General features: G+C 39.1%; 2 protein-coding genes, 1 long non-coding RNA gene and 1 pseudogene across 3 annotated transcripts; all 4 read left to right on the forward strand.

Moving 5' to 3' along the window:
* The first annotated feature begins 7,582 nt into the window (after window positions 1-7,582).
* Window positions 7,583-64,970, forward strand: dph6 (diphthamine biosynthesis 6). Its single transcript, XM_054614629.1, has 15 exons — window positions 7,583-7,714; window positions 9,041-9,132; window positions 9,928-10,112; window positions 23,160-23,233; window positions 24,130-24,248; window positions 31,824-31,885; window positions 32,296-32,390; window positions 32,689-32,782; window positions 34,682-34,832; window positions 35,329-35,454; window positions 37,087-37,216; window positions 37,370-37,544; window positions 52,531-52,779; window positions 57,833-58,220; window positions 62,382-64,970. The coding sequence occupies exons 1-15, from the start codon at window positions 7,692-7,694 to the stop codon at window positions 62,498-62,500; spliced, it is 2,082 nt and encodes a 693-aa protein (XP_054470604.1). The 5' UTR covers window positions 7,583-7,691; the 3' UTR covers window positions 62,501-64,970.
* Window positions 64,971-65,489: 519 nt separating this feature from the next.
* Window positions 65,490-69,347, forward strand: LOC129103044 (zinc finger protein 729-like; annotated as a pseudogene).
* Window positions 69,348-70,734: 1,387 nt separating this feature from the next.
* Window positions 70,735-117,298, forward strand: aqr (aquarius intron-binding spliceosomal factor). Its single transcript, XM_054614628.1, has 36 exons — window positions 70,735-70,872; window positions 71,293-71,397; window positions 71,979-72,035; window positions 72,288-72,328; window positions 72,435-72,470; window positions 72,624-72,744; window positions 72,920-73,060; window positions 74,059-74,127; window positions 74,247-74,347; window positions 74,468-74,544; window positions 75,490-75,554; window positions 77,699-77,815; window positions 77,932-78,045; window positions 78,470-78,573; window positions 81,414-81,516; window positions 83,636-83,756; window positions 84,137-84,278; window positions 84,895-85,073; window positions 86,105-86,272; window positions 87,931-88,100; window positions 89,068-89,309; window positions 89,461-89,610; window positions 90,238-90,307; window positions 91,659-91,769; window positions 92,480-92,589; window positions 95,484-95,619; window positions 97,583-97,792; window positions 100,089-100,226; window positions 100,319-100,390; window positions 101,321-101,508; window positions 101,626-101,797; window positions 105,572-105,742; window positions 110,772-110,857; window positions 114,036-114,210; window positions 115,471-115,581; window positions 116,815-117,298. The coding sequence occupies exons 2-36, from the start codon at window positions 71,323-71,325 to the stop codon at window positions 117,088-117,090; spliced, it is 4,419 nt and encodes a 1,472-aa protein (XP_054470603.1). The 5' UTR covers window positions 70,735-70,872; window positions 71,293-71,322; the 3' UTR covers window positions 117,091-117,298.
* Window positions 117,299-118,508: 1,210 nt separating this feature from the next.
* LOC129103985 (uncharacterized) lies at window positions 118,509-121,122 on the forward strand. The gene is made up of 2 exons (XR_008531756.1): window positions 118,509-118,753; window positions 120,468-121,122. It is a non-coding gene; the product is annotated as an uncharacterized LOC129103985 (long non-coding RNA).
* Window positions 121,123-144,179: the final 23,057 nt, after the last annotated feature.

Consider the following 144,179-nt stretch of genomic DNA (forward strand, 5'->3'; position numbering starts at 1 on the left):
GAATATTTTAAAAGGAAACATGTGATTCGGGACATTTTTTATTTAAAGCATTGCTGTTTGCCAGCCAATGTTGAAAGTCAGACCATCTGGGAACATCTTGATGGAAAGCTCACTGATATTGCTGATTTTCATTCCATAGTGAAATATCTGGATCTTATTGGCTCTCCACAAGGTACGAGGTCAATCTTAAGACTTCTGGAACACTTTGGATAATGATTGATGCTTGTGTAAAATCTACATACAGTATTTTAACCTAAATACCCTACATCCACAAACATGCATACTTGAACAGGTAAAAATCAGAATCCATGTATACTATCATGGTCATCACCACCCTCCAGATGACCCCATCCCACTCACACCTCCTGCCCCTTCACAACCCTTCGACCCTCCAACCTCTCCTCCCAAACACCGTCTCATTCCTTGTTTCATTTTCATTATAACCCTCCTGTAGGGACTTGAACTTTTTGCCCCGCCTGAACTGGGGTGACAGCTCACTAAATCACTGCCTTTTAGTGGTGCTGCCCCCTTTTTTTATACACTTTAATCACCAGACTCCAGTAACCACGAATATTGGGCTCAGTGTATGGAATTCTCCTCATAAAAGAAAAGGCAGAGGCCGCTGATGTGCTTCTCATGGCTAGAATTCATCTTGCTTTTGCTGAGACGGTGGCGGGGAATTGATAGAGGCAGGAACGCTTTGTTATGGGTGACAATCAATTGCTCAGGATCAACAGGTTTGAAGCTGTAAACTTGAGGCCATCTCCTATCTACCCGAGAGTTTCTCATCTGGCCGATGTTAATGCTGGTGGGAAGGCCTTGGATTTTGTTTGTTATTTATGGTTAGTCACAGGTTTAGAAATGGTTCTGAATGATCGGAGGCTATCTTTCACACTGGGCCTGTCACAGCTCTAAAATGGTTAACCCCTGTGTACAGACTGTCTTCAGTAAGTATATAAAGACAGAAGAAAGACAAGCTGGTATTGTTGAAAAGTTTTGTTTTAAGAAATGAATCCAATGCTGAATGCTTCTCAACCTCCATTGCTTGTCATCAACATACACAGCCTTGATCAGTCCCTTTTCTCAAGGCTCATCCCTCCACTGCCTTTCCTCTGTATCATCCGCAACCTAGCATTAATCCTTATCCTCCCTAAGGAAGCCCACTTCGTGCAGCAGCAAGGGTATTTAGAGCCAGTGTTGACATTGGACAGCATGTTAGACAAATATCCCCAACTCGAAAACCACAAGACAAATGGCAGACCCGAGCTTGCTGTGTTCTGGCAGCGAGTTTGCTGGTCTGGCTCCACTGTGGCCAGCTCTTCAGCACAGGTGACGTCTTACTGCAGGGAAAAAAAACTGAACGCGATGTGGGTAGGTGGAAGGATGAAAGAGAGTGTGGGGGCAGAGTAAAAAGTGGGAGAGATGTATAGAAAATGATAGGAAAGATGAGACGTGATTAATGCTGAAAAACAATCGAAAAAAACTTGATAAAAAACGTTTTTGGATGGCATTTTTAAGAAATAACTTGAAAATAATACTAAACATGCAGAATATGCCTGTGGCACGATGGTGTTCAAATGGAAGGAAAACAAAACTAACATTACTAAATCATTTGCGTCCAGAGACCATCAGTGAAGGGTTTTGGAAAACCAGCAACTCCCACAGACAACCAGGTGGTGGCTTTGATTATGGGTGCCCATTACATCATTTTAGGGTGGAAACAAACACACGTCCCAACACACAGATGGCTCTCACACACAGACAGAGGGCCCTGTGACCCTATGACAAGCTATCTACACACACTCAACACATTACCACACGCATACACAGAGCAACACACGCTCCAGACAGACACACTCTTCAGAGATATGGGGCCCGTTTTGACAACCGCCAAGTTGACTTGGCATTGGTCGGACTGGAGTGATCCAAGAAAAGCAAAGCGGACCCACGAGAGGGCTGGGGCTTTTGTGTTTGTGGAGTGTCACACTTCATCACGAGGGAAACCCATAACAGGCCCAGGAAGACCTTTGAAGCTATGGGAGGGGTGTGTGGGAATCGCCTCTGCGGCTACCTCTGATGTCAACTCCAATATTCTGATTGCAGGCTATTTCCTGGATTAGGATTGTGTTTGTCGGCTGAGAGGAAAACCGTCCGAGGATTGTATATCAGAGAGCAGACGAGCTGATTACACCTTCCCACCAGACACTTTACAGATTAAAAAGTATTTTCAACAATGTTGGCCATTATAATACTTAGTCAAATCTGTTGCAAATGTATTTATCAGTCATATAATCAAATTCAGAACTGATTATTTTTAGTACTGTCACAGAGAAGATGAGGATAGAAAAATAATCATCACTTTATTTTGTTTTCCATATACATATTGATAGGTTTATCAATGTGATGATTTTATTTAAGGAATGTGTTTGCATATGCTATGAATTCGTAAGGCTTTTAATGGTGGTATGACCATACACAGGTATATATGTGGTTTTATTTAATGCAGCTGTTGGCTAAATGTCCAATGGTTTGGGTTACTAAGGAGAAAGTGCCTCTGTGAACCGTTAGACTAAAGATCCTGTATATAGAACAGTGTTTGGCGGCATGGTCAGGTGATAGCAGTGCGTGCTGTTTGCTTTGGCTGCTTCATAATTAGTGGAATGGTGGTGTACTGTAATGGACCACATCCTTTTGGATGGAGCTTCGCAGGGCTTAACCACTGAAGCCATAATTTGATTCTGGGATTCTAGAAGCACGGCAAGACAAAATCAAGGAGAAATATTCCTGAAATTACATTTGTACTTAAAGATGGTTGGCACGTTTGTACATTGGAGAGTTGCTTTCCTGCAGTGTTGGATAGGGTATAGAGTTTTTATATTATTTTATTTAGAAAATCCTGATTTGTGAAAAAATCCTTTTCGAGACTCTCACTTAAGTATATTGTACAAATTTGTCATGTTTCCCCAGAATATAGACTATAAAGGCAGATCATTAACAGTAAAATCGGCAAACAAGGTAGGTATGATACATAATATAGAGTTTGTGATTTAATACACTTAAAATATTTAATTTGAATGCAAACAAACTATTTATTTAGAAAATGCCTGATTTATTACCTTAAAATTGGCAAAAGCAGTTGTTTCAAGGTTCATCATGACCATATTTGTTCAAAATATTGGTTAATGACCAAATACATGTAAAACTAATGATATTCCTATCAGCCTCATCTGTATGTTGTGTTTACTGCTAATAAGCAATTTGCTTAACTAAGCTGATGAACATGTCAAACATTATACCTGCTGAATGTCAGCATGCTTACATTTTCATTAAACATGTTAGGCTTACATTAGCCTTTAGCTCAAAGTACCACTGTGCACTGAGTACCGCCTCAAAGAGCCGCTAGTTTGGCTTTACTTCTTGTCCTGTTTAATAATAATAATAATAATAATAATAATAATAATAATAATAATAATAATAATAATAAAATAAAAAGTCTCAACAAATTAAGACCAAATTCATGAACTTGGTTGGATGTTCTCCAAGTAAGCCGCAAAATTAAATATGTTGCCATCAACTTGCAGCATATGGTGTAGTGTTTTGAATGCAGCAAATCCCAGTTTTGCTTGGTTAATGTTGGACAGGACATTTTAGAATATTAAAGATTGTGATAAAGTTTAGCGTTTTTAGTAAGGCCCTGTTAGTTAAGCTTGTAATATAGAATAATTATTAATCCCATGGTTTCTGTAACTTTCATTTGTCCATTAATATTCTTTCCTTCGCAGCAGCTCCCGTGCCTGCAAATTTGATTCTTTTTGATTCCTTAAATAAAACATTTGATTCATTTTATAAGAAATGGCTCTGTCTCCTATCAGTAACGAATCTCTGTGTCTTATCAATTCTCAAAACAATATCAAGGTTCTTAAGTCTATATTTCCTGGGGTGTAATTCTAGGTGGCGTTGTTGGTTTCCTCTGATTTTCCCCCTAAGGTCCCGCCTATACATATTATTATTCTATAACAATGTGAAATATTGTAAAAGCCTAAATTAAATGGATGCTAGATCAAGTCCGGTTGGATCAAAATGAAACATGGATAAAAGTAATCATCACCACTTTCAAATGGCCCTGAAAGGCCCTTTTCTAAGCAGATATTTATTTTGACACCCAAATAATAGTTATCAGAAATATTATCTCCAGGCTTTCACAAAAGCCTTGCAGCTTAAGAAGCAAAATATTTTTTTCCGTTCTAATGCTTTATGTAGCTTTAAAAGCTAAATGGAAGGGGGGCAAAGCCAGATTTTCATTGGGGGGATTTAGAGGGAAAAAAAACCTGAATTACTGTTTGCAGACTGGGGCTGTTGTTAAGGACGATGGCATGATCAAACACAATTTGGATCAAATCAGGACTTTATTTCACATTCTCTCACATTTCCAATCAAGGACCGATTAGCCTCAGACATTAATGAGCCTACTAATCCATTTAGGCCCCTCGTGATAACAGTTAATTGTCTGTAAAAATGTGTACAGATCCCCGTTTGGGTTGTTTACTAACTGATTTGGATGTGGTTAGGCCCTAAAGAGGTATCATTATGTTGATAGTTCTTTGGAAAATGAGCCCCTGATGGAGGCAACACCAGAGTGGAGTAGAGTTAAGAATACACAGGACTGCTTTCAACCGCTGCTCACTTGAATGCAAATTTATCACTATCTTAAGATAACATTTGGCTGTCATCAGCCCTCATTGAACTTCATTTATAATAAGCATGCTGACTTTTCTGTCTTGCTCAGCACACTATAGCAAAGGAAGTTAACATTTCTTGCATACACCTCTGATATAAGATAGATGGTGATTCACATTGTAAAGTCCAGGAAAATAATCCAGGAACGTGACAACCAGATGTTCCAGACAAACGTCTTAATTTAGTTTGCCCTGTGTCTCCTGCTTCATGTTTATGTGGCTTAGTTGAAACTTAAATTGAATTACAATAAAATTCAAATCCAATTTGTATTCGGCATGAAGTCAGAATAAGAATTGTACATTGGCTTGAGTTGAAGCAGAAGGTTCTGTTTGAATTTAAGGTACTAATGTTTACCTAAATAAGAGAAAATTGTGATTAAAGTTTACATTCCTATGACATTATCTCATTGAAAATAGAGCTCAAACAGAAGGAAATCTATTCAATTTTGCTTCCGGTTTGCAATTTGAGTCTCACGTGTTTTCCCAAATCATTAATATTCAGCATCCTTTTTAAAATCCACCCCAAGTATATGCATAGAGGATTGTTGTAGTTTGAGCGAGGGTGAGTGTCTAATGTAAAATGTTAGACAGTTTAAAAACTGATCAAAAACAAAAAGACTGTATCAATATTGAGAGTAGACAATGGCATTTGTACCACGACAGTGGATCTGTTATGTACATACTTTTTAATGTTCCCTTAAAAATGCATGTAATAATTGTCAACTATATGTTGATTTATATTTTACTGTAATACATTTCAAAAACTGTTACTATGCAACACATGTAGTTGCTTTGTCATGTTGCAGAAGAGACCAGCCGTGTGTATGTGTGTTTGTATTCTGGCCACTCAGCGTGCAACCTTGGCTGGCCTGTTCTGACACTCAATTTATTGTCTTGTGATTTGAGGCCTTTGTTTCTCATTACACCCAAAGTTTTTGTGTCCTTGTGCGACAAAAATTAGTTTGCTTGTCTGTGTAAATCACCTGTCATATGCACATGCTCCTTTAAGGAAAGGCCAAGGGTGTCATTTGATTCCTGCTGACTTGCTTTCATATTTATGCGTCTCATATTCATGTCCATTGGCTGTGTCTCAGTTGGGCTATCCATCAACACTTTTTATCCCCATCGCACCAACAATACGGACATAAAACGCTTTTTTACGTCAGCAAAAAGCTGCCACAAATAAAACCGGAACAACACACCTCTTTATTTGTCTGGGTAATAAAGTACATATATTAAAACGGATAAGTGACAACATTTGCATGAGTCATATCCTATCAGCCTGGGCTTTAATGGAAATGACCAGAGGCTGTATTATAAAGTATAACTCACAAAATTGGAGAACATAGGTGATATATTAATGAGTTTACCAAACTGAGGGACAACCAGACCCAGGGGGATGTGTCCTGCTTTCCCCAAGGCCATTTTTCAAACCACCATGTCAAAGAAACATTTTGAAAACTATATCGCTCATCCTGTCAAATGGACTGTCCAACACTGAAACACATTTATTTGTAGTTTGTTGTCATTGTGCATGTATTGCATTTTGGTTCACCTGCCCAGGGACTGAGGATGAATATGACCTGTCCAATAAAGTATCTCAATAAAATACATCAGACTTCATGAAAGTATATATTTGTGTTTTTGCCAGATCAAATAATATAAAAACATGGTCAATGTTAAAAGAACGAATATTCATGGGCTCCTGTAAATGTTCTGTAGAAAAAGGAAACAATCAAACAAAGGAACTAAGAAAATATACTTATAACATCATTATTTACGTATTATTTACTTATTTACTTACCTTTTTTTTAAATAAAAATTAGCAAAAAAAAAAAAATCACATGTGCCACAAAACAAATGATTTGCATCTGCAGGTTGTAGATGTTGCCATATATTCAGGATGAATAAAACAAACAAAAACAAAAAAGGGAACCTAGTTAAAAGCAATGGGATGAAGAGACGTCTCTCTCAATTTTGTACATTCAAACAAAATCAGTTGCCTTTAGCCTGCTTAGGGGTAGAAGGTGAGGGAAGCACACAAAAGCAGTGCAATTATTCTGCTCTGGCACAACAACAGAGAGCAAAAAGAGCATCAAAGGCTTTCCTCTGAGCAAAATAGGGCTCCCTCAGAGGAAAAGCGCAACCGGTGTGTGAATACCATCTCATGGACGTTTGGTCCTCTCTTGAGACACAAGAGGCAAAGGATGTGTCAGTATTAGAGTTACAGAGCATATCCACTTTCATTATGCTATAGTACAGTATTATCAGCATCTTTTTTATTTGGTAAGTTTATGAGAGCTGAAATATTAAAATGAGATATCACATTTGACATATGAAAGGTTCAAAAGCTACATTTGAAATAAAAAAAAAAAATCACATTTAAATACGTTAATGTAATGTTACAGGTGAAAGTGCTGCTTTTGCATGTGAGGTCATTTTACGTCCTACTCAAATTTAACATTAGAAATGAAGATTAACATAAAGATAAAGTACATATGCACACATGCCAACTGGGTGTGCCTGCGTAGTTTGTGTGTGCTGTTTTATAAGTTATAATTATTACTTTTATTTTTTTTTTACTTATTTTACTTCTGGTATGTTTTTAAATGACTTGCTGTCAAAGCAAAGTATCTTTTCATTATAGTCTAGGTATATAACCATAGTCATGTGAACATGATTAATAAAATGTATTTATATTTAAATACATATATTTATTACATATAATCTATATTTCAAATGTATAATTATAATGTTATAGGAGAGAAAATGACAGGGACCGATTTTCCATCAGGCACATGAGAGGGCAGCTTGGTGTACAGAGGGGTCCTTCAGCAACCCGGAAGTCTAGCTCTCACATGTGTACATGCACCGGTTGCTAAGCGCAGGTATCACGTTGAGACCAGTACAGCCAGTGCTTTGATGTCATCAGTCTGTTGAGCAGAACAGAAGAAGATGAAGGTGGTCGCGTTAATAAGGTATTCGCATCACAGTTATATCACTGCATAGAGAACGGCACACTAGCTAAATCTAGGATGGATAACTGTCAACAAAGGGTAGATAACTTGTTCCTATGAGGTGTCAGGTGTTGCATTTCCCCTCTAACTTCGTTCAAAGCCATGATATGTTGACTAGGGTGTTGAAAGCCCCTAACTTTAAAAGAGTAATACAGTAGCAAACTTACTGCATGGTAAGAATAAAGCATCCTCAGTATAGTAAGTACAGACATAAACAGGTTCTTCATTATATTCCTTTATATTCCTTTATTGATCCCCATGGGGGAAATTCAAGTGTTGCAGCAGCTCAACTACACAGACAGACAATAAATACACATACTATACAACTACACAGACAATAAATACACATACTATACAACTACACAGACAATAAATACACATACTATACAACTACACAGACAATAAATACACATACTATACAACTACACAGACAATAAATACACATACTATACAACTACACAGACAATAAATACACATACTATACAACTACACAGACAATAAATACACATACTATACAACTACACAGACAATAAATACACATACTATACAACTACACAGACAATAAATACACATACTATACAACTACACAGACAATAAATACACATACTATACAACTACACAGACAATAAATACACATACTATACAACTACACAGACAATAAATACACATACTATACAACTACACAGACAATAAATACACATACTATACAACTACACAGACAATAAATACACATACTATACAACTACACAGACAATAAATACACATACTATACAACTACACAGACAATAAATACACATACTATACAACTACACAGACAATAAATACACATACTATACAATACACAGACAATAAATACACATACTATACAACACAGACAATAAATAACATACTATACATACTAAATACATACTATACAAGACACAGACAATAAATACACATACTATACAGCTACACAGACACAGACAATAAATACACATACTATACAACTACACAGACAATAAATACACATACTATACAACAAAATAAAGATAGAATGCGAGGTAGAATATGAGGTGTCAGGTGTTGTAGGGTGTTGAAAGCCCCTAACTTTAAAAGAGTAATACAGTAGCAAACTTACTGCATGGTAAGAATAAAGCATCCTCAGTATAGTAAGTACAGACATAAACAGGTTCTTCATCACTGAATATTAACACATTAAATGATCGCTAACCGTAATGTATAAGTCTGCATCTTAATGATTTCTAACACAGCTTTGCCTCTGTGCCTTTTCCTCCTGCTGGGTTCCAGCGGAGGCAAAGACAGCTGCTACAACATGATGCAGTGTGTTGCTGCTGGGCACCGGATCGTAGCTCTGGCCAACCTCCGTCCCGCCAACACAGGTGAGGGAGATGCCCTGCAGTGGGTTTATGATCTACAGGTGCTAGCTGGGCTATATGGGCCAGCCAGCTGCATTTCTGCGGACCAGGACACTAAAAGCTGTACACAATCTAAGCACTGCAGAACTCTATGTACTGTATATCCTGCATAGTCCTATGTTATGTGATGTATGTGATGAGGTATATTTTCTTCCAGGGCACACTGTTCTTGGTTCCTGTCATTTGAAATTTAGTATGGTCCAAAAGTAAATGAATAATAAAATCCCATTGAAATAAATATAATTATATGAAAAAACAACATAAGCTAAACCAGATACTAAATTGTGAAACATTTAGACACAAATAATATGGCATTTATTGTCATGTCATTACAGAAGTTATCATTTCAAATGGCTATTTTTAATTCCAAGTCTATTTTTTTGCAGTGAGAAATTTATTTAATCGTGTAAGAATAAAGTAAATTACAAATTTCATAATAATTTTAATTTATTTAAATTCTTAATTTATGTGATTATATATATATATATTTCTTTTATTTCAGTCAACTTGGATCTTAAAGTTACTATTCAGTATTTCGTTTTTAACTGCTCATGAGTCCCTTTAAAACAAGTCATTTTAGCTTTTCGGTAAGCATATCGTTGTGTAATGAATGGTTTAAATTGTGAATGTGTGTGTCCTCCAGTTCATTTATCTTTTTCCCCAAAATTGCAACATCACATACTGTTAATTACTGTCAGACACATGATAAGTGGCTTATCACAAGACACTGGGCTAATTCTCTTTTCCCCATTGCCACAGATGAGTTGGACAGCTACATGTACCAGACAGTGGGCCACCAGGCCATAGAGCTGTATTCTGAAGCCATGGATCTGCCCCTGTATAGACGCACCATCCAGGGCTCCAGCCTGGACACCAGCAGAAACTACAATGTGACAGAGGGGGATGAGGTGGAGGATCTGTATGAGCTGCTGCACCTCGTCAAGGTAGGCCTTTGTTTTCCCACCATTTGTGAGAAATATAGGATTTTATCATTTTAGCCACGGCTGCAGAGTGGATTCTGCCTAACATTCAAGTTCAACCCAGGTCAGCTGGACAAATGATTAGTGATACTTTCATCACTAACAGCTACTACATCAAACCAAATAAAGGATGTTGTATTGCTGTATATATCTATTATTATCATTACAACATGAAGTACAAACAAGTATAAACTGCTATGTATTAAAAATAGAGGGCCAAAGCAGACTTAGTGATATCTACTTGAGCAGAGAATGAAGTAGCTCTCTGTATTTGTGTGTTGTAATACAATCTTTTTTTTGCTTTTGTTTACATAGTTGGGCCAGCTGTTTGTGCATGTTAGTGCATGTGAGTCTCTCTTTTGTGTCCCACCATCAAGCTAATCACCGCTGCTCTGCACTGCACTGCACTGCACTCAAACAGCGGCTTTTTTCACTTTGTATTGGGCAGACACAGTACAATCATTTTGTTTGTCCCCTATCTATAATTTCAATTTAAAAGGTATAATATCTGCACAGACCTACATATCCACGAATGTATATATCATAAAAATAAAAAAAACCTGTACAGAGAAGCCGACCAGTTTTACGAGACCTTTTTTGTAAGACTCAAGTCAAAATTAACAAATTACATCAATTAAAGTAATAAATCCTAATTTTATTCTCACATGTGATATATAAGAGTATGCACATGGTAATTAAATATAAAGTACTCTTCTTCAGAATAGTTTATGAGTTATAGTTATAGTTATAGTGTTAATTCTGTGAACACACCATTGCTATGCTGCATCATGCATATACTATAGTCATCGTTTTGACTCCTTGCCACCAGTGACATATGCTTGACTGCTTTTTAGTGAACAAGCTCTCAGAGCACTACTAAACTTCTCATCTCTGCTTGGGTTCGTGACATATGTCACACTGTTGAGATGTTTTACAAGTCATTCTCTGTGGATTCAGAGTCACTTTGTAGCCCATCATCATCAGCGTCTCAAAGAGACCGTGCTTGTCTAGTTTCATCTGGCCTATCTGTACACTAACAGTCCTTAGCACCTATTGTAAAGTGCAACCAAGCTGCTCAGTAGATTAAAAAGCTATGTAAGTGCTTTCCGTCTGTCTTGATTTCACTTTCAAAGTGGAGTAAGTTTTCTTTTCATCTTAGTCTGTGAAAATAGTGTGCCTGTTTTATCAGTTAATGAAAGTTTTATGTGTGAAGTTAGAGAGAGGTGCCCTTCCACAACTGGCTTCACAGGAAAAATTCCATTCTTTTTTTTATCTCACTTGACAGAAGATCAGATGCAAAAATTAATCACCAAATTAATATTTCATCAAATACCACTTTTGCCAGGACGTTGAGAAAATATTCATTTGATGCCAAATTATGTATGAGACCTCGGTGGTCTGATGTGGTGCAGGGTGGCTGACTGACAGGTTTGAGACAACTGCGTGTGTGTTTAACACACCGCTGGCACTGCCTGCCTACCTGACCGCCTGCAGCCATGAGGAAGCTACCTGGACGCACACTTCAACAGCTCTCGCTGCTGTCAGCGCAAACAGGGTGTGGGATTGATCCTGTGTAACACCTTTTCCCCTCTGCACCCCCACACAACCTCTCATTTTAGCTTGCAGCATAAAAATTCTTATGGGACGGTGGATACAAGTTATTTGTTGAGTTTGGAGTTGGCTTGACGTGGTGTAAATGAGAGAGGGAGTGTGGTGCTTGGTTTGGTCTGTGTGGAGGCATGTTCATCCGGAGCTTAGGGCTGCTCCAGGGCCCCTGCCTGTCCGCACTCCACCTGGGTGGCAAGGGCCAGTCAGCCTGCCTCGGGGCATTTTGCGCCCTCTGTCTGACTTTATGTGTCGTCTTCTGTATAAATCGCAGGCTTTACACATGCAGCTACACGAGAAAGCTCTTGTTTGTTTGTTTTTCTTGTAAGTATAAGCACACATGCGTCCAGTCCAATTTCTGTTTTTCGGGCTCTCATGAGTATTCACAGTGAAATAGTGGACATATCTTTGGTATGTGATGCAATATACCATCTCTGCCTGTGGTCAGGTTTCTAATTGCAAAGGGCTGCTAATTTCCCATTTCCAGGGCTTCTCTGGTCTGACCTCACCAGTCAGTCGGGCCATAGATCAGGGCAGTTGGACTCCCATGGGGCCCTCTCGGGCTAGCAGACCTCCAGTCGTCTCCCCGTTTAACCCTCTCACCATCATCAACAGACCTGCATCATAAACAACAGGCTTCCTCTCTCGCTCTCTCTCACTGAGTGATGTCAACCATAAGAATACAACTTTCTTATCAGATTTCAAATCACTGCTCTCTTAAGTTGCTTTTTTAGCATTCTGACTAATCGGTTGGTTTACTGACTCATACCACTTGTGCCACATTGTGAAGGTTTGTAAACTCATGCTTGTCATTGCATACCCTATGATGAGAAACTTGCACAGTTCTGTCATAGCATCTCAAACACCCTCTTAAAAAATCATTGGATTATGTTCTCATTCAGTTGTGTTCAACGCATATACCTGGTGATCCAGGTTGCTTGTTTATGTTGATAAGTGAAGAAAATAATAGAGGGGGGAGAAAGAGGGAAGATATACTTATTTTGAAAATGAGCTGTTAAACAGTTTTAGAATGGGGAAAAAAGTGATCTGTTTAGAAAGTGTTATATTTTTGAAAGATTCTTTCTAGCAGTTTGAATTAATTAGAAGTTAAAAGATTATATTTGGCAAATGACACTTGAGCATAGATGAAAGAATTTTTTTTCTCAGATCCGGAGTTGAGTTTTAAGTGGAGATTCTTCCCACCTCCTCTTTTGCGGTGCTGGCTAAAGAGCCGTAGCATGAGCCAACAGTGCCATCTACGGATCGTTCCCAGAAGCTGACAAACCAAAGACTCTCTCTACACGTTGGCCTCTCGGAGAATGTGTGGAGCCTTTCAAAAGATTCAAAGGAAGAGATCATATTCTTCAGAACCATTGTTGATTGAGGAAAAAAAGTCAAATTATCATAGAAAAAAATGAGCCGTCCATCCCCTGGCAGTAGTGATAATGGCAGAATGACAATGTGGCCCTATCCTTGGCCCCTTTGCTCTCATCGCTGGCTGTCTATGGCAGTGTGCCTTTGAAGTGTGTAACCTGATAGACATGCAAGCCACAGCATACCCCATCCTGCTAGGTGCTGATCTTTGAACCCGCTCTTTGAGGGAGAGAAATAACAGTTTTGTCAGTGGCGGGGGGGGGGGATTGTTCACTTTTGCACATCTATGGCAATAAGGGCATATTTTTTATATTATTGGTGAAGTCCTTGTGTCCTCTGCCACACAAAGGCAAGCTAGAATATGAACATTATGTGTAAGTATAACGTTTGATGTAGAGTTTGTTATTCAATTACTCTGCTTTTTTCGTGTTATAGTATCCTTGTTCTTGTGAATTTCGAAATTGGATTTCATAGGCTGTGTGTCCATACTTCATGTGTGTGGTTGGGCTGCTCTCCTCTGCTGTGATCTGCTCTGATGTGTGATACAGATCAGCAGTGTCAGTCACCCCTGGCTGTAACGCCAGTCCCCCCGAAGGCCTGCAAAACCCCTCATATTAGTCATATCACATCCCTCAAGTCCTTTATCCTTCTCTCTGTGCTCTGTGACCTGACACAGTGGCTCTTTATGCCCCGTGACCCTGTGTGTGTGTGTGTGTGTGTGTGTGTGTGTGTGTGTGTGTGTGTGTGTGTGTGTGTGTGTGTGTGTGTGTGTGTGTGTGTGTGTGTGTGTGTGTGTGTGTGTGTGTGTGTGTGTGTGTGTGTGTGCGCTCTCACACATGTGCACAATCGTGTGTTCAAGGTCAGGTCAAACCAGGCCTCTGTTACATGATAACAGGACTATCTCTGTTCTCCTTACACACCTCTGCCTCTCTTTTTGCCCCAGTTTCCTGTCTTTCAACACTTTCCAGTAGAAAGAAGTACCCTCACTGTTCTCATCCATATACACTCTTTTTCTCTCTGCCAAGTGCAAACGACTTGATGTTGCACACAAGTATGCTATGTTGGTGTGTATTAGAAGTATTTTTTATTCTTTAATAAAAAGCATGCCACATACAATATATTTTTTTATTTTCAAGATAGTTTACAGCATAAGAAACATCCTGCAAAACAAAAATGTTGCGCCCTCAAAGTAGCACAGTCTATAGGGCATGGATGGCATTGAGTTTTGGGAGGATGCAAAGAGAGCTTCAATCACTTGATATAGTAATAGATAATATATAAAAAGATAATGACTCCATGCAGCAACCCTGCAACCTTTGAGCTGATGAATGAAGACAAAGACATTTAAGCTCATTAGAGTGATGAGGAACAATAGATGATATCCACGCACACGGTCCTTTCTGCCAGCTCTAATTAGCAGCACTGTGACATCTCTGTCGTGCTGAGCCCCAGCTTTGAGAACGATGGAAATGTTACTTTCAAATCTAATTTCTCATCCTGTAATGCCTTCGACTTTTCAGAAACACTGCTTCTTTTATTTTTGGATAACTGATATCACGGGTCAGTTAACACCCAACTTCCTCCCTCTGATTTTTTTTAATTTTTTTTTATCAAACCATTTTTTTTTCTTCTGGAGATGTCTGGGAAAAGTCTTGGAGAGGTGCACTGAGACCTTTGGCCTTTGTAGATGAAACATTCCCTTCCATTGGTGTGTGTTAAAACACCTTGTTTTTAGTGAGATAATCCTTTTCTTAAACCCCCCCCCCCTCCCTGATTCTCCTGACTTTTTATTACACACACACACACACGCACACACACTCCCCCCTCATCCTCTTGTCTCTACCGCCCCTCCATTATCGACATCAGCAGACAAGAGGGGAGCCCTCTGAGATCGCAGAGGCAGTCTGTCCACAAGTCCAAACATTCTTTTTCATTCTTCCCTCTGCCTCGATCCTTCTTTCTTCCATCTACTGGCATCCTTGTCTCCATTGTGTTGTTGTCGCACTTTCATCCAGACCCTTCAGAAGAAGAAGGAGGCACTGCGTTGTTGCGAGTGCCCTGATGGAGGTGTATCCTGCTGCGAGGAAAGGAAGAAGAGGGAATGAGGGAGAGGAGAAAGAAAGGAGTAGAGAAGAGGAGGAGGAGGGCAGGCTGGCTGGCAGGCAGGCAGGCAGGCAGGCAGAGGAGGAGGAATCTCCAGTTCAACCAGGAGCTCTGTGGTATTGATTAGGGAGCCGAGGTGTTGTGAGACAAGTCGTTGAGGAGGGGTGTGAGCTATGGAGGAGGATGGTGGTGGTGGTGGTGGTGGTGGGGGGGGTCAAAATCAAACACGCAGCCCTTCTCTGATTACCAGCATGGTGCAGCATTAGATGTACATCGGGGGTTCAACAGGAAAATGGATTTCTTTAAAAAGCTGCTTAATACATAAATCATGACCTCTGGGGTCACAGTGAGGGTTTAGGAGATCAGATCAATAACAAAGCTAATGCAAGCTTGTTGTAGCTGGTTTGTGGTGCAGAGGGACCTCTAAATGGTGTTATTGGAAGTAGCTTAAAAGCGGTCTAAAACCTGATGGATAACAACTTTGTAGAAAGTTTTCTTTTATTAGCTTTTCAGTGCAAGTTAAGAGCCTCGTACTTGAGGATATATTTCAGCATGAGCTAGTATAGATTCCTTCAAACAGCTGCCTCTCTGTGTCGCCTCTCTATGTGATAGCCATTGTTATCTTTTCCTTTGGTCTGAGACTGCTTGTATTTATGTTGGTCGACACAGTGGCAGTGGGGTTGAGATTGCAGGCTTGTTTTGCACATGAGGAAGGATAGCATTAGCGCTGAGATAATGGCGCTGTGTATTGTTCGCTGGCCGTGTGGAAGTGGTGGGACAGGATCTATTAGACGCAGGCCCATTTCCCTCCAACTGACGCTAACAGTCCCCACAAACATTAGATAAAGAGCCTAGCCTCAAGCCTTTGTAATTTGTTTGTATTTTTCTGCTTAATGTACTTTGCTCAATCTTGTTTAGCGATGATGGAGGCTGATAGCCTTATCTCGCCTTGCCAAGGGCATGAACCACTACCACTGCTTGGTTGAACATTGTTCCAATGAAGAATGTGTGTGTGTCTATGGTCCTTTTTTGTGATTTTATTTTGATGCTGGATGAGCTGTAGCTGTATCTAGCAGTTATTTGCATTTTAAAAATATTGTCTAATATTTTTTGTTGTGCACTTATGTAAATGACGCCATTATGGAAAGTATATTACTATAATTTATCTTTTGTTGGATTGTTCGTATTAAAAGTTAAGGGAAATAATGTGATCATTTTCTAAGCCCGGCTAAACAAATTTGATTTCTTTTCTTTTTACTTTCAAAACAACTGCAACTTTCCACCATGAGAGATCTGTTGTTACATCTTCACTCGCACCCTTGATGAAAATATATTTATTTTTTTCACTGTCTGCTTTCTCCTCAAGAAAATTTAAAGTGAATCTGAAAGTATGAAGATATATTCACATGGCTTATAAAGGCTTAATTATTGCTTCATATTGATTCTAGTTGTTTTAACAGGATAATCCCGGTAGTGAATGTGGAGGTTGGGCTCGTAATGAAACTTTTCAAACTCGTCACCAATATTAACAGCTAGTCAGGCCCAATAGTCAGTCTCAGAACAGACAGCTGAGGAATAGTGTTAAGTCTTTCAACTCCCTGCCATTCATCTATTCCAACATTAAGAGGGCTTTAATGTAATGTTTTGTGAACGATTCCCCTAAAGAACATTTTTTTTGGCAGGCCCCATCACCTCCCGCAGTTAAAGTCATAACCAGCCGTAGAAAAACACTGTCTGGAGTCTGGAGGGTGGGTTAAACCAGCACCACTGCTATATTTTCCTCCAGTCTCCCTCTGGGGAGTGGAGGGGGGAGGATGGGGGGGATGTCTGTTGGAGCTATGGAGGATAGAGGACAGGAGAGCCAAGATGCCAAGAGCCTGGAACCTGACCTCACCAGAAAAACATTTACATTTGGAGTGTGTGTGTGTGTGTTTGTAGGCCAGTTCTTGACTGTGTGTATATACATGGACGTCAATACATGTGCGTGCATACACCCTGTGGACTAGGTGGTTGTTACGGACCATGAAAAGCAACTGACATAGTTTACCTCTCTGTGGCATGAGACTGCTTCTTTGATTCTGTCTTACTTGCTTTTTTGGAAGCCGCTTCCTGTCTCAGAAGCTCAAACACTCTTACCTCAGCTAAGTGGGGAATGCTGCTATGACAGAGCTGGGATTATGACTTTGTATTTATGGCCTGTAGAAAACTGCCGCTGATCCGTATTCACTGGAACAACTTTTCCTTCTAATGGTGAGACCTTGACTGTTTGGAGGAAGTTACAGGATTTCTTGTTTTCTTAGAAATCCCATAGAGGCACAAAGATTAGAATATTGCTTTTAATAAGAGCCAGTAATTGCTAAAGGTGTTTGCTTGAATTGCAAGTATTAATGGACATACAGTACATCGATAAACAACATTATGACTCCCTCCTGCTTCCAAACATTTAGTTTTCCATGCATGTAGATATGGAAAGCCTCCTTGTCCTTGGCCTGCTGAAACTAGGGCTTTGTGCTTGCTTTGGCCAAGGCCCTCTACCTCCCTGCCTGACGACTGGCTGGGTCTGTGTTTACGTAACCATATATATCTGTGAGGAAACTCGTGAAACGTTAATCTCTCTACTTTTTAACCCTGATGAATTTCTACATTTTCCAGCTGTGCAGTATTGCATATTTATGCTCAGGCTCTATTGCTGAAAACAGCTCTATCATTGTAAATGAATCACTCTACAAGACTAAAGAGTGTGTGTGTGTGTGTGTGTGTGTGTGTGTGTGTGTGTGTGTGTGTGTGTGTGTGTGTGTGTGTGTGTGTGTGTGTGTGTGTGTGTGTGTGTGTGTGTGTGTGTGTGTGTGTATGTGTGTGTAAAAGTCAGGCTAGGAATCGTAAAAAAATACAAACTTGGCCATGAAGAGCTGCAGTGGTAACTTCATGAATTTAATTTTGCTATTTTTTTTTTCATACCTCTCTGGATCCAAATCACTGCGAACTTGCCTGTCACTGGTTACATTTCTGTGGGCTGATAAGCGTCCCTCAGTCATCGCGTCGATGAGACAGTGTCTCATGTCATATCCTCTGTTGGCTGGTCACACCTGCACCATGGCCTTAACCAACAATAATACTTTCCTCTATTCTGCTTCCTCTCCCACGTCTTGTAACTCTGACCTGCATCATCTCAGGAACCGGTCGGGGTATTTAGGTCTGTGAGCAGCTGGCTTTGTGTGCAGTTTGTTTTTCTTATTCCACCACTCTGTACGGTTGAGGACTGACACGTTGTGAGTCATCTCAGCCCATCCACGAAGCACAAAGAAATAGCCCGTCTTTCAACAGCTGCTTCAAACAGACAACCCCACCAATTTACCAAAGGGAATGTCTCTGAAAGCCTTTTAGAAACAGGGTTTTGGCCAATGTTTGTTTTACAAAGACATTTGCTAAGCTTGCATGTCCATTTGTTGCTTTATTTTGACGGATCAGTGTTTGAGCCTCAGTATATATAAGCAGCATATAATCTTGCCAGCATTGGGTGTAACTTATAACATTATAATTGGTCCAAATTATATCCTGTACCCCATGTTCACCTCTGCCACTTCCTATCACTCCTTCACCAACTCCAGGAGTCACCTTGGAGTGTATCCGTGCAAAAATGTTAATGAGGAAGCTGATTCAAAACAAATAACCAGCGTCTCCTCCTACTTAGCTCACACTAAGCTGTCAGTTTGGCATGTCTGAGTTGTCAGGACAGCCCAACACGCCCCGGGACTGTGTCCGCATTACATTAAACACAATCGCTTGACCCTAGCTGGCCCGATCCCCTGTACCACATCTACTTGAGTTACTACAACAAGGTCTAACCCCCTCTCCGTGTTCCCACCGTGTAGGGGAACCGGGGAGAACAATCCCATTACATTACAACAGGCCCAGAGCTGATCTAATGGAGAGAACATTAAAACCCTGTCGCGTCCAGTCACTTACTTGATGGATCCGGAAAGAGAGGGATGGAGAGGAAAAGGAGTGTTGGAGAGAAAAGGGGGAAGGGATGGGAGGGTCTGGTTGTCGACATGACAGTGCGGATGCGGCAATGGAAACCTTGTGATGGTGCCCCGGTGCCCTTGAGCAAACTGTCATTCAAACCACTTTAATTAATTTCCCCACTTTGTGTTCTTCCCCGCCTCCGTGCCATCACACAGGTTCGTATTACACACATGAGGCAGTGATATAATAGAAAGTACGAGTCAACAACTTTGGACTCCATATAAAGAGTGTTTTGCAATGGAAATATGTGGCCCTGTGTGTGTAAATGCCGAGATCTGCCAAAGCTGGCTTCCTAGTTGTCAGAACAGGCTGAAGCAGGCATTTTGGAAACCCACCATTTTGCAAAACGGAGCTTTGTATTGTTAGGGTGTATAATTAAGACCTCATTGTGACAGCCATTGAGAGAGAGCTAATGAGGGTTCTGATGTGTTCTATATGAATATGAATATTGAATTTTTAATATTTTATGGCTTTCTAACTGCCTTGGTTGCTGTTAATGGTTTTGAATGTTGAATTCTACCCCAGACTTAATGTGTGGCATGCATAATGTACCTTTAAGCTGAGCGCTGATGAAATAGCCGCATTCTCAAGCTGAATTCTTTGCTTTATGATTGTCGTGTATGTATCTTTGGGGCAGATGCATATCATGACTGAAGACATCTCTGTGACTGTGAATACATTTGAAGCACTCTTTTACACCCTTACTAAGATGAATGTATATATAATTACAAAGTATATCACACACACTACCTTGATAAAGAGTTTAATGGCCGTATCGTTTCTTTGTGGAGCATGTCTGCTGGCCTTAATCTTCCCCACAGCTGACATCTTAATAACTCAGTCCTCTCCATCCTTTTCCACGGGAGACATCCGGATGTGGGGGAAGGATTAGTTTAATGAATTTGACAATTAGTAACAGAAGTTAATGACTGCATGGGGCTAAGTACCCTGATGGACATGGCTGGGGGGACTGAGGGCTTCCATTGCTCTGGGCCATAGATCCTCATTAATAGCTTTACTGCCTGCTGGAGAGGACAGGGGAAGCCAGGCCAGGCCTTTGTTTAGTCTGCCTCTGACGGGGCTGCTACGGGGTTGCACTGTTGCACAACGCGACGCCAGAATTAGTCCCGCTCTGGGCCTGAGTTAATGCAGGGCCTTAGGTCTTGGATCAGGTGAGGCTTCCTTTAATGAGCTGGGGTCATTAAATGTTGAAAAAAGAAAAGTGACATGGAATCGGGGCATGCAGGGAGCGTTTTTTTCTTTGGATCTTGTGCCAACGGTCATGAAGGAAAGAAAAGTGGCTTGCGGGTCACAGGAGTCCTGATGACCTCGGCCTTGATTTATCGTTATGTTAGCTTCTCACCTGGATCCTACCTCTAATGTAGTCAAAACATCACTTAGCCAGATCTCATAAAGATTGTATTATTATTTATTATTATAATGTGCTTCATGAGCTACCTTGTCTCTTTGTCATGTATCCCCACTATAAACCATTTTGATAATTTTTTCAGTTACCATAAAAATCAAGGTTTGTATTTTTTATGGCATCATGAATACACATGAAAGAATTCCCATAATATCCATCAATTCAGATTCATACATACATATTCCATTTCTTTGCAATAATGTATCCCACCTTTCCCACAGAGGAAGAGAAAGTAAGTCTAAGATTTCTAAAGTATTGTCCAGAGCAACATTATCTGCCCCTTCAATTCTGCCTGTCTCCTGGCGATAGCTATAATGGCAAAGAAAACATAACCACATCCAAAAATAATCACTTTCCAAAACTGTTTGCCAAAAAGTTCTACTAGCTGGAGTCTCCATTGAAAACAAGGGGATGTGTGAGAAATTTGTCCTGTGTTATCAATAGTTTGGGTATTATAAGGCTGCATGATGTAATGTAATGAGAGCCATTGAAGAGAGAAGCCATTTAATTGGTCAAGTCGAACCTCAGAAGCCTCCAGAGAGAAGCGCAGAGGTAGAGGGAGCAGGAAAGACCGAAACACAAGACGAGGAGGTTGTTTGCTGTTGCTCCGATGCTCTGTTATTCCGTCAGGCCAAGTCTGGTCCTGCCAAGTTTAAAAGCCAAGGCACCAAATTGGTGTTGATGTAGCACACTCCTTCAACACTTCCATTCCTATCTCTTTTCCTCTTTTTCTCCGTCTCCCCTTATCCCACTCTTTACCTCCTAATATGCCTCTTTAGGAAGTGACAGTTGTATTTAGGGAAAAGGTTATCATTGTATTAGAATAGAGTGCTGGCCCGGAGGCTTACCTAGAATTACATGACACTGCCTGCAGCCCGCTTCGCTCAGTGCTGGGCTGAAATGTTATCAGTCTGACTTAATTACTGTCACTGGCCAGTGGAATTGACTGTAATGTATATTCCGGTGTTGGAGAGATATTAAAACTTGAGTCCTGAATCCAAAGTTCTTAAGGTCTCCTGGTGTTTAACTTTAGGTCAAAGAGTTAAATTCTGGTTGTGTGTTTGTCTGTATGTGTTTAACTTCAGCTTCATACCTCACATCCTCTGCTGCACCGTAAACACCACACACGCATGCAAGTAGCCACACACACAGAGAGCACATCCTTCATCTGATTAGCTGGCACGCCTACAGCTGTGTGTGTGTGTGTTTTTGTGTGTGTGTGTTTGTGTGTGTGTTTTTGTGTGTGTGTGTGTGTGTGTGTGTGTGTGTGTGTGTGTGTGTGTGTGTGTGTGTGTGTGTGTGAGCACAGTGCGTTGCAGTGCAGCGTCGGGCCCCAGGCAGGGCATGGATTTCATTTAGGAAAGTATCAAAGGTTTACACGCTGTTCGCTTTAATCAGCATGTTTATCAGGCAGAGAAAAATTGCAGGAAGGGACCACAGGGAGAAGGAGGGGATGGGGGGGTGGTGGTGGTGGTGGTGGGGGGTTATCTTAAGGACCAGTAGCCAGGGAAATTGATAATGGCTACAAGGTAATTTACTGGAGACTTGTGCATCCCTCCACTGCTTCTACCCCTTGCCTCTCATTCTAATTACAGCCCATGTAATGTTCTAATGAATCTGCAGGTGTGTGTCCGTAAGGGAGGGGCACGGAGGTAGGGAAGGGGTTGTGCAAGTACCTCTATGCGTGTATGTATGTGTACGAGCGTGCACCGCCTGCTTGCACTTATGTGTGTTTTTTATTTGCGGGTGTCACTGCGGATCAGGCCCGTGCTCGTGAGAGAAGATTGAACTCTTCTCACGGCTGTGTCAGTGACTCTCGAGTGCATAGTTGTCTCAGTGTTTCTGAAATATGAATATGATATGAAAAGCAATTAGATTAGCCCTCAGCAGTATTAGGGATACATGCCACTCACAGACACAATGCTTCACTGATACTTCAAGTTGTCACTGCAGTTCTGTCTTCCAGCTGGGCTGTGCGTAGAGGATGGAAGCTGCGGCCAGACACACTCAATCTCCCGCTCACACTAGACCGCCGATAAGGTCCAGGAACTGCCTTCAGTTGTGCCGCCGCCTCCAGTCACACACCCACACGTACGCACAAACACACACGTTCGCTCACAGGGCCATGTACGCAACCCCCGAGGGGATATGGGCTAGACCATAAGGCCTTGATACGACCAGAGTGTAAACATCCCCACAGGATTGCGGTCCGATGAAAGGAAAGCGCCGTCAGGAATCTGCTTTCTTTGTCCGTTTCAGTCTGTGTGTATGTGTGTGTGTATATGTTTACATGTGTTTGCGTGGTTTTGTTCAGATAACACTTTTGGAAACCATTGTAGGTTGAGCAAGGAGTATTTGGCCCCATGGGACGGTGACACCACATTGCCATTACAATGCACGCTGCAAATGCCGTATAATGGAAAAGGCGAGAAATCTTTGTGGTAAAGTTTCCTCCATCTATTCCCGCCCCCACACAGGAAAAGGAGGGTGTCGAGGCAGTGTCTGTAGGGGCCATTCTCTCAGATTACCAGAGGGTCCGTGTGGAAAATGTGTAAGTCCAACACAAACGCACATTCACGACACCGAACACATTTGCTAACTGAAGTGCACGCACACACGCTGCGTTCAGGGCCTCTGAACTCGTATGACGCACAAGGAGGAAAAGATCACATCCTCTGTAGTAACCGTGCGTTCCAAACTAGGACTGATTTTGTTTAAACACATACACGCTGAGTTTTGTTTATGCCATTTTATTTAGACAGCTTTGTTTTTATGGTGCGGCTCTGCTTTTATGGTGCAATGATTTCAAGAGAAGGAATGAAACGGTTTCATAATTGTCATGTGATTTTGTTATTATAAAAAATTACACTTTCCTTTTTATTCGCAGAAAGATGAGATGATGTCCTTGTGACACAGATCCCCTTTCTTATTCTTGTTCCACTTTTATTCTTCCTCTCTTTGTTTTTCTTTGCCCTCTTTCGTCTCTCTTTGTTCTCTCTTGTTCTAAACTTACACAGACTGGACATGTTGCAGCACAAATGCTGCAGTATCTTCTTATAAACAAATCTCGCTGTCAGTCAACTATTGTTTCCCCTTTTACATCCAAGATGAATACAAATGAATGTCTCATGCATTTCTTGAGCTGTAGAAATTTGAGTCCAGTTACTTGCCGTGGATGTGTTGTTCATGCGACGGCCAAGCCACAGCTTAAGATGAAGTATTTTGTTTTGTCTTTGAATAAAGCCACTGGCAGTGACGGCAGTTGGGGGCATGAGGTGTGGGCCTTTCAGGGTGGCAGGCTTCTCGCAAATGGAGAAGGTGCTCAGCCCAGTTGGCTTTGAAGTTGTTCTGAGCTGGCAAATATTCAATAATTCCTGCTTTGCATTTCTTTCCCTGTCCACAACGTACTGCTCTCTCTCTCTCTCTTCCCTTTCACCTGTTGCCCAGATGTTCACGGCTAGGTTTGCAGCCCCTGGCCTACCTGTGGCGCCGAGATCAAGAGTCCCTGCTCTCCGAGATGATATCATCTGACCTCCATGCTGTCCTCATCAAAGTCGCAGCCTTCGGTGAGTTTGTGTCTCACTCTTTTGTGTCTCCGGCAGGGCTTTTAAAAACTCTCTTTTTACTTTCTCGGAAAGTGCCGTGTTGGTTAAGTGGTGTTTGGCTCAGAGATAGAAGGGACAGAATTTGGATAAGTGAGTGGTAGGAGGAGGAGAAAGGGAGGTGTAACCAGAGAGAGAAAAGAGAGACAAGCAGAGTAATGCCCTAATCATTAATCTATGGCTTAGCAGCGGTGTTGAGACTTGTGCCAGCGGCAGAGGTATTGAAGCAGAGAACAATATGAAAAGATAAGAAGCACAGAGGGAGGAGGTGTGAGGGAGGGAGCGCAGTGGTGTTGGGTGGGAGGGTGTGGGGAGGGGGGAGGGTTGGCAGTTGAGAAATAATCACAGGTGATTGCCCCTCACATTAATGCAAGCTGTCAATAAGCGACGCATGTCCCCATTGTGTGAGCGAAACACTGCATTCTCTGCTCAGAATACATGGTCCGTGAAGCGAAGATTTAAAATCCCTTCATTTATGCTTTTCAACCGCTTCAGCACTGGGGGAAGAGGTTAATGTGGTATCACCTGCTCTCTACCTGCCTGTTTTGGAGCCGGAGGACAGGAAGATCAGATTACTGAATAACGGGAGTTAAAAAAAAAAGTTTTCTTTTTCTTTTCTCTGGTACATGAAGTTAAGAATCCTACCTGTATCTACTTGACAGTGCAGCCGGATCCCTTTTGACGGTGCCAGTGATAAATGATGATTACAGCTACAAATGGTTCTTTTTACTCTCCAACTACTCATGGCGATAGATCATCATGTAGACACTGTTTACGTGCTGTTAAGTGCTTGTTGTCACCTTTGGTAGCAATCAGTCCAAAATGGGTTCATGGCTGACTGATGACCCGGAAAGCTGAGCAGAGCAATCAAGATGTTCTGCATGTCTTTCAACGCTGCTCGAATAACCTCTCATGGAATATCTTTGGTACTTTATGTTCTGGACCAACTTCTAATTTTTTAATGGTCTCATGATCAAGGAGTTTTTGGTAATAAATAATATGGTTTTGGATGTCAGAATCCCTGTTTTCTGTGGGATTCTGCAGGATAATAATTATTGTTTACCAGACACAATGCAACCAGATATAGACCTAAGTCTGCATTTTATATTAATTGATCAATCTTAATCCAAAATTACCCTTCTACCATAACACACATGTAGAGAAAAAAAACAACCGCACCCTTAAGACCTCAGTCACCTTGTAACCCAGCTACCTCCGCCAAGCCTTCTACTCTAAACACACCTTCATCTAAAAGCAAATTCTCAACATTTTTTGGAAGATTATAATTAGAAAGGAAAATCACCTCGGGTGCCTCCGAGTGTGTATCTTGGCCCCCCGACTGTAGGTGTTTGTGTGGGTATGTGTGCATGTGTGTTTTGGCTACAGGTAAAAAGGGAAGATCTTATCAGCCCTGACTCCTCACCTGTCCCGAGGCAGTGGTAATTAGAAAGGAGAGAATTGAATAGGGGTGCAAGCGCCCAAGGCATTTTAGGCTGCACTCACATAATTGCAGCTTTGGTGGGAGCAGGTCTGAGCAGTGAGGTGTGCTGTTTAGGGGAGATTGGGTGACAGAAGGGCGTACCTGGTGGCCTTTGGTGTTTGCGTGTGTGTGTGTGTATGTGAGCGAGAGAAAGAGATTTGGAAGGATTTACTGGTGCAGACCTCATGAGGAGAAAAAAACAACAACAACTCTCACAGGGCAAAGGTTAAGTCTGCGTCTGAACTGACAGCCAATACGGCTTATGATATTCTTTAGGAGTATGAAATGGGGTTTTTGGTGGACCCTGAATTGTGATAAGTCAATCAAGATTAATATTCCTTCATTAGGCACTCAGAAAGACAGGTGGAAATTAGCGGTGAATGGATAAAAAAGGGAAAAAAATAATACTTTCTTTCTTAAGGAAGGATATATTTCTTGATGACAAAATCCCTGCAGTGAAAAGACAGCTGTCCAAATGCAGGATGATCCTCATTGTGAATTCTCTAGAAGTGCTCATTTGCGTGCTGATGGCAGCCTAAAATCACAAAAGAGAAAAAAGAGGATTTTAGTCTTTGAAGATACCAAATTGCATGAAGTGAAGTAAGTTCAAGTATCTGAGTCTAAGCCTATGAATGTCAGGAAATGCTTCTAATTAGCAAAAAAGCATTTCTCTCAAAGGGAAATGCATATTTTTGTTGGGAAACTGTCTCTTTAAAATGCAATATCTCTTGAGCTCACCGTGATAATTGGCCATTCCAAAAGCTGGTATTAAAAATTCATGTCATTAGTTAATTGATTGATTAGTGCAGGTGTATATGAGGGCACAGGTTCAGCAGCTAATTGGTCCTCAGCTCCAGATATAATTGGCATGTGTGAAATCAAGGTCTATCCGCCGGAAAACCTTTTATCACTGCTTGATCTTTTACGAAGAAGGGAATTTATGTCACAAATTTACTTTCACCGATCGCCTCACCCACTTAAAGACTTTGAATATAATTTAATATATTAAAAGACAATTAATGTTCAAAGACATTGAAAAAATTGACTGACATTTTTTCAACATTGAAAGCAGTGGATTGACAATTTGGATTTCTGTTAACTAAAGGCAACTTTAAAACAATGCAAATTACAACCTGTTTTTTAAATTACATATTGTATATTTAGGAATGTTTGAGCTGTATTGCCAAGACATTAAGATATGACAATTTCTTTTAAGAAACCAATACCAAAGAGAAGATATTTTTGCTCCTGGATGGCCAAATTAACTTTAGTCATTTCAGTCAATCAATTCATGTTATCTGTTATCTGATGACATGTTCTGTACCACACTAAGCTGAAGTGATTGATAGACTTGCGGTTTCTTATTTTAGGTTACTAGTTTGAGAGGGTTCACATGTTTATCTCTGGCTAACAGTGAAGTAGCTTTCTGGTGAGTCAGATCATAAAAAGAAAAATGAATAAAACATCTGAATTACATTTTAAACTCAATTACTGTTGCAACTAATGTTTTTTACATAAAATGTGCAAAACACAATGTTTTACTATCACAAAGCCAAGGTGACGTTCTCAAATCACTTTTTTTGTCAGGTTAACAGTCTTAAACCAAAATATATTAGCTTAATATTTATTATAAACTAAATTTTGAAGATTGATCATTGAGAAATATCATACCAGGCAATGTTTTGTATGTTTTCTTAGTAAATTTCATCGCTTAAACAATAATCAAACTAGTGACCAATCATTTCAACTTTAAAAACTTTCCCTTTGTCTCATTTTCCTTTTATCATTTCTCAAATGTTACGTATTTTTGGGGCATTTTTCTGCATTTATTAGATAGCATAAAGGAGAGAGAAAGCAAGGAATGGGGAGAGGATGACATGTAACAAGGTTGCTTTTAATGAAATTTAATACTAATAATTACTAACCCACAATGATAAAACATACACAAAAGGAAGACTCAAAAGTTTAAAGCTAAGGATATTTTTTATTTTAGAAGCATTTTTTGTTATTTTTGTGGCAATACCATTGACATCCCAAGAGCAATCAATAAATCATTATGCTCTCACAAAAAAAGAGTAGCTGTTGCACACCTGTAATAAGCCATTCCAATCATTTCCTTAAGCCTTCATGAAATGATTGGATGGCCTCCCTGCCTCTCTACCAACCTACCTATCTGTTAACCTGCACACACTATACCCGTGTATTCATTAAGCTAGTTCGATACGGTAAGCGATGACAACAATGTGCTGCGCTCCTATTCTCTCCCCCAATGCTCTCTAGTGGACTCGTCCTCCAGCCATAGTCAGGTTCATGTGTTTTTAGGGAGTAACCGTAGAGGATGGCCTGAAGGGAGGGGCTGGGATTTTTTGGGTTGGACACTTTCAAAATTCCCCTTACTCTTACTGGTTTCCCCAAAGTTGCCTACCCCAGCTTTAAGAACCTGGACAACCATTTTACATGCGTGTCCTGTTAGTCACTGACTGTGATTTCTTGCCAGTTCAAGCTAATTAATGTTCTTGACCAGTTAGACCAATTAGTTAAAATATGATGGGAAGCAATTGTTCCTCTTTTTTTTAAAGCTCTGTTCTGTAAAAATGTCTTAAACTGAAAAAAAGGATTCATTCATTTGCACAGGTTAATTATGTGCGGGTTGAGTTCTGTATGGTTGTAAGTACTCCCAGTTTCTCCTTTTTGATTTGTTAAACTGAAAGATTTCATCTTGATGCGATTGCGACACAATTCATGCTGCCTATTATTCTGCTCACAGAAGCTGAATTTCAGATAAGAGCCTGACAAATTTCACATATAACCTTAATCTTATCATCCTTTGTAAGGTGCCGCCTCCTTCCCCTTCTTTCTTCCTCTCCGTTATTCATTTCTCCCTCTTGCCAAGATTAGGTGATAGTGAACAGCTATTGTTTTGGCGAGGGTCTTTGAGAGCGTTGTTTAAAGGCTGATGCAGCTCACCTGCTAGGGAGGAGATGCTTATTTCATCCATTTAAAGGCTAAAATGTTACACATCATGAATCCAATTTTCTCTGCCTTTTCTCTTTGAAGGCAGGGATTAAAGCCGAGCTGTCAGCTGGCACGCCAGATCTTAAGACAACCCTGCGCTCAGCTCAGCTCAGACAGTATCTAGAATCTCCCGGCTTTTAATTTAGCATTAGGCTCAGTAAGCAAAATCACAAGCAGTTTCAATTAAATAGGCAACTCAGTGCTGTGAGTTTACATGAATCAACCTCCTCAAGGTGGGAAAAGGCCAATCATGATCGTTAAAAAGAATCAGTGCAAAAGTGTGCTCTGGAAATAATTGCCATTGACTTCTGTAAGAGTAGTGAGAGCAGCATTTTCTATTGAGTTCAGAAGGAGCATGTTTTTTTTATCTGAAAGCTTTGACTTTTGGTCCAAGAATTGACTTCAAAAAGTGAATTTCTAAGCAGAATGAAAGGATTTTCCAGATTCCACTTGTTATTGTAAGCTCTCTGCTATAGGATTATTGAGTCTTATTATGTTCTGCGTAACGTTTTAACATCAGTTTTGACCGTATTTTTAATATTGGTTATATAAAACTAACTTGAATGCCTAAATGGCTCTTGGTTAACTTGTAAACGTTTTTTTCTTGGCTAGTTTCAATGCCCTTAATGCCAACAAGGTTTCTGAAAAATGCTCCCCCTCATTACTGGGCTCCATGGTTTTAAAGTTCACTGAATTTAATTGGAGTTTTATAGGATAATATGAGGTAAAAAGCTTTTTTAAAGGAGAGCCATTTCTCTCGGTCTCTCTTAGGAAGCTCCTCTCTCTCCAAAGTGCAGTCTTGCTGTCTCTGGTGGCAGACTAATGGCAGCTTCTAGTGGGCTTATTTGGGTTTAATGTGGCATAATGAGGTTAGGTAATTGGGTTTAGGTCAAGTTGTAAAACAGGTTCAGAAGAGACAGAGATGTGGAGATCATGTAGATGAGTGGTGTTGGATCGCTGAAGGCTCACACCAGTGGCTACTCAAAGACTTCTCAAAGCATGTTTGGTACAAGGGCAAGCTTATTCCTCCTATCCTCATTTCCAAACGGTTTCAGTAACCTTAAGTCAGTCAGGAACATCAATTAAGAAAACACTCATACAAGTGCTAAGTGGTCTTGGGAGAAACGCCTCCACGTTAATGCCATCTTTGTATCATTTTATCACTCACTCCTGCCATCGTCCCGTCCTCGTAAATATCATATCAAGTTTCATATATTATTTAAGAGCAGGGAAGTTAATGAACGTATTAAAAAATGTGCCATCCCCTCAGCAATTTGGAGCCAATTATTAAAATTTGTTAAAAGGCATGACTAATTAAAGAGGATATTTAAATGGGATTGAATTTTAATGCTTTTTTCTTCTTCTCTCCTGCCTTATTACCTTTGTGGCAGGGTTAAGATGAGAGGATGTTGAGATTAGATATTCTCACACTAATTAAGACCACAGATCCCCTGGGAAGAGAATAAGGGTCTGCTCATTCTCTCCCTCCACACTCTTTCTACCCTCCCTCTCTCCCTCCGCCATGGCCCTCTGTCTCTCCCCCGTAGTGCTGGACTAGCGCGGCCCGGAGGAGAGACACAGCTGGGATTAAGATGAACCCAGGATGGGATGCCACGTCCTTCCTTCACGTCCCCTCACCCTCTCCTCTTGTCCCCCATCCATTGCTCCCCATGGGGCCTCACGGATGAAACATTAACCTTTGAGGTTGTCAGGCCATGAGAGAGGAGAGATTCTCACATTACGATTAACTTTGTTCCTTTAATTAAACACATGAACGTGCCAATGAGTGGGACCATGTGATGTCTTGGAATAGAGGAGCTATGGATTTTCTGAGAAATTATAAGGGACAATTCAGCACAATTTTCTTATTGCGATGGCATTACTGTCACAACTGCACGTCACTCCATGTGGGTCATCAGTCACTTGATAATGATTATGTCAATCAATTAAGGTGAAGCCACAGAATAATGAAATAGTTGGAGAATAAAGTAATCCACCATTAAGATGTAATTATTGGGTTCCAGTAACTTTGCCCTTGTTTTTTTTTGAGTTGGTGGCAGGAGCATTGGAATTTCCTAAGATTCAGCATTTTACAGTCATGTCCTGTTATGTTTTCTATTCTTTGTAGGGAGCACTTGGTACTCTGGGCTTTAGTTTTTTTGTCGGAACAGTGAAGAATGTAAAGTAGGAAAACGCTGGCTTCACTTTCCATGTGAAAGAAGTTGTTTTACGAGGTGAGATGGAGAAAGACAAAATCAAGATTTAGTGTCACGAAGAAGTAAAACCCTACAACGCTCAACAAACTGAATAAAGTGCATACTGTTTAAGTCCATCTTTTTATTCCTGCAAATATGTACATTCGCCCCAAATAGGACTGATGAAAGTGCTAATCTTTAGGTGAAGCTACAGTCTAGATTGGGATATCTTGTTAAAGGCAAGCTGGGTATGGCAATGGATGTTATATTTTTTTTCTGGTTTGGTTTGTTGGATACTTGTTTTGTTTTTTTGTCTGGGGAGTGAGCTTGTATCTAAGGAGTGTGGCACCACTGGGCATTCATACAAAGCACTCCAACCTTCCTTCCTCTCCTTCTTTTTCTCTCCCATGCCGGTGAGTCACTTCCATGCACCATTTCAGGGGAAGGGGAGGGAAAAAGGCAAATAAACAAGATCTCTTTCCAGAGTTTACATTCTCAAAGGGAACTAGATGCGGGGGCGGTGGGTGAGGGGGCGTGGGGGGTCTGCGGCCAGCAATTGAAAACTGTTGCCCTTACCCGGAGAGATCTGTGTACACTACTTGCAAAGTCAAACAAATAGATCCAGGGTGCAGGTTTACGTGTGTGTGTTTGTGCGTCCGCCCGTGAACCTCCCAGCCTGTCATCTTCAATCACTGTTCTCTGTTCCTGATCAGACCTCTCTCTCTCTCTCTCTCCATACGTGTGTCCGTGTGAAATTGTGTTTGTGTATGTATTTCTGTCTTTGTGCATCACTGTGTGTGTGTGTGTGTTTTTTATGTCTCCTGTGTGCGTTTCTCACGTGGGTGCCAGGCCTGGATCCGGAGAAGCACTTGGGAAAACCTCTGGCTGACATGGAGCCCTATCTGAAACAGGTCACTGGTAGAATCTCTTCCACACTCTTTACAAGTTTTTAATACTACAGGGGCTTACATTTTTAGTTTTAAAATAATTGTATTGGTGCTCTGCTTTCTGTGCTGATTGTGAGAAAATATCCCTGAATATCCCAGTCACACTAATCATATTCTAGTAAAATTGATAGTTTTTACCACAATATTTGAATATTTATTTTATTTTGAACTAGTGTCAAAAGAAATACCCTTCTAATTTGAACACAAATATAATTGTGTTTATGTAATACTTATGTCATTTGAAATTACCTGTAAGATATTTCTAGACAAGTTACATTATGAAAATGAAGTGGACAGTGACATTACATACTTTGTTTAAAGAAAAACAGGAGTTTCATAATAATTGAATAAAGTGTTTTGCTTTCACTGATCAGCTCTCCCAGAAGTATGGAGTTCATATTTGTGGAGAAGGAGGTGAATATGAAACCTTCACCCTTGATTGCCCCCTCTTCAAAAAGAAGATGGTCATGTGAGTGAGGCAATATACATTTACAATAATTTGTCTGTATTATAGTTACTCTAGCCCTGCGACAGACTGGCGACCTGTCCAGGGTGAACCCTGTCCAGGGTGAACCCTGCCTTCGCCCATTGACAGCTGAGATAGGCTCCAGCACCCCTGCGACCCTTAACTGGATAAGCAGGTTACGGAAAATGGATGGATGGATAGTTACTCTATCTTCAGCATGTGGCTGTTTTAAGTTTGGAAACTGATGTTTAGTTTTTGCCAACACTACCTTACAAGAACGTTTTTTTCCCTTGTGTGTCAGTGATGCAACGGAGCTGGTGATCCACTCAGCAGATGCCTTTGCTCCAGTTGGCTACCTGAACTTCACCGAGATACACACCGAGAACAAGGATGCCGTGAGTCAAATTTCCGAAGGAATCCATGAGTATAACTTGTTTTCGCAAATAAGATCAATGCCGTTCAATGCTGTGTCAATGATTTCACAACAAAAGTTTGAGTCACCTCGGGGATGAGTACTTCAAAGCCACTATGAGGGCGAAACAAATACAAGAACAAAACCTTTTGGTGTCTGATAACTTTGTCGAGCAGAAGAGAAACACAGCACTGCAGGGCAGGGTTCAGATCACCCTCCAGAGGGCTTCTCTCTTTCGCACACTCTTGCTCTCGGTGTCTCCCTTCATCCCTCGCTCTCTCTCTCTCCTCTAGCCCCACATGGCCTACTTTGACGTCTGCAATATTCACTGCAGCCTGAAACTAGGCCCAACTTAATAAACATGTCTGCTCACATTAAGGGCGCTTTGCATTCAGGTAGCTGGCTAAGCGGACACAGGCGGGGGTTGTGGGGGGTGGGCGGGGGGCAGTAGGAATTGGCTTTTGGTATATTAGAAGGAGCTCAATGGGGCTGCAGAGACCAGACATGTCACACTTTGAAACATTTTCCTTTTCCTGCAGACAACTTTCTAATAATCCTAAAATTACTGTCAAGAATTCTGTGATGGAGACATTTTATTTCAGTTAATTACTCCGGTTGTAATTGTCTGGTTTAATAAGACACCTACCAGTTGATCGGGCATGCCGTTGTAATTGTATGTGCGAGGTTCTATAAGGGTTACACTGAGGGATGCTACTCGCCAATGGCCCAACATATCTCCAGGGTAAGGCATGCGAATTGCTCGTGTGTTTGTGTGTGTCTATCTGCATGTTGGGTGGGGGCTGGGACTGTTGTGGACACAAAACATACCCCCATCCCACAACCTCCATGACCCTGCAGCCTCACTCCCTACAGCTATATATTTTTTTCGCTCCCCGCGCCGCTGCTCCCACCCCCATCACACAAACACACACGCGCTCACAAACTCCCACAGCCCCTGTATCTCCCCCCTGGTTGCTTGGGGAAGAGCAGGGATATCCAGGCCCTGCGAGGGAGGGAAAGGGAAAAAGGAAGGGGGTGGCAACCAGGGGAGAACCTGCCCTGGTTCAGCCTTCTGAAGCTCTTCTCGTCAGGGTGACAGATCTGCGGTGACACCAGCACTAGAGGAGACTGCACCGGGCTCAGGGGGTGGGGATGGACCACCATCATTTGCCCTGCGTTAATGCTAGTCAAGCTATTTTTCATGCTGGCCAGGAGAGAGGCTGAAGTATAATTAATTTGATTATCATATGGCCTAATGCAGTTGACAGCAGATGAGGGGGTGAATGAGTGTTCGGCTGGGTGAGGGGGGCGTTGAGGAAATATGAAATATGTATTCAAATGTGTGACGCCCGGCACGATTTGGCAGGTAATATGTATGCCTTAGAGAAGAATGGTAATGATTTGTTATTTAAAGAAGTAGCAGGGGAAGTATAAGTAAACAGAAGGAAGAGGCTGGTGAAATCCAAAACATGTCTCACCCATCCAGTCATGAGTTTTGACTGACAGCCAGCATGATTGAATCTACAGTATCAGAAAAACACCACTCCCTCTTCGCCTGAACCACGAATATGTTAGCATGTTGTTTCATATTCATTCACCTTGAAGTTATGTGTGTCTGGGCCCTTGTCATGAAAGACTGACACACACACACACACACACACACACACACACACACACACACACACACACACACACACACACACACACACACACACACACACACACACACACACACACACACACACACACACACACACACTCACTTGGTGGGGTATTTGAAAAGGTTGGCTAATTATACAGTGTTTTGTCTGTCTTTGCAAAAGACTCAGCGCACTTTGGTGGGCGTTTGGCCTGATGTATTCCCTGTGGTGCTTTATTGCAGGATGTGGTGGCGAGAGCTTTGCCCCATGGTAGTTGTCCTTGCCAGAACGCCATTGACAAGATGACTGAGGAGGTGGAATATGCTGATCAAGCTCAAGACAACCAGCAAGAATTTACATCAAATTGTGACCTTAGTTGTCAGCAGGGCCACGGTGAGATTCATTTGTGGTGAGACATGCACATGCTGACATGCATGCTTGAGTGTGTGTTTATGTGTATGTGTGTGTGTGTGTGTGTGTGTGTGTGTGTGTGTGTGTGTGTGTGTGTGTGTGTGTGTGTGTGTGTGTGTGTGTGTGTGCGTGCGTGTGTCAAATGATATTTGTATGTGGTGTTTGCTCCCTGAATCTGTGTCATGCGTCCACTACCATGATGCTAGTATTTCTGTGTGAGTCTTTGACAAGAGCTGTCATATCCACGGTGTACTTGTGGCAATCTCTGAATTAATTTCTCCTTAGACAAGAACCACCTATGCATGAATTAACTTTCATACGGCATATGCCTTAGTTGTAAATTTAGAAAAAAACTGAAATAACATACTGATTTCTTAAGTCTTGAACGAGCCTTGGTCCAACCATTTGTACTGCAGAAAATATTTGTGGAAATCCAAACCAGTTTACCCTGTTACATTTCATTAAACTCTCCCTGCAGATCCCCCTCCATCCTGCTCACCAAGAAGCTCCAAAGGCTATCAGTGGATCTCTGGCATCAACGGCCTTCAGTCCAAAGATCTCGGGATCCAGGGCCAGACATCGGCAGCTTTGATACAGCTCCAAAGTAAGGGAGAGAACGTATTGAGCAACTTAGTGAACACTTTTGAAGAACATGGTGTACCACTGCTGTGGACATTCTGTTAAATTAATAGGGGAAAAATACAAGGGTCTACTAGAAAATTCCTTTTGCCTCCCTAAAATTGCATAAGAAAAGGCACACAGAATGTACTTTGCAGGTAAAGGAACCTTTAATAAGTCATATTTCATATCAAAAATTGCATCTTTGATATGAAAAAGGGGAGATGATACAGAATTCATTTTTCCAAGGGTGATTTAAGCAGCTCGGTAAAACATATTCTACAAGGAGAGAAACATATGGGGAAAACTTCTTTGTCCCTTGGGTGTCTTTCTTTCTCCTTGCTGCTCTTTCTCCTCGTATGCCAAAGACATACGAGGAGGAGGAGCTTGAGAAGTCGTTTACTTATTCAAAAGTGCTTGTCAACCCAGCAGGCAAAACCCTGTGTGTCAGTCCGTCACAAGATTGGGACTGTGAGTTGGCCACCAAACAAGGACAAGCACTTCAAATTAACCCAAAACAAAGCCTCTTTTAAACACACACACACACACACACACACACACACACACACACACACACACACACACACACACACACGCACACACTGCATTCATGTTGGGTGGGTTATAGTTTTTGCCCTGCAGAAGTTTAAAAGTGCACGCTTTTACATTGTATCTGATTCTTTTTTTCTCCCTTGCTCTTTTTTGATGGAGAAAGAGGAGCGAAAGATGAAAAGCATATTTAATGTTTATCGTGGTGCTCAGCTGAACAGCCTTCACAGGGCAGAGACAATATTAAACAAGTTAATATTTAATGAACAACCTCTTTGTATGGGGGCGAAGTAGTCTGAGACGCTGGTGTTGGCAAAGGAAAAACAAACTTGAAGCTCTTTCAAATGATTGTAGGGTGAAAGGCTTTGCTTTGAGCCCCTTATGCCTGTGTTTGCATCCAAAGCCTACGATATGCACTCATACTGCGTTAGACTGCTCTTTATAGAAGGGGACAAATACCACTAACACTCTAATGCAGTTTCAATGGATTTCAGTGTCAGAAAAAAAAATCTTTAAAACTATCCACCTCTTAACTACAGTGGTGATAGCCTTCAAATTACTTTTTCAACAGATTTACTTTAGGGAAGGTTGAAAGCCTCACATTTTGACACAAGCAAATGCCTGTACACTGATTTAGACTCCATGTGTATTTGTTTGTCAATGGCAAGGTTGCCTGTTGTAGTGGGAATAGATACAAATCAAAACTTCCTCAAGACCAAATGTAGACAAAATACTAGAACTAAAACTAAGTTTATAAAGGTAAACCAAAGCTATGAGTCTCAAAGAACAAATTGCATGGAATTGGTGAGCCGCTACAAATAAGGCTATACTGCGGCCAAATACAGCACTTCTTTTTGGTCACAAGCTTACCATTTTACTTGTGTAAACATGGTTATTTTTTATACTGGGTTTTTATTTGAAGTATACTACTGTATACCACTTTCACCAAATATGCACTAGTTAGCTTAGAGGGCCAAGATTGGAGTAGGTTTGTTGTAGGTAAGGTTATGTTACTACAATTTATTATATGCTACAGTTATTTACAGTTAAACATGTTGGCTGTGTCCAGATGAGCTGGACAGCAGAGGCTGGAAGATGAAGGACATCGTCCTTGTTCATCTATATGTGAGGTCCATGGAAGACTTTGTTCATCTCAACACCATCTATAAGAAACACTTTGGCATAAACCCTCCAGCAAGGTAAAGGTGCAAACACACATTCAGTTCTCCTTCTCTCTGCCAAAAACCATTTTACATTCCCTCCAAATACACGTGCTTCTCTTTGGCAGCTTTATTCTGAATTCGAGTTATCGTCGTCGCATTCATTCCATGTTTCCTCTGTTTTCCTTGTAGGGTGTGTGTTCAGGCTCCTCTACCTGTCAGTCAGCTGCTGCAGATGGACTGCCTGCTCCATGACTGGACCGAGCCCCTGGAGGAAGGCTGCTTCCACCAGAGGGAAGCCCTGCATGTCCAGAGCCTGTCCCACTGGGCCCCAGCCAACATTGGGCCCTACAGTCAGGCCCTCAGGGTAAGGCTCCAAGGTCCACAACAGGGGGGAGCTGGTGATTGGTAAAAGGGCTGACAGTTTATTAGACTAATTATAAACGAAACGTCTTGATAGACTTATCAAGTATGATACTAATGATTTCAGCATTACGATCTTGTCAAATGGTTTGCTTTGCAGGCCACCTATTTATTTATTATTTTCTGGTCATTATTTGTTTATTTCACCCTTATTTTTCACATAAAAATTTCTTTGGCTACAAATTGCAAATGATAGTGAAACTGAATCCCTTGATCCTTGTCCGATGGGCAGAGCCAGAAAGAAGAAATATTGTTTTCTTTTGCTCCATTGTAAGCAAAGCAATTCAAAGTATCACTTTATCCTTTAGGTGAGCAATAGATTAATGGACGACTAGTAAGGATTACTTGGATGAATGAGGAATCTGGCTGGTGATACTTATGATGCTTTGTTGTGCTTGTCTCTGACAAAGCAATTGAAGTGCCTCCGATTACGTGCCGTACCCTGTGTTTGTTTCTGTTGTCTCTGTTTATGTATAGCTGCATGCGTGCAGATGCATGCGATTGTTGTTATGTGTGATAGTTTGTTCTCATTACTACTTTTATGTACACTTGTAAATATGCATCCCTATTGTAGTGGGCAGTGTGTATCCATTTTTGCACTTGTTTGTAAAGCTCCGAATTCAACTTCTTTCATATTGTTTCAAACCCAGGAAGAATGTTGAATTCAAAGGCAGAGCAGAGGAAGTGTGGGCCGTGGTTGCACGGTTGGCTTGGTGTTTTGTTTACCCAGTGTGTATTATATGGGATTACACTTGTCAAGGTACTGTCAACAAGGATAGTGTCCATCTCCTCCACACTGTCCTTGATCCCGCAGCCAAATCTGTCTATGAGTGAGAACACGTGTGGATTAGCCATCATTGAGAGCTTGTCGGCATATCTCACCAGTGTGTCACTGAAGCTCAGAGGTTCGGATTCCTGAGATGTATCCTACAGAATCAGGTTTGCCTTTAACATGCCAGCAGTGTTTGATTTCCTCAATGGAGTCTCATTGAGACATGAAATTGAAGTCAGCTGTAGGCATGTGCTGTTGCCTCTGGAAAACAGCCTGATCTCTCATACCTCTAATGATCATTCATATCCAAAGCAATTTGAGAAAACAATGAGAGGAGTTTGCTTGCTCAGAGCTGTGCACAAAGCTTCACACGACCCCTGCGTCGCCTCTCAGTGTGTCTGCTCCTCTTCCACGCTACAATGACTTAATTTGATCAAAAATGTATTAACAACTCTTCAGTACAGCTAGAGGTTTTTACATATTGATACAATTACCCCCTCGCTGTGAGCAAGCATGCGGTGCCACCCCTCCTCTCGCCAGTACGTTGACTCCATCTTAATGACAATTTTCCTTGGTGACTGTTGCCGTGTGACACCATGGTGACAGGGCTCTGGCAACGACAGAGACAGAAAAGCTGCTGTCTGAGACCGAATAACCTGGAGCCCTCCACATTCACTGTCTGTGGAAAAGAATTAGTAATTAAAAGAGGGATCCGGCTCTACACGGGGGTTGGAAGGGGGGGGTTGAACTTGAAATGATTAAAAGGATGAATTTGTGATCTTAATTATGTCCAGAGAATGTAATCAGTTTTGTGCAGCAGAGGTGTTTTTTGTGATGAGCTCTTTGAAGGGGCAATGACTTAATGGAGGAAACAAGAAATAATTGAGAATCGCCTTTGATGAATAATTGTGGTTAAGTGTTAACTTTCTTGTTGGTTATATCGACACCGTGTAGTACTGCTAACCATTTGAATGTGCTGTATTTAAATAGGGCTATAAACTGATCAATGTGCAGCTCTATCGGGACCAGTTTATTCTTTTGACAAGTGTCCAGTGGTTTGAGAGACAGCACATGGCTACTGACAGACCATAGCACTCTGGATGTGCAGGATGTGATTACAGTAGGTTTCCACAATGAATGGCTGGGTCTGGTGGAGGTTTAGTGGAACGGCATTAGGGATTGGCATGTGATGGATGCTGGACCTTCAGACGCCATCCATCTATTCATCTATCTGCCTTGCTTGTCAAATCTCCCAGCTTCAGCTCTCGGGGAATGGCAAGCTGACTGACTGTCGTCTTGGCCTAGGCGAGCTGACAGATTCAGATCTGACTTGATTTAAAGAATTAGTTAACCTTTATGATGTCAAAGCTCCGGGCCTCTTGGTGTATTGTATGTTAATGTATGATATACTGGTAGTTTAGGTAAAAGCCGCAAGCTATAAAGACAAGAAGAGTGATTTAATGTATGCTTTGTTTTATATTGTTCCATTCCTGATTGACATGTGTTTAGAGGTTGTATTCACCAAAACATTTATTCTTGTAGTATATAATTTGTGAGTGCACCAGTGTCAAAGCTGTCTTTTTTATGAGAGATCTAATTGAAATGTTGCTGTCCTTTGTTTGGACACAATTTGCATAATCTAATTAAGATATAAGACATTTCTCTGTTTTAATACATCAATCAGTTTATTGAAAGCAAACAAGATGCTCTCAGACATCCAGTATTTTTGTTGCAAAATATCAAAACAAATTCCCTCATTACACCAAAAGCCAAGTAATGGCATTCTCTTGAAAGAAATAAAATGTATTACTGCATTTCTGCATTTCAAGTTGTGTCTTAAAAGGAGCTTTTAAACAATTGCGTTGCATTAAGATAATTGCGGAAAAAAAGGACGTTTTTACACAAAAATCCATTTTTACTAACAGACAATTATACATATGAGTTGCCAGATGGAAAAAAAATTACTGGATGAATTTTGTAAAGTCAGAGGTAAAAACCGGAGTCTCAAACTGCAGGACCTTTTCCACATCTATTTTAGATTAATTCTTCCTTTTCCATCACATTCCCTTTGGAGCCACATTTACACAGGCAAACACAATAGCCAAACCAGGTCTGAATAGGAGGACTATCAGTTGAATGGCTGTTAAACATCTCCTCTTTCCTGTTAAGGTAAGTGGCTCACCCCTGGGATATTTGCTAGGAAATTATACTCACTGATCAGATTCTGCGGGTTGTGCTTTGGGAGCTGACTGCACTAGCCTCAGGTTGCTGCTGAACACTAACCCCTTGCCTCATTCCCATAATTGTGAGTGACAGTCAATAATGTGGAAGACCGTCTTGCACAAGCCCGCGATAGGATTTGCATTGGATTTTGAAAATTGTCAAAGTGGACTGTGAGGCGTCAGGAGGGAAGTGGATCTGACGCTGCCAATTAGCGTCAAAGGGAGGAGTGTACTGCGGCGGGTGGTAGAATTGGAATAATCTCCTTTAAGGAGACTTAATGTCTTAAAACAATGAGCTGAATGTTGTCTGACTCTCTTGATGAAAAGTTCAGAGGTCAAGCTGAGTCATACTGAGGTAGGCCCACCCATGTAAGACCAGAATAAAAGAGGAGGTAGAAGTTTTCTCTGCTTGTCTGGAGCCTAATTTTGATTTTGTTTATTATCGTCAACATCAAAGCTTATAGAGAATATTATAAATGACTTAAAGGACTTTTTAAGATAATTGACAGTAGAGAGTATGAGAGAGAAGATGGGTATTAAATGTGGTTAAGATTCGCCAACTAAGTTGAATATACTTTGTGGTTACGTGGTATGCATCTACTGCCTCACATGAATATTTAACCTATCATTCTCCAACAGTGATTTTTTTTTTTTTTTTTAAATGTAGTAGGGGAACACATAGTACACAAAGAGTTTGTGTAGATAGCCGCCCTGCTTTATGGTGAACGATCAAAGGGCTGACAGATAAATATGAGCTAGTGTGGCGAGTGAGAAAGCAAAAATTTTCGTGATGAATAGCAGAATTAAGCTAAGTGCTTTAGTTTTATGGTTTGTTGTTCTCAGTCGGATTGTTTCACTACTGTAAGAGAGTCAACATGCACAATTCAGCAGCCCCCTCCTCCATCATATCAACAACCCAACCCCCCCAACCTCCCCAAACTTCCGCTACATCTAGAGACTGCATCTTCCTCAATTACCACCGAAGAGTAATTAGCCAAAAAAGCAGTGTGTGTGCGTGCGTCTGCGTTCGGGGAGGTATTCATGCAGCACGAACAGATTAATTAGGACATTTAACTTCATTTCTAATACAACAAAATTAATCCCATAAAATATGAGGGATCTCGGAGGAGGTGCCTGTCAGCATCTGACGCCTCTCCCCTGTTTGCCATAATCTATTAAAACCTTGCTTTTATCTCACCTCTCCCCTGTCATACTTTATGGATTTTTTCATAAACACGGCCCATACTTCATAAATGTCTCAATTTTCTAGTCTATTAACATTACTTCAAAAGCGCTTGATAAAAGAGGAGGGCATGCGTGAAATAATGCACCAATAATACGAAGCGCTGGAGGCTAGAACAGTAGGGGCGGCTCGCTCTCTCGCGTGCACACTCAGACAATGCAAGGGATGTTATCAACTTTAATAAAGAACAAATGATCACTTCCAACCAGGGAGGAGGGGAGATGAGGAAGGGGGGGGGGACCAGGAGGGGAACAGTTGTCGAGTAATTGAGTCGATGAAAAATGAGGTCTTGAAGGCTCAGCGGTTTGAGCAGTCATGAGGTTGAAGGCTTCTCAAAACTACGGTCTTCAGCACTTGTACTTACTTGCTCCTAGTTGCAGTGGAGGATGTTAACACAGATTTGGTTTTTTTCCTTTTCATTTCACTGAAGGCACACAAGTAGAATAGGCTCGTTGTTTCCTTTTCCTGAATGCCTGAGTTGTGCGCAACGGGTTGAACCTTTTTGTCTGGGGATAGTCAGAAAGGTTTTTGACAGACAGTCGGGTTTCACCTCACAGCCCTTCCCCAGCGAGCATCGATTCAGTTCCTGTCTCCGTACATCACCTGAGTCTGTCTCCGTAGGCTTTACTCATCCTACCCAAACACTGGGGTCAACTGTCTTCATTTGAACTGGACACACACAAAACACACTGATCAAACCCAGTAAGACCTTAGCACAGTGGCTTGTCGGCTGTATGCCCCGAGGCCAGGTCTTACACACACATAGACACAGACACACACACACATATACAAACCTGTGAGCTCTTTGTGGAAGGCTCTGGCTGTATCACAAGGTAAACTGGTTTGGTCACAGGTGACTCACTGTAACACGTTCATGACTGACAGGACAGGTATATAGAGCATTCAGCCCACTTTGATTGACAAGCAAATAGAAAAAGACTTAAGTCAAGACAAACAAAAATGTTATCATAAACCATCAGCACCTTTTACATTTGTTGGCAAATGTTTGCTGGTGTGCAGGCCTACGTGCTCTTGTATGCAAATCAGGGACTTCTTTCCCCCTCCACGAATATAGTTTCCCATCCCAAGATGTATATCTGCGTTGACACATGGTCATAGCGCCGTCCTGGGACATTGTTAGAGCTACTGGATGGGGGTTGGGCACTTGTGCCTGTAAATGTGTACACATATATGTGAGAGGTCATACCAGACTAGGTTTTTAATTTGATGAGGGGGCAGGTTTATGGGAAGCGGTAGACGGCAGTGGAGGTAATTATGTTCCTCCCAATCCTATCCCCCCCCACCCCCGCTGTGACCGCGTAGAGGCTGACCTGCCATCGCGGCGGTCATTTTCAGGAGTCAGTGCGTTCTTTAATACATTATCCTGCGCCGCCGCTGCTCCTGCAGCACCACGTGGGGACAGACTGGTATCAGCTTGTACCAGGCGAGGACAGGGGAAGGACTGGATCTGTCAGAGTGCATCGACTCTCACGCGGCCGCGTACGCCAGCGCTGCGCTTCCACCCCGGCCCCTGCCACACTCCCACTCATTAATGGGCCCGGCCCTGACAACTGATCCTAATTGCCTTTGAGCAGCTCTTCATGTATTATTGGTGCCTGACTGCCTTGGTTCATGTCAACAAGCCATGGGAAGCAAGGACAGGATAGCCACAGCCATCGTCCCTCTGCCTCTTTTACATACTGGATGATGCGGAGATACACCTACACTAGATATGCATGTAAATATATACTGTATAAGTAATGTGTGTACGTGTCTCACATAATTTCCTGGGAGGCCTTAAGAGAACAGGTCTCTGGTGTCTCTAGTGAATGGTCAGCCCCCCAAATCTTTCACCGTTGCAGATTTGCTAATTACTTGACTACTTTCTGTATAAAGAAATGTTATGTAATTATTTTTTTATGTTGCTACAGTATATGAATATAATATACTAGAGCATTTAATGGAACAAAGATGAATGTAATCAGAAATGATGTATGAATAATAATTTTTTTGATGGATTACTCTTTTCTCTTTTAATTTGAGACAACCACATGCTACGTGTGTGTGTGTGTGTGTGTGTGTGTGTGTGTGTGTGTGTGTGTGTGTGTGTGTGTGTGTGTGTGTGTGTGTGTGTGTGTGTGTGCTTGTTTTCTTCTCACTTTGTCACTGCCGATGAGCAGTGGAGGGGCGAACGGTTCAGAGATATCAAGAAGGCTGAAATCTGAAAAGCGTCATATGAAGATCCCACTGCAGCAGATATATGCCAAGACATTTGCGCCGTTACAATTGCAATCACAAACACTCAGTCAAAACACATCATTATTTGTAGTTGCATGTGTGAATTATTACCCCCCAATATCCAACTATTTACTTCCCATTTCACCCCTCTATTTAAATACAGAACAAGAAGAGGTGCAGTGGCTTGGCTTTTTATTTGTGGAATGAAATAACTGAATACCAAATGCATAGATAAAAAGCATAGCGCCATGTCTTGTCCACTCCCATCACTGTCTGAGAAAGGAGAGACGTATGACCATCCCATTACTATGGTAACTAGCCACTATATTCAGAGCTGCCCGGGTGTGTTTCTTCCCCCTGCAGTGACGAGAGGGCATAGCTGACAGGGCTTCTGCACACACACACAAAAACACACAGATAGGGAGGAACTGGAAGATGCTCCTTGTGAGATATACACGTGTGGCAAATACAGACAGAACAATACAGGAGCCAGTTGCCACACATATACCAGTGTGGTGACATAGAGAAACTAATAGGGAACAGCGTTAGGGAGAAATATAACCCCCTAACTTTTCAACATTTCACTCATGGGCAAAATCTTTTATCCAAAACAAGTAACACAGAAACATTGCAGGAATTTAGCTTCAAGAAAATGTAATTAAACATAAGAATATAGGCAAAAATAACCACGGAATTGCTCCATATTTTTGACGTATAGTTATCGGCCAAACAGAATGAATTGAATTTAATTGTCTGGCATTTAATTAATATTGTTTTGTTGGCACATAATAAATGATATATAACAATAAACCATGATTGATATGTTACCAACAAACAGTGTTTTTAACACTGATTGTCACTAACCCAGACTGAGGGGCTTTTTAGAGACGGCTTGTTGCAGCAGATTCCGCTACTGACTGCTGTACAGCCCTGCACTGTCTGCTATTATAGATGATTTCTATAATTTTTATTCTCTCCTATGTTTCTGCGATTCCATAAGTTGCACACATTAAAACCGGCAGTCAGCGCCTCTGGTTAGAAATGATTATTACATCCACATGCAATAGTGTGCGAGCATGGCCATTTTGTCTTCATTTATTAGTCAGGAAAGAGTTAGCGCTTACACTCGCTTCATCAAAAAATTCACAGGGAGCAATTCTTTTGAGTAGTAACTTTTAACCTGGGTCATTCATATTTCAAATGCCACTGTCATCAAAACATGCTTTACTAAGGTAAAAACTGCTGCAGATGAATAATATACAGCCCCCTGTTTTTTCTACGGACATATCAGCATGTTCACTTTTAATATATATTTATTATTGATATTATGAATTTATTATCTAAGGGGATGTCAGGCCCCGTAAGTCTGGGTAATGTAATGTTGTTGAGATGCTCAGGGTAAGAGTTCATTCAATATTTTCCACATGTTAAAATTTATTGAGTTGAATTTGATGCTCGACACAAATGTTAATATTTGATCTATTTTTCAGCAGGGATTTAATTCATTTTCAGTATATTGTATTTTATCAGTTTGCTTTAGTGTGAATGTTATTATCTCTGGTGCACATTTACAGTAAAACAACATGTTTTGATAATTCCAAAGTACGTATAAGCAAGGATTTCTTGGATGGAAAATCTTTCTTCTTAGATTTTAATTTAATTTAATTTAATTATTTTTATAGGCACATTTCAGCTACGTTTGATTTTCAGTATTTGATGAAAAAAAGTAATATAGAAAAACACTTGTACATATATATTGCAATGAAAACCACATACAATTTAAGACTTTTTTTCATAATTTTCCTCCATCCATATTAATGGTGGTATTTATGTTTATGAAAACATTTTGACTTTGCCAAAAAAAAGGAAAGTAAGAAAATCCGTGAAGACTTCGATGCTGTATAGCCAGCCTGTCCAAGGGTTGAGTGGACTTTGTAAGAACAGCATTGTTGATTCTTCAGCTGCCTTTTTAATGCAGCCATACTGCCATCTGTTGAGACCAGAAGGGAATACATCTCTTTTTGCATTCCACGACATTTTCTGCACAGTCTTGTTTAGTCTTGTCTTTCTTTTCTTTTCTTTTTTTTCCATTTGTCTGTTGTCCATCTTTTACTTGTGAATACTGAACTACATGTTGTGTCCATTACAATACAGAGGACTTTTCTCTCTGGAACCAGCAGCTTCATGTCGTTGTGTTGCAGGCTGATCTGTTTTTGACATTCTCATGCAGAATAGACACATCACACTGTGGTCCTATCCTTCATGTCGTACACACACACACCCTGTCACACACAGAGACTTCACCACTTCTCATAGTAACGCTTTAATGCTTGATCCATTTCATGTTGACATAATTCCTTTGTGCCCAGGTTAGTTTAGTGTTTCCATTACAAGCCAGGCCAAGAGATGGAGCTTCAAAAAGAGGAAAAATATGAAAAGACAGAAGAGACGAGGTGGTCACAGCTGGGAAGGGAGAAAGAACGGGGGTTGAGGGTTGCAGTTTCAGCATCATTCAATCAGACAACATGCCCCTCAGCTGAAACAGCGAGACCCTCCCCGATTCTCTCGAATTAGGGAGATTAGCGGGAAAGCGCATAATGCAGGATGATGGAATTTGTCATAATTTGCATTGTCCTGGAAAGATTCGGTTTGATAGAGCGATGCATGGAGGGTCTTGTCATGTCCCACGGGCAGGTCATAGAGGAAGCTTGGCAGAAATGATTTTTGCGATATGTGCATCAGTCGTAAAAGCCTCAAAACCAATTTGTCAAAAAATATGAGGTCGGGACAGTTGAAGGCAGCAGGGCATTTTGCCTAACGCAATGAAAAACCATGCCCCTCCATCACTCCTCATCCACAGCCCAGCTCTGGTGTGGCACAGAACTCAACAACAACAGACAATTTTATTACATTAGCTTTGAGGAGTTGTTATGTTTTATTTGATCGTATTTCTTCATTTTAACATAATTATAGAAACAGTCAATTTATAACAAAACACAGAAACCATGCCAATATATAATATTGTGGTAAAAATATAAATATTTTTTGATTGTGGAAAAAAATATATATATATTTGTTTATTCATGCCTGTTGGCGTTCTGATGTGTCTCCCTGAGCATCTTGCAGTCAGGCTTCTCTGACCTTGGTCATAGTACTGAGCGGCAGCTCCTGACTACCACAAAGTTGACCAGAGCTGACATGACAGTGTTACTCTTCCACACGGTTCAGTGTCTATGGAGTGGGCATGTTGAGGGCAGACATACAGGCACAACAGAAAAATAAGCATAAGCTAGGGGAAGGTGGGGGTTGGGGCAAGGCCAGTGTCCCTGGCTTAGACTGACCACACGTTGCCTCAACAATGGCTCATGATAGTTGTGTAATTTTTAGTATACTTCTAACTTTGTCATCATAATAACCTTGTGATTTGAACATATGGTTCGTTTCCTGAAATAAATGTGCAGTTTTAGACCTGAGAGAATGCATTCAGAAATGCCCTATACTTGCACTCTTTCTCTTTGTGCACTTCATACGGCTATTTATGTCGCCGTTAAGTAACACTGATTTTGTGTGACAGTTGAGCATACAGGGTTAGGCTCAAACTGGAGCACAAACAGGAAGAAAAAAATAAAGATAGTGGAGAGAAAAAAACAGGAGGGAAGAAAAAAGGCAAATATCTCCCTCCCCCTTCCCACGAAGCCTTATATGAGAAGCCTAACATGGGGAGAGATTCTGTAGAGGGAAGAACGGTTGTGGTTCTCCTGAAAGGTTTGTATTTGTAGAAATGAGGTGTCAGAAGAGGCAGAATTTCCTCGGGGCGCAGCACAACATGAGCCCATCTCTTATCATTTCCCACTCCCAGACGTGATCTGCTTTGAATGCACTAATGCTGAAAGAGCCCCACAGACTTGAAGCCAGTTCAAGATGAAATCAGAGCACACATCCCTGACAAACTGCCATCCACCACACAAGGATTAAACAGTCGCTGCAAATCAAATCCCCGCCAAAAAGCAGAAATAATATATGCACTTAAATACATTCAACAGAACTTCAACCTCTGTTTTGATCCCCACATTTTGAACTATTTTGAGCTATTTGCCAACCCTAAAATATTCAAGAAAAGAAGAAAAATTACTAAAGAGTCAAGATAGAAATTTGGAAATTTTGTCACATATATTAAGAATGTTCCAAAAGGGATTAAAAGTGAACCAAAGAGTTCCATTTAAAATATATTATAGTTTATACATCAAATGAAGTTCTGAAATACCACATCCTTGGTTTGCTTCTGGCCTATTTCAACCATGTCAAACTTTAACAATTTGTCTATATTCACTATAGACTATTTAGTAAAGGCATACAACTTTGAAAAATAATCTTTAAAAAGTTTAAGCTCCTAGTTGGAAAGCCTGGTGCTCTGAAGATTGTGGCAGGCTGTGGCACATGAGGTAGAGCGCTTGTCCCGTAACCACAAGGTTGGTGGTTCAAACCCCTCTACCGGCAACATGCCGAGGTGTCCTTGAGCAAGACACCTAACCCCAAGTTGCTCCCCGGGCGCTTCATTGCAGCCCACTGCTCTTCCGGGATGGGTTAAATGCAGAGAAATAATTTCCCCATTGTGGGACTAATAAAGGCTCAATTATTATTATTATTAACTCTTTTACCCTTACTCCATGATGAGGCTGTAAAGAACGCTCAAAAAGATGTTGCAACACCTACATGAAAGGACATATTACAGATATTACTTACAGTTTGCATTTAATTACCCACCCCGTAGCTGATACTGTGCTGCCATTACCCTTTTAGCTTGGTTACATGTGTCCTTGCATAAGGGAAAAGTTAGACCCTATTAATCTAACCTATTTTACACATTTTGTATTATCATTTTTCCTGGTTAAATTATGCATGAGGTCTCAATGGGGAGAAATGTGACCATTAGCATATCTGATAGGAGCGGTGGAGCAGTTCTCCACCTCTCACTGTCCTTGGAACCAGGCAGAAAAACCTGACTGTTCGTCAATACCAGGTCATTTTATCCAGGCCAGCCCAGTTCATCCATACCATCCCAAAGCTCTGCTAATGACACTCGGAGACGTCCTCAACACGATGGGGGCCCAGAGGGCTCTAACACCAATGTGAATATAGTCTAGCACTGTCTGGTCATCTCTGGAAGCTCTTTGACAAAAACTGCAATTAGAAACACCTCAGACACTCCAGCCTGAAACGAGACACCGTTAAGGGTTGGAAGTGGACTCAGCCAGGCGCTCTCTGAGTGCATTTACATATACGTTTCTATCTGCAGCTCACAGGGATGGAGAGAGGGAATGTCTTTGGGGATGGTGACCTTTTGACTTGTCATTGGGTTTATTAGAAAAGTGATGGCGTTTTAGCCTTGAAATGAAGGTTGATAAAGCATAAAAAGGGCTTAGGTAATACTGAGAAGGAAAGAGTCTGTTGTGGTCCATTTTTACTATAAGGGCTGTAAGGACTGATTACTCAGTCTTTTTCTTCAATACACTGTACAATGCAAAGCATATAATGACAAAAATATGAGAAACACAATGTGATATTGTTTGCTTTTCTTATATTTAGATTAATTATACATTTTTATTGTATCAAACATCAAAAAGGAAGATTGAAAAAGCAGTTGACTAAATGGGACAAAGTTTATCTTGAATTCATCAAATATTGAAAATTAGATACCGCTTTGATATTTATTTGATATGAATGTTGTCCAAACTGTCCACCCATAAGCACTGTATATTTTTTTTCTGATGGAGAAACTGACCTGAGATCAAATAAAACATTCATTAATGTTCAAAAAGGCAGCTACTAAAACCCGAAATTTCAAAGAAAAATCTTTAAAGTTATGACAGGAAATATCCAATATATTTAAGAAGTAGTAGAACAGACCATGTAGTATTGATTCACCCTTTTCTCTGTGGGCCATTTAGACTGCTAAGACTAGCTTTTGAAAAATACTTACCTTGTTATAGAAAGTTTAATGTCATATGCAATTGTTTGACCCTTATGAATATTAAAGGATCCCATCTCTGGGCTATTAAAAATGCATGTGGCATTGTGGTTGTTGATCACGTTTAGAACGCCCATGCAAATTGGACTGTCTTCCCTGTCAAGGCCTAAGATGAATAATGTAGTTCTGTTGTATATTCAGGGACACACCATTGACAGTCAATTAACAAGTTTGATTGGTGTGTGAACTCATTCTTTTGAACTGTTAATTTTATGTAAATAGTATTCGCTCTCCCTTCTCCACTGTCTCTCCCCCATCCAGGTTCACCAGAGAAAGATGTGCCCCCACCGCCACAAACCCCCAAATCCCCAATTCCACCTCCCACTAAGAGTAACCAGAGTGGGATCCTTAATAATTGATCATCACACACCTGCTTGGTAGAAGCTATGGGAGTATGCCTTTAACAGTCAAGGGGCCCCATGCTAGCCCCTTTTGATATTCAAATCGACAAATGGTAGCCGGCCTTTATGAATTCAAAGTGGAGCGAGCTCTTTTCATGGGGACGAGCTTGTTAAGAGATTCTGGCCACCTGTCCAACCTGATGGAGCCCTTCTTTGTTGAAGTGGATATGATGGCATTTGATGACTCATAAATGGAATGCCAGTGACAATTTGTTGTTGATGTGTGGGAATCCGGCTTTTATGTAAGGCAGACATAGTAATGCAGGCGCTCGGGCAGATTGTGCTCGCAGGTAAATGATCCGGTGATTGATCCAACTGGTTGAAAGCAGCGAGGGCCTTATCTCCTCCCTTTCTTCACACTGACTCACTCACTCACTCGCGTCCGTCTTCCCTCCGTCTCTTGTCTCCCGCACTGTCCCAGTAATTTGGAGCAGCAGAGATGGAAACTGGAGATTCATCAAAGTTGACAAGTGAACCCAGGAGCTGGGGATCATGGCAAACCCATCTGATTATGGAAATAGCCATGACCATGTTTGCCCTCTAGCTAAACAGTTCTGCAGCTATAGCATCTTGTTCTGCTAGTATCCCATTAAAGACGTACATTTCAGTAAAAAAAAATATTCAATTTTTTGTTTTCCTCCTTTGAAGAAGTTGTGTCTTGGCCTATCTGTGTGGGCCTAAAACCGAACCAAATAGAGAAAACAAAAGGCTTGTTTGAAATAAGTGGGGGAGTAAGTTTGGTTTAGAGGGCGCTAAGTCTTGAGTTATACGTTTAGTCTATGCTAACTCTGGTAATCTCACTGTGAAACATGATACCCCTGGCTATGTCTTTGCTAATCAGTGAAGGACCTTGTCTCGGGCCATGTATCAATTGATTCAGGCCTTCTTGATCCTCCCTGGAGATCTGCATGTGCTCCAAGGTCCCTGCATAGGCCAGCAATTATCAACATGTCACCAACAGCTATTTGCATTGACCAGCAGCTAGTGTTAAGCACTAATGCCATCTAACCTCAAACACTGGTGAGCCACAGGGTCTCTAAAGACCTGACCTCCTTAATGCCACCCCTCATCCTTACGCATCTCTCTGCATTAAACAGATAGATTTTTTTCAGGTTTCATTATACAAGAAGCTTAATTCTAACAGAGGTATTTAACAGAGAATTGAGCTTATTATCACATTATAAATAACACTTGTGCAACGGAGACACATTGGCAGGCTTCTCACAGATTACCTGCTTGTGAAATGAGAATTGTTGGTGATAAGCTGCTGATAAATGGCAGAGGTGAAAGTTGTTAATTAATGCACTGCTACTCAAACATACACTTATAATTAATGTTAATTTGATTATAGCACCTCATTGATGAGCATTGTACTTGGGGAAAAAACAACTCATTTTATCGTTTTTTTTTATTGAAGTATGTGTTCATAGTTGATAATTGTCTAATTAAAGTTTATTTTGTTTTTGCACTTTTTCTTTAACCCAGTTTCCCTACAAGCTTGCACAATCACTGCTGGGGTTTTATACACATATATATATATGTCTATATTTGTGTGCATATACATGTCACCAAGTGTTTTTTTTTTAATTGTCATTAATGACTAAGACTCAGGTTCTCAGGCTCTAAGGGGCAGATTTTTTCCTTAGCAATAAGTCTGCATTCCTTTGGATCAGCTCACTACCAAACACTACCCTACCAGATCAGTTCAAGGCTGTAGTTTAATGTCAAGCATGGATAAGTAAAGAGATGTAAGCTTTTAGCCTGTGTGTTTTTGTGAATGTCTGATATACTGTAAATATGTTCAAGCATTGTAGTATAGGGTGGCAATACACTAAGAAAACCGTAGCCATTTCTTTTATCCTCACTAGTGGCTTGGTGGTACAGACATTCATTTCCCCCCCAAGGATGAATTGTAAAAACATTGGTGTAGTAGAAAGTACGCCCTCACCTAGCTGCTATTTTGGCCTTGGACTGTTAATATTGATGCCAACATTGCTGTGTTTTTCTTGTATGCTCTTTCCTCCAGGTTGATGAGTCGGTTTTCTGCGCGGGCCAAATTGCATTGGTCCCATGTACCATGCAACTGGTAAGGGCTGGCACCAGGACTCAGGCCCATTTGTCCTTCAGCTATGTGAGGAAGGTTCTAGAGGCCGTGATCAGCAGCCTGACTCTGGCTCATGTTGTCCAGGCCCACTGCTACACCACAAGACACCAAGACATCCCCATCATCAGGGCCATGTGGGAGAGCATGCTGAGGGCTGCAGAAGAAGAGAAGGTCAGCCTTTTGTTTATGAAATATATACCAGTGGTTAAGAAGAAGAGCAACTATTGTCTGTTTCATAATAGATACAGAGGAAATATTTATCATACCTATAGTACAACACTACTCCCGATTGAATGAACACGTTTAATGGATTACAGGACAATGGGATGTGTAGATGAATAAGTAAAGGAAGAGAAACTTGATATGGTATCCAAGTTTTTCAGAGAGGCCTTTCAGAACTGTGTTTTTCTGATTGTGAAATAATGAAAAGTTCCTCGCCCCGTGCTGTCCCCTTGAGACGCAAGCCGTTGCGACTGATATTTACCAGTGAGTGCGCTCATGAAAAGTTGATGATGTGGGACACGCTGGTGTCTTTGATAATGTGGAGCTTGGCACAGAAGCAGATGTCTTCCTCAGCGCTCCCCTAATCCTTTGCCCCCACACACCATTTTGGAGCTCCGTTCAACTCTCAGAGCAGCTTATCCCCCTATCCACCCCTCTTTCCTGCCACCTCCCTCCATCCTTCCCTCCATTCCACCGCCCCAGCTTACAACCCCTGCTCCGTACGTCTAATAGGGGCACCAGTCTCCCCTGGCAGCCCTTCTCCTCCCACAGTAATCTGTCTAGCCATGGGAATAGGGCCTCTGGGAGAGAGCCAGGAGCCCACCTCCAACATGTGGCTCTGTTTCAATGGTGAGCGGTGTTAAAGATTAGAGAGAGGATGTCAACTTTGTGTCAATTCCACAAAATTCGAGCAGTATATATGAAATTCTAAATACGTTATTGAAGGCCAGCACTCATATTCTCAAAGTCTTTAAGTGACAATTTCTGAATTCAAATACATATTCTAAAGTTCAGCTTATCTCAGTGAAGAGCTAATGTCTCTTGGTGAATTTATTTGACTTATCGCGCTTTATTGCAACTCACAGTGGAATAGAACTCTTGAATGCGTCGACAGTATACTGTCAATTTAGCATGCAGAATGGCTCGTTCAGATAACAAGGCTAACCAAGGGCATAGCTCTGGGAGGTCACAAGACTATTCTCATGTCAGAGGTCATTGATGATGGACCACATCGTCCATCTGTTGTGCTTCCATCTCAGTTAACTGACACATGATTGCCACCAGAAGACCATGTTTTATTTTCAACTGATTCCCAGATTAAGCAGCTCTAATTGACAGCTCCATCTGTAAACAGGTGGGTTCTCCCCTCAAGGATAGAGCCAGCTGAGGTGGTGGGTTACTAACCTGAGCTCACGCTTTATATTTGCCTGTGAGGCAGATCATCTTTGTGTGACTTCCCAACTTGGCCCTCACACTCTCTTCTCTCTTCCACTTCAAGGAAAGCGGCTGTGGCGGGGGGCTACTGTTTCATCCTAAACTAGGTGAAATGCTCCCTCCCTTGGGTGGGGATTATACAAAGCACTGGTGCTCATTTGAACTGACTGTAATTAGAATGTTTAACTCAGGTCAAACCCCGATAACACGGCTCCCACAGACAACAGAGATAAACTCCACTGCTTGCTTCACTTACAGGCAGCTTTATGAGGTGAAACATACAGGCATTTTAAATAAAAAAATGTAGTACTTCTTTAAATTAGAAACTAATAACTACCTTATTTCTTCCTTTTCAAAACAGAATCAATAAAGAGAAAAAAAAGACATAAAATGAGACAAGAAAAGGAAAGATATGACAGACAAACATACCAACCAAAAAATAATCAAATATATGTATAATCTGATGTGCTCAAGTGTGTAATTTTGGCATTCTGCTTTATTAAATTGAAATAAAAAAGATTGTAAATTAAAAAAATAAATATAAAATGGGAAATTTGTATTTAACATTTGATCGTTAACTGTCATTGACAAAAAATGTCTAATTATGTACTTAAATAAATCATATTGCATTTGTGTAGAGTCAATTAGGTTGAAACCAAGAGCACAGCATGTACTCTGTGGTTAAGTTATAGATGCTGATTATTAATTGTTGGATTATGCACACTTTTATATACAAAATATATGACACCAGAACTTTGAAATGAAATGATAAAAAACACCAGTGTTCAGTGTGTCTGTGAAGCCACAGGGCCATGTTGTTGTTGTGCGTTGATAATTTCTCTAATCAGGTGGATGAAGAAGCTTGCAGGGTTAATTGGGAGCATACTGGAGTCGCTACAAGTGTGAAATTGTATTTACGGTGCATTAAACCAAGAAGAGCCTGCTTGTCTGTGTGTGTGCAATGGGTTTGATGAACAGGGAGATGTTGATGTGATAAGTCGATAAATGTTAAACAGACGTCCCTTTGTTTGTACAGCAATAACAGGTACTGAAAACATGTCAAAAAGTAAAAAAAATCATGTAGCAGATTTAAATAGATTTGTATTTTAATTATTAAGTAAAAAAAAATATTATTCATTTTCACAAGCACTATTCTTAAACAGTAGATTATTTTGGAAATATGGAAAATAGTTTAAAATAAATGATTGGTTTGTTGAAATGTAGATTGATAATTAACTTATTTAAAAAGTACTGAATTTTCAGTGTGGAGAGTTTCCTCCAAAATAAAACCCTTTTTAAATAAGGTCTCTCCTGCTTACTTGGGACTTTAGAAGTATCTGTGGCCCCTTCAGTGGTTTTATAATGGCCTCAAACCCTTAAACTCTTCCTCACCCCGCTGACATGGCCCTGTGTGTTTCATTGACACAAACAGTCTGACGAGCTTCAGAGTGAAATCTGAAGAGAAGAGAGTGAACGAGGGAGTGAATGGGAATGGATATTATAGCAGACTGACAGCACTACAGTAAGTGCTGAGACATGAGCCACATGCTGAAGGCGTCCCGCTGGGCAGGAAATGTAGGGGAACTGGCTAAGCAGCGCAGTCCCATCAGCTCCCCGCTGTTCCCCGCCTTTACACCACTTCCTTATTACCGTGTTTACCGTTCGGCTTTCACGCCTCTCGGCCCTCCAACCCACCGCACGCTTCAGGCACACGGACATGAGTTAGAGGGAGGAAAGTGGGGAGAAAGAAAACAAACATAAGGAGAGGCAGGTCACACCCCATCAGTGTAGAGAGCTGAGCGCAGCAGATCCAGACTTTATGCGTTTACCTGCTGCCTACGGAGTGAGAGAGCACTGGGGGAATGGCTGCCTGCCCTGGAACTGAAGTGGGATGAAGTAATGAGATGGATTGTGTTAAGTGGCTGGTGTAGAGCAGAACAGAGCCCTCTAGACACACACACACACACACACACACACACACACACACACACACACACACACACACACACACACACACACACATTCTGCCACCTGCCTGCCCTCCCAACTTGCCACCCCAGCACTCAGCTCGACCATATATCAAAGTTTACGTTTTATTGAAGTCATTTAATAAATGATCTCTGGTCAGGTAGGGATGTCAGCCAGTGTTCCCCTTCTCAATCCTCTGGCGGGGTAATGGAGGTTTGACCACAGTCAAGTCTGATTCTGACACACACACTGACACACACGCACACACACACTCGCATATCACATGCACATACAGAAACACACACACAATGATTCATCTTTAGCACATCTAGTTCCACGGATCTGCTGAACAAACTTGCCACCTAATGTAACATTTTTGGTGGCTACATTAATAAAGAAACAAAAAGGGACTGATGTAACCTCGCCCGACAGCTCGGACAAAAAGTCAGCAACTGTGCCGTGACAGTTAAGGCCTGCCAGAGGCTGGAGCCGGAGCTGAAGCGCTGAAGTCCCCTGATCTCCTTGTGGACGGTCGGTTGGGTATAGTACCTCTGCACCCAAGGCCTGCAGGGTGGCCTTTAAGCCTGGCTGAGCAGGACCCCCTGTCCTGTCACTTCTCTCCCCAGTTCCCACTTTCTAGTCCATGTTCAATCACTATTGACAAGTGCAGGAGCAGTTCCCTCTAGGAGAATACCTAGCCGCTGCCAGAAGTGCTAATATAACATTTATCAAAGCATAGGACACGTATATGTGCTGTCACTTTGTCTGACATTCTAAGAGGTCTGTGCTGACACGGCTATTGTTCTCTGCTCTTGTGATGGTTGTTGTTGATCACTGCGAGCTCGGCTGGGTTCAAAATCAGCAGAGTGAAGAATCTTAACCTTTGTAGTGCACACATACTCATTCAGGACACTTGCTTTTTTTTCATGTTGTTTGCACTCTCCAAGGCAAGAGGTTAGCTGTTGATACACAATTAAGCATTTGCTAAAGTTTAATCTGAAGGTAAGTGCTGCCTCAGTGAATATGGCTGATTGGGTCATGACGGGTTCGTCTGTTGAAGGGACAAAGAGGCCGTCGTCTGCTCTTGTCAATGATTTCTCTCTTTTTTTTGAGTGAATATCAAAATAAAATGTAAGTAACCTGTTATTATTCTGCACTTACGAAGTGGGGTGTAAGTGGATGAAAATTGATCCAGCAAATTGAAAAGCGGGTTAAGTGTTTTTGCCCTATCGACTCCGACTGAAATGGTGGTTATATAAAACACTCATTTCTCTCCCATTAGCAGATGAAGCCACAGCCAAGTATTATTAGAGGGCCACATTGTAGCATTGCTCCAAGACATTTTGTTACTGCTAATGGCTCTCAGTCCTGAGGAGAAAAAAAATAAAGAGATTTTGGCTCTATAGATGAAATTGAGGCCGTTTTCCACTAAATGTGTGTGCTGAAACTGCCATAACATGTTGTGAGTGATCTTCTTAGAAAGGTGAGAAGTCAACTTGGATAGCAAATGTTAGCAAATGCAACTCAAATTGGATACATTTGCCGTTTTTTGTTTAGGGTGGCTGCAGGCAGTGTGGCTTCTTTCTGAATAGTTTGTACACACTATCATTACCTCACAATCTCATGTTAATTCTAGCCTGTCAGTCTGTCACATAAAATCATTTCTTTGATGTGCCTTACAATAATGTTTAATGTTGATGGAGGAGTGTTTGTGGTCAGAAGGCCTGGCATGTATCCCAGCAGGAGGGCCATACATTTGCACAACACAGTATATAATATTTCCGCCTGTTCCTTTAAATTCCATCTGTCTACATTACAGGACTTGCTGTGGGAGCCTGAGATCAAACCCGCGCCATTATTGGTCGTCGTGGTACCAGCCTTACCCAAGGGCGCCGCTGTTGAGCTACATGTTACTGCAATTCAGGATGATCCCACCAAAAGGACTTCCTGTCACATGACTAGAAATGTGGCATGCGCATCCATAGAGTGCTACACTGTAACGTCGTCCGACATGTGTAGCGCTTCACTCTCACTTTCCCTGGCTGTGCCCGGCGATGACCTGGAGGTCACCGGCGTGAAGGATGTAACAGACGGAGTTGCAGCTACATTCAAGAAAGCCATGGAAAAGATGGATGCTGCGCTGGTGCCATTATGTGCCAGGGTGTTCTACAAGTGCGGCCACTCACTGGCACAGCAGATTCTTAAAGGTATTTCACTTTGTTTCCCACTCAAGACACTACACATATGATTTGAATTTATCTGAATATGTACACTCATTAAGAGGATTTATCCTAAATAACCTGTTCTGTTGAAGGCAACACTGTTCTTGCTCTACATTACTATTAATGAAAACAAACTGACAGCCCATCTCTCTCTACACTCTCTTTTCAAAGAAAGTTTGAGCTGACATTGGTTAAGTAAACTCCATAAGATATTCCAGGAAGCAGTCTCTCCAGAGGATCTCCACTTCTTCCTGTTTAATTATTGTAATCCATTTGTTGTGTCTGCACTGTGTACAGTAACCCGAGCAGCTGGCACACTCTTTTGTCATCATTACACTTTTATACGGCACCATCTCCTCTGCTCCCGGGATTCTAGGTGCTCGTCAAAGCAAATGTGGAACGGTATTTGTTTTATCCGAAGAGATATCTCTCGGAGGGGAAAAGGGCGAGGAGCACATCGATCACACAGGCTCAGTTGTCAAGTCATCGCTGAAGCAGTCAATTAACATTTTTGAATCTGTGCCAAACCAGCCATCTTTCTGTCATTTTTAGCTTTGACATAACTCATCTTCTTGAGGATGTGAATTATGGTAACGAGTGATGAATGGAAAAGAGGCTGATCCGATTCGAGAACGTGTTGATATGCATGACAGACGAACAGTGCAATTTGTTTTGTTGCCCAATTATATAATTGTTATTAACATTGTTTCATGATATACGATGCGCATAATTAATTTTTTCTCATTATCCATAATAGAAGAAGGGCAACAAGCAATGAGGAGGAGTCTATATGCTAAATGTTTAGCACAATTTAAATCTAAATGAACTATTGAAGCTTCTCTTTAGAAAGTATGTTAGTTCATCTTCAAAGAAACCATTAATTGTGTTTCTGGGTCATTGGTTTACTGGACAAAATCAACCTCAATCTTCACCCTTGAAATGTATGTTTCTCTGATTATTGGCTGCACAGACTGCTCCCCTAAAACCATTTACTGACTCATCATTGAGCTGGAATCTGTTACCTTACCCTGCACGCACAGCCAAGCCCTGGAAGCTTACCCATGGGCGTTTTTATGGGTCACAGCCGATGCTCATCGGGTGATGAATCCAAAAAGTCAAAGGAGGAAAAGTAACACCTCTGGCGCTAGCAGTCACAGCCTCAGAACTGCTGCTGTCAGCAGACAGACAACAACACTGGAGAAAATGTGACTGCACCCCCCAACCCCCACCCCACCCTTGGGTTACTTGCGTTAGGATTCACAGCTGATAGACATGACATATGCTCCAAATGAAACCTTTAAACATCTTGTCTCAACCTGTTACTTACGATCGAAAGGTTCTCTGGAAGATAGGCCCCCACAACTCAACAAAAACTTTTAGAGAAGGGCCTATATAAGGTCTTGTGATTAAAAAAATCTATTATTTTCTCTCTAAGTATTAAAATCTAATACGTTTTGATGTCATTGGTTCTAAATAAAAACTCCACCATAGTTAAATATGCAATAACAAACTGTGAAGACAACATTGACATGTTTTCACCTTTTAAAAATGGGAACTTTCACATATCCAGCAGATACAGAGCAACATCAGCATTTATCGGAAATTGTGTGTGTGTCCACCAGAAAACATGTCAATTCAATACGCACTCTCCTTTTAGCTCCGTTTTGGTCTCCACCAACTCCTGTGTTAAATATCTGGCTAGTTATGGGCTTAATTCTCCACAATGTTAACTTCTTAAACAGCTGATATGAACCAAAGCAGTGGTGGGTTGGAAAACCAAAACATTGAGCTAAGAGATACTATAAACCTCTGTGGAGATGAGAGGATATTTATTTGTGGGCTCATCACTACTAGCAACCCATCTCACATACAAGTAGGCGTGTGATCTGATGTTGATATAAAATGTATTGATTGTAACTGCTTTGGGGGGAGGAAGTTTTCCGTTTCTCCGTGGCTCTACTGCACACACCCAGCCCCTTAATCCTCTTTGTTCATTCTCCCTGGACTAGATGAACAATTTTCATGAGCCAACACTTGCTAATTACCTCCTTGTTTATCGGTTAATTTGACCAGTTTGGAAGTCAGTGTAGCACAACTAAAAACCACTGGCTCTGGGCCTTGGCCACTGCTTAAAAGCCCCATAAGCCCAGCAGGCATCAACCATTCCACTCAGTAACCCCCTTTTTCACCACTGCCTTCACTTACACCCCTCCTTCTGTTCACTTAGCCTTACAATATTTATATATTAATCAGTTTGAACAAAAATGTCTGTTGGTGTTTAGCATGTTTAAAGGGGTGTTGTGGGGTTTTGGTAATGGTTTGGTTTTGAAAACAGAGATTTAACAGCAACCTTTTCAACTCCCTGTGTGTTCGCCGTGAAGCAGAATAATGGCTGGTCCTCTTGGGGAGATGGTTTAGTTCCATCCCATTGCTAATGTGATGGCTTTTTGAATCTTGCAGCCTCTGTCCACTGGGCCTCTCAATGAGGCGCCCCGTGTAGCCCAAAGGGGGGGGGGGGGGCTGAGAGGCCAGGGAGTGGGGTTTGTTTGCATGATGGGAAGTGTTCATAGAATTTTCTGCGATTTAACAGAAGCTTTAATAGGGGCTGGAGAAAAGCGGTTTGTGTCTTTACTCGCTTTTCACTCGCAAAGACAAAAGAACACAAAATTGCCTGGTCACTCAAGTCACCTTCATCCCCCACATGTCTCTCATTCATGCCAAAGCAGGCATGTCTGTGTAGACAGACACTGAAAGACACCCTCAAAGAGAGAGCGCAATTATTTCCTATCTGTTAGTACAAAGATTAAAACATCCCGACATAAAACAGGCTTAGTGCGCAAAGGTGTGATGAAGGGTGTGTTTCTTCTCTTAATAAAAACCATCCTGTCTGTGATCTCTCTCTGGCTCACTCAGTTGTCAGCTGGCCATCTCCAGAGGATCCTGCTTCCCAGGGAGCACCACATGCTCTGATAACACATATTTAGGCTTTTAATGCCCTCCAAAAAAAGGCCTGAGTTCAGTGGGGGTATTTTAAGCTGTAGTGCATATTAGCTAATTAGGGTGTGTGGGCTCTTTGTGTGGATGTTTGGCGTGCTGCGTGTGCTTCAAATGAAAGAGAATGAGGCTTATTAAATAGCGCGGAACTGCTCACATAACCTTTCTGTCCTGATTTCTCACTCGGCAGGTTCACATAAATGTTACTAGTAGATGTTATTAAAAGAGAGTTGGTTTGTGTTTGTCCACTGAGACCCAGGTTAAGTGGTCAACAATTAGATTCCAACATACATCCTATTAGACAGATGTTGGTGAAAAAGGATTGATTCGCAGTAGTGATGGCACTAAAGTGTAGCATACTTCCCCTATTGTGACCATGCCGGATCACAGTGACCACACTTAAGTTCCTTCCAGCATGGTATGGAATAAGCCAGGACAGTCAACCATGAGACAGGAACACTTGTGACCAATTAGTGCACGAGGCAGAGGAGGGAATGGGCAACATCCCAGCGGGCCGCCGCTAAATAGACAGGCTGTCATCAAGACCAGGCTCTGTGACGCTCAGTGAATTCTCACACGTCCACTGCCCGTCTGTAGTCCGGCCATACACACACACACACACACACACACACACACACACACACACACACACACACACACACACACACACACACACACACACACACAACATCTCCTGGCTCCAGTAAAACGGCAAGGTAGTCCCAACACAGCTTCCTAACATCCCAACACAACAGGAGCAGAGGATCCATTGCACTAGACCCCCCCCCCCTCCAAACAAGCTGCTAAATTGTCCAAAAGGGCATTATCCGGGTTGCCCCTCCTTTCTCCTGTGTATATGTGTTTGGTTGTATATGGCTCTGTGTGAGTGAGTTTGGCAGGGGATGGTTAGAGTTCAGTCCTTGCTGACCATATGTCTGCATTGCAGGGAGTCGGATTGGGGAGGGGGGCAACAATCTGCCAAGGATTTAAGAATGCCAATTATTTGTAAATTGGCCTGTGTTCCCTGGTCGAAGGGTTAAGTGTAGCCTCTGTCCCAGTGGGGCAGCTATATGAGACAATAGTGTCCAACTCCAACCTAACTAACTTTTTTGCCCTCATCCCCTTATCTTCATCTCTGTCTTTACCTCCCAGGACTTGAAGAAAGTTTAAGAAGCTCTCTAGGAGAGTCCAGTCCGTCTGTGGCCCTGGTTCCTGTCCTGGACTTGCCTGACTCCAAGATCCTCCACCTGTCCTGCTGGCTCAGTTTATAGAAACACATCCAAAGTCAACAACTAGACTCCAGTCATCCACATCACAGGAATTCATTTGGGCTTTTCTGAAGGAGCCACTCTGACAGCCCAACACCTAATCAATTACAACAGGACATCAGTGAATGTGGAAAATAAAGACTGCATAACTTCTCATTAATGTTGAATGTTTATCGATCTTGATTGTTGAAATGCAAAGTGTTGTCTGTCTGAAAGTGGATTTGATTTATGTGAGGTTCTGAGGATTTGTGTTTATTCCACTTCATATCCCAGAATTTAGATTTATAATCCACTTTGTCCTCCACTGGAGTTGAATACTGCAGCAGCTGTTATTCTGCCTCGGAAAAGAGTCTTATGGAACTTCTATAACCCAAAGCTGCATACCAGAGCACTGGAGACCATAGTCTACAAAAGGACACACCAGCAGTGTTTCATTCCACGAGGCGATAAACTGTATCCCCTGATATCCCACTGTTTCTGGTGGAATTTCTCTCACCACGTTAGCTAACACCCCTCATAAAGGCCTAGCGCCACCGCTAACACCATCTGTTCAGTTGTAAACCTATAGATTTACTGTGCGACTGTTTGTGGCAGTGTGTAACGTGTGTGTGGATGAGGTGACTGTGTTCCTTCGCTCTCATGCTCCATGGGATTCAAGGTGTGTTATTATTGTGTAATAGGCAATCAGCACCGAGCACCTGAAAAGATTAAGCCTCTTTATGTTTTCTATTGATTCTAAGGCAACCTGGTTAATAGGAGAGGGACACTACAACACACAGCTGCAGGGCAGGTGTGTGAGTGTGTGCGTGAGTGTGTGTGTGAGGGTGTGTATCTGCTGGGTCTGTCAATGGACATTGTGATGATGTGGGAAGAAAATAACACTATTAACCATTGCTCCTGGAACATTTCTTTTCTCAAAGATCATGAACCGTATTGATGATCGAGTTGGAATGCTTCTTCACTCCGGTTATTCTCTTCATTGTGCTTGTGATGGCGGGAGAGTGGATTGAGCTATTGATCTTCACCCACCGCAATGTTGTTTTGATTTGTGCTATCAAAAATTGAACAATAGAGGCAGCCGATAGGGCCTGAAGATTGTTATTGAGGGTTGAAAAACACAAACAAGCAATTATTTATGATGTAGAGCAAGCCGATGCCCCATAAATATACAGGGTGTTAATGCTCACCTGTTTGGTTTTAAAGGGCCTCACCAGGGGGACATTCAGAATTGTTGAATGATGCAGCTGTCAAATGCATGTGGGTATATTTTAATGAAGTACTTTCATTATGTACTTGTACACCCCAGTCAAGTAAACACCGATACATTTAATCCACAAATATTTGATTATATTAAATAAATTTGATATTAAATATAAATTTGATTTGGCAAATGACACAAATAGCCATCCAACTAAAATGGTTTTCTTTGTCAATTTTCTTCTTTAAATTTATAAAAGTGTGTAACAGTCTGAATGCCAAGCAGTGTATTGCCCAACAGCTATGCTGAGCAAACATGCATTTTCAGCAGTCTTGGTAAACATACAGGAAAAATTGAGAAATATATATTTTTTAAATTGGACAATGAAAATAAAGAAACAGCACAAACCAGCCCAATGTATTTCAATTACATATGTCAACTGCATTTCACCATATTATTAAAAATTCCAGATTTGAAAACATTTCTGTATTGACTTTTGAATGCATATGCTTTTATTCCCCTTAGTGGAGCAATGGTTAAATTACAAGGGCTTTATAACAGCAATAGAAGACTCAACATTTCTGTAAACACAGAGGAGCTCTGCTACTCAACCACACTGTAAACATTACATTCTGACTTTCAGCGGGCTTGTTTTCATGCAGACAGGCAAAGCCGCAACTATCTTCACATCCTCATCTAGCCCATGTGATGGCCTATGGCAGACACATTTCTTTGTGTTTTTACCTCTGTGTTTCCTCACAAAATGAATAAAGACAGGGTGACATTTAGTTTTCTCATGTGTTTTGTCAAATGTACATTTTCCGCCAAGCTGACCTGCAACCGCTCTGCAAACAAACTGGTTGTTGTGGCTAACATTGTCCTTTGTGCACAGTGTACCAGCCTGCGGCTCTTGTCATTGTGGCCTTGCACATGGACTTTCACTGTGTTTCTTCCTCCAGGCTAACCAGGCTGATGTGTGTGACTATCTTTCCCCATAGCAGTGGGCTACAGTAGGGGAGCCCAGCTTAGAAGCAGCCGCATTGCTCGAGACGCCTCCTGACATTGTGGTCTGTTTGCCTCAGTGACTGTGGTTTTGTTTGTTTGCATATTTGAATCCTTTTTGTTACACAATGTATTGTTTTCTTTCCCTGACATATTGTGAAAGCACGTCTTCATGGTCACAGCACTGACTAAATGAAACTTGTTCTAACTGCTGAACTGGCAACCATCACATGCTATTGAGTGGTGTCTGCTGCCCTCTTGTGGTCAACATAAACAGTGCAATTTAAAAGCTAAATTGTTTTCAATTCCATTTGTGCAGTATTTCCACTATACTTAGTGCAACAAATTGATAACATATTGGCTCAGAGCTTGATTTTCTGTGTTAGAACACCTAAATATTTTTTTATTGATATAGACTATATCTTTCTTTTTTTGTATTTTGATTTAATGGAGGTATTTGCATCTTTGTTTTTTGTATTCCTGATGGTCAACAATTCAGCTTTATACTATAGTATATGAAGTCTCTTAGCCAACAAACACTGAAACATGATTTTACGTTTTGCCATGCAAATTTCATCTTTCTGAAATTGTCTTTGAAAAACAACTTAAACAATAATCAACATTGACAGTGATTCATTTTTTTCAATTAACTAATCAATTTAACTTCTACTAGATATAGGACTATCAAATGTCCATAGACATACAATCTAATCTTGTTAGGCTAAACTAGGTTCACAGAACATACACTAGACCAAAACCCTTAATCTAGACAAAACACAAAATTGAATCATAATGGCGTCTCTTGGTAAGGCTTACCTCTGAAACGTATCATTATTACATTTTTCCAAACCTGCCAAAACACTGAGGCATAAATATGCACAATGACAAAACCTATGAACACTTAGTGCAGCACAGACGAGCAAATCCCTCGGCTCAGAACTCAGAATTGTTCATCAATTTACAGTATAACAATTAAATGTGTGAACCAAAATGAACATATCAGAGGGAACAGCCGGTTTAAATAAGAAGTGGAAAGGGCCAAAGGATGTAAAAGAAACAGGAGGAGGACTGCTAAAGGCTATTACAGTCAAAAGGAATGACTTGTTGAGGCCTCTGAATAGGGGGAAAAGTACAAGATGAATGTATAATTTGTGTACTTTTCAAACCATAGCCTATACTCTGTGTGCTGGATGTTTTATGTAGTAGGCTACATTCAGTGATGTGATGATGTACAGTCAGACATGAGACATGATTATGAATGAGACAAGGTTTGATATACAGCAGCCTTGGCCTATCTGTTGTGGGACTTGAGGACAAAAACTAATAACAAATACTACTAAATAACAAATAACTCACAAAATAAAATAGACCTAGCTGTTTTCTGTTCAAAGCAAAGTTACTGAAAGGTTTAGCATAATAATGGCATGATTGTATGATTTAGCATAGCCTCTGTATCGTATATAAAACATAAATATCACGAGAATAACATCCATTGTCATGCGGAACCCTGCTCTGCCACGAACAGAAAACCTTTGTTTCCTGCCGTACATTTTGAGAGACGTACATGTTTTTTGCCCAGAGTAACATCCGGTGACGTCATTTATGTATTGTTAGCAAGAAAGCTAACATGCTACAGGGTTGTTAGCCAACTGCTGCACATTATTATATTATTATTATTATATTATATCATATTCCTTTATTGATCCACTACATAGACCAGACAATAAATACACATACTATACAACTACACAGACAATAAATACACATACTATACAACTACACAGACAATAAATACATACTATACTACACAGACAATAAATACACATACTATACAACTACACAGACAATAAATACACATACTATACAACTACACAGACAATAAATACACATACTATACAACTACACAGACAATAAATACTATACATACTATACAACTACACAGACAATAAATACACATACTATACAACTACACAGACAATAAATACACATACTATACAACTACACAGACAATAAATACACATAACAACTACACAGACAATAAATACACATACTATACAACTACACAGACAATAAATACACATACTATACAACTACACAGACAATAAATACACATACTATACAACTACACAGACAATAAATACACATACTATACAACTACACAGACAAAAATACTATATACACAGACAATAAATACATACTATACAATAAATACAATAACATACTATACAACTACACAATAACTACACAGACAATAAATACACATACTATACAACTACACAGACAATAAATACACATACTATACAACAAAATAAAGATAGAACAGGAATAAAAATGTACATGTATATCCACATGTTGACTACCGGAGGCTTTAGTGTCAACGCCTTCATCAAATTCCTAAAACATAATACCTCATTTGAATGTTAATTACAGCGAAGTTTGTCGCATTTTATTAATGTAATCACATGTATCCTATTGTCAATGAATTGATTGGAAAGTCATTCATCCCTGCTTTAGGGATTAATGCCTATTTTTTCTTTAGGTCTAATAAGAGGTTAAGTACTTGTGTTGGGGGGAGTATCCGTGCCCTGTATGTCCAAAATGTTTTCCTGTCACCAAATAAACTTCATAGACATCCATACTGGCCAGAAGCCCTTCATCTGCACATTCTGTGGAAAACCTTTCACACAGTCTGATTATTTAAAAATACACTTGGCTTCCAACAGACTGTCTACAACATGGCATTTGAATTTATAACCATCAAGCAATTATAATAAACCAGCTGCAGGGATTAACACACCTGGCAGTTGTCATTTAAATGTAATGCCTTCGATTGTTTCATCTACTATGGCCTCCCAGCCAAGGTGGAAAAGGGAAAGTGTAGGGAACAAAACTGGAAAATCCACCCCAAAAATATGCCTCACGTAAATCATGCCGTAGTGACTCGGAGCAGTATCTCAAATGTTTCTGATCCAATAACTCAGGAGCAAGTTGATTCTGCAAATGAAGACACATCAGTGTGCAATGCCCACAATACATGCAAAGTCTGCTTGAAGTAATTCATAACAAACCAAAACTTCTTGAGAGGAGCAGAGAGTCAGGCCAGACTTTTTCTAAACAGGGCTAATCGAAAGGGCACCTGCAGCCACAAGAATTGAGCTCCAGCTGAAGCAAAATGTCTTTAAAAAACACTAGTGCCCTTAATGTCTCCAAACCTTTTGCTCACCATCCACATTACAACGGCATTTCCTTATTTATACGGTGCAGAAACCCTACTCATGTATGATCTGCCGGAAAGCCTTCAGATAGAAGGTACACTTGAAATCCCATTGAAGTACAGCAAATAAATGTTCTCTTTCTGTGGGTACTGAAAGGAAAAAGCAAACGTTTTGTAATAGCAGACAAACCTCATGTCTGCAGCTTCAGTCCTCATTTCAGCAACGTTCCACCAGCCAACGCACTCATGTCAATTTCTCAGTGGGACTGGAGCTACAGTGTAAAAATAAGGATAAATGCTGTGCAGGACCTGATCAAGTCATCAAGTCAGAAGCAGCTGTAAAACCAGAGCAATAATTCAATACAGGCAGTCAGTGTTGAAGTATTTGTAATAAAGTCTGATGAACAAGAGCAGCAAGACTTAATACAGAATTCCTTGAAACTATTCTAGTGCATGCTTTGCAACAGGTCCCTGCAGTTGGAAGGTCATTTAATACGTCATTATAACATTTATAGGAACTTAAAAGAATTTGGAAGTCCTACCGCTGTGAAAAACAGAAATAATGTGAAAATGTGTGATTCTGAAGAAATAAGACATTTACCTGAACCCAATCTTGCAGATCCCATTGACTTGAACATCATTCTTCAACCAGAAACGTGGAACGTAAATTCCAGTGACTACAATGACTCTCTTCCTCATGATTGTGAGGTAATTACATCAGCAGAACAGCAGAGGGAAACCTGCAATGCCACCAGCGAGCAACAGAAAATGCATCAGTGCCATACATGTTTAAAATGTTTTCCATCTGTATCAAAACTCCAAAGGCACATAATGACTCATACTGGACAAAGGCCTTTTGGCTGTGAGATGTGTGGAAGGAGGTTTCATCAGGAAACAACTGTGGTCTAGATATCACAAACAACGATTATTGTGTATCAATTGGCCGCCTTCTTGCATAGGTGGGTTTAACAGAAGGACTGCAGCAGAGTCCCCAGTCCAGGAAATGTAACTACATAAGGATTTTGAGACACACACTGGCAGCAATGCAGTCTCTTTGAAACACCTGGATCAGACCCCCTCCACATTAATTATTCAGAATGACAACAGGGAATCAGATAAATTGTCACCACATATTTCAAAGAAAAACAAGGTTGTGCGAAAGGTTTCTGAAGGGACTGTAAAAAGTACACAGATTGCTAATTCAATGCAAAATCCAGGAAGCGTGCAACACAAGTGCTTCCAGTGTTTAAAGTGTTTTTACAAGTGTCTCTAAATTACAAAGGCATGAGATGGTACACACAGGCTTGGAACCATTTCAGTGTCTGTTGTGTTAGAAAGCATTAAGGAAAGCTCCACAATGGAAAACCCATGAAAGAACTTAATATGAGAGAAAAACATCCAAGCCAGTCATCAACAGGAGAACATTAGAAAACTGAAGGCACATAGTCAACAGCGTCCCTCGACAGAATATATCAGTGAACACAGACAGTACACTTTCAAATTCTGATGGTTCAGAAGGTTATGAAGTGAGTGCATTGCTGTGCACCAGGCATGCTATATCCATCACAAAAGTGAACGGTGTCCTTAAACAAACTCTAAAAGTAACCTAACTTGTAAAAAAGGAAACGTAAAAAATGCAGAAAATGCTTTAAGAACTTAGCGTTTACATATAAGCTCTCAAAGCACTTTGTTTCTTACTCTGGGATGAGGCCATACAAAAGCACCGTATGCAGCAAAACTGAGAGACGATTGTTATCAGGCTACATGAAACTATGATCAAGCTACAAACCATTATAGTTATGAATGTGTTTGAATGTGACATGTGCTCTGCAAGTCTTAAAGTGAGCAACACTTTTGTTCAACTCATGTTCAACCAAATACGACAGAGTCAGCTAAATATTATCTTTGTGACATTTGGTTTCTCCCACTAAACTTAAAAGGCATAATCTTATCCACACAGGTCTGTGGCAAAACGTTCACACAATCAACACACCAACTGACTCATTGATAATATTCAACATTACTGGGTAATGTTTGTTTTTTGTGTAAACTGGTATTTATGATGATCATGATCTGTCAGTAATATAATGTTTGAGTTTACTGTATGTATGTAAAAGATGTGATTCGTATTTGTTTACTGCACTTATCCTATTCGTAGTAGTTTGTAGCACTTATTATATTCGTATTAGTCTGTTGCAATTATTGTTTTCGTAGTAATTTGCCTCTGCACTATACTTTTGCTCTGGTTTATGCTTTGAGATGCTTGTTTAAGAAAGGAGATGCACTTATGACTTCTGGTGACTAGTAGTTCTCTTGAATACCTATGTTGAATACACTTCCTGTAAGTCGCTTTGGATAAAAGCGTCTGCTAAATGACTGTAATGTAATGTAATGTAATGTGATATATATACAGTACCAGTCAAAGGTTAGGACACACCTTCTCATTCAATGTTTTTTCTTTATTTTTATTTTTTTCTACATTGTAGATTAATATTGAAGACATCCAAACTATGAAGGAACACATGTGGAATTATGTGGTAAACAAACAAATGCTCAACAAACCAGAATATGTTTTATATTTTAGATTCTTCAAAGTAGTTGAATGAGAAGGTGTGTCCAGACTTTTGACTGGTACTGTATATATATATAAATATGGACTTATATATTTTAGTATTTCATTAATTAAACGTGTTTTGTATGGTATTTCATTGTGCCTCTTGTCGAATTCGTTTCTGTTTTTTTTATTATTATTGTTATAATATTTTATGAAAGCCTCTTCCTACCTAAATGAGTTTTTTTTAGCGGTACAAAAACGAAGGAACGAAAGACTTGGTTTTTGTACTTGGGGGACGACTTTAGGGACGTACCTAACCAGGAAGTAAGTCGCATTCAGCGCGTTGGTTGTGTACATGTGAAACCTGTTGGTCAAAGGCAGCTACGTTCATGCTGAAATAAACAAAGGTTTGTGAGCTGATTTTGTTATTATATCGGGCTATCATTATTATTGTTCTTATTATACATGTTATCCCAGAGTCAGCCTCTTAGTGATACTTCATAGCTTAGCTTAGCACATCATCTAATACTGTGAAGTTTAGGTCAACGTGTTTTACGACGACTTCTGTATTATTAATAATACCTAAAAGAAATGGTTATGTTTATTTAAGTACCAGTGTTATAATGTTACGAATTGCACACACTTTTTAGCTATTAATGAAGTTTTTAACCTAGCTAACATTAGCTTCGCTTCTCATCACTATCCATGTGTGTAGTGGCCCCGTTAAGCCAATAGTTCAATACAAATAGCTAAGTTCAAAGCCTTTTGGTGTCAATACTTAACTTAGGCACGGTTACATTGATACAATGTCTTCTTTTCCCCCACAGTCTTCGTTGTAGCAGTTTGAGAGGCCCACCATGGAGAAAGAAACACCCGCTAAAAAGGCTGCAGCGCCTTCTGTGTCTCAGATTAATGCAGAATATGTCACACAGGTAACCATCCATTGTCCATGAAACGCTACACTACAGTTGTGCTCCAGCACTGTGTTGAAATGCATTATCTTATTTTGTTTTTATGCTCAAGACAGAGAGATTATCTCCTCACCTGCCTTACATTGTATGCATTTACTTGTAATGAATCTACAATGCCTCTTTTAAGGGAACTAGAATGATGCTTACATTGAAGATGTTACTACATAGATAGTATTGTTATGTGAGGTGGGGTAACGGTTGAATGGGAGTAGTGTACCTGAGTATTTGTGATGTGGATCACGTCAGGTTAAGTCGAGAAGACAATTAATTGTAGTTGGAAAATGTTCCCTTCTTGATAGTTATCTATTATATAAGAATATATATCCAAACCCGAACATTTTCCCTTCTTGATAGTTCTTTATTATATAAGAATATATATCCAAACCAGAAAATCACAATGGTGTGTGTATATATATATAGTTGAACTTCTGAGTATTCCAACTGCACACCACCCTGTAAGACATCATTTGTACCATATGAACCTTGAATGTTTATGCTGCAATTTTTACTACTATTGATGTTTTCATTATTTCTTGTTTCAGTTGGCCAATAAATATTGGGCTCCGCATGCAAAGAACAAATTACCTTTTGACTCTAAGGTAAGTTATATGCATTGCTGCATCTTAGAGGTGTCAATATCATTTTTGTAGTTGAACTACTTTTACAAAGTAAGTTGCAAAGACATGTTCTATGTACTGTATCTATAACATTGTAAGTCACTTGTGTGTTTTAATTTGATATAATAAAATAAGGAGGTGTAAAGGGCTGCTGTTACCAGTCATTTTAATCGATGGTCCTCTGTTTATGGCCTTAACCTCTAAGAATTTTAACATTCTCTGCTGTTTGTTTAGGTGATGGAAGATGTTTATGAAAAAGAGGTTCTGAAGTCCAAGTAAGTAAATACAAGCATAGTGCCATAAGCTCCTGTGTGTAATCCAATAAACACATGTTACACTTATTTAACTTGCTCTGTTGTCTTCTTTCACTCACGTTTTCAGATTTGCCATCAGAAAAATTATGCTGCTTGAGTTCAGGTGGGATACTTCACTTCCTCTTTTTTACAAAGCAGTCATTGAATATAGTGTTTAAACAACTTGATGGATATATATATATATATATATATATATATATATATATATATATATATATATATATATATACTCATAAATTATTTTCTCACCTTTCAGCCAGTATCTTGAGAACTATCTGTGGGTGAACTACACTCCCAAGGTGTCCAGCAATGCCTACCTCATGTCCATTTGTTGCATTGTCAATGAGAAATTCAGAGAGAATGTCCCAGCTTGGGAGGTAAGTAATGCAGTGCCTCATCTCAGACTAACTGTCATTGCATGGTGACACAAGCGTCTGAAGAGACCATGTTTATACGAGTAACTCTAAGACTGTACATTCACTATCTTTACAGTTACCATTCAAATTATTGCCTATCTACAATATTTTTTTTCTTTTGAATTATGTGTTTCAGGTGTTCAAGAGGGAGCCCACCCATTTCCCATTCTTCTTCAAATGTGTGATGGAAGCTGTACTGGCAGGGGAGGAGGCCGTCCTCACTCTGAAGGAACAAACTGTGCTGCTGGTCTTCTTGGACCACTGTTTCAACAGTCTGGTGTGTGCCATTTCTTTTAATATTCAATGTTTTGACTTAATGGAGGAGTATGTAACTTTTGAGTGTTATGATGCTGCTTTTAAGGTCAATATGGATGTTTGTTTTCATGTCTTGTAGTACTATTTTGATTAGAATATTAACATGGTTTAAGTTAAGATGGTTTGTCAAATTAACATAGGTTACAAATATTGATTTAAAAAATCTGTAATGCTTATCATATCCCAGTGAAGGCGTAGACCAACAATGGTAATGTGAACCATCAAGCATTTTTATTTTATTTTTTATTTCAATTTCACATTCATTATTTCATGACTCAGGGCTGCTAGACATGGTAAGGCGGTTTCTAAGTGTACGTCTGGATAAGATCGTTAAAATGAAAAACCTCACGTAACGATTATAGTTGAATATAAGAAAACTTCTTTCACTGTGGTATATTCATTTGCTGTGTACAACATCTGCGTCATGACTCCAGCGGCAGATAACAACAGTTTTTCAAATACACTAAAATATGGATGAGAACTGTTCTCCATTCTATTGTTACTCTAAATATGATCCTACATTTTTATTAGAATGTGATTAACTAAGGTTTTGTTTTAAACAGGTTAAGGCATCTTACTCATTAACGGAATCAATGCCAAAATGCCTTCTTATCCAAGTTAAATGTGTGAATTAAGGCAGTTATTGGTAATGGCCTCTAGGGGGCAGTAGTAGACTAGGCAGTACACCGTTGGCCAGCTCCCGCCCCTCTGCAGCCGCATTAAACCAAAGGGAAGCACTGCAGATGTCTCACTTTAAAATCTCCTGTGATAGCCTCCTGCACTTTGATTGTATCCTATAAAGCCCTCTAAATATTTCAGTTGCAGACTTTTATACGGGCTGAAGTGTAATAAATATATGTCATACACATGCAGTGCATTTTGACAACTCTCTCTCTTTCTCTCTCTCTCTCTCTCTCTCTCTCTCTCTCCTCTCTTTCTTTGTGTTTGCCTTCCTCCCAGGAGGTAGATTTGATCAGAGAGCAGGTGCAGCAGCTCATCTCTCTGCCTATGTGGATGTGCCTCCTTCCAGTAAGATGTCAACCTATTACCATAATTACATTTTTCTGGTAGTTATTGGCACACCACAGTTATTGAAGTTGTTACGTACTTTCATAGCTAGACTGATTTTGTTTCTGTCACGTTTGCAGTCCAGACTCCAACACGAGCTGAAGAAAGTTCCAAAGCTGCAGAAGTTCTGGAATCTAATCAAGAAGAAATTTGAAAAGATGGATTCTGACGCAGCTGAGCAGTAATATTGTTTTTCCTTGCTTGGACGTTCAGTTCTTATACAGACTACAAAATTGTGTTTTGTATCCCATGAGTTTCTGTTTTTTTCCCCCTTGATTTGCTTTATTTGTGTTTTCCTCAGGGCAAAAAAAGAGAGGGCCTTCCTCTCAGTGCTCATTAAGAAGTTTCTTGGAGTTCTTGTGTCAATTCCGCCGTCAGGTAAACAGTGAAAAATATGTTTATTTCCCTTGGGATTTCATATTGTTGTGGCCAACTACACACATGGATTGCATTCAGAATAAAGAATGACCATTAGATCTTGGTCTTACTTTAATAAAAGAAAATAATGCATCCCTGGTGAGGATTACTAAAATATATGATCCCGAATGACTCTCCCTGCAATTTTGGTCCCAAAGCATGTCCTTGCATGTGCTCTCTCTTTCTTTCCCAACATGATTAATGTTCTTTAGTGCTTCTAGAGCTTGCACATTGTCAGAGAGCACATCTCTTCAGTCAAGGGCCTTATTGCAAGTATGAAACTCAATATTACCCTTTTTTTCCACTGGTCCAGTTGCACTGCTCCTTCCTTTTTATTTCTGAGTTGTTCAGCCGCCAAAGGAGCATGTGCTCCAGCTGCCATACAGCCACCGGCCCTGACTGCTGTGTTGTAATGCAGGCCGACACAGAGGCCCCCCACCTGAATGCTAAAAACAGAACGTGTATTTGTGTGTTTAGGTAGAATTCAAGCCTGACAGAGTAGATTACAATCTAAAACCCAGCAGGATCCACATCACTCTAATGTGTGCTGCATGCCTCAACTTTAAGCAAACACACACACACTTACACACCAACATGCTTAATGAGGGCTGAGGTCCCAGCATGCTGCTGTGCTGGCAATGCAGTATCTCATAGTGAGGCTCACACACTCAGCATGACACCTTGGTGTTGTCCACATGCGTTTGCTGTCCTCATATCCGCGGTGAAAAGTACGCAACCTCCTTTCCTTATTACAGCTCATTATTACCTATCTTTTTTTTGGCCTTCTATGTTCACATAGTCATGTTGCTGTTCTGTCAGATGGCATTAGTCATTGATAAAATGCTTTCCCTGAAAAGAAGTGAAGAGCTAACCTCTGCAATTTCTTCCTTCCTTCCTTTTCCATAGGGCCCGTATCCATGGACAAAGTACATTACTGCGAGAGATTCATTGAACTCATGATTGATTTGGAGGTAAGACATGTCCTCCCAGTCCGAAGGTTTTTTCACTTATTTAAAAAAACAAATCTTTTGCCACTCGTCCTTCCTCTCTCCCTAGATTCGATTGCTTTATTTAAACATGTACACTGCAAGATGATGCACTCTATCTTAACACTGACTAAGCAGACAGTCATTTCCACTGTATATGTACTATGTATTTGCTTAATCATGGTATCCTGATGAAGGAAGCGGTGTAGACATCCGTCTCTGCTGAGCTCATTTGCCTTCCGTCCTTCAAAGTTATAGCTAACTCAGGTCCACAGACGGTGGCTAAATGTCCAGCCTCAGCTCTGCCCTGTGCTTCTCTGTCATTGCTGTCTGCAAAGCTATGCAGTATTTGAAACAGTAGTCTTTGATTTTAGTATGAGAGGTTATTTTCAGCCTGATGGCTTTTGACATTTGGTATAAGGTGTAAGGATTAATGTGCAGTGTCTGCTAGACAAAAAGGTCGTGACCTGAGACCAAATTCCCTTCAGGAATTATGCCAGTGTCTGAAGGAGTTGTTTGCTTTGTATATTCTATTAACAACAACAGTATTCCATTTTTAAATAGATTACTTTCTGCTGTAAGCCATATTATTTTATTTGCAAATACAAGTATTTATTACTTCTTGCTTGTTGAGATTGGCTAATATGTAGCTATACTCTAATCTAGGAACTGTGTCCTCTTGCCCATTTAGATTGCCAATATTATTATGACCTGCGTCACTGCAGTGGACTTAAAATAGTTGTTGTGCGATATCTGCTCTTATACCACAGAGCGCAGTAGTTTTAGTTTCTGTAGTTGACATGCAGTAGTTTATATATTCTGCATTGCATATTCTGTCACCTCAGTTATAGAGTAAAACTTGGCATTTTTAGGGTGATGAAATAGCGTGTAGAGATGAGGAACTAGCATTAGGAATAATCATATTGGTTCATTTGAAATAAATAATTATAAAAAATAGAATAGAATTTGACACGGTGTTATAGGGATGCCGCTTTGCCAATGAGGTTGGCTATCTGGGATGAAGACACAATGTCACATAAGATTGTTGCTGCTGCTGCCGGTGCAGATCTCCTGTTTCTACCGAGCGGGCTCAATAGATTTCATCTGGCTGTCCTGCTGACAGGCCGGCCTTGCTGTTCCTGGCAGCGGCTAGTGGCCGGCCAGCTTACTGTCTCCAGAGACAGCTCCTGTCCTTCAGCGCTATCCTTTTACAAAGCTTCAGTTGCCTGAAATCCATACTTCCCCTCTCTGATGAGGACCTGAAAATGAAGGCACGAAAAAAAGATCCCTGTTTTCATGCCTCTTGTATGCCGGCTGTCAGGACCGTGCTGAGATCAAAGATGGCTGTTGGATATAAAGGTATCCATTCTCTCGGTGTTAAGGTATCACTCACAGCCCCTGCTGCCTTTGAAGAGCTGTTTTCAATGAATAAAATAATAGATATTGCATTTTGTTGCTGTTTTGCATTTCAGTATTCCAATTTATATTCCATTTCTCAATGCCGTTTTTTTCTGGGCAGTTCTTCTCCTTCAGCCTTTATAATGTGATAGATGAACCCCTTTTTTGTTCTGTGTGCTGTCAGTTCATCAACATGTACACTTTTTCTTTATTATATTCCTACCAAAGCAGCTTTCTTATCTCATTTTGACAGATTCTCTGTACTTGCCTCATGTCATGTTGGTGCGCTACGGCAAGCAAATGATGATGGTTATAGAAGTCAGTTCGCCTCATTGTTTGCCTCTCTATTACATGTTTCAAAACAACCTCAAGACAAGAAAAGACCATGGATCAATAAAATGTTTGCATTATTATGGTCCAGATGCTGGGAAATGTGGTCGTTGTTGAGCCAATTGATTCTTTTGACCCCTGAGAGATGCCCGTTCATACAATACCTAAATGTTGTTTTCCTGTGATGTTGGGCCATCAGACCATTTTCCTCCACCTTTGGCTTCTCTTACCAAGTTATTTTGGTCCTGTCCACTGAAGTTTAATTTCTGAAGTTTAATTTCCGCCTACATATTTATGTTACCAAATGCATTCCAGGTTTTGTGAGCTTTAAGTTCAGGTATTTTAGCCCCAACTGTTAGCATGTTGTCCGAAGCTGTAAACATGTTGTTCTGTGTGTTTAGGCCCTGCTGCCCACCAGGCGTTGGTTCAATACAGTGCTGGATGACTCTCACTTGGTGGTCAGCTGCCACCTGTCCAGCCTCACCCATAGAGAGAAGGAGGGACACCTCTTCTGCCAGGTACAACACACTAGCAAACACTTGAAATGATTGTATTCAAGCACTCTGAGATCCAAATCCATCTTTGCTCTTGCTTTTCATATGTAGAAGTAACTCGTATTGTCACATTTTTGTAGTTGCTGGACATGCTGAAGTTCTACACAGGTTTTGAGATCAATGACCAGACAGGAAACGCCCTGACGGGGAAAGAGATGACCACTTTGCACTATGACAGAATCCTCTCCTTGCAGGTAAACAGCATACTTAAAGAGGGACAGACAGACATGCAGAATCATATTTTTCTCAGCTGCCTGCTTTGGCTCTGCTGTTATTTTTCCACTGAGTGTTAAATATATTTGTCATTGATGTCTTGGATATTATTCTGCATCGGGAGTACGTGGCTTATTGTTGTGAGAGAGAGCAACATAAATACAAATGATACTGCCAGCTACCAAATCTAATAATATTAGTTGTGATAATAAATGTAAGGATCCTTGTGTGTTGTATATGTATGTAATGCCAAATTCTGGACTATTTGTCTTGTTTTTTCCATTATCATTTTTGAGTTGTTTGTCTTTGTCAAGGCAATGTGATGTATGGTAAAATGAGTAATATATATTTTTACAGTAGTGGACTTCAGTCTGAGTGATCTGCTCTTTGTTTTCTGTCTTTCAGAGGGCAGCTTTTGCTCATTTTCCAGAGTTGCAGGACTTTGCTCTGTCCAACGTAGCAGCAGTAGACACTCGAGAATCCCTGACCAAACACTTCGGGCATCTCAGGTAAATCAAAATACCCGGAATGAAGCACTTGCAGCTTGTCAGTGCACAGATGGAGGGATGGGGCGGAAGGCTACGCATGATTGGACTGAGTACAATTAGAGTGAACTGTTGATACTAAAATTCTGTTGCACTGAAGCGTTGTTTTAGCTAACGGGACTACTTCCTGATAAATGTTATGCATATCAACAAAGGGGTGGCTCACCCTTTTCTTTTTTTACAATTCTGCCTCATCCACAAGTACTTACTGTATGTACTTAATGTCCTTAAGAGAGTACATCATCATTTCTCTAAGCGCTGTCGGTGGCAAAGAGTTGCAGACAAACAAACCCTCCACATTGGTCAGCAGATAATATACCAATCTGACCTTTGATTTGAGGTTCTTCTGATCACCGAATCACACATGCAGACTTCCGATATTGGCCTTATGTTGCAGAATAGCATCATCAGCACCGTTGCTGCCCGACTTCCCTTCTAAATGGCAGCTAGTGAGCCCTTGAACAGGCAGCTGGTACCAGCCAGAGAGAGAGGCACGCCTCATTAATTAAATCGATTTGCAGTGGCTTGAGAATGAACTCTCTGAACAGCTGTGTTTGTCAGATCATATTAGCTTGCCAAAGAGCTAAACAGCACCCTCACTTTGACTAACTGGCCAGTGCGTGTTTTTTTTACTTGAACACATGCGTGAAGGGGAGTGAAAAAACATTTAATTCATTGGTAATTTGTAATTACTTTTGGTTCTAGCTTTCTTGGTATTTTGATACCATAATGAAATTTCAAAATTACTGACCCAAGCTTTTATAATGTCTTAAAACCACCAATGTTTTTGCTCAAGTCAGTTGCTGATTACTTATGTTTGTCTAGTATGTGTCGTAATTGAGGTACCCTGTAGGAACAACACAGATTTCCTCTTTGCAGTTAATGTTTGTATATCCATCACCTATTTTTAACTTCTGTAATGGATTATACATTCTTAAACCCCAAAACTAAGTTTCTTTGAGTCAGGCAGAGGGTTATGAGCCGAGCTGAGCTGAATCAGGTAAAGGCTTGAGCTGAACCGTTTCATGTATTTGTAGATACGCCGCTCCTTTTCCCAGAATTAGGGTTTTGAATGTAGCAGTAACTGCATTGTTCCCTGCTCCACAACTGTCACCAAAGCAGCTCCTGGGTAACTCTAAATATGCTGATCAGATTTAACGAGGCACTTTTCATCCAAACGACTCACGCTAATGCCAGTTTATTCCAGCTGCGCTACCCACAGGCTAAGCTCCCAGTCACCCGCCGCTCTGAATTTATCCGCTAAGTCCCCCAAACACACAAACGCAGCTTTATTGCTTAGTCTGCCCACGTACACACACACACACACACACACACACACACACACACACACGCACACGCACACACTCACACTTTCTTTCAGTTAAATAAAACATGTAAGTTTGTGTGAGTGTTGTTTCAGGCCAACAAATTAATTGACTACATGATCAAAGAGTATGCATCGCTTTGTGAAATGATAGCAAAATTGAAGAGAGTCATCGCACGTGAAATTGCCAAAATAATGTGTGTAATTAGTTCTGTGGATTAGTTCTTCAGTGTGGGCCTGTCGTTGGATGGGGAGTTTAGATTTTATCATTTCCACTAATTTAATCCTTCATATTCTGAGGATTTTATGTGACAATGAAACAATATATGGTGAAAGCATAACCACCTTCATTATCAGCAGATTTGTCATTGTTTTTTCCCTTCTTTCTAAAAAAGAAAAAAAAGTTTTCTTATTAAAGAAGACCGGTTTGTAGGGAGTGTGATGTTGTCTCATGTTCTGGTTGTGTTTACAAATAAGTATCAAGGTTTTTGACCAGGTTATGTCTTTCTCATAGCTGAGGTGCTGAGGTACACATAATCTTAATAAAGTTGCTGTGTGGTTTATCAAAAATCTGAGCAAGGGTCAAGACAGCCTTTATTCTAAAGAGTAAACTTATTGTAGACCATTTTCTATTATGGTCCCATCCTTTCCTTACCTTACCCTGCCATTAGTTTAGCTGTCCGTCATGGCCTGGACCAGTCATCTCCTCTACTCAGATTAAGTTGTTGTGCTGCTGTTATTTTTTTGCTACGGGAAGGAGTCTCCACACGACTTATGTCGGGTCAGCTACTGGGCCACCAAACTGCATCATGGGCAGAATTGCCACCCCACTGCCCAAGCGCTGCATCACAAGTAGCTGAATGCATGCACATACACGGATTCAGTCGGTCAGTGCCACGTGTGGCTGTCCGGGGCTGTCACAATGTGTCCAGGCCCTGTCCTTCATTGTGTACCAGACGCTGCCTGTGTCACAGTGTGTCAGCCTGATTAAAACAGGTTTGTATGCAGAAAGCCGTGCCTCAGCTTTCCGAGACGGAGATGGGCTTTGATTTTCATAATCCCGTCGCATCAGTGCGCCCCGACCCCTTAACACACACATGCTGACAGAGCAGGAATGAGTGTCAAAGCAAACGAAGAATTGCTTTGTGCAGCAGTGCTAACAAGCACAAAGAATTTGATAAGGCTGTGTATCTTCACACATATAGTGGTGTTGCCGTCATTATTTGAAATATCCTTCTCAGAGGGAGAGGTAGTGTCCCCAAAAGAGAGGCTGAACCTACACATTTATTTCATTTTTAAAAAAAAAACTTATTCGCTGAAGCAATGATGCATCGTCTGAATTTTTTTTCATCATTGTAATATCATAATGTCCCTGTCTCAATCTCTATCCTCTAGACAAGAGTGCTAGCTGAATGTGTAAATTCAAAATACAACTTTTCTAGATGACTGACCACTTGTTTTATCTCCTCGTTCTCCGTAGTCCCAATACGCTCCACCAGGTGGCCTCGTACCTGTGTCTGCTGCCAGAGCTGGCTGAAGGGCAAGACACCACCTATGAGAAGGAGGTTCTCCTTGAGCTGCTGGTAAGTGCAGTCTTGGCTTTCATTAAATTGCCCATGTCAGTATTTGGGGGGGGCGTTTAGCATTTTGACTTAGAAAGTATATACCATGTTAAGTGTCTTTCATAAATGGAAATTTTAAGGCTTCCCAGTAGGATGTAATCCATTATTAAGTTTACATCTGTTATAGTATAATCTTGGATGGAAATACAGACGTGTACCTGTGACATGTGGCTGGTGAACTTGAGAAGGCTCATCCAATATAAAAATAGGACCATTTTTAGGAGATAAAATGGTCTTATAAAGCTCTCAGTACAATAAATATTAAAATATTTATCTTAGACAATTTTTATTGCTGCAGACATTTGAATTGATTAGATGGAAATGGTGTAGTTGTACGAGGGAAGGAAGCAATGTACTTGTCAACTGGCAGTATAAAAGATGCATGATTGCTTTTGGTGCACCTCTACAAACAATGTTAGTGAACTGTTAATTTTCCAGAACAATAACTGGCCAGTCAGCGCTACGGCATAATGGGTTTTGTGTTTCTCATTTTAAAGTCATTAATTTGAGCCCTTGACCTTGGAATACATATAGTATCCCCTCTTCACAGCCCGTCCCTCTTGAATTTGCCTTCTAATCCAATTACTGCTTTTTGTGGGCATTTGTGTGACGTCGGATAAATTGAAGACGGTGCTGATGAGATAGAGAGACATTTTTTTCCTTTTCTTTAAGTATCCCTTGAAAGGTTGGAGCTGGTTTGATTGTGTTTGCTGGTTCCTCGTCCCCTTTCTCTCCCAATTTTCATTTTTAAAACCCCTCCGGGAGAACTACTGGACCCTCGTCCCGCTAGTCTCCCAAATACACACTCACACATGTGCTGTAGACCATTTCATCAAAGTGGGTGTTTCAAGGCAGCCCTGTGTTTATTCATAATCACCCACTCAGACCATTCCCAGGTCCTCTCTGAGAAGTGATGGAGAAGTGCTGTTTCATAATTATCTGATTAGATTGATGCAGGAGACAATGTCAGGGGACTCATTTGTTTGCGCCTGAGGTTGCCCCCAACAACCAACATCTCTGACTGAGTGGGTTTAAGATGAAAGGGTCACAGGACCATAACTCTGCAACACAGGAGTAAAATAATCACACTTACTGCAGAGAACGCAATTATAAATACGCTTAGGGGACGAGACCCCATTTTATTTAAGAGGCAGCACTGCTGTTACACCAGAGCCAATGTTTAAGCTAGTTAAGGCTGTTTACTTCCTCTGGTGGACCAGATGAGCTGGTTGGTATTTTCAAAGAATTATAGCTCCCCTTGACTTTGTAAATAATTAATGGAATTATGTGTTCTTTCCAAAAGAGTAGGAATACAGTTGCAAAATGCAAACACAAAACCTTAGCAGGACTGGTGCTGGAGGTTTAACGATTTGTCGATTATCTATTTGTTGATCAACGGAAATGAAGCTTTCTTAAACATTATTCAAACTAAATTACCTTTGTGTTTTGGCCTTTTGGTTGGACAAAATGATTGATCACTGATAAGGAAATTAGGCCTATTGTATCTATAAGAAAATAACCATTAACATCATAACTACTCAATTTGTTCAACATTCACATGTGTTGAACATCTTTGTTTGAAGTTAAAAGATCCAATCATAATACCTCCATAATACCTTGCTTTTAATTGAGTACTTCAAGACATCCTATGACATGGTTGCTGGCAGTTCATCTAGACATAAACACTTGTAAACAAATATGATATCCTGGTTTGATAATCCAAAGTCTGTGAAAATGTTCAGCCCTCGATTTAGCCTGTAGTTTAATGCTCATTTAAGCGCACACATTTTAACAAACACTGGCCAACTGAGGTCTAGCAGCAGAAATACAATGAAGAAGACACGTAATAAAAGGCTTCAGTTAAGTGAGACGCTTATCGTGGGTATGATGTAGACTTGATGAGTGACCTAATTTTGTGGAAATGTTTTTCCCTTTATTTCTGGGCTGTCTTATAGTAAGGGAGACGATAAATACCCTAGACAGTGAGCCAAATGGGCATTATTTATTCACCCAATTTCTCTCCGTTTGTGTCTTTTTCCTCTGTCTCTTCTCTCTCTCTCTTGCTGTTTTCCACACACAGGTGTCCCGTCATGAGCGCAGAATCTCTCAGATTGAGCAACTTAACCAGATGCCCCTTTATCCAACAGAGAAGATAATCTGGGATGAGAACATTGTCCCGACGGAATACTACTCAGGCGAAGGTGTGTGTTACATTTGTGAATCGTGAGTGGGTTTTTGTGTCTGTGTAAGTCCCAATGTGCCCTAGAGACACACATTCTAATTTCAGTGACCAGTCAGTGCCTTATACACCCACACCTTGTGTTATCTCTTATCCTGAGGGCACTCATCTGGCACTGAACTGGCACCTCTCTAGGGGAATCCTCTTTAGCTTGCAAGGACACCTTCAACAACATCCACTGAGCATTCAATCAAAATCCCTTAAGCATATTACTTTGGCTGTAACATGAAGACATTCGCTAGTTTGTGTATAGGCAACAATATGACCTTATATTGACTAATTGTAAGTCTGTTTGTGTAATCACTCACATATTTGGATCTGTTTGTTTGTTTGTCTTTTCAGGCTGTCTGGCACTACCTAAGCTGAATCTCCAGTTCCTGACCCTCCATGACTACCTGTTGAGGAACTTTAACCTCTTTCGCCTTGAGTCCACCTATGAGATCAGGCAGGACATAGAGGATGTGGTGTGGCGTATGAAACCATGGTGAGATGTCCTGAATTCTGTAAACTAGAGGGAAACTGTTATTGTTATTTTGGTAAAAATGTTTTTAACCCATTACATTTTATAAAAACAAAGATTCAAAGATGTTTTTGTCAAACACTAATATTTTCAATATGTGCAGTGAAATGCTGGGGTATATAGTGGAAAAAAGAAGTGGTAAAAAGGCTTGTGCAATAATGATAGTTGGAATAGTAATTTCGAATAGTATTTTCATACACTGAGTAGCATCTCAGGTTTCTTTTTCTGCCTAAGTAGAACAAATGACATCAGCCATTAACTCTGCTACAGCACACTTTGTCTTTTTACATCAATGAATGACGATTCTTATCCTCTGTCTTACCTCTCACTAGGTGGAGTGGCACATAGCTAATATTTTATTAAAAGACTGACATTTGGTACCCCATATTTGGAACCCCATTGCTTAACATACTAGGTGCTCCCATTATGTCAACTGATGTTGCAACTTGTTTGTTGTTCCTGCAAAAAGTAAATAAGTAAGCAGTAGGGCCAGGCGCTGCCCTAAATCCAACTGATTTCAATCTTGACAACAGCCCACAGCACTTGTCTAACTTCTTGTTGTGTCTGTCCCTCTACGCAGGCAGTCTGAGTACGGTGGAGTGGTGTTTGGGGGCTGGGCCAGGATGGCTCAGACGATCACCTCTTTCTCCATTGTAGAGGTTGCCAAGCCCAACATTGGGGAGAGCTGGCCTTCCCGTGTGCGAGCTGATGTCACTGTTAACCTCAATGTACAAGATCATATCAAGCACGAGTGGGAAGGTATTAGTTTGTTTGTGTCTCTCCGTCATTGGTAGATCATTTTTGTCAAATCTTCGATATGTTTTAATCACTTTTAATGTTTGTCTTTTCATCATTCATAATGCTTATGCCTATCTAGCTATCCCACCATTTTTTAATTGGAAGGGAAAAGTGAAAAAAAAAGATTCATCCTCATACACCTTATGACTATTATAGATCATTACTCTGCTCTTTCATTTCCCCTTGCTATACCTTTTCCTTTTCTCCATTTTTCCCTCTTATTGTGTTTTCTAACAGTCCTAATAAGCAGTTTATAACCTCCATAAAGTCTTCCCTCACCACTCACTCTATTCCATCCCACTGGTCCTTGACTCATGACCCTTACCTTCCTCATGTCTCTGTGAAGACATGTTATATCCGCGTATTCACCTCTGTTTTATTCTCTGATCGTTTTTCTCTTCATCCCTCTGTGTGGCTGAGAAGGTCACTGTAGATAATGTTAACAGGAGCTTGTCAGCCTTGAAAGACATTGATTCACTGGGAACATAGAAAGCACAATGAAGCTTTTGGCAAGCGGACTACTATAGCTTTCCAGTGAACGTTATAGGATATGTATACACCAAAATGGTGAATTGCACAAATTCATGTAAAACATAAATGGATGCTTTGAGTGGGAAAATGATTAAGACGTAATGGAGTGATCACTTGAAGAAAAAAAAAAAGAGTAAGCCTTATACCCCTTTCACCTTCTTTATACCCTTTTTTTTATGGTTTTACTTTTTATTGTAATTCAGTGGAGGAGTGAAGTATTACATCCCTCTATCCACTGGCTCTTCCCCCAGCGTATAATTAGAGCTTCATGTTTTAAAGATCAGGCGATTGCTGACAGGGTGGTTTCTCTCGCATCTCCAGACTCCCCCACACTACTACCCTCATTCAAACCATTACTCCTTTCTCCATGTGTCCTCTTTCTCTCTTTCCTCTCTGTCTCTAAAACCCCCTTTTTCCCCTTCTCCCTCTCTAACTCCTCTCTCCATCCTCTCTCCCTATAGGGCTGCGAAAGCATGACGTTATCTTTCTGATCACGGTGCGGCCCAACCTGCCCTATGGCACACGCTTCGACCGCCGCCAGGCCTTTGTGGAGCAGACGGGCCTGGTGTACGTGAGAGGCTGCGAGGTGCAGGGTATGCTGGATGACAAAGGGCGCGTCATTGAAGAAGGTACATACACACACACACACACACACACACACAACATCCATCCACCCATCAGACCTTCTTTACCCCCATAGACAGCACCTTGGTAGAGGGTCAGACAGGTGTTGTCATGGTGACAGTCACAGTGAGACCTGACCTGTTCACATTAACATTCCATTAACCTGAGGTCGACAACAACACCTGAGAGCTTTGATTTAACTGATGAGCTGCATTGACTGTATCTGGATGGATGTGCTTCTGTAAGAGTACACTTAGTGTGCTTGTCCTGCAGAATTCAGTAATGTATCATACACCAGCCTCTATCTTTAAAAAAAAAAAAAAAAAAAAAAAAAAGTATGGCTGGCAACAATGTGCTCTAGCATTATTAAAGCACAGCATGACATTCTATCCGTAGGGCACCATATTTTGCTAATAAAGCCTTGCAAGTTTCCTGTCCTCAAATATAAGACTCAGAGAGTCTGTTTTGTGTGTCCGCACAGGAGGAATCCCCGCAGATCAAATTCAAATCCCTGGTCTTGTGTTTATACAGTAACATGATCTCCTCTGTTTACCGTGTTGTGTTCTTCCCCACAGCCCAAAGCACTCCCTCTGAGTGGTTGGTTTACCTAAGCTAGCCTGCAGCCCTGCTATTCTAAGTGTATGCTTTTTCCCCTGTGGGAACATGTGTCCATGCACTGAAGCACCCTTTCCCCTATCCGCTCTCATCAGTTTGGATTAAATATGCAGAGGGCAGGGCTTTCTAAATACACATGCTGCCAGGGAACATGCCCTGCCATTGTCGGCTTGGTTAAACTTTCAGATCCCCAACAGGGCTAAGTGGTACTCTAGGTAACTGGGTGGTGGAGTGAGACATAAATCACTGGGCTCTTTGTGAATGTGAGACGTAAACTGAGAGGTGCATTGTGGGTATCTGATAATTGACTGATGATTGAAACAATATTGCAGCTCAAATACAGAATATTTGTGTTAATAACTGACGGTTTAATACCATCTTCACACACCTTGGCCCGGCATTTTTATCGCATGATGTTAAGGGTGTAGCTTCCACTCTTAAGCTATCGCCAGACTCATTTTACTAAGGAGGATTTTGATGATCCCCACATAGCTCTGCACATGTGCACAAGGACAGGCATACATATTAAATGGGCACACACACATCAGAGGCCACCAGGATTCAGTTTCACTCTCCTGCTCTGTGCCCAGCAGCTCCATACAATAATCTATTTAGACATCTGTGAAAGCTGCACTTGCTGCACCACACAGGCTCCCTATGGGAATAAGCCTACAGCTGGTGACCTGTCAGTCAAGCATCTATGTAATTCCTGTTCCTGAGGAGTCATAGTACTGTAGCATGGCAGGCTGGGGTGAGCTCTTTTGAGAGAGTTTTATTTTTGATGGAAGGATGGGATGGAAATTGTTATTGAAGCTAATTGGATTCAGTTTTAATATTTAATTTGTCCTTCAAAAGCTTTGCCCTGCCATTTTCTGTTTGTTTTTTTCTATTTTAAAGTACTGGCATACATTCATTTCTTTATTTCTTTAGATTGAATAACCCTTTGTGAGAGTGATTTCCATACAAATTTAGATTTATTATCCATCTCTAAAGGTTATCTTTACTTCTGTTGCTGTAACAAGTATTCTCCCCAACCACTCTGGTCTAGGACCTGACCCCAAGCCTAAGCTGAGAGGAGATGCCAGAACCTTTCGTGTATGGCTGGACCCGAACCAGTATCAACAGGACATGACCAGCAGCATTCAGAGTGGCACTGAAGACCCATATGAGACTTTCAACATCATCATGAGACGCAAACCCAAGGAGAACAATTTCAAGGTTTGGAGTTTACGCTGAAGCACAGAGATCAGCCCTCATTGAACATTGTATTTGAGTACTTTATCTTCAGACCTTGAGCTCTGGTCCTACCAACGCCACCCCAGAGTGATGTATCGCACCTATAACACTCCCTTGGGTATTGTAGCTGTAAGGTTGTGACCAGGGCAACTCTGAGATTACCACCCACTCAAGGCCCTCCCAGTGATTCCAATGAGAGATACATCTCACTGGATGTTCATGTGATATCTACCCCCACTTCTCTAAACTACCTTTAAGAATCCCCCTATGGCAGAAAGCCAACATTGTACAGTATATTAAGCTTGCTTTCGGTAGGAAAGCATAAAATATAGTTGTCTTCAGCAGAACCCTTCTGTTAAAGAAGGTTAAGAGAGGTAAATCTATAATATAACAAATGTTAAAGTTTTCAATTGGTCATAGTAAAGTTATCCATGCAATTGTTTGACACTTTTGTTTAATATGTTGTTTTGCTCCATTTTGGTAAACCTTGTTTTATTCCGATTCTTAATCATATACAAAAACCCTTTTCCTCTTTATCACAGATTTTTTAGTTGAGAGCGTCTCATTACGGCTTTGTCAAATCTGCTATTTGTAATTCCGCTCACCCATTTCTGTCTTTCACAGCCAGAGCAATGACAGATGATTTTGAAGTGTTTCCTTTTTTATGAATTTGAAAGAGCAGGAACTAATGGGTATTCAAGAAACATTCTTCTCCATCTGTGATGTGTGACATGGATACAAGCAAACACGTTCCCCTCCCCAATGTTTGATGCTCAGGGTTTTAGACAGTTTGCAGTTCATTAAAATATAATTGACAGACATACAGATTACCTGCTGTCCCATCAGCCCACCACAAAGCTATTCTTATCCAGCTTAACCACCTCTTGTGGGATGGTTGTCTGTTTTCTGACGTTACTCATTGCTCACATTTCTTTGTTTCTTTTTTTAGGCCGTGTTAGAGACCATCAGGAACCTGATGAACACAGAGTGTGTGGTCCCAGACTGGCTTCACGACATCATCCTAGGCTATGGTGACCCAGGCAGTGCCCACTACTCCAAAATGCCTAATCAGATCTCCACACTGGACTTCAATGACACCTTCCTGTCCCTGGACCATTTACGTGCGTGTTTCCCTGGTTACACCATACAGGTCACAGAGGAGAACCCTGAGCTGCAAGTCTTCCCATTCAGGTGAAAGTCAAAATCCAATAGTCAAGTGATTTAAGGTTTTGTTGAGGTTGATTCACCATGATCAAAGTGAATGTATTGACATTAATATTTGTATTTACTTGCTGTTGTATAACTTACTTACTCGATACAATTGCTCCTTTTGCTTTACCAGACTCAAGTTTCCCATCTCAAACAAAGCAGACAAAGGGAAGAAGAGAAAGGCGGATGAAGAAGTGGAACACAAAGAGGAGGACATGACCTTGATCGTTGAGCCCTATGTCCCCCCTAACCGTGGGCCATATCCCTACAACCAGCCCAAACGGTGAGAGGTCACAGCCAATAGTCAGGCCTTCCTGTTCACAATTTAACAAGATTAGGAGTCAAAAGGTTGTTAAGTGTTTGGTTAAACCTTGACTTCTCTCTTAGGTTAGTGTGCTGGGCATACTTTAAATTCTTAACCTCTATCACAAACATATTTTCAGTATAAAACAACACAAACACGTATTATATGTACCCTTCTCTGGCCCTGACAATTTAGATTTGTTGGACCGCGCTTACCTTGATATCTGCTCTGCACTGAATTTTTTATGCAATTGGTGAAGAGAAAAGGCTTTAATATTCCTGTGCTAATTATAACACCACATAATAATTACCCTTCATGAAAAAATTAAGATTAATCTGGTGGTGTTTCAGCATTTCCAGTTTGCACTTTGATATTTAAATCTTGATAGCAACAACATGTCCATGGGGAAGCCCTGACTAAACCATCTTTAAAGATGGTCTCAAAGAACATCACAGAAAAACTTGGCGCATAAAGCATCTCTTTTTAAAAAAAATAAAATAAACTAGTGGAAGCATTTGAAAACAAATGTGTTTATGGTGTCAAGGCTCTTCACCATCTCCAACTAATTGCTTGATTTATTAATATAATAATGTACATGTCTTACAGGAATACAATCCAGTTCACTCCTACTCAGATTGAAGCCATTCGAGCCGGGATGCAGCCAGGACTCACTATGGTAAGGACTTGTCTTTTCTGTTTATTGTATACGTTTCTCACATAAGTTTCAAGACTGAGTGGAAGCCAACCAAAGAAAAACTGCAAGATCTAAATGATCTATTTGACATATACATTTCAACAGACTCCAACAAGAGGAAAAAATGGAAAGCTTATAGTAGTGGACTTAATTAGAAGAGCGAGCTATATGATAAACCATCCCCATAAAATGATCATACATATCCAAGAGTTTGATGCTGTTTGGGCAAAACCTCTAACCAGTCCAGTGATTGCTGATAATGCAGATGCAAACTGTTCCAGCTCGCTGGTATAGAGTCAAAGATTTGCAACTATTAATCTTAGTGATGTACACCGAGGGAATCCCCTAACCATAAATATTCTGTTGTTTGGTGTCCCTATGTCCATCACTCATGTTGAGTGATGACAAAATACTCTAAAACTCTCTGTAATTTTGGTATTGCCAATGGAAATAGTCAACCACACATTAAAGGACACATGTTACAGCAATGAATACACTCAGTTTATATACACACATCCACAGCTTTGTCATCCCAGCCTCCTGTTGTTATCTGAAGAGAATTTCTATATACACTGTGTGCTATTCTGATGTGGTGATTGGAAGCTGGCATCAGGTCCTGTGTTATTTACTGTGCAGCTAGTCGAGGTAAACATGGCAACGAGGCTATCGGCAGAGTCGTAAAACAACTCTGCATGCCATTTCTCTGCTCCTCTCATCAGCCTTTATAACTTTCCTTCTTTGCATATGTCGTTTGTTAACAGCCATAACAAACACACACTACCTCCCAGCCTGCATGGCTTGGCTTTCATGTAGGGGAACCAAGAAGCTGATTATCTACTGATTTATGCAGGAATATCTAATTGTGCCTACTACTATGCAGAAATTACTCACCTGAGAAACCCATACTAAGACCAACACATTTCATGAATATTTATTTTGTAAACTAGATGCTCCCTTTAAATAAATATGAAGCTTATTATTAAGGTCACCTATATACAGAGAGAAGTGCTACTAGCATTCAGATTACAAGTATAAAAGAAGAATATGAAATATATTTATGCCTCCTACAGCATTTCAACATTTTCAGAAGCACTGTGATTTTGCTCATCTGTGCAGTCACTGGGTTTTGGCACACAAGGCAACACCAAAGTCTTGTAACATTGTATATCTGAGCACGGCTATCGATAGGGCACCAGCCTAGCCCGTTAAGGCTAGCGCCTTTGCACTGTGACCTAACTTCTTATTTTGTTTTTTTCTCTCTTCTGCTTCTTCTGTTAAATGTTTTTGATTTATTTCATCTCACACTCTTCTTCACTTCCCGCTGTGTCTCCAGGTTGTTGGACCACCAGGTACCGGAAAGACGGATGTTGCCGTTCAGATCATCTCAAATCTCTATCACAACTTTCCAGAGCAGAGGACCCTCATAGTCACACACTCAAACCAGGTTAACCCACCAAACACACACTCAAAATGACTCGGCTCATCTCAGATATCGGAAAAGTTTCACAACCCCCTCCTTTAAAAAATAGTTTAGCTGTCTGGAGAATTTATAGCTTGAACTCAGAACAGCTCATTAATCAGGCGATAGTTATAAACACACTATAGAGCAAAAAATTTAAATCTAAGCTCCCCCGTGGCCCGGCCTTAGTATTTAATCATAAAGTAATCTTCTGCTGTTTTACACCAGTGGAAGCTTGCCAAAATGAATGCTGGTCACAAGAAAACCTTATTCTCATGCAATAGTTCCCCCTTCCATTTATATTCCCTACACAGGAATAGACACTTGCTTCATAGCATGATATATACATCACTGCAGCACTGTATGAAGATTTTTGTTGTTTACTTTTCTTATGAAGCAAATTCAAAAAATGCACAACAGTACACTACACTACTGTTTTTGTTGTGTTTGTCAAGTTTTTCTTGTGTTGCAAGTGGGTTACAACTGCATTTTGTTGTGCATCCTTGTGTTGCATAATGACAATAAATTATCCTTGACCTCTTGAATTGGAACAAATCTATAGAGAAGAGACAGAAAGTCAGAACAGGTTTATATGTGAAAGTACTGTTGATGGAAGAGAAAATACACACACATGTCAGAAAAAGGATTTCCATGTCTGATCTTGTTTACTCAATTTCATGATTCATCCCCACCAGGCTTTGAACCAGCTGTTTGAAAAGATTATGGCTCTAGACATCGACGAGCGCCACCTCCTGCGTCTGGGCCACGGAGAAGAGGAGCTGGAGACGGAGAAGGACTTCAGCAGGTGAGGACAGCAGGGGGCAGGTGTAGAGGGAACACGCGTGTCACATGTGTGTCAAAGTGCATTCAACAAATGGTTAAAGACGTACAGTTAATATATGCCTCAGAGGCAACCCTTAAACACACACATGGTAATGTACACAAAAGCAGTCGTGCTGCCCACATACATAATTAGTGTTAGCCAACACAGTAACAGGGCTACACGATGCTCTCATATGCCAGGCCGTGGTACTGGTTTATCTTCATTGGCTATTGTTGTCCTCTCAGGCCTACAGCCCTGAACTCAAAGGCAGTTCCTGTCTGATTAACACTCATCACTAATCTGGACCACAAGAGCTGAAATCTTATCCATTTGTAGTAGGAGAATGGCAACAATCCGTGTAAAGTGACATAGGTAGATTTACCATAATCATAATTTACAAAAGTTTTTTCCCAGTTCTGGCTAACAGTCATACATAACTATATGTTTTCCAAACACAAACGTCCACCTGGACTCAAAGATGAACTGATTGGAATTTGGTGGTGATTTGCTACAACAACAAGACTGAATAATTGCATGAATAAATACATTTCATTTCAGGTTTTAAGACCTTTCAGAATGTTTATTTAGCTCAGGCCAGGAAGGAGACATTACCTAACTGAGATTTAATAAAAATCAACCTATAGTTTTAATAGTAGTTTAAGAGCCTTCTTTGTCAACACCCTAATGGACACATAAACACACTTTTATGCTATGCTGCTGTTTTTCATACAGTACAGGTGGCAGAGCCCAGAACAAATGGCCCTCAGACAAAATCCTCTAGAGTCCTGTTAAGGAAGCCCCAGTAATTCCCAGCTTATCCACATCTTTGTGTAAACTCCACTGTGTGCGTGTGCGTGTGTGCGTGTGTGTGTGTGTGTGTGTGTTTGTTAAATGCCTTGAAGGATAGTGACTCAGTTCTTTCTACTGAGACATAGTGAGATGGTAAAATTTTGGGGGCAGTACACTCATGATAGACTTGTGAAAAATCTTGAGATACCCAAAACATTTACAGTTCTACATGACTGCTGCTATATTTAACACCAATCTTGGATGAATCAGCCAGAACCGTCTTGGTTAAGCCTGACATAGCCTCCATTGTTAATTACTGCCTTATTCTTATTTGGTACCCAGCAACTTGCAGCCTATAGCTCAGAAGGGAGAGGGGATGCATGTCAATCATTTATAGTCTGTGTATGACTGTAGTATGAATAACATTGTATGGGAACTGCTGTCTGCACATGGAAGCAGTCTGTTACATTCTTAAATTATGCAGCAACATGGACATAAAAGAGCTTTAGCTTGCAGCATTTAATATGTTTCCGCCTGCCTTGCTGCCTCATAATAACATGCAGACTCCACACTCCCTCCACCCCACTGACACCAGCGAGAGGAGAGAGCCACAGAGTTTTAATTAACACTGTATATGAGATGACATAATGGAAGGCAGTGCTCCCCCAAATGCCTTACAAAGGGAAAGCTACAGCACCATCAATTAACAATGTCTCCCTGCATTTCACAAATTATGAATTTTGTGCTGTTTTTAATGAAATTGTATAAGGAGCGTGTTGTTTTTTGTATAGGGGAGGTCTTAAAAAAATCAGTTAAGATAAGTTGTCTAGTCTGTATTTGTACACTAGGTTCTAGGTATGACAAAATCTGCTCTTGGTGAAAATGAAATGCTGCATCATCATGATTCAGGTTTAAGTAAAGTTGCTGCTGTTGTATGCAGGTTTTATATTTATGGGATTTAGCCAAAAATAATACAGACACACAGTCCAGTAGACAAATGCAGTTGTTCACACCTCTGTATCTACACTGGGTTTTCTGTCTCAGTAGCTGAAATCATTAGAGATCCGTCCTCCTGGGAAGCAAGGTCACTCCCCATTTTTATTTAATTTTATTCAGGCCAAACAGGGAGGCCACTTTGACTGTCTTTGAGTCATCTGCTGACCGAGGATCTTTGCAGAGGGTCTAAAAATAGAGTTCACCTCTAGTGTTACCCTGTGACCCCTCCCACTTCCTGTGCATTCTGCTTGTCTAGTTGCAACCTGATAATTGCTATTAAGCAGTAATTTTTTAGATGCACAATAGGATTAGATTAAACCTCAACAAACCTTGTGTACATCCAAGGATACATTACATTACATTACAGTCATTCAGCAGACGCTTTTATCCAAAGCGACTTACAGGAAGTGTATTCAACATAGGTATTCAAGAGAACTACTAGTCACCAGAAGTCATAAGTGCATCTCCTTTCTTAAACAAGCATCTTAAAGCATAAGCCAGAGCAAAAGTATAGTGCAGAGGCAGATTACTACGAAAACAATAATTGCAACAGACTAATCCGAATATAGTAAGTGCTACAAACTACTACGAATAGGATAAGTGCAGTAAACAAATACGAATTCAATAAGTGCAGCGAACTGATACGAATACAGTAAGTGCAGCAACTAATACGAGTGCAATAAGTGCTACGAGGAAGGCTCGGGTAGTACTTCTTGAAGATAGTCATTGCTCTCCTAATACTTCTGTACTCCATTGGTTGATATTTACATATATTTTACCCTGCTAAAGTTTGTTGTTAGACGACCAGTCACCTGCTGTCATTGCAACTCAACTATCACATTATAAATATTAACTCTGTTATATTAATCCATTCATGGATTCATAGATGGATCAATAGGGCAACTGATGCCTAGAGGTAGTGTAACAGCATTAATAGTCAGTGTCTTTTTGAAATGAGACCATGTTCTGATTATGCATTTAATTCTATGAACAGCTGGTTGAACCTTAAACATTAATCTTCTGTTTGTCCCTATACAAAAAGGTTAACTGTTTAGATTGTTGACTAACTATTCTGTTCTGTTTGTCTCCAGATATGGCCGAGTGAACTATGTCCTCGCCAGAAGACTTGAGCTCCTCGGAGAAGTGGGGAGGTTACAGGAGAGCTTGGATGTCCCGGGAGATGTTTCTTACACCTGTGAGACTGCTGGACACTTCTACCTCTACCAGGTAAGCCTATAACTAGGTGTGTGTGTGTGTGTATGTTTCTGCAACATGCAGAGGAATTACAATAATGTAATGAATAATGTAATTATCAACTAATGTTGCATAGGCAATGCTTCTTATTTTGCACTTGGCATTGTTTCATATTGTGCATAATATTTGATTAAGCTCAACATGTGTGCATTGATCTTTTAACATTTATTATTGCATAAAGGTTTAGCAAGACAAACATTTCAAAAGTCAAGATGTTTTTGCAGTCAGTCACTCTCTCCTTGTATTAAGCCCCTAAACATATTGAATTTTGTGTTTGGATATTAATATCGAAAGAGAGAGAGATTTAAGGGCATACAGTAGATAGTGTATTGTCTGCATTGTCTGTCCTTTTCCTCAGACATATCCATGCCAGTCAAACCCTGGCATTATTAAAGTTTCCACTCTCCAGACTCACTGCTCATTTTGCCTGGACTACAAATACCCTGAAACAGTCTCACACCTTGCCATTTATTCCTGTCACCTAATTATCAGTGTCCTCTCATTCAGACTGCAGGAGAAATGCCACCACAGACAATTACTTACTTGCATTCCCATGATTTTTCAGAAGGGTCCTAAAATATACAGTATAGACAGATGTTACATAAAGCAGTGAAGCGTGTAGCTGTCATCTTTGGTTTTAATGGGATTTTTCGGAGAAAACTAATATATTTAAGTATCACATCACCAGTAATGTGAGACACATTCTGTTTAGCAGAGTAAAGATGCCAGTTGGATATCTTTTAGTGTAAAGATGCCAGTTAAATATATTTTAGTGGTGCTCATAGCTTAAACATAGATGGTTGTTTGGTGGATTGAAACCATAGCAAATACTTGGATACCATGGCTGTTACCCGAGCTCTAGTGTCAGAGTTCATGTCTGATGGTGATCATGCTGCCATTTTTGCACCGCGCCAGAAATCTGGCACACACACACACACACACACACACACACACACACACACACACACACACACACACACACACACACACACACACACACACACACACACACACACACACACCAACACCAACCTGGTTACTTATTAATGTGATGTTGCATGGAGACTGGATTCTCAACACACTTCATTCTAGCTGAGTTCTTGTGTTTATTTTAGCACTGAAAACTGGCCAATAGTGAAGTTCTGTGACATTTAAAGACGTAAATGTCACGATGTTGATAGAGTGGTGAGTCTGTGACTATAAGCAGTACTACTCTGTCACATGTAGACCTACTTAATGTTTCGATGGTGGTCTTAATAGTCCATACAGACAAATACTTAACACGCAATTAGGCTGAGTCCTCTAGCAGACTTGTTAATGTTCTTCACCATGTTGTTTTTCATAGGGTATTTATAGAACTAGGCTACCCTGCTGTTTGGTTGAAGCTGGTTTATTAGGTTCTCAGCAGGGGCACCTGTACACGAGTGAAGCTATCCGTTTTCGTTTGTTCATTCCTGTTTGATGTGTTTTTTTGCTGTGGTCAAATAATTATAGCGAAAATACAAGCCTGGGCAGAGAACACCCTTTGAGTGCTCACACAGCATTTTGGTAGAACCCCAGACAGGCATTAACTAAGTCAATGCTCATGCATACCAGAAAGTACCTTAGTGAGTTTCTTTATGTAGTGGCTATATCAAGCTCTTAATTAAAACACATGTTTAGTTTAAACAATACCACTGTGCTGCCACATTCCTTTGGTGTGAACAGGTAGGATTTTTTCGTCATGCATACCGACCCACTTCAGAAAGAGATAAAAGGCTTGGCTCAATTCAGAAGGCCTGTTTGTATATGTGTGACCACACAAAAACACATAGAACCCAAATTCATACAAGCCACAAACATGTGCAGGAACCTCTAGCAAACACTAAACACAGACTTTCACAACACACAGACTAACAACAGAGGGTACTGTGTGTCTGCTCTCTCTTCTCTCCAGGTAATATCTCGCTGGGAAGAGTACATGAGCAAAGTCAGGCCTAAACAGGGCAAGAAAGTGGAGGTGCAAGCTGTGGCTGAACACTTTCCCTTCCACAAGTACTTCTCCAACGCACCCCAGCCTGTGTTCAAGGGCCGGTCTCATGAAGAGGACATGGACATCGCAGAGGGCTGCTATCGCCACATCAAGAAGATTTTTACCCAGCTGGAGGTAAGACACACACACACACACACACACACACACACACACACACACACACACACACACACACACACACACACACACACACACACACACACACACACACACACACACACACACACACACACACACACACGCACACGCACACACACACACACACAGAGAGAGAGAGTTCCCTCACTGCTGAGAAGGAGATAACTTCAGTGGAATAAGGCCATTTTATTAATAGAGCCCATGTCATTACAGTTCAATTCAATGTACATTATATATAAATGCATACAGAAACAAATAACATGCACAGAAACACACATCATCTCCAACTTATCTGAGGTAAACACATAAAGCCCTTTCCTTCTTTTTCGCAAACCCACACAGAGGCTATATTTGATGGTACTCGTAGACTATATGCCAGCTGTGTGTCCAAGTGTGTGGCCAACATAGTGACAGGTTGTTGAAGATTAACAGTGGTGGTAAGACACTGTCTTTGTGGATGTTTTTCCTTATGAGAACCCTTCTGCATCTCCTTTGAGTTTCAATCATCACCTGGCCCTTTGCTTTAATTGATACAGTGAATCATTGTATAAGACACTTACCAGTACTTGTACTATTTATTTGTGGGTATAATTGCTGATCCTTTTGAAAAGATAAGCGGTACAACAAAGTGACGAAGGCAATTACTGCTTATCTTTTTTACTCTCCCTGTCACTCTTTTTCACACCTACAAACACACAGCTGGATGTGTTATCGTTCCTTCTAAGACCATCAGGTTTTTCTATAGGGATAACAATAACATTTCAGATTTATGGGAACACCAAGAAGGTCTCCGAAAAGCAATAAAGAAGTTATTGGCTGGAGGTAATATCCCAACACGTGTGGTGACCTTGATTTATCTGGCTGGCCTCTGTATCACTGCATCAGAGCACCTCTCCCTCCTCCCTCAGCCTCACCCATGCTGCAGTGAAATCTGTACACCCATTAAGAGGTATTACTGTCTGTGGTGCAGGTTAGACAAAGCAACATTCTGCTGAATTTGCTTATCTGTCTGAATCTTCAAATATTGAAGCAGCTTGGAAAAAGCTGTCATAGGAAAATCCAAAGGATTTATTGCTAGAAAGACACGTATATAGCAGCACAATCTGCCTCCTGGGTTCCTCCTGAATTCTTCCTCTGCAGTCCCACCACACCTTTACCGCTGTTTACTTTTTTTCCTCATTCCCTCCCTTCTCAGTATCCGTGAATCCTTAACATCTTGATTTCAGCCTTCAACCGCTCTGGAGCCATGGGGGTTAAAAATAGATCTCATCAATATTGCATGTTTTAATTGGTTTAATATTAATGCTGAAATAGTAACACATCAAATATTTATACCCCAGTGCTGTCCGAATCTACTTCTTCCGTCCTCCTTTCCCCCTTTCCCTTTCCTAACCCTATATAGCTAGTGGGGCAACCTGAAAATAGCACGTCTGTTTACCCATATTCCCCCCTGTGCTCCTCCCACCCTCCACGTCCCCACACACAGTGTGGTTTTCACAGTGCCATGATATTTGGCACTCTGAATTGAACTGTTTCAGAATTTGTGTAAAAACTGTCCCCACATTTTCCAGTCATGTAAGAAAATCTGTGCTGAAGTGCTCCTCAAGCTGCAGTTATTGAACAGCAAGCAACACCCAGCCCTATCTGATTACACTGCATCATGGGAAAAGGCGAAACCATTTTTTATTTATTTTTTTAATGACAGTAGAAAGCAGAGGGGATTATGTTAAAGATATGTTTAATGAAAGTGGGTTTAAGTAGGTTGCCAATCACTTTATCATAATTTATGACTGGTAATATGATTATGAATCAAAAGTAGAGGCAATTGAGATATAAGAGTGATAGGATGAAGCCTCTGAGTTTTTCAAACACCTACAATTTGTATATGTGGGTAGACACAAATATGTATTAGGGTTGTATCTGAATATTGAACTGAGCCTTTTTTCTGCTAGAGGTGTGATTATTTCAACCGAGATAATCACCTTATCCATCATCATCGACAGTAGTCATCCATCATTTTGTCAGAATGCCATTTAAGTTTCCTCTCACAACCCCCCTAAAGAATGAAAGCAAAACTGAACTTTTAGTCACAAATAGATGAATACACATCTATTTAAGATCAATGTTACCAAGTTCCTCCCAGAGGTCATTTATACAAGTAGTTTTTAATTACCTGTAGGAGGATGCAGTGTTTTGCTATTTGCATTGGCAAACATTTTTGTGTGCATTGACTGACTCCTGATTCTCACCTTCTCTCTTGTCTATCTTGTAGGAGTTCAGGGCCTTTGAGCTGCTCAGAAGCGGACTGGACCGCTCCAAGTATCTGCTCGTAAAGGAAGCCAAAATCATTGCCATGACCTGTACACATGCTGCACTCAAACGTCATGACCTGGTGGAGCTGGGATTTAAGGTACGCTCTTCTTAGTTGACATAAAAACAGCAACCTGGTTAAGCTTATATGGACTGCAGTTACTTTAATTACTAAATTGCTGATTCTCTTAGTATGACAACATCCTGATGGAAGAAGCTGCTCAGATTCTGGAGATCGAGACCTTCATCCCGCTCCTGTTACAGGTAACATGTCCAGACTAAGCCTTAAAATTTTAAATGTATGATGTGCAAGCTTTTAACTAAGACTTAAAATAAAACTACAGCCATGCCTTACCAGAAAACTGCCTGGCCTAAGCACTGTCATAAATTCTGACATCACGCCTAGTTTAATCCTTTACTCGGGATTCTGCTTTTTATCACCTGACTTTCTCTGTTAAGGTCTGACTGATGGGCTCCAAACACACTAATGTTGCTTGTCTTTGGTAGTTGTGCCTAATTGTCCGAGATAGTGCTAAGGCCTGTTTGCATATGAGACCATTTAGCACATCAGCCCATCCAGCAACCTGGCCACTCTAGTGAGTCACAGTGCAAGCCTTCTGCCAGACATACGTCACAGAAAAACAGTTTTTTCCTTCCCATTCATTATCCAATCTTCAACTCTTATCAGTGATTTCAGTGATTAGATAAACTCTTGACCTGCAATGGTTGCGGTATCAGATTTGTCTGAGGGCAAGCTCCAAATATACCACATCTAATTAGCAAAACCTGGCAGCATGAGGTAGACACAAGAAAAAAAACTGTACAGGCCCTTCATGCTTCACTGCCCTCCTGTACTTAAATGTTTTTCTCTGCCGATGATCTGATTTCACAAAGACTCTATAATACTGTCAAGTCATTAGACAGAAAAAAATGTAATAAGGTTGGACAACATGCAGTAGTTGTAGTGCACCAGGATTACAAATATGGACATCGGTTAGACTTTTTAGGTTGGATTTCAATTCATGCAGCTAGTACATCCACCTTTACAGATCAAAGGGAAACCTAATACATTTTTCCACCTTTACTGTGTGAAATGGAAAATATATTTCTTCACTGAGGGTAGTTCGGACCCCTGTATTTAATTTAGGTTTTCTCTGTACCTGGTGTTCTAACCACATCTTCTCCTCTTTACAGAACCCAGAGGATGGCTACAGCAGGCTGAAACGTTGGATCATGATTGGAGACCACCACCAGTTGCCCCCTGTTATCAAGAACATGGCCTTCCAGAAGTACTCCAACATGGAGCAGTCTCTCTTTACCCGATTTGTGCGCCTGGGAGTGCCCACTATAGATCTGGATGCACAGGGCCGTGCTCGTGCAAGGTGGGTCACCCTGGCGGAACATATTGCTGTCTGTTTTGAACAACCTCATTTCCCAAAGAATGCCCTATCTTAGTTATTGGTTCTTACTTACTGTGTATCTGTCTTCCGGCCCCACAGCCTGTGTAACCTATACAACTGGCGCTACAAACAACTGGGGAACCTGCCTCATGTGCAGCAGCTGCCTGAGTTCCAGGTCCCCAACCCTGGCCTGACCTTTGACTTCCAGCTTGTTAACGTGGAGGACTTCAATGGGGTGGGAGAATCCGAGCCCAACCCTTACTTCTACCAGGTCAGTAGTTGTGCACACCATAGTACACTATACACATACGGCACAACTGTTAAGTGTACTGAGGACACCTACAAGTTAAATTACACATTCAAACCATTCTTTCTGCTTCAGAAATCTACAACAAAAATAAAACATAGTCCCTTTCCCCCAGCCCCCCGTACATAGGTGGAATGAGGGGACAGAGTTGTTCTGCCGCTAATCAGCAGCAAATGTAGTCACAGAGCCGCAGGCACTGCTGAACGGGTCTGACGTTTTGATGACGTGTTATTCATGTGCCCCCACCACTGGGAGATTTAAATAAAAAAGTTTAGCAGCTAACCTACAGCACCGGAGAATGGCAGCGAATTAGGGAGACAACAAGATCTGGGAGCTCCTTACCCTCCGAGCAGAGGACCTCAACACTCAGTTCACCTGCCACCATTGCTTAGGACCAAACTAGACAACAAAGCTGTTGTGTTAAACGCAAATGCTCCTGTGATGCTGACGTGCTGTCTGAAATCACACACTGATTGGCCAAAGTATTGTCAGATCTTTTTTAACAGCATTATTGTTGCTCCCCGGGCGCTTCTTAGCAGCCCACTGCTCCTCCGGGATGGGTTAAATGCAGAGAATTGTAATTTCCCCATTGACTAATAAAGGCTTAATTATTATTATTATTATTATTATTATGTGGAATCTCTGTGTTAAGCGGGCTTATATCTAAAACCGAAACAACGTGAAAGTCCAATGGGTCATTTCCAGAAAATGAAAACTGTTAATGGATTGTGTAAATTAAATAAAACAAAAATAGAATTGAATATTAAAGTTAAACATGTTTTCAACTGTAAAAACCCTGCTGCTTACAGAATGAATCCACACAGACTCGTATGCGTAACATCTATTTGGAGAACTGTGAATACTCATACATCAGTATTCAGGTTGTCTGTAGCACAGGTACATACACAATCTTGGAACAGCAGAAATAGCTGTGTGCAAGTTTACAAGCGCAATTTATACACTCCTTTACACGGATACACACTCATGCACACTTAGTTCCACCAGAGCAGATAACCATATTCCTCCCTAGCCTCCATTTTCCTCTGAATATGTTGTTGTACAGCAGTTCATTTATTTTTAAATTTTAATGGTTTAACTACCAGTCCATATGATATATTCATAACCCTATTTAGTCTGCAGCTAGCACTGGCTGTACAGCACAGACCAGTGGGTTTGTCCTTTACAGCAGGAGCCAGATTGTGTTTCATTGCTGAGACACTCAAGACTGTGTGTCTGCATAGAGCAGGGTTGATAGGGGTATGCCATAAAAATTTAAAAATAAAGGTCCAATTTGGCACCACACCAGCACAGAAGCCCAAATGTCTATTAGTGGTTCTGAAAAACTGTTTTCTTTTTTAATACAGGATCGAATCTGATACTAGAATAGTTGTTAAACAACAATTTCCAGGACACAACGAAGCCTGTAGTCGTCAAAAAGCCAACAACACTTCACAAGCAAAAGTCAATTTGTCTGATTACAATACATACTAATTAGTTAGTTGACACACAGATTTGTTTATCAGCTCATGGCCAATAAACATATTTCTGTGCTTAATGAAATTTACTGCTGCCTTCCACACTGTGCATGCTCATGTCCCTGAAGCTCCTTATTGTTCTTAAACCCAGACCATGTGCACTTCTCGAGACACCAGGTCACATGAACCTTAACTCCAATTGCCTGTTGCCTTTTTCAGTCCCCTCGAGGGGAATTTCCGGTATCACTCGCTCTGCCCTATGCACACAAACTCACGCATGCACAAACACTAGCACACATGCATGCACTTTCCTAGGAAGCAGAAAGAATAAATTGGACACTAGAGAAGCAGTTGTATCCAGTGTATGCTGACTGTCTGTCACAGCTGAACAAGCACTGCCACAACCATGCACACTCATCACATACACAAATATGTGCGTGCACTCACACACTCCACAGTCCAAAGGTCTGCTCTTGCTTCTTCGTCTCATTTGTTAAAGCACTCTCCATACAGAGTCTCAGCCCGTTGTTAGTGCTTCCCAAGTTGTCAAATGGCTCATAAAGGCTAAGATGCTTCTCTAAGTCCACATCTTCTGTTGTTAGAAAATGGCTTTTCTCAGCCACTACGCTTGTTAGTCAAAGCTTTTCTGCTTCACAAGCTACATTTTAAATTCCGTAAGGGCAGAAAGCATTGTGTGCTTTACTCACAGGTTGACTAGATTTATTACTCTTATCACCTCTTATGCGTTTGTATCCACACCACAATTTGCGATCCTCTCTCCCCTTCTGAATTGTCCCTGTTTTTTCTCTGCAGTCCAACTGTAACGCTTCCTCATTAGGATTCTTTGCTCTATTTAGACGCACAACTGAAATTAGATGTTTACGGAACCCATCCTAAATATCAAATATAATGTACTAAAATAAATCATGTTTCACAAGGAACCAAACAGTAAGGGAAAAGCCCGAATGAATACAGCAAGGCCACCGAGCACCAAATGTTCCCCTCTTAACATCCCTGTCTTGTGGGCAGATGAATAATCTGACATGTAGATGTCATAATGTTTTTTAGGATAAATGTTTTTTCCTATTAAAAACACTAGCTCATACCTTACATTAACTGCCAAACTTGAATATAACAATTTCTATCAGCAAAAACATAGTTTGGCCATTATAATTCTGAATTTGTGCCATTTGGAGACAGGTAATAGGGGAAGAAGAACAAAGGCTATCACTGTTTTTGATGTGTTGACTCCAGTGCAGCTAGATCAGGAACTGTTGATGAAGCTGCATAAATTATTATCAAAGATGTAAGGGTGCAGTCCAGGCCTAATTGAAACTGGATGAATAATGCATACTGCTGCCGCACATTTGAAAGACAGTGTAGCTTTGGAGCCAGCATGCACATGCTGAGGAATTTGTTTGATGCAAAGTGTGTGAATGATGCATGCAACGTTGACCTTCCCATTTAATCACATTTTGAGGACTTGTGTTGTTGTTCTAGGGCCTGGCCATTTTGGTGTGATGTTAAAGGCAGCGTTGTTGTTTTATTTGGATGTATTTGTTTGAATATATGTATTTTTCAATTACCAAGTGCTGCTGTAACAAACATCTTTGTATAGGATCTGGAAACAGCTATTTTTGAAAGTCTTGGCTTTCCTAGTTAAAATGTAAAGAATGTGATATATGGCCATTATATTATGATAAAATCTTTTCATCAGACTGAGTAAATAAAACTTTTAATTGTGCCACCTTTGGTCATATCTTCTAAAAACACAATCAGCTATTCCCTTTTTAATGAATATCAATGCCACAATAGAGATTTGTCATTCACCCTCCTTACTTCTATGCAGGGGTTCCTAAATTTGGACATTTTGTCCCAGCCTGGCTAGTGGTGGTATTGAGCTTTGTCTAGGGCAATTAGTTCCAACCCAAATCAGATGGTTACTCATGCACGAATGAGTAGGCTTTTATCTGGCTGAAAAGTTAAACACTTGACAGGGGAGAAAGGGCTAGAGCATGATGTTAAAGTACAAGAGAATGAGAACAGCAAGGTGTCAAACAGCAGACACCCCTGGGTTTGTGATGGGAAGAGAGACCCATGTGTTTGGGTAATTCAGCTTAGTGCTTTGATTCACTGCAAAATGACTGTATTGATAGACGATAGGTTTTTGAGTTCATTTTCCCGAACATTTGTCTTTCTTGTCTCATTACTTGTTTACAATGCTGTATAGTTAAAATATGATTTTATTCTTTGTTCTGTGCAGAACCTGGCGGAGGCCGAGTATTCTGTGGCTTTGTACATGTACATGCGTCTGCTGGGATACCCTGCTGACCGCATTAGCATCCTCACCACCTACAATGGACAAAAGCACCTGATCAGAGACGTCATCAACCAGCGTTGTGCTGGGAATCCATTCTTCAGTCAGCCTAACAAGGTAATGACCTCATGCACCAGTTGACACTGACCACAGTGAACAGAACACACAGCTGCACCCAATTATTTTATTATTTAAATTATTACAAAGCATGTGAAGGGTGAAAAGTATGTCATCATTCTTATACAAATAAAGCATCGGTGTGATCATGTAGCATTCCATCACCGAAACACACCCGATTCCACATACATGAAATGTACACACTCCTTATATCACCTGAGGTTGACACATTTCTTCTCCTGTCAGGAACGAATCCACAGTCCCAACAGACATGTTTTCATCTCATATGCATGTGTAGGACACTCTAGTTTAGTAGGAACATGCACGACACACATAAGATTCATATGAAAGTGTTTTCACACCTTCAGTTGTCAGCTGCATTCAATCCACCAAACCTTTTATCCTCTGTTGCACTGAGAAAGAAATTCACAGCTATCAATTCTCACAAGGCTTTTGCTGTTTCTGCCTCCCATTACTACAAACATACAGTCTTCTCTTCCCCCCGGCAATTTAAGAAAGTTTTTACATTTCAACAACATGTTTTTTCAATTCTCCTAATTTTTGCAGTGTGACATACAGTATTCCTTGAATTAAGTGGATCTGCATGATTCTTGCAGGGTGGAAAATTACTGAGCAGATCATGGAAGTTCTTGATTCACTTTTCGCTGTTGCAGGCAGAGTAAAATAATAAAAAACAAAATCAACATTGTCCTGCTGCATCAGATCATGAGACTATCAACTACTGCAGGTCTTAAGACCCAAGTAGAGCATGACGCCTTGTGCCCTCTGTCCCAAACAAGTCACACACCAGCTGATGGCATACCTCTGTAGATCAAACTCACTGAGGCTTGTTTAAGAGTGTGTGTGTGTGTGTGGAAAGGATTTAAATGTGCATACTTTGAGAGTGGGTGTAGATTCCATGCTGTGTTCATCCCTGAAGAATACTGTTGGATTGTCTCCAGCCCACGGTATTCCCCCCTACTCCTCTTGTCTCTCTTCTCCTTTTCCTCTTTTACACTGTGTTAAGTCAGCAGCCCGTTGGCGCAGTTCTTCATCCGTTTTCTGTTTGTACTGCTAAATGCTTCTACACGCTAGCCTCAGGTTATGCTTTCCACTCTCTTCCTTCTTTTTCCCCAAACCCATATTATCTCACCTTTCTTTGGTCTCTGTTCTTCAAGCTTTTAACTCACTTTACAATGCCAGGGCTATTTAGGCACGCCAGAGAAAGTTGCATGATTGGAGTGTAAACGGCAGGTCACCATGGCACCATGACTGGCAAAACTGTCTGCCGAAAGTTTTTTCATCGTTTGGGGTTTTTATGAAAAATATAATGTATCTTGATAATATAATGGTGTAGTTATTCTGTATTTGTCTTATTGTCAACAATTATCATGAAAAACCAAAACCCTGTCTCTTGATAATCTCTGATTCACCAGCGCCTAAGAAGTAAATCTTTAAGAACAAGTCATGAATACAAAATGTTGTTTTTACAAAATGGAGGTCTATGGCTCTTAAGGACTAAGCTGTTTCCGGCTTTGTTATTAGGACGATTATGTTGTTTTGGTCTTTTCGTGGGATTTGATTACAATAAATATACAGAATATCAACAGCCATATCTTTTAACACACAAAGGTACAAACACAAATTGCAGATTTATACCGTTTATTTATTGTCTAACAAGCAGGCAGCAAGTGAATCCTTCGTATGGCTCTGTGTGCATGGTGCCTTCTACCTCTTGCAAGGTTTCAGTCTTTATTCTCCTGTTGTGTTTGTATTTTGTGCCATGCAACACTGCCTTGTTGCTTTGTCATATTCCCTGTTCTGACAGCTAGCAAGAAATTGTGCTTGGTCATGTTAAATGTCCTGCAATGTTAAGACATAGAGTGTCATTCATTGTGCTCATGGCCTTAGTCAGTATGCCTGCCTAGTAATAAAGTGACAGTGGTGACAGGCGGTTAAATTTGCTGAGAATAGAGGGAGGCAGATGAAAAAGAAAGAGGGGCTCTGGTGGGAAAATGCTGAGCTGCCGAAAGGTCATGGCGCAGGGCATTGGGTCCACAGTGTGTCTGAGGATATGTCACAATATCTAAAACTAAGCAAATGTCAACAGCCATCCTTCTTTACAGCAATGCCTTTCATTAGTAAGATAAGAAGTGGAGGGACAGTTGGCACCAGCCACAGTCCCAAAATCAAATAAACATACTAGCCTGAGCTGTCTACTGAATCTCAAAAAAGAATTGGCATACATATGTATGCATATGCATCTTTAATGATGTTTTTCTTTTTTTAGTTTACTCTATGAATTTTACAGACAAGGTCCATTTGAGTTCGCTTTCTGTTTGTGCTGTATATTTTAAACACCAGAATGGTGATTATTCATTCAGTTTGCTTATCAAAACTTTATTACATCAATGCAAACTAGATTCAAAGTCATTGCATCTGTTCTTCCCAACCTATTCTCAGCCCAGTCCTTACAGACGGCTAAGCAATCAAACAAAACTGTTGAAATTTTAGGGAATTGTGATTTAGTTTATCTGCGTTTAGTTCAAAACATCAACTGATATGAAGAGAGATAAATTAGAAGTGACGAGTGTGCGTATTTAATCATCGAAGTTCACCTTCTGCATCCTTCCTGCCATTAATATATGTGGTTGCACACACACACACACACACACACACTTTCTCCATCCCTCCTGTGGGATTCCTTCATTTTCTGAGACTCTGAGCCTCTTTAAGAACAGGAAAGCAAATCTTGCAGTTCAACCAGAACCAGATTATAACCAGATATGTTGACATAGATAGGGAAACATATTCCTGAAATGTCCCAGCATGCCTTTTCAAGACCGACATGAAATCTTTAGACGCATCTGGATATGAAGGCACACGGAATGAGACATAACATGGTTAAGTCTGTCATCCCTGAGAGACCGTTGTGAAAAATTAAATAATCCGGCAGTCTGACTTCTGCACATTCCAGGCTGTAATTGCCCTGAATAAGACATAGCAGGAATGATCGAGTCAGTAAAAAAGAGAGGAGAGATCCATGCTTGACCATTAGCCTGGAGACTGTACGTCATTGTCTTCATGACAATGAGGAGAAGGAGGCCAAGATGAAAGAAAATGACTCTCAGTCAAATAGTCACTATTTGCAACAAACTGTCTGTGTGCACAAATATGTGTCTCACACATTCTGTGTGTGTTTTTGTGCTTCCTTTCTCCAAAGACATGCATGTCCCACAATGACATGACCTCTGTAATTCACTCCCTGGAAGATTTCTCATAAATAACTAAACACCATGCAAAATGCTACGCCGTAGGGAGATTTTCTATCTGGGCTTCGTTGTCACTGTCTGTGGGCTAAGAATAACTCACTAAGTGCCCTTTCTCTGCTAAACAAGTTGCACTGTTTTGGTTGAAACCATGCAGTTGTAGCCCCTTTTTAAGTCTGCAGTTAAAGTCTACTCAAACAAAGGTTTGCTGGAGTAAATGTGTATGCCACATTTGTGTGAAACCTTTGCATGCATTCTTAAAGCAGCTGTTTGACTTTAACATTAAACATTTGACTTGAACATACAGCCCACGACGCCTCATGCTTTTGTAAAACCAACATTCTGTTGCCTCTGGTGCTGCACCTGTTCGTCATAGCAACAGGGAGATGTAAATAAATATTGGTCTACAGCATCATTAGCCCCATCTCTCCCCCTTTTTTACACGTTTACACGCACTGTCTCCACACTCCCGTCCTGTTGCTTAAAAGGGGTTTTGGAGGATCATAGGAGGTAACAGCGACCACAGGATTATTTATTTAGAATGGCTGGTTAATAGGTTGGTTGCTGTAGTCCTGGACCTGTGGCCTCTGGATGGTAGCTGATGTCCTATTGATCCACTCTAAAGGATGGATCCAAATAGGAAAGGCCAACCTCTTTTTGCTGGGCTGTGAATTTTGCAGCACGTGGCCTATACTAACTGCATAGTAGTTTGGTTTTTTTTTAAGGAGGACTTATGACCTGTTTTGTTAATGTAATGATTATTTACACGCAGTCTTACTTTATGTAGGTTTAGGCCTGCATTATTGCTTCTTACTTACAACATACAATCGCATCTCTCACTGAAAATTAGATCCTATTGGTTTTTTATGACCATTAGTTTTGGTAGCATGACGAATGTCCCCAATTACTACAATACCCGGGCTTGGGAGTTTTAGTTAATATCTCCCCTGAAGATGTACATAGAGGCCCCATACACATCATTAGGGTCCACTTTTGCTGGAAATATGTGTGTGCATTTGACTAACTCCTGATAATAATCTAAACAACTGAACATATAGTTCAACAGTTATCCAGTTGTACAGTCTGTAATAGTCAAAGATTGTTCACACGGGGGGGGGTTCTTTGGGTGTCTGATTAGTGTTCTATCGACCTTTTACCTCTCCAAACTATAGTTATGATATCGGCTTCTTAAAACCGTCTATTGGATCGACCTCTGGTTCATGACTGTAGGAGCAGTTGTACGTACAATACAGCTAGTACTGTATGTGTAATGTGTTCAGTTTTACAGGGTTGCATTTCAATTTCTTTGCTTTTGTATTACGTTGCAAGTGCGGTTCTCTTTATTATAAAGGTGTGACACACCGGCAAAGTAAAAATACAGTTCCATCTTCATGTACGGGAATTAATATGCTTCTCGGCAAGACAGGATTACCAGGTTATAAAAGCAAATTGGCTGACACAAGCTTCTTTTTCCTTTGGAAAAAGAACTCCACAGAGAGCCACTTCTCCATTCTCTCTCCTGAAATAATCTCTGATCCAGTCAAGCAGAGTGGCCCCCAGTACCTGGGCCCTACGCTGCAAGAAGGAAAGCAGTCTCCCTCATGTTTTTAAACATTTCATCTTAATCCTTCCACCTACCTACCACTCATTTACCACTCAGCTGCCGTGGCTTAGTTAGCATATCTTTGAAATGTATATTTGCGTATGTGTTTTTTTTTCTTTTTTTAATCCATAATGAATATGTTTGTGTGTCTTTGCAGGTGACAACAGTGGATAGGTTCCAGGGTCAGCAGAATGACTACATCATCCTCTCACTGGTTCGCACTAAAGCCGTGGGACACCTGAGGTAATTACTCACAATACATGCCAAGCAGAAAAACTTGCCTGACCAAAAATAGACACCTCAAGCAGCTATTCGCCACAAAAAAGCCTGTTTAATAAGATCTACTCCTTAGAAACACATCATCCAGGGGAAACAACACAGCAAAAATGTAGGCACTTAACTCTCTTGAAACAGCAACTCCCAGGAGGTTTTCTCATTTTGTCAACTACTGAATGAAGTTTGCTAAAGGACAAAAAAGACTAACACTGTGGCTGTCTTGAAGTATGTATGAGCTTAATTTGAGGCAGGGAGGATAAAGTGTGCTTCAGGACAGGAGCATGTCTGTGGAGCTAACTGTACTTTTTGTTCTGGTTAAGAGAAGCCATTGTGCTCTGATGATTGGGGTGAGACTATCAAACAAAGAGCTCTGCTCTGATCAAAGGCATACCATATACAAGTCATTAAGAGGCATGATGGTTCACAAACCTGCATTGATAGTTTTTTTTTGTATTTTTGTTCCATGTCCCATTGCTATCCCCTGGACTAAACTCCCATGTTGACTTCTCCTCTTAGTCCTCAGCTCAGTCTCCTTATCTCTGTGCTCCCTCTTCTCTTCACTCCCACCTCCTTCCTCATTTCACTGAATTGATTTGTAGGGAAATGGCCTTTCAGTCCTCAGCTGCCATGACATCCTGATGAGCTCTTCACACCTAATACGCTCCATGTTTTAATACCAGAGGATTGAGGCTAAACTCTTCCACAGTGCTTTAGCTTGCCATGCTGGCCTGTGGCTGTGATGTACAGTAGCTGCTGTTGGAATTGCACCGCTCACAGCTTTATCACAGCTGCACTGCCAGTGCATTCTACCACCCTCACATTGGACAGTCTGCAAATTGGAACCCCAGCGCGAATAATAAGTCATTCCTTTTGAAGCTAAATACATGCACCACACACACACACACACACACACACACACCAAACCCTTGAGCGTGGTCATTTTATCTGGCAGCGCAAACACTTAGAAACTCCATTTTGTTCTTTCCTCATCTCACAGATAAAGCAATGAATGGATGTAGTTGGGAATGAGAAGTGCAGCGGGCCACAGAGAGTGGTAGTTTATCTTGCTGGCAGCGCCTGCTCTCCTCTCGGTATCATTCATTTGATCTTGTCTTACACTGGATATTGCACCCTGCCTTCTACACATTCTCAGCTCACACAAAGTGCGGAGGTTGTCAAAGGCTGTCCCTTTAACAATGTGCCACAACTCTAGTTATCAGTCAGTGAAAGGGTATACAATAGTACTAGAGCTTCTCCTGGATAAGTACTTTGGCAACATGGCCACCCACAGTTGTGGCGTGCAGGTGTTATGCTAGTAGCAGCTAATGTAACTACGAGCTGCTAGCCTCCAGCAGAGATGAGCAGCGAGCTACAGAGGTCTGGTAAGCTCACGGCTCTGAAACTCCACACCTCAGTCTTCAGTTCCGATTGGTGTTGACTCAGGTGATGTCATTTGAGGCACTTTATTCTTCTGGAGCCATAAAAGGTTTCATACAACCTTTTTTCCACATGTGCAGTAGTAGTCACCTTAAAAATCTTTCAGTAAATTCAGCACACCTCCCCTTAAATAACAGAGCAATAATGATAACAGAAGTTCATTCTATTTGTCGTAGGCTTTGCTTTGACTTAATAATAATTCATATCTTGATGTCCCTGGCAGTTCTGAATGGGCAGCTGAGTGGTTCATGGGAAAGTCTTCTGCTGTCTATTGTGGGTTTTTTTTCCAATACTAGGTCCTACCTTAAAATTGTCCTCCAGTATTATCCTCTCTTACTGCATCTGTCCTCATGGCAATCTGCTGCCGTGACAACCACAGGGGACGCAGCTGACCATATGACAAGCTGACCCTTACTTTGATGGGAGAAGCATTCCGGCTAATACACACAGACACACTCACATGCAGGAGCACACTCTTTGACAGGGGAGCACAGATCTAGACACGCTCTGACATGTACACACACACACACACACATGCGAGAACGCACACGCAAACAGTATTTGTCCACTTTGGCCTGCCATGTCACAGCACAGGTGGGCGTTTCTCACTAGTGGTTTGTCCACAGGCTATCATGCTTCATGATTGGATCATCTCTTCTAGAGCGCTCTGCTCATTGGTTTTTAGGTTGTTGTAGTTTGTCTCTGTGGAAATGTTGTGCTTTCAAGCTTCATTTTGTAGCAGGCTTGAAATTTGCACTAAACATTACATAAACCTACCGGCTGCACACGTTGGCTCAATCATAAACCCTGCACAATGGTTTCCATAAGCCTCCCCCCCCCTTCTACATATTTATGGAACTCATCATGCACATTGTAACAATTAATCCTCTTAATCTCAGGAAGTGTTCAGGTGGACATATTCCACATTTTTTGGCTACATTTCAACATATGCATGTGTTGATGTGTGTTTGTAAGAGCGTGCATACAAACATGGGTGTGTGCCAAAGTTCTTGTACATCAAACAGAAAACAGTTTTCAGTACCACCACAGCTGCTTGAATAGGCGAAACACTTCCCCCTCATATGCTCTGCCTTCTCCCGTGCTCTATAGATTTATATAAACCAGTATGCTTTCTCCTCAGATTTATAGGCCAGCTGGTCATATTTTGTTCAGCTCCGTTAGGGTCGCCTATTCAAACACAGAAAACGCACAACGAGAATACCAATACGCAGATTTACCTTTCCATCTTTTTAGTTGTTTAACTTTGGTACATAGGCATTCAATGGTAATTCTCTGAAATAGGACAGGTAAACAACCTCTCTGGCCACTAGAGCAAGTCAAGCAGGATTCTGCCATTCTCTGGGAAATGACTCGCCTGTCTCTAATCTCCTAATTCTACAGGATGACAAGAAAAAAATAACCTGTCCGCCCTCTCTTACACTCTCCCACATCTCCCTCTCTTTGTCTCTCTCGTTTATCCCAGCCTTTTGCCTTTCATTCTTTTCTTTCTCTCTTAGCTTCTATGTCGCCACTCACCTATTGCTGCTTATCCTCCTTTCCGTTCAGTTTACGGTCTTTATTTGATCCCTTTACCTCAGTTTTTGTGTTTGCCCCCTACACATGATTTCTTAACACTTTTCTCCCACTTGTAATATTTTTTTCCCCCTTCTGTCAAACCAATTTTAATTTTTTTCCCCCAACTCCACAGGGATGTGAGGCGTCTGGTGGTAGCCATGTCAAGAGCAAGACTGGGTCTTTATATCTTTGCACGGGTGTCTTTGTTCCAAAACTGCTTCGAGCTGACTCCTGTCTTCAACCAGCTCACTGCCAGACCCATGCAGCTGCACATCAGGCCACATGAGTACTACAGCCAGGAGCAGCCGGTACGTCGACGCACACGCATGCACACACCAGTTACTTAATGTTCAATAATCTTCACTCCATATCCAAGATCCATATTTGTCAATAACAATTGAGCTTATTTTTTCCACATTTTCCACATCAGTCCATTTCCACGTAACTGTTACACTCTCCAACATTTTTCCACGTCATTGCTGCAAGGGCCCCCTGACTGTGTCCAATCCTGCGTCGATATTCTGAATAGCATCTTCTCTCTCTTTGGTCCTCATTGGTCCCAAGTCTTACTGCAGCTTTACCCACTGGCCCAGCCTGTTAACAGCATTCTGCAGGGGCCATGTGCAAGCATGGGAAACACAGCCTGGCTGTAATTAACCCCCAGTGGTCAGAAGGCAAAACCACTCTCCCAAATCCCAGCAGGCATGCATGAGACGACTGTTTTCTGGTCACCGTATCTCGCTGACTGGCGTGTGTGGCAACAGCGGTGTCTAAAATACCCCATAGCCTCTGACACTTCTTCTGACTTTAGAGTGTTCAGCCCCATGGGGGACAGTTCTTTTGGGCACACACATGCGGCCCCTGCTTAGCCCGTCTATCTGGAGTCAGTAAACCCCTGCTGCTTACACGCCGATGCAGATTAAAAGTCTGATTTTTTTTATTATTTTTTTTTGTCTGACAACACAACCAGAACTAAAACAGGCTACTCAATGTTGCTGATTCAGAAGCAGATATTAAGATACAGGATAAACGACTGTTTAATGCTCCATATGGATATATACATATTTACTGCACTGTTGGATAGCATTGGGCAGACGGTATAAACTTGGTGTCTAATCAAACTCAATCACGTGGAAACACAATAAAGCCTTGATGTTTTAGTGATAGTTTTACAGTTATAAAACAACCCACTTTAGTTTTACAGTACTGGGAGCATCACCCCTGTATTTAGGAGCTAACAGCCCAGCAGATTGAATATTCTGCTCGCCTCACTCCTCAGTTTAGGCTGTAAAACTCTGTCTGCATACTAATATTGTCAAATTATAAACCCTGCATCCTCGGCCTCTTTTGATAGTGCGTGAGCAGCAATCGCTTGAAGCAGCAAGTGAGAAATTTGTTTTCAAATAAGCAGATAACGGGTAGGGGGATTGTAATTTCAGCAGATGTACCATTTTCCATGTGGAGCCTGCTAACAAGACAGATATACACTTTCATTACCGTTCCTTTCACATCACAGCCTGGATTCAAAACATCTTTCTCTTACTGACCTTTTTGTTTCCAAATCCCAGAGAGATGCTTCTGGACAGCAAGACCAAATCATCAAGAACATGCCAGAGATGACCAACATGGTGTATAACATGTACATGCACATGATCCAGACCTCCCAGAAGTACAGACAGGTAAAAGCCTTTGATAAATATAATAATGCAGAGTGCTATCAAACAACATTTAAAACAACCAGCAGTGCAGCACTGTTGCTGTCTCATAGGTGTATCATAGAAAAGAGGCTGATATTACTATTTAAAACTTGTACTTTAACAAGAGTAGAGTTGAGTGTACACAAACATTATACTAACAAATATTTGTCTTTTAACTTAAGTCTTGTGCCATTTAGCCCTGCTAAAAGCTGTCATTGTCTCTCCCTGGTCTCTATTTTAGTATCTTTAATCTTTAATGCAGAACAGTAAATGGGTCAGATGTGAGGGAGCTGATGAGTTGTTCATATGGAGAATTCACAGGCCACAAGCCATGCATATTATGTTTGGAGCTCAGGTGAATTTTACACTTTATTCACAGTAAAATGTAGGACTTGTTCAGACTACCAGCTCAATTCCATCTATATCCATATCCAGACTGTACTCAGATTAATTTAAGAAAGTCTGTACAGCAAAATAAAAACACATTAAATGCAATTTTTGTAAATGTAGAGCCAAACCACACTGGGAGTTAGTTTAAAATTCGATTCCAGTCTGATTTCCACAGATGTGTCTCAGTCAAGAAAATTCTGGCAGCACAAATCGGATTTTAAAGTGTGGAATTGCTGAGCAGAATACATTCTGCGACTAGCAAAGGGCTATGGAGGACAACAGAAAGAACAGTCGGTGGAAAGACGCCAAAATAAATAGTCTGCTGGGACTTTCACACTGCTTGCCCATTGCAATGTGTACCAACCTCCTTCGTTGCTGAGTTTGTCTGGTGCAACGGAGTTCTGCGCTGCAACCTGACTGCAAACAGCGTGATTGTTTCGAAGGTGAATGCTTCCTTGTTAGAAATCTGCGCTACCAACATAGCTTCATTGTTAATGACGACGACATCGTTACCACAGTAACCCGTGGAGATCGGGTTGGTGATGTCTCAACGCGGGTCTGATCTCATCAATTCCAAATAACAGCACGGATAATCTGCCTTTTTAAGATGTGATTTGAGAAAAAAATCGGATTTGCCTGCAGTCTGAACATAGCCTTTGAAAAAAAGACTTTGCATTTATTTTATTTTACTTTGCCCTCAACTTGGACTATTTCCCAGTAGAATGCAAGTAGATTTGATATTTTAGTAATAGGATTATATGAAATCAAGGAGGACATATTCTTACTCTACATTGTGTATTTTTTTCCTTTTCCTTGGCTTCTTAGCAGCAACAGCAGAAGCTGGCTCTGCCTCCACAACAAACCGAGACCGATGCTGTGGTTGAAAAAGAGCCAGTTAGCTCTGAGGAACCGCAGGAAGAAACCCCCATGGAGCAGGAAAACCCAGAAGGGGAGTCAAACTCAAAGCCAGACTCGGAGGACACCAGCGAGAAGGAAGAAACGCAAGACACAGTGGGCCATGCTAAGATGCCAGAGCATCCTGGCAGAGACAGCGATAGCGACAGTGACGGGGAGGACAGCGGAGTGGAGCAAAAGCAGTAGAGCATCCACATATGGAACTGTAATTAAGGGCTTCAGTTATTAAGGGAACCAAGTGGACTGTCCCTTAAGGAAAGATTAGTGGGGAGTCAGTGATTCTGAATTAGTTTTCTCCAGAAGGGTGTTTTTTGACAATGTTTCATTCATTTTTGTAAAACGTTCAATTTTGTAACCATCATTACTTTTTTTATTAAAAGAACTCCAAATCCTTTACTGTCTGTAACATGTTTTACTATACATGGAGCCACCAGAGCTTATACTACCTTTAAAGAGGTTCTAATCACTCTCACACGCACACTCTGACAGACAAATATAGTGTATGGTCAACATGTTTAAGCCTTGTTAAAATCTCTCTGTCATGATACTTCCATCCTTTCATCTGCTTCCCTCCTCTGCTTTAAGCACAACTCAATTCTGATTGGCTCGGCCTATACCAGCTACACAAGCTGCGACTAAGCTGCATTTGTAGGTCAGTCACTTCACCCAAGGGTCGGTGTGCATGCTGGGGGATTTCAACTTGCCCTCTGGATGTACACATTCCCTCAACTAGCAAGCCTTGGATCCTTTGTCATTCATAACTTTGTGTTGAGTACCAACATAGAGCTCCGCAGAGTAACTTCAGCTGTATCTGTGTTTCATGTTGAGGATTTGACGACCAAATTTAACAAAATAATTTTAGGCCTAATATTTGTGTTGGCATTAAAGCAACTACTCAAAAGCCAAGTTCCTACCCAAATCTTTGTAGTTTAATCATAAATCCGCTTAAAATGATGAGGTCAACACAGTCCACAGCCCTGAGGGCAAAAACACAGACTGGAAATTCATTCATTATCATGCACCAAAGGTTGGTTGTTGTTACATCATACCTCAGGCAGGCTGAGAGAACGGGTCAGCTGCACAGCTGCTCTAGCCTGGGCCAGAGTAAAGACCTGATGGAGAACAATGTGTTGATAGATGTGGAGAGACATATTTTCTGTATTCAGTCAAGTGTGGAACCATGTAACGTTTATTCTTCCATCTTCTGAGAGCAGATCACTCCGGGTCCAAGTTATCATGAGTATTTTTGAAATAGCAGGATATGCCTCTGCTGGCTGAGGAAAGGATTAGAATGAGAGGTTAGATAAGGAAGATAATCCCTGTCAGCTGAGTCTGAATGTACAAATTACTGATTGTTTTGGCATAAAACCCACAAGACAAAGACCAATTTACGGTATCACATGATGCTGAACTGTTTTATTATTTATACTGAATGAACAAACATAACTACAAAAGACTTTTATGCAGCCATAACACAAATGTACACCGTGTCCTATCATATATGTGACTAACTGGTTTTCTATAAAAACCCATGACAGCAAGCATGCTTTTTCTTGAGTCATATGAGTGTCGTTATTGTGTAATATCCTCCCTCTGCTAAGCCATCCAGTAACTGACTTTCTGTTTTCTCCTAGCTGGCCTCTTGAGAATTTAGTTGCTTGTGGTCACTTGTAGTAAATTAGAGCTAACTGGTGGGAAGTGGCTCCTGCTTGCACACAACAACTCTGGAAGTCACGAGCAGGATCTGGGAGACTGGAAGGAATAGCTGCAAGCAAGGAGATCAGGATCGCACATCCTCCAGAATCTTTGTCTGCTGAAGGTGAACGTGTCGTTTTTACTCACACAACAGGTATTCATTAGGTTAATAGCTACTTTGCAAAGCGCTCACTTCTAACCTTTGCTATGGGCTGCTGTGTTACAGAGACTAATGGCATGTTGTAAATGTTCATGATTTGGTCATGAGTTCAGTTGGTAAGTCATTGTTCTCTTGTTTCTTTTCTATATACATATATTCGTGAGAGAGAGAAGGAGGTGTTTTTATTTTGTATAATTGTGGTTAAACCTTCATTTAGAGAGGCTTGGAATAAATGTAACTACAAAAAGAGGAAGAATTTAAGGGAAGTACAGCAGAGAGAGCAGAAGTGGGTTTTTTTTAAGGTTTAGTGAAATTGTCCTGGTTGTGCAATATTACTCTGCCCTTTAAATAATTTAGTTGGCTTATGTTTTTTTGCTCGTTTCCCCAAAAGCATGGGATCCACCTTGAGACACACTTGTGTTGATTGTGGAAATTTAATGACTAACCCTACTTGTCCCACCAGTAAATTACACATTACATCGTCAAGACAGTGCCTGGAGCATGGAATCATCTGACCGTTGTGTCTTAAAGCTAAAACAGGCTTTGACAACGCTTTCATGCTCATGGAATTAAAATAAAACTTCACTCTAATAAAATCTCCTTATGTTTATAAATATATGCACATAAATCATCAGGTAGGAGGAGTTCACACATTACACAGCATTCCAATTAAATTAAATTTTCATCACGGCTTATACGATATATAGCTCAAAATGGCCACACATCATCTCCCTGGCCGTGGTTTGTTATCAGCGTTGACGGATAAAGTAATGCTCATTAACTAAGTAATGCATGATCTCTGCTATTAGTGGGCGACTAATGTTACAGCGTCCATCTTCAATACTCTTTAAGTTGGCGGCCCATTGACCTCACCATCAGATTGGAACAACCTTCCCTCCTCACTTAGGTCTATTACTTCTTTCCATATCTTCAAATCATCTTTAGTTTTGCATTATAAAACATCCTGCTCTTGTTTCTGATCTATCTTACCTTTTCTCTCTAGGACTCATTCTACTCATACCTGCTTTCCTTTTGTCCACTATACTATTTACATGTGTGTATCTGGGTTCAAATATGTACTGTATATTCTACTTGTGCATGCAAGAAAATGTATTTATTGTATGTAATGTATATTAATATATTTGATTGTACTCTGTGTAATACTGGCTGGTAGGGGGTGGGAAGGGGGGGTAGCTATGGGGAGCATTGTTGGAGTGTGTGTGGGTGTGTGAGTGTGCGTGCGTTTGTCCTTGTGCTTATGTGTTTGAATTTATGTTTATAACTTACTTTTTACTTTCATTGTATTATTTGTCATTATTGTAAGGACCCCCTCGAAAATGAGATGATACATCTCAAGGGGCTATCCTTGAAATAAAGAATTTAAAGAATTTAAAGACAGGCCTGTTGGTTATTGCTTGTGTTTGCCGGCTTATAATGCTTTGTCAAGGCCATTGCCTAATCCTGAAAAATACATCCAGATCATCAACAGGGCACGTTTGAATCAGATAATCTCCTATCATTACTGAAGAGGCACGGACATCATAGGAACACACTGCTGCTCTTATAGTGACTGACATGCTTTACTATTCCAAAGTGCACTTCTTCCACCCAATTCCAATGATCACTTCTAGTTGTATGTATTTGGCTTTGCAAAGCATGCTGATGTTCACTTTGATTAGCCACTCTCAGCTTTCTCTGTTTTTCCTAGACTAGGATGGCCGGTTGCGGGTCATGTTTTTGGGGCATCTTCTGGCTGGTGGTTCTGATCTGCATAGGCTGGCCTCTCGGCATCACCTTAGGGGGTCTCTACGGCCTCTTCAGCCCCCTCACCACCTGCCTCGGCCTGGACCGACTCTCCGATTTACTCCTGGAGGGGGCCAACCTGGGCCGAACCTGTGCCAATAACATGAGGCATGGCAAGCCTTTGTGTTGAGATCAACCATGGGTGATCAGGATCAGACAGCAGGACCAGAGATTGGAGGCAAGATTTATGCTTCTCTACAGAGAAAAGTATTTGCCTTGAGAACTGTTACTGTCTGTTTCATGTTGAGATATCCTGAGGTGATTGGCACTCAACACAGTGGGAAACTTTTTAGCAAGTTATGTTACAAAAAGGTCCATAAGGTTTGTACAAATGGATTCCACTTGTCCTGTTAACATGTAATTAACCACGGATTTCAAATTTGTATGGGCTTGTCGGAAAGAAAATAGGCTTTGTGTTCATGGTCTGTTTTTGCTGTTTAATTCATGATGACACTGCATGGAGAAGATAAGAATTAAAATGGCAATTTAACAATGGAAATACTTTGACTTGTAAATGACTATGGAAACTTTTAATGCGATTAAAACTGCTTTGAACTTGCCCTCAGTGTTTGTTGACTGACTTATTGTATACAATATTTGGCAGAAAATCCATGTTGTGAAATTTGAAGGTAAATAGAGACACAGAGAAAGCTGAAGATATGAACGGATGGATTTCTAGTTTGCTTCAATAATTTTGTTTACCTCCTATTTCTCTTATTTAGCGTCATAGGGGGTTGGCGCTTATCCCAACAGGAGTTAAATGTAAGTCAGGGAGAAAATTTGCTATGTCATCTCAAGCCCAACACAGACAGAATCACTCACATGAATACATCAACAATTTATAGGTGTATATATTCTTTTTTCTTTAGCTTTTTCTCCTCGGGGACAGCGTAACAAGATTTTTTCTGACATACCATACCATGACTTTTCTACGTCCTTTTTTTCCACATATTATGCTATGACTTTTGAGATTTTTTGACGTGGAATACTATGAGTTTTTTCAACATACTATCCTATGACTTTTTTCGACATACTATACTAGGAATATTTAGACATATTATACTTTGATGTAAATTACTTTATTTGACACACTATACGATGAATTTTATTACACCTTTTGTTTTACACAAAGTATTTTGACATACTATACTATGACTTTTTAAGACGTTTTTCAACGTGCTAAACAATTACATTTCTCAACATGCTATACTATAACTATTTAAAGACTTTATTTTACCTACTTGGACTTTTTGTCTTACTATTTTTTATATACTATACTATTACTTTAAAAAAAAAAAAATCAACGTACATTAACATGAGATACTACACTGCGACTATTTTGAACTTTTTATCTCATACTATACTATGACATTTTTACTACAATATTTATGACTTGCAATACTACGTTATTATTCAAAAGCTTCTGTCATGACTTGCAATAATATGTATTTTTCATTACATTTTTATCACATACTTTACAATTACAATTTTGTCACATACCGTACGATAACTGTTTTCAGTCTACAGAGACCATCCGGTCCATGATCAAGCTGCACTTGACTGGCGGATCACAGGACAGAGCACAGGACTCAGGTGGGGTCTCCTGTGGGACAATTTTACGAAATACTGTACTGTGATTTTTTTTTTACATTTGTTAATGATAAAATATTGGATGACTTATTTTATAACATTTCTATGACATACACTTAAACACGATATTTTTATGATATTTTTTATAACAGTATAGTATGACTTTTAGATTTTTAATGGAATACTATACTATTGCTTTTTTGACATTTTACTCATGTATTTCTTGTGTTGCAAATGAGTTACAACTGGATTTCCTTGTACAGCCGTTTGTTGCACAATGACAATAAAGCATCCTTCAATTCTTATATCCTTGAATGGCTGTTTTGTTTTTATATTTGATATTCTATACCATGACTTTTTGCAAAATGATTTATGAATTACAACACAATGACTTTTACGACACAAATTTAATAATATGTATTTTTATTACATTGTATTTATTTTTTACGACATACTTTACTATTACCTATTCATGACAGTATTTAAAACATACTATACAATCACTCATTTAATTCGGTTTTTTTTTAGAAACTATAATGTCACTTTTTAGGATATATCATACCATGACATTTCTGAAATACTGTTCTATGACTTTTTTTGACATGGTATACTTTGACTTTTTTCATGACGTTTTTGACATGCTATAGTATGACTTTTTTCATGACTTTTTCAACATGCTATAGTATGACTTTTTTCATGACTTTTTCGACATGCTATAGTATGACTTTTTTTTTCATGACTTTATTCAACATGCTATACTATGACTTTTTTCATGACGTTTTTGACATGCTATAGTATGACTTTTTTCATGACTTTTTCGACATGCTATAGTATGACTTTTTCATGACTTATTTCAACATGCTATAGTATGACTTTTTTCGACATGCTATAGTATGACTTTTTTCATGACTTTTTCGACATGCTATAGTATGACTTTTTCATGACTTATTTCAACATGCTATAGTATGACTTTTTTCATGACTTTTTTCGACATGCTATAGTATGACTTTTTTCTTTTTGACATGCTATAGTATGAATTTATTCAACATGCTATACTATGACTTTTTTCATGACTTTTTCGACGTGCTATAGTATGTCTTTTTTCGACATGCTATAGTATGACTTTATTCAACATGCTATACTATGACTTTTTTCATGACTTTTTTTGACATTCTATAGTATGAATTTTTTCCTGATTTTTTCGACATGCTATAGTATGACTTTTTTCGACATGCTATAGTATGTCTTTTTCGACATGCTATAGTATGACTTTATTCAACATGCTATACTATGACTTTTTTCATGACTTTTTTTGACATTCTATAGTATGAATTTTTTCCTGAGTTTTTCATGACTTTTTTCGACATGCTATAGTATGACTTTTTCATGACATTTATCAACATGCTATAGTATGACTTTTTCATGACTTTTTTAGTATGACATTATATAGACTTTTTTATGACTTTTTTTGACATGCTATAGTATGACTGATTTTTATGACTTTTTTCGACATGCTATAGTATGACTTTTTTCGACATGCTATATATAGTATGACTTATTTCACGACTTTATTCAACATGCTATAATATGACTTTTTTCATGACCTTTTCGACATGCTATATAGCATGACTTTTTTCGACATGCTATAGTATGACTTTTTTCGACATGCTATAGTATGACTTTTTTCGACATGCTATAGTATGACTTTTTCATGACTTTTTCGACATGCTATAGTATGACTTTTTTCCTGACTTTTTTCGACATGCTATAGTATGACTTTTTTCATGACTTTTTTCGACATGCTATAGTATGACTATTTTTATGACTTTTTTCGACATGCTATAGTATGACTTTTTTTTTTTCGACATGCTATACTATGACTTTTTCATGACTTTATTCAACATGCTATAGTATGACTTTTTTCATGACTTATTTCGACATGCTATAGTATGACTTTTTCGACATGCTATAGACTTTTTATGACTTTTTCGACATGATATAGTATGACTTTTTTCGACATGCTATAGTATGACTTTTTTCGACATGCTATAGTATGACTTTTTCATGACTTTTTTCGACATGCTATAGTATGACTTTTTTCATGACTTTTTCGACATGCTATAGTATGACTTTTTTCATGACTTTTTTCGACATGCTATAGTATGACTTTTTTCATGACTTTTTCGACATGCTATAGTATGACTTTTTTCGACATGCTATAGTATGACTTTTTTCGACATGCTATAGTATGACTTTTTTCGACATGCTATAGTATGACTTTTTCATGACTTTTTTCGACATGCTATAGTATGACTATTTTTATGACTTTTTTCGACATGCTATAGTATGACTTTTTCATGACTTTTTTCGACATGCTATAGTATGACTATTTTTATGACTTTTTTCGACATGCTATAGTATGACTTTTTTCATGACTTTTTTCGACATGCTATAGTATGACTTTTTTCATGACTTTTTTCGACATGCTATAGTATGACTTTTTTCGACATGCTATAGTATGACTTTTTTTCATGACTTTTTTTGACATGCTATACTATGACTTTTTCCTGACACATTTCGACACGCTATACTATGAATTTTTTCATGACTTTATTCAACATGCTATAGTATGCTATGGGGCGACTGTGGCATAGTGGAGAGCATGTTGGAGCAGGGTGGAGAGCAGGGTAGTTTTCCAATCAGAGGATCGGTGGTTCGATACCCGGCTTCGGCAGTCGATGTGTCCTTGGGTAAGACACTCAACCCCAAGTTGCTCCTGAAGGATTTGCCATCAGTGTGGACTGGATGTTGCATGAATGTTAGTCAGAGTCTGATGGGCAGGTGGCACCTTGCATGGTCATCAGTGTGTGAATGATATGTAATATAAGCTTTGAGCTACTGATTGTAAGTCGCTTTGGATAAAAGCGTCTGCTAAATGACTGTAATGTAATGTAATGTAATGTATGACTTTTTTCATGACTTTGTACATGCTATAGCATGACTTTTTCAACATGCCATGTACTTTTTTTTTTTCGACATGCTATAGTATGACTTTTTCATGACTTATTTCGACACGCTATACTATGACTTTTTTCATGACTTTTTTTGACATGCTATAGTATGACTTTTTTCATGACTTTTTTCGACATTCTATACATGCTGACACATCGACAGCTATACTATATGACTTTTTCAACATGCTATAGTATGACTTTTTTGACTTTTTTCGACATGCTATAGTATGACTTTTTTCATGACTTTATTCAACATGCAATAGTATAACTTTTTTTCGACATGCTATAGTATGACTTTTTCATGACTTTTTTCGACATGCTATAGTATGCTATAGTATGACTTTTTCATGACTTTTTCGACATGCTATAGTATGACTTTTTTCATGACTTTTTTCGACATGCTATACTATGACTATTTTCCTCACACATTTCGACATGCTATACTATGACATTTCTCATGACTTTTTTCGACATGCTATAGGATGACTTTTTTCGACATGCTATACTATGACTTTTTTCATGACTTTTTTCATGACTTTTTTCGACATGCTATATATAGTATGACTTTTTTCATTTCTCCTGATGCAGGTTCAAAAATAAACTACAGGAATGCACAACTGTTTTGTTTCTCATGTATTTCTTGTGTTGCAAATGAGTTACAACTGGATTTCCTTGTACAGCCGTTTGTTGCACAATGACAATAAAGTATCCTTCAATTCTTATATCCTTGAATGGCTGTTTTGTTTTTATATTTGATATTCTATACCATGAATTTTTGCAAAATGATTTATGAATTACAACACAATGACTTTTACGACACAATTTAATAATATGTATTTTATTACATTGTATTTATTTTTTACGATATACTTTACTATTACCTATTCATGACAGTATTTAAAACATACTATACAATCACTCATTTAATTAATTTTTCTTTTAGAAACTATTATGTCACTTTTTAGGATATATCATACCATGACATTTCTGAAATACTGTTCTATGACTTTTTTGACATGGTATACTTTGACTATTTTCCTGACTTTTTCGACATGGTATACTTTGACTATTTTCCTGACTTTTTCGACATGCTATAGTATGACTTTTTCATGACTTTTTTCGACATGCTATAGTATGACTATTTTTATGACTTTTTTCGACATGCTATAGTATGACTTTTTCATGACTTATTTTGACATGCTATAGTATGACATGACTTTTTCGACATGCTATAGTATGACTATTTTTGACTTTTTTCGACATGCTATAGTATGACTTTTTCATGACTTATTTCAACATGCTATAGTATGACTTTTTTCGACATGCTATAGTAACTTTTTTCGACATGCTATAGTATGACTTTTTTTTCATGAGTATTTTTTGACATGCTATAGTATGACTTTTTTCGACATTCTATAGTATGACTATTTTTATGACTTTTTTCGACATGCTATATTATGACTTTTTTCGACATGCTATAGTATGACTATTTTCAACATGCTATAGTATGACTTTTTTCATGACTTTTTTCGACATGCTATAGTATGACTTTTTTCATGACTTTTTTCGACATGCTATAGTATGACTTTTTTCATGACTTTTTCGACATGCTATAGTATGACTATTTTTTTCGACATGCTATAGTATGACTTTTTTATGACTTTTTTGACATGCTATAGTATGAATTTTTTCATGACTTTTTTTTGACATGCTATAGTATGATTTTTTCATGACTTTTTTCGACATGCTATAGTATGACTTTTTCATGACTTTTTTCGACATGCTATAGTATGATGACTTTTTTCGACATGCTATAGTATGACTTTTTCATGACTTTTTCGACATGCTATAGTATGACTTTTTCGACATGCTATAGTATGACTTTTTTCATGACTTTTTTCATGATAGTATTTTTCGACATGCTATAGTATGACTTTTTTCGACATGCTATAGTATGACTTTTTTTCGACATGCTATAGTATGACTTTTTTCGACATGCTATAGTATGACTTTTTTATGACTTTTTCGACATGCTATAGTATGACTTTTTTCATGACTTTTTTTTTCGACATGCTATAGTATGACTATTTTTATGACTTTTTCGACATGCTATAGTATGACTTTTTTCATGACATTTTTCTTTTTTACATGCTATAGTATGACTTTTTCAACATGCTATACTATAACTTTTTTATGACTTTTTCGACATGCTATAGTATGATTTTTTCCTGACTTTTTCGACATGCTATAGTATGACTTTTTCATGACTTTATTCAACATGCTATAGTATGACTTTTTTCATGACTTTTTTCGACATGCTATAGTATGACTTTTTTCGACATGCTATAGTATGCTTTTTTCGACATGCTATAGTATGACTTTTTATGACTTTTTTTCGACATGCTATAGTATGACTTTTTTATGACTTTTTTCGACATGCTATAGTATGACTATTTTTCTGACTTTTTTCGACATGCTATAGTATGACTTTTTCGACATGCTATAGTATGACTTTTTCATGACTTTTTTCGACATGCTATAGTATGACTTTTTCATGACTTTTTTTGACATGCTATAGTATGACTATTTCATGACTTTTTTCGACATGCTATAGTATGACTATTTTTATGACTTTTTTTCGACATGCTATAGTATGACTTTTTTCGACATGCTATACTATGACTTTTTCATTTTTTCGACATGCTATAGTATGACTATTTTTTTGCTATAGTATGACTTTTTTCGACATGCTATAGTATGACTTTTTCATGACATGCTATAGTATGACTATTTTTATGACTTTTTTTCGACATGCTATAGTATGACTTTTTTCGACATGCTATAGTATGACTTTTTCGACATGCTATAGTATGACTTTTTCATGACTTTTTCGACATGCTATACAATGACTTTTTTCATGACTTTTTTCGACATGCTATAGTATGACTTTTTTCATGACTTATTTCGACATGCTATAGTATGACTTCATTCAACATGCTATAGTATGACTTTTTTAATGACTTTTTCGACATGCTATAGTATGATTTTTTCATGACTTTTTTTGACATTCTATAGTATGAATTTTTTCCTGACTTTTTCGACATGCTATAGTATGACTTTTTCATGACTTTTTTCGACATGCTATAGTATGACTTATTTCATGACTTTATTCAACATGCTATAGTATGACTTTTTTCATGACTTATTTCGACATTCTATAGTATGACTTTTTTCGACATGCTATAGTATGACTTTTTCATGACTTTTTCGACATGCTATAGTATGACTTTTTTCGACATGCTATAGTATGACTTTTTTCGACATGCTATAGTATTTTTTCGACATGCTATAGTATGACTTTTTTTTCGACATGCTATAGTATGACTATTTCCTGACTTTTTTCGACATGCTATAGTATGACTTTTTTCCTGACTTTTTTCGACATGCTATAGTATGACTATTTTTATGACTTTTTTTTTCGACATGCTATAATATGACTTTTTTCATGACCTTTTCGACATGCTATATAGCATGACTTTTTTCGACATACCATAGTATGGCTTTTTTTATGACTTTTTTCGACATTCTATAGTATGAATTGTTTCCTGACATTTTCGACATGCTATAGTATGACTTTTTCATGACTTTTTTCAACATGCTATAGTATGACTTTTTTCATGACTTTTTTTCGACATGCTATAGTATGACTTTTTTTCGACATGCTATAGTATGACTTTTTTCGACATGCTATAGTATGACTTTTTTCATGACTTTTTTCGACATGCTATAGTATGACTTTTTCATGACTTTTTTCGACATGCTATAGTATGACTATTTTTATGACTTTTTTTTCAACATGCTATAGTATGACTTTTTTCGACATGCTATAGTATGACTTTTTCATGACTTTTTCGACATGCTATAGTATGACTTTTTTCGACATGCCATAGTATGGCTTTTTTATGACTTTTTTCGACATGCTATTGTATGACTTTTTTCATGACTTTTTTTCGACATGCTATAGCATGACTTTTTTCGACATGCCATAGTATGGCTTTTTTATGACTTTTTTCGACATGCTATAGTATGACTTTTTCATGACTTTTTTCGACATGCTATAGTATGACTTTTTTCGACATGCTATAGTATGACTTTTTTCATGACTTTTTTTGACATGCTATACTATGACTTTTTCCTGACACATTTCGACACGCTATACTATGAATTTTTTCATGACTTTATTCAACATGCTATAGTATGCTATGGGGCGACTGTGGCATAGTGGAGAGCAGGGTGGAGCAGGGTGGAGAGCAGGGTAGTTTTCCAATCAGAGGATCGGTGGTTCGATACCCGGCTTCGGCAGTCGATGTGTCCTTGGGCAAGACACTCAACCCCAAGTTGCTCCTGAAGGATTTGCCATCAGTGTGGACTGGATGTTGCATGAATGTTAGTCAGAGTCTGATGGGCAGGTGGCACCTTGCATGGTCATCAGTGTGTGAATGATATGTAATATAAGCTTTGAGCTACTGATTGTAAGTCGCTTTGGATAAAAGCGTCTGCTAAATGACTGTAATGTAATGTAATGTAATGTAATGTAATGTATGACTTTTTTCATGACTTTTTTCGACATGCTATAGTATGACTATTTTTATGACTTTATTAAACATGCTATAGTATGACTTTTTCATGACTTTATTCAACATGCTATAGTATGACTTTTTTCATGACTTTTTCGACATGCCATAGTATGGCTTTTTTTATGACTTTTTTCGACATGCTATACTATGACATTTTTATGACTTTTTTCGACATGCTATAGTATGACTTTTTTCGACATGCTATACTATGACTTTTTTCATGACTTTTTTCGACATGCTATAGTATGACTTTTTTCTTGACTTTTTTCGACATGCTATAGTATGACTTTTTCATGACTTTTTTCGACATGCTATAGTATGACTTTTTTCATTTCTCCTGATGCAGGTTCAAAAATAAACTACAGGAATGCACAACTGTTTTGTTTCTCATGTATTTCTTGTGTTGCAAATGAGTTACAACTGGATTTCCTTGTACAGCCGTTTGTTGCACAATGACAATAAAGTATCCTTCAATTCTTATATCCTTGAATGGCTGTTTTGTTTTTATATTTGATATTCTATACCATGACTTTTTGCAAAATGATTTATGAATTACAACACAATGACTTTTACGACACAATTTAATAATATGTATTTTATTACATTGTATTTATTTTTTACGATATACTTTACTATTACCTATTCATGACAGTATTTAAAACATACTATACAATCACTCATTTAATTAATTTTTCTTTTAGAAACTATTATGTCACTTTTTAGGATATATCATACCATGACATTTCTGAAATACTGTTCTATGACTTTTTTGACATGGTATACTTTGACTATTTTCCTGACTTCTTTCGACATGTTATACTGTGACTTTTTTCCTGACTTTTTCGACATGCTATAGTATGACTATTTTTATGACTTTTTTCGACATGCTATAGTATGACTATTTTTATGACTTTTTTCGACATGCTATAGTATGACTTTTTTCATTACTTTATTCAACATGCTATAGTATGCTATGGGGCGACTGTGGCATAGTGGAGAGCAGGGTGGAGAGCAGGGTAGTTTTCCAATCAGAGGATCGGTGGTTCGATACCCGGCTTCGGCAGTCGATGTGTCCTTGGGCAAGACACTCAACCCCAAGTTGCTCCTGAAGGATTTGCCATCAGTGTGGACTGGATGTTGCATGAATGTTAGTCAGAGTCTGATGGGCAGGTGGCACCTTGCATGGTCATCAGTGTGTGAATGATATGTAATATAAGCTTTGAGCTACTGATTGTAAGTCGCTTTGGATAAAAGCGTCTGCTAAATGACTGTAATGTAATGTAATGTAATGTAATGTAATGCAATGTATGACTTTTTTTCGACATGCTATAGTATGACTATTTTTATGACTTTATTAAACATGCTATAGTATGACTTTTTTCATGACTTTATTCGACATGCTATAGTATGACTTTTTTCATGACTTTTTTCGACATGCTATAGTATGACTTTTTTCATGACTTTTTTCGACATGCTATACTATGACTATTTTCCTCATGACTTTTTTTCGACATGCTATAGTATGACATTTCTCATTTTTTCATGACTATAGGATTTTCGACATGCTATAGTATGACTTTTTCATGACTTTTTTCGACATGCTATAGTATGACTTTTTTCATTTCTCCTGATGCAGGTTCAAAAATAAACTACAGGAATGCACAACTGTTTTGTTTCTCATGTATTTCTTGTGTTGCAAATGAGTTACAACTGGATTTCCTTGTACAGCCGTTTGTTGCACAATGACAATAAAGTATCCTTCAATTCTTATATCCTTGAATGGCTGTTTTGTTTTTATATTTGATATTCTATACCATGAATTTTTGCAAAATGATTTATGAATTACAACACAATGACTTTTACGACACAATTTAATAATATGTATTTTATTACATTGTATTTATTTTTTACGATATACTTTACTATTACCTATTCATGACAGTATTTAAAACATACTATACAATCACTCATTTAATTAATTTTTCTTTTAGAAACTATTATGTCACTTTTTAGGATATATCATACCATGACATTTCTGAAATACTGTTCTATGACTTTTTTGACATGGTATACTTTGACTATTTTCCTGACTTCTTTCGACATGTTATACTATGACTTTTTTCCTGACTTTTTCGACATGCTATAGTATGACTTTTTCATGACTTTTTTCGACATGCTATAGTATGACTATTTTTCATGACTTTTTTCGACATGCTATAGTATGACTATTTTTATTTTTCGACATGCTATAGTATGACTATTTTTATGACTTTTTTCGACATGCTATAGTATGACTTTTTTCGACATGCTATAGTATGACTTTATTCAACATGCTATAGTATGACTTTTTCATGACTTTTTCGACATGCTATAGTATGACTTTTTCATGACTTTTTTCGACATGCTATAGTATGACTTTTTCATGACTTTTTTCGACATGCTATAGTATGACTTTTTTCTATAGTATGACTTTTTCGACATGCTATAGTATGACTATTTTTATGACTTTTTTGACATGCTATAGTATGACTTTTTTCGACATGCTATAGTATGACTTTTTTTTCGACATGCTATAGTATGACTTTTTTTTTTCATGACTTTTTTCGACATGCTATAGTATGACTATTTTTATGACTTTTTTCGACATGCTATAGTATGACTATTTTTATGACTTTTTTCGACATGCTATAGTATGACTTTTTTTTTTATGACTTTTTTTTTCGACATGCTATAGTATGACTTTTTTGCTATAGTATGACTTTTTTTTTCGACATGCTATAGTATGACTTTTTCATGACTTTTTTCGACATGCTATAGTATGACTATTTTTATGACTTTTTTCGACATGCTATAGTATGACTTTTTTCGACATGCTATAGTATGACTTTTTTCGACATGCTATAGTATGACTTTATTCAACATGCTATAGTATGACTTTTTTCATGACTTTTTTCGACATGCTATAGTATGACTTTTTTCGACATGCTATAGTATGACTTTTTTATGATGATTTTTTTCGACATGCTATGACTATTTTTATGACTTTTTTCGACATGCTATAGTATGACTATTTTTATGACTTTTTTTCGACATGCTATAGTATGACTATTTTTATTTTTCGACATGCTATAGTATGACTTTTTTCGACATGCTATAGTATGACTTTTTTCATGACTTTTTTCGACATGCTATAGTATGACTATTTTTATGACTTTTTTCGACATGCTATAGTATGACTTTTTTCGACATGCTATAGTATGATTTTTTTTCGACATGCTATAGTATGACTATTTTTATGACTTTTTTCGACATGCTATAGTATGACTTTTTTCGACATGCTATAGTATGACTTTTTCAACATGCTATAGTATGACTATTTTTATGACTTTTTCGACATGCTATAGTATGACTATTTTTCGACATGCTATAGTATGACTTTTTCATGACTTTTTTCGACATGCTATAGTATGACTATTTTTTGACTTTTTTCGACATGCTATAGTATGACTTTTTTCGACATGCTTTTATGACTTTTTTCGACATGCTATAGTATGACTATTTTTATGACTTTTTTCGACATGCTATAGTATGACTTTTTTCGACATGCTATAGTATGACTTTTTTCGACATGCTATAGTATGACTATTTTTATGACTTTTTTCGACATGCTATAGTATGACTATTTTTTTTCGACATGCTATAGTATGACATTTATTCAACATGCTATAGTATGACTATTTTTCATGACTTTTTTCGACATGCTATAGTATGACTTTTTCATGACTTTTCGACATGCTATAGTATGACTTTTTCATGACTTTTTTCGACATGCTATAGTATGACTTTTTACGACATGCTATAGTATGACTATTTTTATTTTTCGACATGCTATAGTATGACTATTTTTATGACTTTTTTCGACATGCTATAGTATGACTTTTTTCGACATGCTATAGTATGACTTTTTTCGACATGCTATAGTATGACTTTTTTCATGACTTTTTTCGACATGCTATAGTATGACTATTTTTATGACTTTTTTCGACATGCTATAGTATGACTTTTTTCGACATGCTATAGTATGACTTTTTTCGACATGCTATAGTATGACTATTTTTATGACTTTTTTCGACATGCTATAGTATGACTATTTTTATGACTTTTTTCGACATGCTATAGTATGACTTTTTTCGACATGCTATAGTATGACTTTTTTTGACTTTTTCAACATGCTATAGTATGACTATTTTTTTTTTCTATAGTATGACTTTTTTCGACATGCTATAGTATGACTTTTTCATGACTTTTTTCGACATGCTATAGTATGACTATTTTTATGACTTTTTTCGACATGCTATAGTATGACTATTTTTATGACTTTTTTCGACATGCTATAGTATGACTTTTTCGACATGCTATAGTATGACTTTTTCGACATGCTATAGTATGACTATTTTTATGACTTTTCGACATGCTATAGTATGACTATTTTTATGACTTTTTTCGACATGCTATAGTATGACTTTTTTCGACATGCTATAGTATGACTATTTTTATGACTTTTTTCGACATGCTATAGTATGACTTTTTTTCGACATGCTATAGTATGACTTTTTCAACATGCTATACTATAACTTTTTTATGACTTTTTTCGACATGCTATAGTATGACTTTCCTGACTTTTTCGACATGCTATAGTATGACTTTTTCATGACTTTTTCGACATGCTATAGTATGACTATTTTTATGACTTTTTTTCGACATGCTATAGTATGACTTTTTTCGACATGCTATAGTATGACTTTTTTCGACATGCTATAGTATGACTATTTTTATGACTTTTTTCGACATGCTATAGTATGACGTTTTTCATGACTTTTTTCGACATGCTATAGTATGACTATTTTTATGACTTTTTTCGACATGCTATAGTATGACTATTTTTTTTTTCGACATGCTATAGTATGACTTTTTTCGACATGCTATAGTATGACTATTTTTATGACTTTTTTCGACATGCTATAGTATGACTTTTTTTGACATGCTATAGTATGACTTTTTTCGACATGCTATAGTATGACTTTTTTCATGACTTTTTTCGACATGCTATAGTATGACTATTTTTAATGACTTTTTTCGACATGCTATAGTATGACTATTTTTATTTTTTCGACATGCTATAGTATGACTTTTTTCGACATGCTATAGTATGACTATTTTTATGACTTTTTTCGACATGCTATAGTATGACTTTTTTTTCGACATGCTATAGTATGACTTTATTCAACATGCTATACTATAACTTTTTTCATGACTTTTTCGACATGCTATAGTATGACTTTCCTGACTTTTTTCGACATGCTATAGTATGACGTTTTTCATGACTTTTTTCGACATGCTATAGTATGACTATTTTTATGACTTTTTTCGACATGCTATAGTATGACTTTTTTCGACATGCTATAGTATGACTTTTTTCGACATGCTATAGTATGACTATTTTTATGACTTTTTTCGACATGCTATAGTATGACTTTTTTATGACTTTTTTCGACATGCTATAGTATGACTATTTTTATGACTTTTTCGACATGCTATAGTATGACTATTTTTTTTCGACATGCTATAGTATGACTATTTTTATGACTTTTTTCGACATGCTATAGTATGACTTTTTTCGACATGCTATAGTATGACTTTTTTCGACATGCTATAGTATGACTATTTTTATGACTTTTTTCGACATGCTATAGTATGACTTTTTCATGACTTTTTTCGACATGCTATAGTATGACTTTTTTATGACTTTTTTCGACATGCTATAGTATGACTTTTTTCGACATGCTATAGTATGACTATTTTTATGACATGCTATTTTATGACATTTTATGACTTTTTTTCGACATGCTATAGTATGACTTTTTTCGACATGCTATTTATGACTTTTTATGACGACATGCTATAGTATGACTATTTTTATGACTTTTTTCGACATGCTATAGTATGACTATTTTTTTCGACATGCTATAGTATGACTTTTTTCGACATGCTATAGTATGACTATTTTTATGACTTTTTTTTCGACATGCTATAGTATGACTTTTTTCGACATGCTATAGTATGACTTTATTCAACATGCTATACTATAACTTTTTTCATGACTTTTTCGACATGCTATAGTATGACTTTCCTGACTTTTTTCGACATGCTATAGTATGACGTTTTTCATGACTTTTTTCGACATGCTATAGTATGACTATTTTTATGACTTTTTTCGACATGCTATAGTATGACTTTTTTCGACATGCTATAGTATGACTTTTTTCGACATGCTATAGTATGACTATTTTTATGACTTTTTTCGACATGCTATAGTATGACTATTTTTATGACTTTTTTCGACATGCTATAGTATGACTATTTTTATGACTTTTTCGACATGCTATAGTATGACTTTTTTGACATGACTATTTTTCGACATGCTATAGTATGACTATTTTTATGACATTTTTCGACATGCTATAGTATGACTTTTTTTGACATGCTATAGTATGACTTTTTTATTTTTTCGACATGCTATAGTATATGACTTTTTTTATAGACTTTTTTCGACATGCTATAGTATGACTATTTTTCTATGACTTTTTTTTTTTCGACATGCTATAGTATGACTATTTTTATGACTTTTTTCGACATGCTATAGTATGACTATTTTTATGACTTTTTTCGACATGCTATAGTATGACTTTTTTTCGACATGCTATAGTATGACTTTATTCAACATGCTATACTATAACTTTTTTCATGACTTTTTTCGACATGCTATAGTATGACTTTCCTGACTTTTTTCGACATGCTATAGTATGACGTATTTTTATGACTTTTTTCGACATGCTATACTTTGACTTATTTTCATGACCTTTTTCGACATGCTATAGTATGACTTTTTTCGACATGCTATAGTATGACTTTTTTCGACATGCTATAGTATGACTATTTTTATGACTTTTTTTTCGACATGCTATAGTATGACTTTTTCGACATGCTATAGTATGACTTTTTTCGACATGCTATAGTATGACTATTTTTATGACTTTTTTTCGACATGCTATAGTATGACTATTTTTTTTTCGACATGCTATAGTATGACTATTTTTATGACTTTTTTCGACATGCTATAGTATGACTATTTTTTTTTCGACATGCTATAGTATGATTTTTTCGACATGCTATAGTATGACTTTTTTATGACTTTTTCGACATGCTATAGTATGACTATTTTTATGACTTTTTTCGACATGCTATAGTATGACTTTTTTTTGACATGCTATAGTATTACTTTTTTTGACATGCTATAGTATGACTATTTTTATGACTTTTTTCGACATGCTATAGTATGACTTTTTTATGACTTTTTTCGACATGCTATAGTATGACTATTTTTATGACTTTTTTCGACATGCTATAGTATGACTATTTTTATGACTTTTTTCGACATGCTATAGTATGACTTTTTTCGACATGCTATAGTATGACTTTTTTTTTCGACATGCTATAGTATGACTATTTTTATGACTTTTTTCGACATGCTATAGTATGACTTTTTTCGACATGCTATAGTATGACTTTTTCATTTTTTCGACATGCTATACTATGACTTATTCTAATGACTTTTTTCGACATGCTATAGTATGACTTATTTTCTTGACTTCTTTGGACATGCTATAGTATGACTTATTTTTATGACTTTTTCGACATGCTATAGTATGACTTTTTCGACATGCTATAGTATGACTTTTTTCGACATGCTATAGTATGACTTTTTCCTGACTTATTTCGACATGCTATAGTATGACTATTTTTATGACTTTTTTTCGACATGCTATAGTATGACTTTTTTTATGACATGCTATTTATGACATTTAGTATGACTTTTTTCGACATGCTATAGTATGACTATTTTTATTTTTTCGACATGCTATAGTATGACTATTTTTTGACTTTTTTCGACATGCTATAGTATGACTATTTTTTTTTCGACATGCTATAGTATGACTTTTTTCGACATGAGTATTTTTTCGACATGCTATAGTATGACTATTTTTATGACTTTTTTCGACATGCTATAGTATGACTATTTTTATGACTTTTTTCGACATGCTATAGTATGACTTTTTTCGACATGCTATAGTATGACTATTTTTTTCGACATGCTATAGTATGACTATTTTTATGACTTTTTTCGACATGCTATAGTATGACTTTTTTCGACATGCTATAGTATGACTTTATTCAACATGCTATAGTATAACTATTTTTATTTTTTCATGACTTTTTCGACATGCTATAGTATGACGTTTTTCATGACTTTTTTCGACATGCTATAGTATGACTATTTTTATGACTTTTTTCGACATGCTATAGTATGACTTATTTTTATGACTTTTTTCGACATGCTATAGTATGACTTTTTTCGACATGCTATAGTATGACTTATTTTTATGACTTTTTTCGACATGCTATAGTATGACTATTTTTATGACTTTTTTCGACATGCTATAGTATGACTTTTTCATGACTTTTTTCGACATGCTATAGTATGACTATTTTTATGACTTTTTTCGACATGCTATAGTATGACTATTTTTATTTTTTCGACATGCTATAGTATGACTATTTTTATGACTTTTTTCGACATGCTATAGTATGACTTTTTTCGACATGCTATAGTATGACTATTTTTATGACTTTTTTCGACATGCTATAGTATGACTTTTTTTGCTATATACTATGACTTTTTTCGACATGCTATAGTATGACTATTTTTATGACTTTTTTCGACATGCTATAGTATGACTTTTTTGACATGCTATAGTATGACTTTTTTCGACATGCTATAGTATGACTATTTTTATGACTTTTTTCGACATGCTATAGTATGACTATTTTTATGACTTTTTTCGACATGCTATAGTATGACTATTTTTATGACTTTTTTCGACATGCTATAGTATGACTATTTTTATGACTTTTTTCGACATGCTATAGTATGACTTTTTTCGACATGCTATAGTATGACTTTTTTCGACATGCTATAGTATGACTTTTTTCATGACTTTTTTCGACATGCTATAGTATGACTATTTTTATGACTTTTTCGACATGCTATAGTATGATTTTTTTTTTTTCGACATGCTATAGTATGACTTTTTTCGACATGCTATAGTATGACTATTTTTATGACTTTTTTCGACATGCTATAGTATGACTTTTTTCGACATGCTATAGTATGACTTTTTTCAACATGCTATAGTATAACTTTTTCATGACTTTTTCGACATGCTATAGTATGACGTTTTTTTATGACTTTTTTCGACATGCTATAGTATGACTATTTTTATGACTTTTTTCGACATGCTATAGTATGACTATTTTTATACTTTTTTGACATGCTATAGTATGACTATTTTTTCGACATGCTATAGTATGACTATTTTTATGACTTTTTTCGACATGCTATAGTATGACTTTTTTTGCTATAGTATGACTTTTTTCGACATGCTATAGTATGACTATTTTTATGACTTTTTTCGACATGCTATAGTATGACTTTTTTCGACATGCTATAGTATGACTTTATTCAACATGCTATAGTATGACTTTTTTCATGACTTTTTTCGACATGCTATAGTATGACGTTTTTCATGACTTTTTTCGACATGCTATAGTATGACTATTTTTATGACTTTTTTCGACATGCTATAGTATGACTTTTTCGACATGCTATAGTATGACTATTTTTATGACTTTTTATCATGACTATGACTATAGTATGACTTTTTTCGACATGCTATAGTATGACTATTTTTATGACTTTTTTCGACATGCTATAGTATGACTTTTTTGCTATGACTTTTTTCGACATGCTATAGTATGACTATTTTTATGACTTTTTTCGACATGCTATAGTATGACTATTTTTTTTTCGACATGCTATAGTATGACTTTATTCAACATGCTATACTATAACTTTTTTCATGACTTTTTCGACATGCTATAGTATGACTTTCCTGACTTTTTTCGACATGCTATAGTATGACTTTTTTTTCATGACTTTTTTCGACATGCTATAGTATGACTATTTTTATGACTTTTTTCGACATGCTATAGTATGACTATTTTTTTTTCGACATGCTATAGTATGACTTTTTTCGACATGCTATAGTATGACTATTTTTATGACTTTTTTCGACATGCTATAGTATGACTTTTTTCATGACTTTTTTCGACATGCTATAGTATGACTATTTTTATGACTTTTTTCGACATGCTATAGTATTTTTATGACTATTTTTTCGACATGCTATAGTATGACTTTTTTTGACATGCTATAGTATGACTTTTTTCGACATGCTATAGTATGACTATTTTTATGACTTTTTTCGACATGCTATATGACTATTTTATGACTTTTTTCGACATGCTATAGTATGACTTTTTCGACATGCTATAGTATGACTTTTTTCGACATGCTATAGTATGACTTTTTTATGACTTTTTTTCGACATGCTATAGTATGACTATTTTTATGACTTTTTTCGACATGCTATAGTATGACTTTTTTCGACATGCTATAGTATGACTTTTTTCGACATGCTATAGTATGACTATTTTTATGACTTTTTTCGACATGCTATAGTATGACTTTTTTCGACATGCTATAGTATGACTTTATTCAACATGCTATACTATAACTTTTTTCATGACTTTTTCGACATGCTATAGTGTGACTTTTTCTTGACTTTTTTCGACATGCTATAGTATGACTGACTTTTTTCGACATGAGTATGATTTTTTTTTTCGACATGCTATAGTATGACTTTTTCGACATGCTATAGTATGACTATTTTTATTTTTTCGACATGCTATAGTATGACTATTTTTATGACTTTTTTCGACATGCTATAGTATGACTTTTTTCGACATGCTATAGTATGACTTTATTCAACATGCTATACTATAACTTTTTTCATGACTTTTTCGACATGCTATAGTATGACTTTCCTGACTTTTTTCGACATGCTATAGTATGACGTTTTTCATGACTTTTTTCGACATGCTATAGTATGACTATTTTTATGACTTTTTTCGACATGCTATAGTATGACTTTTTTCGACATGCTATAGTAAGACTTTTTTCGACATGCTATAGTATGACTATTTTTATGACTTTTTTCGACATGCTATAGTATGAATTTTTCATGACTTTTTTCGACATGCTATAGTATGACTATTTTTATGACTTTTTTCGACATGCTATAGTATGACTTTTTTCGACATGCTATAGTATGACTTTTTTCGACATTTTTCGACATTTTATGACTATTTTTTTCGACATGCTATAGTATGACTATTTTTATGACTTTTTTATTTTTATGACTTTTTTTCGACATGCTATAGTATGACTATTTTTTTCGACATGCTATAGTATGACTATTTTTTTTCGACATGCTATAGTATGACTTTTTTCATTTTTCGACATGCTATAGTATGACTATTTTTATGACTTTTTTCGACATGCTATAGTATGACTTTTTTGCTATAGTATGACTTTTTTCGACATGCTATAGTATGACTATTTTTATGACTTTTTTCGACATGCTATAGTATGACTTTTTTCGACATGCTATAGTATGACTTTGACTTTTTCAACATGCTATACTATAACTTTTTTCATGACTTTTTCGACATGCTATAGTATGACGTTTTTCATGACTTTTTTCGACATGCTATAGTATGACTATTTTTATGACTTTTTTCGACATGCTATAGTATGACTTTTTTCGACACATGCTATAGTATGACTTTTTTCGACATGCTATAGTATGACTATTTTATGACTTTTTTCGACATGCTATAGTATGACTATTTTTTTTCGACATGCTATAGTATGACTTTATTCAACATGCTATACTATAACTTTTTTATGACTTTTTCGACATGCTATAGTATGACTTTTCTGACTTTTTTCGACATGCTATAGTATGACGTTTTTCATGACTTTTTTCGACATGCTATAGTATGACTATTTTTATGACTTTTTTCGACATGCTATAGTATGACTATTTTTATGACTTTTTTCGACATGCTATAGTATGACTTTTTTCGACATGCTATAGTATGACTATTTTTATGACTTTTTTCGACATGCTATAGTATGACTATTTTTATGACTTTTTTCGACATGCTATAGTATGACTATTTTTATGACTTTTTTCGACATGCTATAGTATGACTTTTTCGACATGCTATAGTATGACTATTTTTTTTTCGACATGCTATAGTATGACTATTTTTTGACTTTTTTCGACATGCTATAGACATGCTATAGTATGACTTTTTTTTCGACATGCTATAGTATGATAGTATTTTTTCGACATGCTATAGTATGACTTTTTTATGACTTTTTTCGACATGCTATAGTATGACTATTTTTATGACTTTTTTCGACATGCTATAGTATGACTTTTTTCGACATGCTATAGTATGACTTTTTTCGACATGCTATAGTATGACTATTTTTATGACTTTTTTCGACATGCTATAGTATGACTTTTTTCGACATTTATGACTTTTTTTCGACATGCTATAGTATGACTTTTTTTTTTCGACATGCTATAGTATGACTATTTTTATGACTTTTTTTCGACATGCTATAGTATGACTATTTTTATGACTTTTTTCGACATGCTATATTATGACTTTTTTCGACATGCTATAGTATGACTTTTTTCGACATGCTATAGTATGACTATTTTTATGACTTTTTTCGACATGCTATAGTATGACTTTTTTCGACATGCTATAGTATGACTTTATTCAACATGCTATACTATAACTTTTTTCATGACTTTTTTCGACATGCTATAGTATGACTTTCCTGACTTTTTTCGACATGCTATAGTATGACTTTTTCATGACTTTTTTCGACATGCTATAGTATGACTATTTTTATGACTTTTTTCGACATGCTATAGTATGACTATTTTTATGACTTTTTTCGACATGCTATAGTATGACTTTTTTCGACATGCTATAGTATGACTTTTTTCGACATGAGTATTTTTGACATGCTATAGTATGACTATTTTTATGACTTTTTTCGACATGCTATAGTATGACTTTTTTCGACATGCTATAGTATGACTTTATTCAACATGCTATACTATACTATATGACTTTTTTTCGACATGCTATAGTATGACTTTTTTCAACATGCTATAGTATGACTATTTTTATGACTTTTTTCGACATGCTATAGTATGACTTTTTTGCTATAGTATGACTTTTTTCGACATGCTATAGTATGACTATTTTTATGACTTTTTTCGACATGCTATTATGTATGACTTTTTTCGACATGCTATAGTATGACTTTTTTCGACATGCTATAGTATGACTTTTTTCGACATGCTATAGTATGACTATTTTTATGACTTTTTTCGACATGCTATAGTATGACTTTTTTCGACATGCTATAGTATGACTTTTTTTTTCGACATGCTATATGACTATTTTTATGACTTTTTTCGACATGCTATAGTATGACTATTTTTATGATTTTTTTCGACATGCTATAGTATGACTTTTTTCGACATGCTATAGTATGACTTTTTTCCTATAGTATGACTTTTTCGACATGCTATAGTATGACTATTTTTCATGACTTTTTTTTCGACATGCTATAGTATGACTTTTTTTATGACTTTTTTCGACATGCTATAGTATGACTTTTTCATGACTTTTTTGACATGCTATAGTATGACTTTTTTCGACATGCTATACTATTTTTATGACTTTTTTCGACATGCTATAGTATGACTATTTTTATGACTTTTTTCGACATGCTATAGTATGACGTTTTTCATGACTTTTTTCGACATGCTATAGTATGACTATTTTTATGACTTTTTTCGACATGCTATAGTATGACTTTTTTCGACATGCTATAGTATGACTTTTTTCGACATGCTATAGTATGACTATTTTTATGACTTTTTTCGACATGCTATGACTTTTTTATGATAGTATTTTTCGACATGCTATAGTATGACTTTTTTTTTTTCGACATGCTATAGTATGACTATTTTTATGACTTTTTTCGACATGCTATAGTATGACTATTTTTATGACTTTTTTCGACATGCTATAGTATGACTTTTTTCGACATGCTATAGTATGACTTTTTTCGACATGCTATAGTATGACTATTTTTATGACTTTTTTCGACATGCTATAGTATGACTTTTTTCGACATGCTATAGTATGACTTTATTCAACATGCTATACTATAACTTTTTCATGACTTTTTCGACA

The sequence above is a fragment of the Anoplopoma fimbria genome, chromosome 15 (genome assembly GCF_027596085.1).
Source record: "Anoplopoma fimbria isolate UVic2021 breed Golden Eagle Sablefish chromosome 15, Afim_UVic_2022, whole genome shotgun sequence".
NCBI classification, from domain to species: domain Eukaryota; kingdom Metazoa; phylum Chordata; class Actinopteri; order Perciformes; family Anoplopomatidae; genus Anoplopoma; species Anoplopoma fimbria.

Bases quoted from the DNA above. Each gene is read 5' to 3' on its own strand.
- dph6 (XM_054614629.1), top strand. From the start codon at position 7,692: ATGAAGGTGGTCGCGTTAATAAG. The intron at 37,217-37,369 runs GTAAAGGTGCAA...TTTTCCTTGTAG, and splicing joins GGCATAAACCCTCCAGCAAG to GGTGTGTGTTCAGGCTCCTC. The intron at 52,780-57,832 runs GTCAGCCTTTTG...TCTACATTACAG, and splicing joins GGGCTGCAGAAGAAGAGAAG to GACTTGCTGTGGGAGCCTGA.
- aqr (XM_054614628.1), top strand. From the start codon at position 71,323: ATGGAGAAAGAAACACCCGCTAAAAAGGCTGCAGCGCCTTCTGTGTCT. The intron at 74,348-74,467 runs GTAATATTGTTT...TGTTTTCCTCAG, and splicing joins GATTCTGACGCAGCTGAGCA to GGCAAAAAAAGAGAGGGCCT. The intron at 92,590-95,483 runs GTGAGGACAGCA...GTTTGTCTCCAG, and splicing joins ACGGAGAAGGACTTCAGCAG to ATATGGCCGAGTGAACTATG.